The sequence below is a fragment of the Cynocephalus volans genome, chromosome 7, assembly GCF_027409185.1.
Source record: "Cynocephalus volans isolate mCynVol1 chromosome 7, mCynVol1.pri, whole genome shotgun sequence".
Lineage (NCBI taxonomy): Eukaryota > Metazoa > Chordata > Mammalia > Dermoptera > Cynocephalidae > Cynocephalus > Cynocephalus volans.
This window is the reverse complement of record NC_084466.1, coordinates 48764074-48908252: the sequence shown is the minus strand read 5'-3', so window position 1 is coordinate 48908252 and position 144179 is coordinate 48764074. Positions and strand designations below refer to the sequence as shown.

Below are 144179 nucleotides of genomic sequence, written 5' to 3'. Positions count from 1 at the left end.
CCTAGTTATAACATCAGTTCTTTCCTTTCAATTTAATTATTCTGTTGGCTTTTAGGTCTACCTCTTTAGATTAAAATGTGTACCCTTAACTCATCAAAGTCTAATTGGAGTTAATATTGCACCACTTTATGACAAACTTAAATACCTTGGAGCAATATAGTCCTATTAACCACCTTCTGTTCTTATTTGCTATTCTAGTTTTGGTTTAAATAGTCCTATATATTTAAAAGAAAGTAGGAAGAGAAAAAAATATTATTTCATATATCTTTGAATATTTGCCATTTTGTGTAGATCAGAGTTATAACCTGGTGTCAAATTCCACCAGCCTAAACCATTAAATAGCATTTCTTTTAATTCAAAGTTGTGCTTCCCTTCGTTCAATGATTATAGTCCTGCACTGCCTGTTGTTCAAAGTCTAAAACCATTTGCCTCTTATGGTACTTTTCAAGTATTACGATTTTCACAAGATTTATTATTTCAATATCAGTTACTCCATCATAGATACAGCAGGATACTATCTCTTGTGGAATACAGCTAGCACATTTAGCATCCTCGTACTGTTGGATCATATTTAAATATATATTTATGTTATATGGATATAAACATGTAATAGAATTAATGTTGTTTATTTGTGTGATACTAACATCAACGTAACCCTGAGGGACAGGCAATCCATTCTGTACCTTTTGCAAGTTACAGAAGACAGCCTTTACACTGTCTTACAGCTTTAGACAAATACTTTGGCAAGTGATGAGGGTACTGGATTTTCCTTTTCCACGCCCCCTTTAGGCTGTTCTGCCTTGTATTGGACAAAATGTTTATTTAACATTTATGGCAAATTGCTATTTGTGAATTGAATAAATTAATTGCTTTTATTTGGCATCCAGGGAAGTTGCATTAGTATATCTAAAAGTAGTTATTGCTTTCTACTTTACAATAATGCTTTGTTGTAACCTTCTTAGGAAATATTCATTAATACATTTTCCAACTATTATATTCACATGGAAGATACATAAATTTTAATGTTATCTGGAAACTTACCTTTAGATCGATAAATAGCTAAATTTATTTATACTTATATCCACTTCAGTTCCACAATTAGCAAATAGAGCTTTTAATAATCTATGACAACATACATTTTCTGATAAATTATTGTGATTTAAAGACTGATCCAATAAAAAATGTACAGAGTTAAAAATTAGCTTGCTTAAAGTTAACTCTTTGATGTTACTAGAACTTTTGAAAGAAAGGTGACAACTCTCCTATTTAGGCAATTTCAAATCAGATTCAGGAGACTGCTTTGTCTATCTCTTTCACAAAATAGATAATGGTTTCAGTTATTTGATATCATAAAGTACTAGCCTCAAGTGTGAATAAATTTTCTTCCTCCCTTTCCCCTGTCCAAAAATATTGATGGCAAAAAAGCTCCTAAACACTGGGTATAAAAATTGAAAACATTCTTTCTATTTCAAAAAGGTAATAAACTGTTTGCCTTGGAGGCCAAATGCAATTGGAGGAGTCATTTTGTTAAGGCAGTGTTTAAAAACAAACACAAATTGAATGGGTTTGGCCCTAAGAAACAGCAAGCAATTTACCATTTGTGGCAGCAATCCTCATTGTTTTGTTATACCCAGACTGATCATATATTTATGTAACCTGCAGGCATCTGATTTTGTGACACTTCATTTAAAATTAGTTCAGGGACAACGAATGCATTATATCATATGTGTGCCACCTTTCCCTTCTTTTGCATGCATTATAATCTTTGCTTATTATTTATCACACTTTTTACACGAGTAGTCACAATTCCTTCTACTTTGTGCTCTTCTTCTCCTCTGCTTACTTTTCTCATATTTTTTCTCTTCTTTCTTTTATTTTATCAAGCGAATATTTTCAATGTATTAGTCTAGACACTTTAGCAATAGCAATGAAAGGGACCTGCATTGGAGTAAACCCACTTTGCTATTTTGGTTTCTATTGAGCCTAACGAACATTAAATAACATAAAGATGATCCATAATATTTACATTTAATAAGAAAAATACAAAACTCATTTCATAATTGATTCATATCAAATTTTATTTAACCAATAAAAATTGATTTAATAATATTATCACATAAATGAGTATTATTAATTAAACATTTATATAAATTTTGAGAACCTTTAAATATTACATAAATATACATGTCACATATATTTTTTGTGAAAGGGAAAATATTTTCATTAACTATTCTTTAAAAAATATTCTTTCCATTTACAATCTACTAATGACTACCAGTCATGTTTGAATTGTCAGATCCTTCTATTTAATTGATCTGCTCTAATAGACTTTTTTTTTTCTCATCTGCTCTCACAACAAATCTTGGCATACAATAATCCCCTGTCAAATTTTACAATTTAGGTATTATAGATGAGAAAGTTTAAATCACAGATTTGCCTATATATATAAACTTTTTTTAATATCAGCAATTCTCCTGACTTCCAGCTCAATATTTTATCTACTATTGTTCATCTGTCTCCTGATTAAATATAGCATTTCTCCTCTATTTTGCATGGTAGAGCCATGTATATTAAAGAAATGCAACACATTTTTAAATAAGCTTGTTTTAAAGAGTTTTGGCTACAAAAAGAAATCGTCTGGTTAGGTAAGATTAACTAAATTGAATGAACAGAATGCAGAAAGATTCTTTTGACAGAACAAAATAATCCCTTTTAAAACTATGTAAGTAATTAGTTAAAATTATTTAAAATTTATTTACTTATATTTATACTTACATTTTTAAATTTATGATATTAAAAATTTATTGTCAATAATGTATGGTGTTTGGGGGTATTTAAAGCTGCATCAGATTTTCTTTGGCATCAGTGATTTTTGCATTATTTGGCTATCATGGTTAAATATTTATGAAGGTGTTATTTATAAAAAGAAAGTATAGTAAAAATTATCATCTATTATAGTTAAGATAATAAACAAAAGGCATATTATGTAGAAGGTGTATGTGTGTATGTGAAAGAAAACTGAATAAATTCAGAAATACTGACTTTCATTCAATTCTGTTCTCTCAAACATGACTTGGTAATGCTATTTCATGATCTCAAAAAGATTACATAATCAATGATTTAGTGAATGACCACAGAGATGTATAAAATAAATCTGTAAAAAAAAAAGAGAGAGAGAGAAAGAGAAAATTCCAAAGTCCATAATCAATAAAAAAATTTATTTACACCTCTTTAAATATCTCACTATTTAATCTTTCCCTATACTCCAAAATAGTTTCCCTGTCTCAATTTGAACTCATATTGTCTATTATTTATTGGTTTTAATATGAAAGTACATAAACATAAATGCAAAACTTAATATTTTATAAAATAAATGGCAATAAAATAACCCTTAAATCAAGAAATAGTGTACTGTTCTAGGGGACCTTAAGTACACCATTTTCTATAAAATCCTTCTTTACTCTCCTGCTTCAATTTTGTGATAATCATTTTCTCCATATCTTTATTGTTTTCCTAATTGTTTATTTCTCAACACAATATAATTTTCTTTGCCTCTTGTGGGAGGCAAAATAATGGTCTCCCTAAGATATCTATGCCCTCATCCTTGTAATCTTCAAATATGGTATCTTATATGGCAAAATTACTTTACAGGCATTACTAAGTTAAGGACCTAAAGACAGGAAGATTATCCCGGATTATCCAGAGTTGCCCAATTGAATCACAAGTGTCCTTATAATTGAAGAAAAACTGGCACAAAGGGATGCAAAATTTGGCTTTGAAAATGAAATAAGGGATGAGAAGCCAAGGAATTCTGACACTCTCTAATAGCTGAAAAAGACAAGAAAAGGATTTTTTCCCTAGAATTCCTAGAATATAATATAGCCTACTAATACCTTACCTTCAGCCCAGGGAAACAGTTTCAAACTTCTAACCTACAGAACAGTAACAAAAAAACAATCTTGTGAGAGTTTTTTAAGCACTAAATCTATGGCAATTTGCTACACCAGCAATAGAAAATTAATACACCACTTTTATTAATTTATATAGATAAAGAAAACTAAATTTATTATTTTAATCTTTCTTTTTTGGTCATTACTAGTTTTTAAAATTTATTCATGTCAATTCTTATGGGTGTGATTTACTCATTGTTGCAGTGCACAGTATTACATTAAAAAATTATAGCAATATATTATCCACTATAAGAGGAAATTTCAAAAGTTCATGAAAAGATTTGTGTCATCTTTTAATTCTATTTTTCCATAAACTTTTGAAGTACCTTTGTGTAATAAATATGATGAAATCCAGGTTGTTTCCTATTTGAGCCAATTACTCAAGAATTTGTAATGAATTTGTGCCTATATTTTGTCTATATTTATCCTTTAGGTTTCTCTAAGATATCTATTTAGAAGAGGGCTGCTAAGTGTAGGATATGTGTACATTAAGATTTAATTAAAAATTTAAATGGTTTTCTAATGAGGTTGTACCACATCCTTCAACCAGCAGAATATGATGATCTTGATCTGCACCTACATCTACCTAGTTTTAGCTAATCTGATGAGTACACGGTTTTGTAGCATGGTAGTTTTAATTTTTGTTATCTTGATCAGCGATATTTTTAACACCTTTATATATGTAATAACTCGTTAAATTTTATCTTTTGTAAATGGTCTTCACAATTTTTCTCACCTTTCTCAACTGAGTTACAGTTTTTTCTTACTATTTTCATTACCTTCTGGATTCTATGCTTTGGTGCTTATATGTATTGGACATATTTTCTCTCACTTGATAATTTGTATTTTCATTCATTTTCCAGTGTCTTTTAATAAAGATAAAATCTTAATTTTAATGTAGTCAATTTGTAACTTCTATTTAAGCAGTACTTTTGTTTATTTAAGAGACATTTCCCTAACTCATAAAGATATTCTTACGTATTACCTGTTAAATGCACAGTGATTTCCTTATCTCATTTAAGTCTTAATCTACTTGGACTTTATTTCATATGGTTTGCATGGGGGGGTGCGGGGGGAGTTGGTGGGAATCATGTTTTGTTTCGTTTTGTTTTTCGATGTTGTCAACACCAAGCTGTAACCAGCTGAGCTAACTGGCCAGTCCTGGGAATCATGTTTTTATATAAGAATACCCAGTTGTCTTAGAATCAGTTATTTAAACAAATATTGTACTCATATGATTCCACAGTGCAATATTTTTTATAATCAAGTGATTATAAAAATAATTAAGAATTTTTATAGGGTACTCTGATGTCTCTGCACTTCTTTGTTTCTGATGAGAAATCAGCCATTAACCATATTGCTCTTCTCCGTAAGTAATGTTTTCTTTCTCACCAGTTCATTCTAAGAATTTCTTTGCTTTTAGCATTTGCAATATGATGTGCCTAGATGGCATTTTCATTGTGTTTAAATTGGGACTTCTTGGATCTCTAAATCAATATTTTCCATCAAATTTGAGAAGTTTTTGGTCATTATTTCTTCAATTATTTTGTTTCTTTTTCTCTTTCTAGGCCTACAATTATAGATATGTTGAACTTCTTGGCAAAGTATGTCAGTGTGTATTTATTTACTTTTTCTTTTTTTTTTCGTATTTAGATTGATCTATTTTCATGGTCACTAATTATTTCTTCTGTCATCTTTAGTCTCCCATTGAACCCATATAGTCATTTTTTTCTTTTAATTTATTGAATATTTTTGCTCTAAAATTTCATTTTTTAAAAAGTTTCCTGTTGAGATCCTTCTCTGTATACTCACTAAGGCCCTTTTTCTTTGGACAAAAATTTCCCTAATTCTTTAAATATAGCTTAATGGCTTCTGTGAAGTCATTTTTTCTAAATTCAAAATTTGATATCACTTTTAATTAGTTTCAATTAGGCAACTTTTTTTTTTCCTCTTTATTGTAAGCTGTCATTTTCCAGTTTCTTTGTCATTATGGAAATAAATAAAAGTAAACTTTCCTCTGACTTCTACTTGTTCTGTTTGTTTTTTCCTTCTTTTACATCATGTAAAAAATTTTATATACTTTGTCCAAATGTTATAGTTTTTTATCCCAAGAAGACATCACATAAACATTTTACTCAGCCATTGTTACCACTAGTAATGATTATTTATTTATCGTGTACTTCTTCAAAACTATTTAGTGAACAGCCACTTTATACTCAGAACTATTTTTGGAACTAGATATATATAGCAGCGAATGGTATAGCTGAAAATAATTGTCCTAATGAAGCTAAATTATATTTGAGGTAGAAATAGAATAAACATAAATAATATAATATTTTTATATAAGATAATATAAATAGTAGGTAATTAAAATGAATGCATTTTAGTAGTGAATTAGATTCCTGGAGGATAATAATTTAAAGAAAGAAGAAACTTGGAATATGTAAGGTGGAAAGGTGTCAGTTTTAAATATTGGACTCATGGTAGGTACATGATTGACAACATTTGAGCAAAAATTTGAGAAGGCAAAGGAATTGGCATTATGGATCTGGGAAGCAAAGAATAGAGACAGAGGGAAGAATACTACAAAGATCATGCCTGGAAAGTATTAAAAAAATAAAAAAGAGGCAAGTATGATGGCAAAAGGGTGAGAAATTTAAAGAATAGTTGGTGATAATATCAGGAAGGCAGTGGACACAAAATGAAGAAGAGCTTTGAAGTTCACTGAAAAGACTTTGGCTTTGCTTGGTGAAATAGGAATCGATGCTTATTGTAAGAATATACTATGGAAGCCAACAGTGTGAGCAAGTTGAACAGTTAGAAGATGATTTTAATAGCCAATATTATTAAAATTATTTTCTAACTGGCTACAATAATCAAGCACATTGTATATTGACAAAATAAAATAAAATTTGGAAGAAGAAAAAAAAAGAAAATGATTTTAATAATGAAAGAAAAAGATATTGTTAGATTGGCAGTAGAGATATGCAGAAGTTGTCGTATTCTGAAAAATAAGTATATGATGGCACAACATCATGTCCGGGCCGGCCCTGTGGCTCACTCGGGAGAGTGTGGTGCTGGTAGCACCATGGCTGTGGGTTCGGATCCTATATAGGGATGGCTGGTGCGCTCACTGGCTGAGCGTGGTGTGGGCCACACCATGCCGAGGGTTGTGATCCCCTTACCGGTCAAAAAAAAAAAAAATGTCCTAATTGAAATGCTGTTGTGTGTGTATTTTTAGTTTTTTGTGTATTAGAGGAGCTCTGACACAGAAAAAGGAAGAGGGATGGAGAGAGAGAGAGAGAGAGAGAGAGAGAGATATCAACACTTAAATATTTCTTCTGTAGAAAAACTTCTTGTATACTTCTATCCTATCAGAACAATAGGTTCTTATATAGGCTTTTTAATTCTGTTTATAGTACTTATTACAATATTACACTTGCTGTTTTATTTATCCACATTATCTAATAGACTATAACCTTCTAGTATCTTTTTGAAGGTATTGGAGACATTAAAAAATGAATTCTTGATTAAATGACTGAATGACCAATAAATGGAATGAATAAAATAAATGATACTAAAAAGATGATATAAAGTGAAGAATAATGTTTATTAAAATGATTTAAAATGATGACTTGAAAATGTCTATATCTCTCATGACATGTTGGAGTTTGGAACAGAATTAAGGGAAATATGTGAAGAAGACATTTCAGTATTGTACACCCACACACAAGGAACATGATTAGGATACAACAATGAAGCAGCTCTCACAAAATTGTAGCTGTAAATCACACTAATGGGAATCCATATGAGGTCTCGTAAAAGGAATGGTGCTCTCTGAAAATTTCTTGAGTAAAGCAAAACCACATTGAGATATCATCTCACCCCAGCTACTATCAAAAAGACCGAAAATAACAAATGCTGGCAAGGATGTGGAGAAAGGGAACTCTTCTACACTCTTGGTGGGGATGTAAGTTAGTACAGACATCATGGAAAACAATGTAGAGGTTTCTCAAACAACTACAGATAGAACTGCCCTATGATCCCGCAATCTCATTTCTGTGTATATACCCAAAGGATTGGAAATCATATTGAAGGGATACCTGCACTCCATTTGCATTGCAGCTCTATTTACAATAACCAAGGAATGGAATCAACCTAAATGTCCATTGATGGATGAACAGGTAAGGAAAATGTGGTATATATACACAGTGGAATACTACTCAGCCATACAAAAAGAATGAAATTCTGTCATTTACAGCAACATGGATGAACTTGGAGAAAAGTATGTTAAGTGAAATAAGCAAGGCACAAAAAAAGAAATACCACAAGTCTTCACTCATAAGTGGGAGCAAAGAAAGAAAGAAAGGAAGGAAGAAAGAAAGAAGGGTTACAATAAAATGTTGAACTTTCAGAAGGAAAGAACAGACCTATAATTACTAGAGGTGGAAAAGGGGGAGGAGAAGTGGAGTTAAGGAGTAAATGTGTAAGGGACACAAAGAACGATTACAATTTGTAAAGATGAACATGCTAATAATATTGGTTTGATCATCACATAACATAAACAAATACTGATTGTCAACTCTGTACCCCATAAATATGTATAATCAATTATGTTTCAGTTCAAAAAATAAATTAAAAAATAAAAGAAAAAGAAGAAAATTTCTTAAGCAAAATAGTTGTTGATAATGTAATTAAATTTTGTTTAAAAAAAAGTTTGTGATCCCCATTACGAAAATAGAAACAGTGATATGATATGGTAATGATTTACAACAACAGGATCAAGATAAGGAAAATAGACTGTATATAAGTTATGGTTAGAGTGCAGGCTTAGCTAGATTCAGTTTCCAGCTTTACCACATACTAGCAATGTGACCAAAGGCAATTTAAAATTATTGTGCACCAAAATCTTTATGTCAATATCTTTAAGTGTGTGTGTGTATGTATATACACACACTTGAGTATGATAACAGTATGTACCTTGTCGATTTATTTGTGGAATTAAATGAGTTAAACATTCAGAAAAACACATGACAAATGTTAAACCGTGTTTGTGTGTGTGCGTGCGTGCGTGCGTGCGTGCGTGCGTGTGTGTGTGTGTGTGTGTTTCACAAGACTGACTCAAAATCAGCATTATGTCTCAGGTACTCAAAGAATCTTCATCTTTCTGTCTCTCTCTTTTCTTTCTTTTTTTCCTACAAACTAACTAGGGTTATAGTGAATAGATTATCCTGAGGGAAATATCTATTTGTATATTTCACATTTACAATGTGACTCTTAATATGCAAAAATAAAATGTTGGCTTTAAAACATGTAAATGAGGAGAGAAGTTAATGGGCCAGAGTTATAGCATAGTCTTTTAAAAATTTCTTTTGAGACCATGAAACAAAAATACTCTCATACTTTTTGACATGTGATAAGCTGGTGTGTGGTCCATTTGTGTTATAATGCTGTTCCATGTTTAACTTACAACAGAAGAATAGGTCCGTGAAATATTAAGCCTGAGATTTTCTTCAACATATTATTTTACCTTTTGCTCTTAAACTTTTCACACCAAATTTCGCTCTTCTGAAGTTTAAGAGCTATATTTCGACATTTAAAAGGCAGAAGAACTCCTGAGGGGTTCACCAGTAACAGCCATTAGTGAATTTGCTGATATAAAACTTGCATGATACCATGAATCTTTCATAGAGTGCCTTTGGAAAAGTGTGTGTGTGTGTGTGTGTGTGTGTGTGTGTGTGTGTGTGTGTGTGTGTGTGTGTGTGTGTGTGTGTGTGTGTGTGCGTGTGCGCACGCGCATGCGCGTATGTATGAGGGAAAGAGGGAGAGAGATTAGACAGGAATGGTAAATTGTATTATATGAACCTTCAGCATGAACCTTCAACATTATACTTTTTGACATTTAATAAAATAGGACTAGATATTTCCTCAAAGGCCTTGTTATACCATTATCTGAAGAAATATCCAGGCCATAGGTTCTGAGAAGCACTATATGTACTTAGATAAGTATATAGGTAGGTAGGTTGACATAGATATAGATGTAGATATAGATATAGGTATAGATAACTTAGCAAAATGAATTTTGCTTTCCTTTTCTGGAAACATTAATATTGACTATCAGCTGTAGAGCCTTAATAATAGCACTTCATATCAGTTTTATATGCACAATAGTAAAAAGGATTTATATATTTCTACTTTATTTTGATCATCTGGATGTTCAGAAATAAAGCACAGAGAGATAAGTATACAGTTTGCAATAATAATTGTTTCTAACTTTTATAGTTAAGTATATAGTATTTTTAGCAGAAGAGTTCTCTATACAAGTAATTTTACAACTGTAAAAAGTCAAAATTTAGACTCCTCGTTTAGGATAAAGTTGATGTAGACTCACTTTTTCCTGCTGCCCTTCCCCTCAATGTACAGCTAAATATTCTGAAAATAATATAATACATGCAACCATAAAATGACTCCAAAGGTGGAAAAAGAAAGGCAGACTAGCTCAGGACTTGAGGAACAACACAGTAGTGTTTTCCAGGTATTCTTTTTAATTTGTACACCCTGAACTAGGTGCTAGAGAGAGGCCTGTAACTTGAAACAGCCAATAGGTACCTAAAAATGAAACAGAGAAAGACTACTCTCTGGCCAAAGGACCAGAAAAAGGAAAGCCCAGCAAAGACACAGGGAGTTAACACATACCTCAACACGTAAGCCTGTTCCTAAAGCAAAATGGGAATGAGTTGGTAGCCAGCTCACTCCTGTTCCACACTTGACAACAGCCTACCTGACTTAATTTAGTGGTAGCATCAGTGTGTCCTGTAGCTGCTCCACCCTGTCCAGCAACCACTGGCAGTGTCAGCCCAATATGCAAAAGCAGCAATGCCAGCAGCGTCAAATAGATGACCCACCCACATCCCACACTCACCTGCAGTGGTACCCAATCAGCTGACAACCACATAATCAGAAAGCTTAGTTCCCCTGGCCTTCCACTCAGTTGCAGAGTGATAACGAGGACTAGAGTTTCTAGACACTCCATCCAGTGGCAGAAAATGGCTCAGCACGTGTTTTCTGAACCTTCCATCTAGTGGCACTGGACAGCCTATACAAGACCTGCAGAAATTCAGCAGGAAACCTCATTGGTTTCCTGGTTTGTTCTGGAGAAACAAAGCTGACTGCCTCTGAAAACTAAATTGTCATTAAAACTATAGCTTGAAAAAGAAGGCCAATCCCTATAGCATAAACCAAAATAAACTGACTCTCCAATGAAATAGACTTAAATAACATCAAAAGTGCATTAACATAATATCCAAAATGTTAAAGAAACAATAAAAAATACTCATCATTCCAAAAGCCAGGGAAACCACAATTTGAGACAGAATGATAAAAAACAAAACAAAACACCAATACCAAACTAAGACAGGTGAAAGTATCTGACAAGGATTTTAAACAATCATAAAAACATTTCAAAAATCAACTACAAATATTCTAAAAATATGTGAAATTATTTACAATCTTTTAATAAAATAGAAATTATGGAAAAGAACGCATGGATATTATAGAACTAAAAATTCAAATAACAAAAATAAAAAAACTTGCTATATGAGCTCAATAGTAGAGTGGAGATGATAACAGAGAGTAGAATCACTATACTAGAGGGCATATCAATAGTGTTTACTCAGTTTTAACAACAGGAACAAAATAACTTTAAAAATATACGTAATCTAAATGACATTGCAGGACAATGACAAAAAATTAATTATCCCTACCACTGGGGTCCCAGAAGGAGAAGAAAAAGTGAGGGAATGAGCAAGTATTTGAAGAAATATATCTGAAAACTCCCAAATTTTTCATGACATAAACCCACAGACTTAAGAAGCTGAGCAAGCCCGAAGAGGATTAAAAACAAACAAAAACTGTACCGAGACATATAATTACACTTGTGAAAATTAAAGTACCAAAAAAAACCAAACAAACTTAACAAGGGCCAGAAAGAAACAATACATTATCTATAGAAAAATTCAAATTCAAGTTACAGCCTATTTCTCTTCTGAAATTTTGAGGCCAGAAGCAAGTAGTGCAATATATATTTTTTTTAAGTGCCAAATTAAGACAATTGCCAGTAGTGAATCTTCTACTGGTGCAACTATCCTTTAGAAATGAAGAATAAATAAAGATGATCTCAGACAAAAGAAAACTAAGAAAATTTTCCATTATAAAACCTACCCTTAGGCATTGGCAAAAAAGGAGTTTTCCAAAAGGAAATAAAACAGTAACTAAAGAATAGAAATAAGACTTATTTCTTATTTTCAGACAGAAATAAGAACAATGTATTGGTTAAAATTGTTGGACAATATATAGACTATCCTTCATTATGTGAATTTTCTAAATCAGAATTAATGGTTGAAATGAAAATTGTAACACCACCTGACGTGGTGCTCACTGTATGTAGAGAAAATATTTCAGAAAACTGTAAATTTTAAAATTAGGAGGTTAAGTGGACCTAAACTCCAGTAAGTTTTCTGCATGTCATTCAGAGTGGTAAAATATTGATATCACTAGACTATCATAAGTATACACGTAGAAACACTAAAGCAAGCACTAAGAAATCTATACAAAATGGCATACTAAACGCATAAATAATTCAAAATAAATTTCTGAAATAGGATCAGTAACACAGAGAAAGACAAGTAATGGGAAACAGAAGAAAAATATGGTTAGGACATAGCCATAATATATTATTAGTTACTTAAATGTGCATACTCTAAACTATTAATTAAAAGTTAAAGCCTGGCAAAAAACAAAAAAATAAGAAAACATTAGCCAACTATATAATGCCTATGAAAAATTCACTTTAAATATAACATTGTAGATAAGTTAAAATTAAATGATGGAAAAATATATATTGCACAATATATTCTTTTTAAAAAGCAAGATTTATTATATTAATATCAAATGAAGTATACCTCAGAGGGAGAAATATAATAGCAACAGAAAGAGATATAATATAATGATAAAAAGTGTCAATCACAGTAGAAAGACACATCAATCCTGAGTGCATATGCACCAAACAGAGCTTTAAAACACAGGAAGTAAAATTAATTTAGCTGAGAGAAGAAATACACAAAACCACAATTATATGTGAGAACATTAACATTCTCATCTCAGTAAATAATAGGACTACTAGATAGAAAGTCCACCAAGATATGGAGGAACTGAACAACACCATCATCAACAGATTCTAATTAACATTATTTAATACTCCATTCAAAAACAGTGAAATTCACATTCTTTTCAAGTGCTGATGAAATATTTGTCAAAAATAGGTTATATTCTGGCTCATAATGTCAACCAATAAATTTGAAGTAATTAAAATTAAACAGAGTATGTTTTATAATGATAATGGAAACAAACAAAATCAATAACAGAAGGACCAAATAAATATCCTCGACACATATACATTAAACAACATTCTTCTCAATAATATGTTGGTCAAAGAGAAGTCTCAAATAAAATTAAAAGTACATTGAACTGAGTTAAAAAAAAATAAAATGTATACAATTAAAGAGTTGCAGTTAAAGCAGTGCTGAAAGGAAAATTTATAGCACTAGTTGTCTGCATTAGAAAAGAAAAAATGTCTGAAATTTACATTCTAAGTTTTCATCTCAAGAAACTAGAACAAGCAAAGCAAAATAAAGTAAGCAAAAGGAAGAAAATAATAAAGATAAGCTCAGAAAATAGTGAAATTGAATACAGGAAATAATGAGAAAATCATTAAAACAGCAATATGATTGCTTGAAAAAAATCAGCAGGATATAAGCCTTTCTCAAAACTGACAAAAATACAAAGAGAGACGTGGTATGAATACCCAATGCTAAGAATTTAATTGGGGATATCACAACAATTCTTTCAGCCTTTGACAAATAAAGAAAAACCGTGAATGGCATTCTGATCCTCAATCTAACAACTGAGAAGAAATAGAGTAATTCCTTAAAAATAACAAACTACCAAACTCAGCCAGAATGAAACAGATATTTTGAATAAGCCTGTCATCATTAATAAGTTAAGTTTGTTATGACAAATTACCTGAAAGAAAAGTATCCAATCCAGATAGTTTTCATGGAGAATTTTAACAAATATTTAAGGAAGAACTAACACCAAATTTTTACAATATCTTCAAAATGATAAAAGAAAAGGGGATATGTCCCAACTAATTTTATAAGGCCAATATTATGCTGACACTAAAACCAGATGAAGACAATACAATAAAACAAAACAGCAGACCAATATTTCTCATGAATTTAGGCGAAAAATCCTCGAGAAAATTTTAGCAAATAAAATTCATCAGTTTAAAAACAGAACAATATACCAACCTGGCATGCATGACTAATTCAACATTGAAAAAAATTGCCAAATGTTATTTACTCTTTCAACAGGCTAAAGACTAAAAATCATGTGACCATATCCATTGATGTAGAAACAGAAAATCACGAAAAAAACCAAAATTACTCATTTGTGATAAAAACGACTCCGTTAATCTCACAAGGAGCCTCTATTAAAAAATCTGCGGCTAACACCATAATTAATGGAGAGTGATTGAATCCTTTCTTTCTGAGATCAAAAACAAAGTAGGAATGCCTACTTACATTCTTATTCAACATAGTATTGGAAGTTTTAACTAGCACGGTAATGCAAAAAATAAGTAATAAAAGTATGTACAGATTAAAAAGAACAAACAAAAAGTCCCTATTTACAGATGATATGTTTGTTTCAAAGAATTGATAGAAAAACTCCTGTGCTAGTGGATTTAAGAAGGTTATAGAATACAAGATTAACATGCAAAAATCACTTGCATGTCTAAATGCTTATAATTAACAATTTGAAACATTTTTAACATTTATTTGTACATATTTGTGGGGGTGCCATGTGTTGTTTCAATACATGCATAAATATCAATTGATTCACTTAGGGTAGATACCATAGCTTTGTACCCATTAATCAAACAATTCCCCTCCCACCTACTTCCCTTACCCTCCCAACCTCTGGTAACCATTATTCTACTCTATACTTTTTTTTTTTTTGTCTTTTTAAAAATTATTGTAACATAGCTGATTGTACATATCTGTGGGGTATGGAGTTGAATATACCTGTGTGCAATTTGTGATGATCAAATCAGGATAATTAGTATATTCAACATTATAGAAAGTAATTGTTTTTCATGACCCTTTACCGATTCTCCCTTATGCCACTCCCACTCCGCCATTCCCACCTCTGGTAACCTCAGTTCTGTAATCTCCTTCTGAAAGATCAAAGTATTATTGTGATTATTGTATCTTTGTTTCTTCCTTTTACTTATTTTTTTTATTTGCTTACTTTTTAGCTCCTGCTGATGAGTGAGGACATGCTGTATTTCTCTTTCTGTGTCTGGCTTATTTCACTTAACAGTTTTCTCTAAGCTTGTCTGTGTTACAGTGAATGGAAGAATTTCATTCATTTTTATGACAGAGTAGTATTCCATTTGTGTATGTGTGTTTTTATATATATGTATGACATTTTCCTTATCCAGTCATACACTGAAGGCTGTTGTAAATAGAGTGATGATAAACATAGGAGTGCAAGTATCCCTTTGAAGTGATGATTTCCATTCCTTTGGGTAAAGCAATCCTGAACAAATAGAGTAAAGCTGGAGGCATTATATTACCTCACTTCAAATTATACTACAAAGCTATAATAACCAAAACAGTGTAGTACCAGTATAAAAACAGACACTTGGACCAATGGGATAGAAAAGAAAACTCAGAAATAAAGCTATGTATTTATCCAACTGATCTTTGACAAAGGTGCTATAAACATACAAACATAAAACATATAAACATTGGGAAAAGGAGAGTGTTCAGTAAACGGTGCTAGAAAAAAACAGATATCCATATGTAGAAGAAAGAAACTAGACCCCTAATCTCTCACCACATACAAAAATCAGCTCAAAATGGATTAAAGACTTAAATGTCAGACCTGAATCTATAAAACTTCTAGAAGAAAACTCAGGGGGAAAAGTCTAGGACATAAGATTAGGCAAAGATTTTATAAATAAGACCTCAAAAGCACAGGCAACAAACAAAGATAAACAAATGGAATTTTACCAAACTAAAAAGCTTCTGTACAGCAAAGGAAACAATCAACACAGTGAAAAGACAACCTACAGAATGGGAGAAAATATTTGAAAACTATGTATCCGACAAGAGGCTAATATCCAGAATACATAAGGAACTCAACTGAAAAGTAAAAACAAAAAAAACCCCAAACAAACAAACAAACAGAAAAACAAATCTGATGAAAAAAACGGGCAAGGAAACTGAATAGACATTTCTCAAAAGACATGAAAAATGGCCAATGGGTGTATAAAAAAATGTTCAACATCACTAATCATCAGCAAAATGCAAATCGAAACCACAGCGATATATCATCTCACCCCAGTTACGCTATTATCAAAAGTACAGTAAATAACAAATGCTGGAAAGGATGTAGAGAAACAGGAATCCTTATACACTGTTGGTAGAATTATAAATTAGTACAGTCATTATGGAAGCTTCTCAAACAATTTGAGATACAGCTACCATATGACCCAGCAATCCTAGTAATGGCTATATACCCAGTGGAATGGAAACAATCATGTTGAAGGAATACCTGCATGCCCATGTTCATATCAGATCTGTTCACAATAGCCAAGATATAGAACCAAACTAAATATCTATGGACAGATGATTGGACAAAAAATATCTGGTACATATTCACAATGGAATACTACTCAGCCTTAATAAAAAAAGAAAGAAAGAAAGAAAGAAATATTGCCATTCAAAGCAAATGGATGAACTTGGAGAAAATTATGGTAAGTGAAATAAGCCAGGCAGAAAGAAAAACACTGCATGTTCTCACTCACATGTGGGAGCTATGAAAAAGAACAAAACAAAACATAAAACAAATAATAATAATAATAATATGTTGAAGTGTTAAAAGGAGAGAGAAGAACTGGGGTTACTAGAGGCTGGAAAGGGGAGGGGAGAGAGGGGACAGTGACAGGCTGGTCAATGTACACGAAATTCCAGGTAGAAAGGAAAAATAAGTCCTATTTGTATACAGTCTACCCAGGAATATAAAATTAACAATTATTAATTGTATGTTACCAAAGTACTTGTAAAGAGATCAGATGAGCACATAACAAATAAATAATTGTTTCACAATGATGAATATGCTAATTATCCTGAATAGATCATTACACATTGTATACATGTATTGAAATATAATTCTATACACTATACATATGTACAATCAATATGTTTCAATGAAGAAAAAAATGCTTTGGGAAGTTATTTTCCTCCGCATTCAGCTTATCTCGAGTTTCCAGAAATTCTTCAACTGCTTTCTCATCAGCTCTCAAAGACTCACCACTTCGCCTTTAGTAATTAATAATGACATTTGAATCATTTTTTTTTACCGCCCATAGTTAGCAGCATATTCAATACCGTAGTCAGGTCCAGACTTTACTTTCAATATAGAAAACTAACTTTTTGCTATGTCTGTGATCATAATGATACTGCAGTGTATATGCTTCTGTGATAGTCTTCAATGCAGGACATTAGAAATTTGTTCATATGTGATTTAGGCCTTTCTCAAAATTTTATTAATATGGTTGCCTTCAATGAAGCAGATTCTTAAACAGCTACTAGCACATTGTTCTTGTTTTTCAAAACTGTAACAATAGTGGAATGGCACATGACTCACTGGCAAGCAATAACCATCACTGATTTTCCACCTTCACAGTCCTTAATCACTTTTAATTTCATTTCCAGGTCAATCACTTGACATGACCTATTTATGGCAACATTAGCAGTGGGGTTTGTATGCTTAGGGACTATGATGAGCAAAACAAAATGAGATTAAATTAAGCATAAGAGAAAATAATAAATATTAGCCTGCTTCCAGCCTAACAAGAAAACTGTTTTATGGAAGTTTTTTTTCTTCCTTTTTTTGTAAGTGGGAGTGACCTCTAAATTAATGACAAAAGGCATAGTATAGTAAATACATAAACCCGTAAGATATTTATTATCATTATCAAATATTACGTATATACATAATTATATGTGCTATAATTTTATATGACTGGAAGCACAGAAGGTTTGTTTACACCAGCATCATCACGGATATGTAAATAATGCATTGCAGCATAACCTTAGAGTGTTTTAACTGGGTGATAGAAACTTCTCAGCTTCACTGTAATTTCGTGGAACCACCACTATATATGTTGTCCATCAATATAAACATCATTATGGGCACATGACTGTACATATGGAAAAGCACAAGATCTGAAATAGCTAAAACAATCCCCAAAAAGAATAAAGTATGAGGAATTACTACTTTTTAATATTTGAACTTACTGTACAACTAAAGAAATCAATACAGTATTGTACTGGTGGAGCAATGAAATAGAACATAAAACCCAGAAATAGACCCACACATACATGCTAAACTCACTTTTTGACAAATTTGAACATTCAAATTTGAGAAACTCAGGGGATAATAGCCTTATCAACAGTGTTTCCATAGCATGTGGATATTCACAGGCAAACTATAAATATGAACCTCAATCTAAACCTCATTCTTTTTATGAAAATTAACTTAAATGTAATCAATGACTTAAAAGTAATCAAATGACCATAGCCTTAAATGTAACATGTAAAACTACCAAAAATATAAGATTTTTGAGATCAAGGACTAGACCAAGATTTCTTAGACTTGATACTAAAAGCACAATCATTAGCATAATTTTGAAGAAAATAACTATGTATTTTTTCCTCAATACACTTTTAAGATTGGGATAGTTTTGACTGTCTTCTTACCATTTGAAAAATAATGTCATGATTTAAATTATATTTCACTTCTCCATTTCTAAAACCATAATCCCAACTATATTCTCATATTTGGACTATGTTAATATGTCACCTGAACTTGTCTCTAGGGTTTCAACATTGCCTCCTCAAGTCTTTCCTCAATATAATCCTAACAGAGGACTTAAGCAAAAAATATGCTTATATATCTTTTTCATTCCTTAAACATATATTTACTGGGCAGTTACTGTGAATCATGTATTATTTGATAGATGTTGCTAATCCCCTGCTTTCAATTTATTAATTCCTTTTTAATCTACCTGCTTAAAATTTAGTTCCCCTATAGCCTTCAAGTTCCTGTATAATTTGATAGTTCTCGAATCCCACCACGCTTTACTTGTGTCTATTTGGTATGACTAAAGCACACCAGTCTTATTTTTGATCTTCAACATATCAAAATAGTTTCGATATCAGAGCCTTAGAACATCCTGTTTCCTTTCCAAGACACATTCTACCCTGGATTGTCACCGGCAAGCCTCATTCTAAATGCACATTTGAATCTTCCTCAGACAGGCCTTCCTAAAAAACATACAAAAGTAATTTCTATCACTTTATCTTATCTACTTTTATTCCACTTATTAGTAAAAGAAATTAAGTCGCTTATTTGTTTGCATGATTTTTGTTTCCTTCACGTTATTTTGTCAGTTCCCAGAGCAAAGAGATTTAGTCGTGTTTACCATCTCAGTAATATGTACTTAATATAGAAGGTATTATGTACATTTTTTTAAATTTTTATTTTAACTACTCAATATACATTGTAGTTGATTTTTGTGTCCCTTTACCCGTTGCTCTCCCTCCCTCCCTCTCTTCCCTCCCCCCCACTATATCATGTCTGTTCACTTGTCTTAACAAGTTCAAGGAATTCTTGTGATTGTGTCTTCTTTCTCCCCCACCCTTTATTTGTTTGTGTGTTTATTTATTTATTTTTAGCTCCCACAATTAAGTGAGAACATGTGTTATTTCTCTTTCTGTGCCTGACTTGTTTCACTTAACATAATTTTCCCTAAGTTCATCCATGTTGTTGCAAATGGCAGTATTTCATTCTTTTTTATGAGAGTAGTATTCCATTGTATAGATATACCACATTTTCTTTTTCCACTCACCTAATGATGGACATTTGGGCTGGTTCCAACTCTTGGCAATTGTAAATAGTGCTGCAAGGTATCCTTTCAGCATGATAATTTTCATTCCTCTAGGTATATTCCCAGAAATGGAATAGCTGGGTCATATGGTAGATCTATCTGTTATTGTCTGAGGAACTTCCATACCATTTTCCATAAAGGCTGCACCATTTTGCAATCCCACCAAGAGTTTATGAGGGTTTCTTTTACTCTGCAACCTCACTAGCATTTATCATTCTCAGTCTTTTGGATATTAGCCATCTTAACTAGAGTGAGATGATATCTCAAAGTGATTTTGATTTGCATTTCCCAAATGCTGAGTGATGTTGAGCATTTTTTCATGTGTCCATTGGCCATTCATCTATCTTCCTTTGAGGAATGCCTATTTGGCTCCTTTGCCCATTTCTTAATTAGGTTATTTGGTTTTTTGCTGTAAACTTGTTTGAGTTCCTTGTATGTTCTGGATATCAATCCTTTGTCAGATGTATATTTTGCAAATATCTTCTCCCACTCTGTTGGTTATCTTTTCACTCTGTTGATAGATTTTTTTTTTTTTTTTTTTGCTGTGCAGAAGCTTTTCAGTTTAATTCATCCCATTTGTTTATTTTTCCTTCAGTTGCCTGTGATTTGGGGTCCTATTCATGAAGTCTGTACACACTCCTACTTCCTGGAGTGTTACCCCATGTTTTCTTTAAGGAGTTTTATTGTTTCAGGATATATGTTTAATTCTTTAATCCATTTTGAGTTGATTTTGGTATATGGTGAGAGGTACAGGTCTAGTTTCATTCTGCTACATATAAATATCCAGTTTTCCCAGCACCATTTGCTGAAGAGGCAGTCTCTTCGGCACCAGTGTGTAGTCTTGGTGCCTTTGTCAAATTTCAGATGGTTGTAGGTGTATGAGTTGATTTCTGCATTCTCTATTCTGTTCCATTGATGTTAGTATCTATCTCATTCTTTAGATCTGATAGTGTCTCCTTTATAAATCTGGCTGCTTTGACGTTGGGTGCATATATATTTATGATTGTTATGTCTTCTTGATGGATAGACCCTTTTATCATTACATAGTGACCTTCTTAATCTCTTTTTATGATTTTTGGTTTAAAGTCTATTTTATCTGATATAAGAATAGCTACTCAAGCTTGTTTTTCATTTCTATTTGCATGGTATATCTTTTTCAATCCTTCCACTCTTAGTCTATGTGTGTCTTTACAGGTGAGTTGAGTCTCTTGAAGGCAGCATATTTTGGGGTCCATCCCTTTAATTCATTCAGTCAGTCTGTGTGTTTTGAGTGGGGAATAAAATCCTTTTACATTTAGAGTTATTATTGAAATGTGTTGATTTACTCCTAGCATTTTATTGATTTTTGTTTAGATGTCTTAACTATCTTTTGTTCCTTTCTGATATTCTGTTTGTCTTCTGTGTTTCTTGGTTTCTTGGGGTGGTAGATAAACTATTTTTTCTCTTTTTTGTTAGCATTTTGTTTTACTGGTAGGTTTTGTTCTTTCTTGAGTACTCATGGCAGTGATGGTTGTTTTTCAGGTATTAAACCCAGTACTCCCTTGTGAATTTCTTATAAGGCTGGTCAAGTGGTAGTAAACTCCCACAGTTTTTGTTTGTCTGAGAAATACACTATTTGTCCTTCATTTTGGAAGGATAGCCTTTCTGGGTAAAGTATTCTTGACTGGCAAGTTTTTCCTTCAGTATTTTGAATATATTGTCCCATTCTTTTCTGGCCATTAGGGTTTGTGATGAAAAGTATGATGTTGGTCTGATTGGGGCTCTGTTATAGGTTATTTGTTGCTTCTCTCTTGCAGCTTTTAAGATTCTCTTTGCTTTGAGTTTTGCCAGTTTGACTATAACATGTCTTGGAGAGGACTGTTTTTGAGTTGAATGTATTAGGGGATCTTTGGACCTCCAGAATCTGAAGATCTGTGACTTTCCCTATATCTGGGAAGTTTTCTGCTGTTATTTTGTTCACTATATTTTCCATGCCACTTCCTTTTTCCTCCCCTTCTGGAATACCCATGATTTGGATATTTGCATGCTTAAGGTTGTCTGTTATCTCTCTTTTTTCTTTTTTTTTAAATTTTTTTTTTCTTTTTTCTGGTCTGCCTGTGTTAATTCAAACAGCCTGTCTTCAAGGTCAGAAATTCTCTCTTCTGCTTGTTCTAGTCTGCTGGTTAGACTTTCTGTTGTGTTTTTTATTTCGCTGAATGAATCCTTCAGCTCCACAAGCTCTGCTACATTCTTTTTCAGGGCATTGATTTCTTTGTACCTTTCTTCTTTCAGATCCTGTTTATTTTTTCTCATTTCATTGTGGTGTCTGAGTTTTCTTGTATCTCATTTAGTTTCCTCAGAATTATTGCTCAAAATTCATTTTCCGTTATTTCAAGGACTTCCTTTTCTATAGGATCTAGAGCTTGAGAGCTGTTATTTTCCTTTGGTGATGATGTACTTTCTTGATTTTTCATATTTCTGGTATCTTTCCTTTGGTGTTTAGTCATTGTGTCAGGGGTTATCGTGGTCCACTCATTCCACCCTCATGTCTGGCCTGGATCCTGAAGGGACTGCCAATTCTGGGCAGTGGGAACTAGCTTGGGTTGGGGGGTCCCTCAGTGCCTGCCTGTTCCAGAATGGCTGACTTGGGTTGTGTAGGCCCGGTGGCTTTCAGTTTTCTCTGTGCGGCAGAGACTGACCTAGGTTGGAGGTCTCATGGTGCCTGCCTGTTCCAGCGTGGCTGACTTGGGGTGTGTGGGCCCAGTGGCTCTCAGGTCTCTCTTGGTATTGTGTACATTTTGATTGATTAACAGCCTAATTTAATAATCTTGGTTTCGTATCTATAATGTTTGTTGTTAACAGTCAACACCTTAAAACATTTTTCTAATTTGAAATATATGTTAATTTTATCAAAATGAATGACCTTATGTTATATATGTACACTTCGGTGGTTTTTACCTTAACAATAAAAAGCCAAACAGGAATTTTGAATCTTATTTAATTCCAATAAATATATCCATCTCCACATGCAAGTTCCTCCAACTGAAAATAGTTTTTTATATTGGTTATGAATATTCATGGGGTACAAAGCTAATTGTCACCACTCGTGACCAAGATGTGTTGGCCAGTCCATATTGGCAGTATGCCAATTACCACAAGTTGTTATTATGCCCTGTGTCCCAAACCTAAAAACTCTATCAAAAAACTCCTAGAGCCGGTAAATAATTTCAGTAACATTGTAGGATATAAAATAAATGCCCTGAAATCAATTGAATTTATATTCTCCAATAATGAGCTAACAGAAAGAGAAATCAAGAAAGTAAGCCAATTTACAACTGTCTCACACACACACAAAACATTTTTTGATGTCTTTAGTGTGTCTTAATCTATTACTTTATTGTCAGCCTGTGTCTTGTACTTTGCTTTGGTGTCCTTTTGAAAATTTTATTAAAGCTAGACTTTATTACTTTGCAAATTTAATCTGATACTGTCTTTTGGTAAGATAATTAAACCTATTCATGTTTTGGAAAACGTGTATCTTCCTTTTAAGTCATGTTTACCATTTGTTATCTTCTACTTTACTCTTTCCTTTTGCTATGCACGATATGCTTGACCAGATTAGCTTTTATTTCCTTTTCTTAATTTGGAAAATATATAATGCCTTAATGTTATTATAATGGTAAACTTTCTGTTATTATAAATTGCAGTTGAATGTATATTTTTCTGTTACTATACCAATATAAAAATAGCTTTACTAATATTCTACAATAAATAATGCTGAATGATATTAAAATTAAACAATCCATTGATAATCTGTAATAATCTAAAAACAATAGAAAAAATTTTGAATAACAAACTTCACTTTACAAAAATTTAAACTTTAATATTTATTTTCCTATGTCTTCTTTCCTCTTGGCCCAGAATATTTATGTTTTTATATTTAAGATATAAGATATCTGTGTTGTCACTTTCTATTTCCTGCCCTGATTTTACTAAATAAGTTTATATGTAAATAAATGAATAGTTATATTTACATATATATGAGAATGAATATTTTTACCAAAAATAGTTTATTACTTTATATCAATAGCTACATCAGCCCTAAATTCTGCTAACTATAAAGGATATCAAGGGAAATGGCATAAGAATTGCATTTTGGTTTTAGACATTTCTTTGTTATGAATTATATATACTGAAAATATGTGTATACATGACAAAAGACTCATACTGAATGTACGAACCACATGCAAATCAATAAAAAATAGATAAACAATCCAATAGAAGGGGACACAAAATGAAACATATACTTTAAAAAGGATTACAAGTGACCAATACATATATTGACAAAGTAATCAGCATCGTTACTCATAAGGGCAATGTAAATTAAAACCACTACATGATACTATTTAAAACCTAGCAAAATGGCTACTATGAAATACATTGAGAATGGCAAATATTGACATGGATGTACTGCAGATGGACCTCCTATACATTGCCCTTAGAAGTGAAAATATCCGGTCTTAAGAAACAGTTTGACAGTGCCAACTGCACCCAAACATAGGCCTGTAGTATAAACCAAAATTTTCATTCCTCTTTTTTTACCCTAAGGATGCCATCGAATACATTCTTTCTCATATTACCCAATGACATCGTTAAGAGGATCCCTGAAATAAATTTCTCATAGGTCTTAGTGTCAAAAAGAGCTGTGTTTCCCCCCAAGCAATTGGACTCATTTTTGTTTCATGGGTACAGTGAATCAGGGGCCTGGTAATGGTCCTGTCTTTGTGTTTGCTGCTGGAAAGCTTAGAGCCAAATTGGTGGCCCAGAGACTGAGGTTAAATTACTCTATGCATTTTTCTCTTATTACAAAACATAATTATTGAAGAAAAACTGGAAATTCTGATAAGAAAAAGAACATAAAAATTGCTGTACTCTTCACTACTCCAAGATGCTCACTGTAATTGTTTTGTTGTTTTTCTTATTTTTATTTCTATGCACACGTCCTTTTATTCTTTTTTCAATATTATATATATTATTCATTTTACATATTCATGGGGCACAGAGCTGATTGTCTGCACCTATGCCCAAGATGTGATGATCAGATCGATACTATCTGCATGCCCACTACCAAAAATCACAATTGTAGAGCTAGAGCTAGGGTCTGGAGCTCACAAACCCCTCGAGCCCATTCACAAACCCTTCACACACAGGTCTATGAGCTAGGTAACCGGAAAAAAGGTCCTTGGAGCCTTGGTTGAAGAAAGAATAGTCTTTATTCAGCACACACACATCTAGGAGCTAGGCAGAACAAAGAGAAACTCAGAAACTCAACTACTATGGCAAAGTCCAAAGTGAAACTGAGCAGCTGCCAGCAGAGTAAACATGCTCTATTTTTAGACTCGAGCTCTGCTGTCCAGCTCTGCTACACAAACTGAAGAACACACAACAAACTAAAAAAATACATTGGCACATATGCACACTAACTCCACCCACACACAACTTATTTACAAGAAATGTGCTGCTTGACCCCCAACCAGACCTGAGTTGAGGGAGTCTGGCTAAATTATCCTATTTCCCCCACAACAGTTTTTCCCCATGTCTCCCAATCCATCTCTCTAACCTCCTGCCCCTCCCCCTCCAGCAACCATAGTTCTGTTCTCTCCCTCTGCAAGTCCATTGCACCACTGTGTTTTTTTCTTTCTTTCCTTCTTTCTCTCTTAGCTCCCACTTACGAGTGAGGATATGCAGTATTTTTCCATCTGTACCTGGCTTATTTCACTTAACACAATTTTCTCCAAGCTTATCCATGTTGCTATGAATGGTAGAATTTCATTCTTTTTCATATACCCCTAATAAATGGGTACCTATTTCCATGAAACAAAAAAAAAAAAACCAATCACATATGCACAAATGTTCATATCAGTTTTATTTATAATAGTCCCAATCATGAAAAACAATGCCAATATTCATCAGTCTCAGAATTTATTTATACATTTTGGTGCATTTCTTTCTTTCTTTCTTTCTTTCTTTCTTTCTTTCTTTCTTTCTTTCTTTCTTTCTTTCTTTCTTTCTTTCTTTCTTTCTTTCTTTCTTTCTTTCTTTCTTTCTTTCTTTCTTTCTTTCTTTCTTTCTTTCTTTCTTTCTTTCCTTCCTTTATTTTATTTTTTTAATTTTATTTTGTCAATATACATTGTGGCTGATTATTGCTCCCCATCACCAAAACCTCCCTCCCTTCTCCCTCCCCCCTCCCCCCCAACAATGTCCTTTCTGTTTGCTTGTCGTATCAACTTCAAGTAATTGTGGTTGTTATATCTTCCCCCCACCCGGTTTTGTGTGTGTGTGTGTGTGTGTGTGTGTCTGTGTGTGTGAATTTATATATTAATTTTTAGCTCCCACCAATAAGTGAGAACATGCGGTATTTCTCTTTCTGTGCCTGACTTGTTTCACTTAATATAATTCTCTCAAGGTCCATCCATGTTGTTGAAAATGGCAGTTCGTTTTTATAGCTGAGTAGTATTCCATTGTGTAGATGTACCACATTTTCCGTATCCACTCATCTGATGATGGACATTTGGGCTGGTTCCAACTCTTGGCTATTGTAAAGAGTGCTGCAATGAACATTGGGGAACAGGTATACCTTCGACTTGACGATTTCCATTCCTCTGGGTATATTCCCAACAGTGGGATAGCTTGGTCGTATGGTAGATCTATCTGCAATTGTTTGAGGAACCTCCATACCATTTTCCATAGAGGCTGCACCATTTTGCAGTCCCACCAACAATGTATGAGAGTTTCTTTTTCTCTGCAACCTCGCCAGCATTTATCGTTCAGAGTCTTTGGATTTTAGCCATCCTAACTGGGGTTAGATGGTATCTCAGTGTGGTTTTGATTTGCATTTCCTGGATGCTGAGTGATGTTGAGCATTTTTTCATATGTCTGTTGGCCATTTGTATATCTTCCTTAGAGAAATGCCTACTTAGCTCTTTTGCCCATTTTTTAATTGGGTTGCTTGTTTTCTTCTTGTAAAGTTGTTTGAGTTCCTTATATATTCTGGATATTAATCCTTTGTCAGATGTATATTTTGCAAATATTTTCTCCCACTCTGTTGGTTGTCTTTTAACTCTTTTAATTGTTTCTTTTGCTGTGCAGAAGCTTTTTAGTTTTATATAATCCCATTTGTTTATTTTTCTTTTGGTTGCCCGTGCTTTTGGGGTCGTATTCATGAAGTCTTTGCCCAGTCCTATTTCCTGAAGTGTTTCTCATATGTTTTCTTTAAGAAGTTTTATTGTTTCAGGGTGTATATTTAAATCCTTAATCCATTTTGAGTTGATTTTAGTATACGGTGAGAGGTATGGATCTAGTCTCATTCTCCTGCATATGGATATCCAGTTATCCCAGCACCATTTGCTGAAGAGGCAGTCCCTTCCCCAGTGAATAGGCTTGGAGCCTTTGTCAAAGATCAGATGGCAGTAAGTGTGTGGGTTGATTTCTGGATTCTCTATTCTATTCCATTGGTCAGTGTGTCTGTTTTTATGCCAGTACCATACTGTTTTGGTTATTATAACTTTGTAGTATAGCTTAAAGTCAGGTAGTGTTATGCCTCCAGCTTTATATTTTTTGCTCAGCATTGCTTTGCCTATGCGTGGTCTTTTATTGTTCCATATAAATGACTGGATAGTTTTTTCCATTTCTGAGAAAAATGTCTTTGGAATTTTGATGGGGATTGCATTGAATTTGTATATCACTTTGGGTAGTATGGACATTTTCACTATGTTGATACTTCCAATCCAAGAGCATGGGATATCTTTCCATCTTCTTGTATCCTCTCTAATTTCTCTCAGCAGTGGTTTGTAGTTCTCATTATAGAGATTTTTCACCTCCTTGGTTAACTCAATTCCTAAGTATTTTATTTTTTTGGTGGCTATTGTAAATGGGTAGGCCTTCTTGATTTCTCGTTCTGCATGTTCACTATTGGAGAAAAGAAATGCTACTGACTTTTGTGTGTTGATTTTGTATCCTGCTACTGTGCTGAAATCATTTATCAATTCCAACAGTTTTTTTGTAGAGGTTTTAGGCTGTTCGATATATAGGATCATGTCATCTGCAAACAGGGACAGTTTGACTTCATCTTTTCCAATCTGGATGCCTTTTATTTCCTTCTCTTCTCTGATTGCTCTGGCTAGTACTTCCAACACTATGTTGAATAGGAGTGCTGAGAGTGGGCATCCTTGTCTGGTTCCTGTTCTTAAAGGAAAAGCTTTCAGCTTTTCCCCATTCAGGATGATATTGGCAGTGGGTTTGGCATATATGGCTTTAATTATGTTGAAATACTTTCCCTCTATACCTAACTTATAGAGGGTCTTTGTCATGAATGAGTGCTGAACTTTATCAAATGCTTTTTCAGCATCTATAGAGATGATCATATGGTCCTTATGTTTGACTTTATTAATATGGTGTATCACATTCATTGATTTGCGTATGTTGAACCAACCTTTGCATCCCTGGGATGAATCCCACTTGATCGTGATGAATAATTTTACGTACGTGTTGCTGTATTCTGTTTGCTAGTATTTTAGTGAGGATTTTTGCATGTATATTCATCAAGGATATCGGCCTGTAGTTTTCTTTTTTGGTTATATCTTTACCTGGTTTTGGTATCAGGATGATGTTTGCTTCATAGAATGTTTTTGGGAGATTTGTGTCTGTTTCAATCTTTTGGAATAGTTTGTAAAGAATCGGTGTCAATTCCTCTTTGAATGTTTGGTAAAATTCTGCTGTGAATCCATCTGGTCCTGGGCTTTTCTTTGTTGGGAGCCTTCTGATAACAGCTTCAATCTCCTTTATTGTATTTGGTGCATTTCTAAACACAACATGGTGAATCTTACAGGTATAATAACTGTAATGCAGTCACACACAAGAGAGTAATACACTATCTAATTCCATTTATATGACATACAAGAACTGGCAGAACTACTGCATGGTCATAGATATTAGAATAATAATTACCTCTGGGTGAGATATTAACATAGAAGAGGCATAAGAAATCGTGCTACCCTGTTGGCAGTGTTCTGTATATTGAACTGAGTATTGTTACACAAGTGTTTATACATGTAAATTAATTGAGCTGTGTTTTAGTCTGTTTTGTGTTGCTATAACAGAAATAACTGAGATTGGGTAATTTATAAGGAAAAAAGTTTTATTTGGCTTACGATTCTGAGACAGCTGCATCTGGCACAGGCCTCAGGCTGTTTTTACTCATGGCGGAAAGTGGCAGGCAGCCGGTGGGTACAAGTAGATCACAAGGCGAGAGGAAGAGAGAGAGAGAGGAGGTGCCAGGGTCCTATATACAACAAGCTCTCACGGGAACTAATAGAGCGAGAACTCACTCATTACCCCTCCTCCCCCAGGGAGAGCATTAGTCCAGTCATGAGGGATCTGTCCCCATGACGTAATCATTTTCCAACACTGCCACATTGGAGAACAAATTTCCACATGAGTTTGGAAGGGACAACACATCCTAACTCCATCAAGCTGTATAGTTGGTATTTTCCCTCTTGTATACATAAATTACACTTCAACATTTAAAAAACAGGAAATGTAAAATATCCTTTCTTTTAAAAATGTATATCAGGGCTATGTGGATTAAACGGATGATTACATTAGATGTGGGTGGCTGTGAACAGCTCTTTAGTTGATACCTTATATATTTTCTGCTTAGATGACTAGTTTAAATAGAGTTGAAACAGTTTCTCTAGCACTCCAAATATATCAAATTATTTAACATTTTAAAGTTAATATAATTTGCAGCTAGGTATCTCATATTTTTTATTCTGTTATTCCATATAACTGTACAGATGGAATTTGCTCAAGAGGAGTCCAAGAAATGAAAAATTGCAAAGAATTGTGTATAAATAGGTATTCACAAAATCACTATTGTCATCTACCCAATCTTATAACTTTGGGGGATAGTACAGAACCCAAAATTATGCATACTGCCATTTTTCTGTAATGTTATCACCATAAACTTATCCTCTATATATTGAATCTTCTATATTCAAAGAATTTTTCAATCTCACAAAAACACTGACAATTAATATGACATAACAACATGTATTTGTTATAGAACAGTATATTTCTTAGTTATTTTTCTATGCCCATGTCGTTTTATTCTTTTTTAAATTTTTTAAAAATTTTATATATATTTTGTCTTCAGACTTTTTTTAAACATGTCCTTACCATTTAAAAACTTGCTTTAATCCTTGAAAAAAGCAATTCAAATAAAAATAAAAATGAAATAGTATTTGTCTTCCCAGTAAAAAATATGATCACTTATAAAAAAAATTCTCAAGTTTCCTTTCTAGGCATAGGTACATTTCTAGCTACATAAAATTGAAGCTAGAGAGCGAGACAGAACTATTTTCAAAGGCAAAAAGATCTTAAGAATTTTGTTATAGAAATATAAAGCATTTATAACATGATAATACTTTATTTCCTTCTTTATCAGATAAACTATTTTTATCACAATGCAAAGACATAAATTATTGATTTTTATCAAAAATCTTTTTAAAATAATATTTTTCATGATTGTAGGTACCTTGTTACCACCAATGGCATGTGAAGTTGTTTACAAAGGAACATTTAGCAGTCTTTATGAGATTTGACTCTTAAAGCAGCACATCACGTTTTTATTTGAAACATCTTATGGCTTATCAGCTCATAACTACCATGTCATGTCATCTCCTGTACATTTGTTTCCATATTTGTCATTTTAAACCTTACGTTCCTATCTATATTGTCTGAAATGTATGAGGCATACGCATGAATATTTTCTTGCTTTATCTCATATAGCTCTCCTAATCTCTTTTCATCTAACCACATATATTGTATAATAAATGTTTTCATTAGTAAAATAAAATACTACACATATGTGTTAGTTGTAAATTTTTCAACATGCTTATGGTATATTATAATTCTAAATGTGCACATTACTAATGTGCTAATTTTTAACAGATATACAGGATTTCTGTACATAATTTCATTAATATTACATGAAGTTATAAAAGTGACAGGAATTTGTGCAGAATTATGTTCATCTTAAAATGTAAAATCACATCAATCATGGTTTGGAGTGTAAATAATAAATATAAACTTTTTGCTCACTATGAAAAGAATAAAAATATGAGAGTTTTATATTCAAGTATCACCATTAGAGAAGAAAAGCAACCCTCTAATTACAAAACATTGTAAAAGTCCTTAGGTATGCATTAGGATTGCAAGAAATATTTTTATATAGTATAGAGTCATGCTGATGGCAAATTCACAAAAAAGAGAAAGAATAAAAGCATCTGACTGGAGAATCAAAGATCAATTTATAATTACCCCAAATAGTGGCTAACACAAAAAATAACATAATAGAGATTTTAGGAAAAATAATATCAACAATTTAGAAAATATATGGTAAAATGTTTATCATGTCCTAAGTATTTTAAACGTTTTTACATCTATGTGTAACTTTCTACTTAATGTAATTACCTTTTACAAATTCCATTTTCTTGATAAATGTTTTAAATTAAGTCTGTTGTTAGCTATTTACTTCTATTTGAAGAGAATCTTTGTTTTTCTTTTCATAAGATTACTTATCTAGATAAACATTTCAAAATATTTCAAATTAACTTTAATTTGAAATGTTAGTTTTAATAAAAAATTAACATTTAATGCTATTCAATACCAGGCACTGTGTAAAATAAATGTGAAAAATGCAAAAAAGTTTAAACTGTAGGATGGCTATAGGTTTTTGGAATATTTGTTCCATTTCTCTTCCATTCCTCCTCGTTTCACACAGAAAATATGAAGTTTTTATGACTGCCTGAAGTCCGTATGATCAAATCCAGCTTGATTTGTACAAAAGTTACCTATATGTTTTCTCTCCTGTACACTCAGTCTGCTCAAGCTGTGGTGGTTCCCTTGCTTTTTCTCAAGCAGGTTATGTGCTCTCAGGTCTTATAGCCTCAGACTGCCTGTAACTTCTTTCTAGACCATTCTTCCTCTGAAATTTTCATGACCAAATTCCTCACTGCTTTTATGCCTTTTCTCTAATTCCTTAGTGAGGCTCCCCTGAGCACCTCCAGCCCCTCCACACACACACACATAATCTTGACTTCCTTTATCATGCTCTTCTTTATCTTTTTCCACATTTTTCCTTCTGTCACATGATAAATTTTTTTACTTATTCATTTTGCATATTGATTATTACCTCCTCCCCAACACAAAGGAATGGAAATTTTATGTGGGCAAGAATCTGTGATTGATTCCAAGTATCTAAAATACAGTAGGTGCTCAGTAAGTATTTGTTTTCTATTGAAAATAGATGGACATAATAGTATCTATCGCAAAGTTTCAGTCTGAATAAACAACAGTTCTATATAATTACTACTGTGAAAGATCCATCAAAGGCTTCTGGTCAAGATGTCAGCATAGACAGTCCCCAGCATCACTCTGTCCCACAAATAAACCAATTTACAACTATAAAAAAGCAACAACAGCCAAGCTGGGTCTGGTAGAGCTCAGGGGAAAAGGAGCAGAGACCTACAGAATGAATGAAGGTGGGAGAAGCCATGATGAGAGAAAGAAAAAAACACTCTGACCATTTTGTGCCATGGCCACTTTAAGGCTGGAGCTACTGAGTACATGGAGCAGGAGCTGGCAAAATCCACAGCTGTGCCCTTCGCATGCAGTTGTTTAGAGGTGGCAGGGGAGAAGAGGGCCTTGGTGGCCCCCAGGCCAGCAAGATCACTAACAGGGTTCCCATGGACCCACAAAGGAGAGAGGAGCTGCCACAACAACTGAAGAAAAGGAGCCATTCAGAGGCCAGAGAGTAATCACAAGGGACTGATGCATGGCCTGTTCCATGGGAAGTGTTTGCAGCATGGGCGGTGGGGAAGTTGGGCCTACCTGGGGAACACTGGGGCACGGCAAGGGCAGCTGATTTCTCCCCAATTAGCACAGGACTACTCAGAGGAGAATGTTCAGGAATATAGAATTGCATGGGGTGCAGTTTGATGAAAAGACTCAGGTCCAGATCAGAGTTTCTGCACAACCCAGGTGCACCAGATCTCTGGAGAGCTGGAAGTACCTATAAAGTCAACCAGTAAAACCTGGGCTGCACAAAAAGCCTTCCCTAGGGAATCAGCAGCAAAGCAGCAATATAGCTAAACCACACAGCTCAAGTTCTGGTCCCCATAGGAAGTTTCCCCATTTTAGAAGTAAGCAAAGGACAAAATATTACTTACGGCCCAGGCACACTGACAGCACCTTGGGCCTCCCAGGGACCTGAGGCATGGGGCCGAGGACTGGACCCCCCCTCCCACAACCACTGCCAGTGCCAAGGAGCATGCCAAAAACATCATCTCCTTGTGGGTGGCCCACCACAGCCACCACAATAACCACAGCTGTCACAAAAGGAGCTAGACACCACAACCACCACGTAGATGGTCCACCAGCCACTGGAGTGCTTTGACACAAGGAGAGTCACCAGCAGAGACCAAAGAAAAGAAAAAGATTTCTCTCTCCACAAAGCCCATTCCAGAATGACAGAAGAAGCATCTGCTCTACGATAATATTTGGGGACCTGATCACACCTCTCAGCATTGGACAGATCATCTAGGCAACAAATCAACAGAGTAACCATTATTTTTAAAGAAGGAGAGGAGAAATCTAGGGTAATTAGAGGGGTGTGGAGGAAGATGAGAATGGGGAGAGATTGGACAAGGGGCATGAAGAATAAGTACAATTCGTAACAACATATATGCCAGTAATATTGATTTCATCACCATATGTCAATGTTGAACCCCCAAAGTATGTATAATCAATTACGATTCAATAAATTTTTTTAAAAAACCCATCAAAATTTTAAAAGTTTCCATATATATGCTAGCTACATCCTCTTCTGCCATTACATAATAATTTACGTATTTCTACTTGGTAATTCAATACAATATTTTTTTGTCAAGGTAAATGCTTCTAAGTGGAACTATTTTTACTCTTTACAAAATTTTTAGAAAATTTAAAGTGTCAATTAATTTAATGGTGCCAGGGATTAACATATGCACACTAGTTGTATACAAATTACATTACTCTTCATAAAAGCAGAAATATGTGAGTCAGATTCTGCCCTAATTATCTAGTTGATGCATTCTAGTCCTTTTTTGTTATTGTTGTTCATTTTATGTGTCACTCATAACAAACTTTTCAGATCATTCTAAAACCAGGAGGAATTTTGTCCAGACTAGAAGTGGGATTTTTTTTTAGATAAAGAGAGGCATAGCATTACAGTAGCCAGCATTGAAATAGCATACACATAATATGTACAAGAGTCAGAATACTAAGATCCATTTATCTATATTTATTTATCAATCATCTGTCTATATCTATTTATCTATTATATCTGTATAGGTGTAAATTCTGTCAATTTATATACACATACAAAGCATGTAATATAAGAAGCACATTAGTCAGAACAGAAAGATGCATATGCATAAATGCATATACAGATATACAGTTAAGGGACGGCAGATAGGTCAATTTTTTGATAGGCACTTAGATAAGTAGAAAGTCAGGTCAACTCTTTTGAAAGATGAAATAGAATTCTCTGAATAAGTAAAAGCACTCAAATCAGTTGATTCTATCAAGTTGAAATTGAAAAATTGATTGAATGCATGTATTAAAATGACTTATGCTTGATTTTTCTCTCTTGGAGATAGAGCCTTTGATAAATAAAATAGTTTAAGACATCAATTGTATTGAGAAGTAGGGCAAAGGATTCTGTGAACACTCAAACAGCAGTGCAAGATTGAGTTATGCCAGCTAATGTCAAGTTTGGTCAGACAGCTCATGGTTTCAGCACAACATAAAGTTGTTTAGTTGGTTCTGAAACCAAACTGCACACATTCAGGTCACCCTGAGTGATTGCAGTGCCACCAAGAGAAAACAAGCTGAGATTCATTGCAATCATATTGTGGGGCAGGGAACCCCAGAGGTCTTTTTGGGCAATGTGGTTTCAGCTGAAAATTTTATGAAAGCCCTAGGCAGGAAGAAAAATCCAATCTGCCCTGAGAAAAGTTGGGAATTGCAGCCACTCATATGAATTCTCAGTCATCCTATTAAAGCTAAACAGATTTTTTTTTTTCTTTTAGAAGATTGAACCCAGACAACCTGCATGAGAATAACTTGGGTGCTCATTTAAAATGTACATTAATCAACCCCTCTACAATTTCACTGTATTCAAGTCTCTTCGGGGGCCTGGTCATCTGCAAGTAAATAAATATTACATGTAATATGTGCACACTGCATTCAAATATCATTGAACTAAATTATAAAAGTTCTTGAGAACAATTAATGATTTTTTTCTTTGTTTCTTTGTATCCTCGATGACTAGCTACTTTATGGCAAATTATTCAAATATATTTTTGAGAAAATCCATTGTTTCATGGTTACAAACTTTTGGCTTCTATGAATTTTTTTTTCATAAAGGAAGAAGAAAATGGGCAGGATTCAGTCCTTAAAAAGTGAGACATATTGAAAGAAATCCTTTTTTTTTGCCCTGTTTATTTTTCCTGAGGTCAGTCTCTCGTTTGCCTTGCACGAAATAAATACAGCTAAAATGGAAAACAACAGTGTTTTTTGGTTGAGGAATTACACGTCAAACTTCAGTGATACCAGAACAGCTGGAAATTGAAAGTAATGTAGAATAAAGAGGGCCACAAAATAGAGTATTCCAAAAATCTGTGTAAAGATTGTCTTCAAACCTTGGCTTTTGCTAGAAATGTATATTTAAGGAGTAACAAACTATGCTAGGCTAAGGATTCACGATACATAGTGGAAAGCACTTCCTGAAGGCTGAAAAAGATGAACAAAAATTTCAAAGCTGCTCTGTGCTAGAGAGTAGGGCTGGGTAAATACCTCTGGCTTTTCATGTAAACCCTAGATTTGCCAAGTCTAGGCCCATGTTAAAGAGTTACTTTAGGACTCAGGGAAAAACCACAATAACCACTGCAAATTAAAGCCTAAAACCAAGGCCCCACAAGATCTTGGTATTCATCTGTAATTTAAAATCATGCTGGAGAAATATCCAATACTCTTTAATACTGTTTAAATGATAATACAATCTAGAGATCTAGAGACTACAACATATACATCATAATGTCAAATATAAAATAAAAAGTTACTAGAAATGTGAAGAAGCAAAAATGTGACCCACAATCAAGAAAAATAGTAGTGAATAGTGGTAGACTTCCAGGCAATCTGTTATTGGAATTAGAAGAGATGAGGACAGCTAATAACTATTTTAAAGCACGTACAGTTAAAAATGATATGATGAGTATAAAATATATATTTTCAGACTAGAGATGAAAATTCTATTGAATATCCAAATAAAACCCTTAAACCTGAAACATTCATATCTAAAAATTAAAAATTCATTGGATAGGATTAAAAGTTGATTGAACAATGTAAAACAATGTACTAGCGAACTTGAATACAAGTCAATGGAAATGATACAAACTGAAATACGTAAAGAAAAATATGTGTAAAACAATGAGCAGAGCCTGAGTAGGTTATGGGACAGTATCAAACCATCTAGTATACTTGGAATTGGAATAGCAGGAGAGGAGGAAAGGAATGGGGCAGAATAATTATCTGAAGAAATTTGGATGTAAATTTTCCTAACTTGATTATGAGTATGATTTATTGCCATTTACTTAGACATTGACTTTGTCAGTGTAACCATTGAATGTCATTGTATAACACTTTCAGCAAAAACTGACACAAGTGAACACTTTATACCACAAAATGTGTCTAGACTGGGGACTTGAACTGAAAACTGAGCACATCTTTACTTCAGACCCTGCCTTTCCTTAATCTGGCTAACTTTATATTGTATATGAGCCTATGAATGGAACATATTTGTATTTTTGTATTTATGTGTGACAGTTTTGTGGATGTATAAAAAAGAAGCATTTCATTCTTTTTTTAAAAATTTATTTTATTTATTGAATCAAAATCTATTATACATATTTTGGGGTTTGAACATTGAGATGTGTTGATTATATCAATATTACTAGCATATATATAGTTACAAATCGTAATTATTCTTTACGTCCCTTGTCCAACCTCTCCCCTTCCCCCATTCCCTCCCTCTCCAACCTCTAATTGTCCTAGGTTTCTTCTCTCCTTCTGAAAGAATAATGGTTACTCTGTTAATTTGTTGCCTAGAATCTGTCCAATGCTGAGAGATGTGATCAGGTCCCCCAATATTATCATAGAGCAGATGCTTCTTCTGTCACTCTGAAATGGGGTTGGTGGGGAGAGACATCCTCTTCTTCTTTGTCTCTGCTGGTGACTCTTCTTGTAAGAATGCACTCCAGTGGTTGGCGGACCATCTGCGTAGTGGCTGTGGCATCTAGCCGCTTTTGCAGCAGCCATGGTTATTGCGGTGGCTGTGGTGGGCCACCCACGTGGAGGTGCTGTTTTTGGCATGCTCCTTGGCATTGGGGGTATGCCTGATTGTGGGGTGTGTTTGGTCTCCTTCTCCATGCCTCTGGTCCCTGGGCAGGCCCCAAAGCACTGGCGCCATGTGCCTGGTTGTGGGAGAGGGGTCCAGTCCCCTTCTCCTTGCCTCGGGTCCCTGGGTGGGCCCTGAGGTACTGGTGCAGTGTACCTTGTTGTGGGAGGAGGGTCTAGTTCCTGGCTCCACGCCTCGGGTCACTGGGCGGGACCCAAGGTGCTGGCGTGGTGTGCCTGGTTGTGGGAGGGTGGTCTGGTCCCCTTCTCCATGCCCTGGGACCGTGGGCCGGCCCCGAGGTACTGGCTTGGTGTGCCTGGTTGTGGGAGGGTGGTCCAGTCCCCTTCTCCATACCCCGGGTCCCTGATGGCATGTTGTGCCTGGTTGTGGGAGGGTGGTCAGGTCCCCAACTCTTTTTATGGATGAGTAGTATTCGATTGCGTATTGGAGAAACATGGATGAGTTTAGAGAAAATTATGTTAAGTGAAATGAGCCAGGCACAGAAAGAGAAACACCACATATCCTCACTCATAACTGGGAGCTAAGAGAGAAAGGAAGGAAAGGAGGAAGAAGAAAAGAAAGAAAAAAAGAAAAGACCACAATAAAACTATGAACTTTCAAAAGGAGAGAACAGATTTATACTCACTAGTGGTGGGAAAGAGAGAGGGGCAAGGGGTTACGGAGTAACTGGGTAAGGGACACAAAGAAAAATTACAATTTGTAACGGTGAACATGTTAATAATATTGATTTGATCATCATGTACTGTACACAAATACTGATAGTCAACTCTGTACCCCCAAAATATGTACCATCAAATGTTTCAATTCAAAACTAAATTTTGTAAAGAAACATTTCACTGAAAAGCTGCAATTCTACTACTCTGCATTAAAAAGAATGAAATTCTCCCATTCGTAGCAATATGGATGAGCCTGGAGAAATTTTATGTTGAGTGAAATAAGCAAAGCATAGAGGGAAAAATACTGCATGTCCTCACTCATAAGTGGGAGCTAAGAGAGAAAGAAGAAAGGAAAGAAAGAACAGTGGTGCATTGGACTTGCAGAGGGAGAGAGAGCATACCTACAGATACAAAGTGGAGTGGGGGGGAAGTGGGGGAGAGGGAGGCTGGGGACAACTGGGTGGAGGACACGGGGTACAAATGCAATTGTGGTAATGGGCATGCTGCCAGTATGAATCTGGCCTTCACATCTTGGGCACAAGGGGTGACAATCAGTTCTGTATCTCATGAATATTCATAACAAATAACATGAAAAGAAAGAAAGAAATAAGGCAAACTAGGAAAGAGGAATACCCCATGTTCTCTCTTATAACTGGGTGCTAAGAAAGAAAGAAAGTAAGAAGGAAAGAAAGAGAGAGAAAGAGAAAGAAAGAAAAAAGAAAGAATGAAAGAAAGAAAAAGAAAAGATCATAACAATTCATTGAACTTTCAGAAGGAGAGAACAAACCTAAGGTACCGGAGATGTGGGATGGCAAGAGGGGATTTGGGGAGGAATAGGTCGGGTAAAGGGCATAAAGAAAAATCATAATTTGTAATAATGAATATGCTAATAATAATAATTAATAAGTAAATAAATTAGGTATAAATTTAAAAAGCTGCAATATTAGTGTGAAATATTAATAGTTGATTGTGAATTCACAAAAGAGGAGCAGCCTTAACTCTACCAGTGATCATTCAACAGCAAAAGCAACAGCAGCGGTGAGCTCTTTCTGATTATTTTTCTGAAAAATAGTATTAACACTACTTGATAAGACTAACATAGCACCATGGTTCTTATATTAACACATTGGAGTTTGAAGAATGATTCAAAGGAAAAAAAATACATTTTTGAATTATTGAGATGCAGTAAAACTTAAATTAGTTTGAATCTTACATATATTTGAGCTTATTCATATGCTAACCTCATTATTATTAATGTAACCATTAAATTTAGGATATTGCACATTGAAAATATTGATTTCATTATTTATTATCTTTTGGTTTATTTTATCAATCTCTTGTATGACATAACGTAAAAGTAGTAACATTGCAACTTGGAACACATTTGTGTTAGAAGACTCTTTCAATTTTTAAAATAAATAATTTATTTAATTATTTAATTATAACATGGACTTGAGAAATCTTGTATGTTTAAAACAACAGATAAGGGGCTGAGCCCATGGCGCACTTGGGAGAGTGCGGTGCTGGGAGCGCTGCGACGCTCCCGCCGCGGGTTCGGATCCTATACAGGAATGGCCGGTGCACTCACTGGCTGAGTGCCAGTCACGAAAAAAGACAAAAAAAAAAAAAAAAAAAAAAAAAAGCCCAGATAAGTAAAAGGTATAATTGAAGATCCTGAAAAGAATATGAAAGTTATTTTACTTTTGAGTTACTTTGCCCATCATGTCATTCCTCAGGTTCTTTATTATAGTTTAAATAAGCTATTAAGGTTTCTTTTTAAACAGTTTTACATACACTGTATGTATAGTTCCTGCAATCTCTATCATATCTTCTTGGTCTAGGAATGAGTATCTGACCCAGACAGTGGTCTATATTTGTCCAATGGTTTAAGAATTGATGCAAAAAACTTTTAGTCCTTTAGAATTGTTGCATGTTAGGTATCTAACTGCGAAAGCAGATTCTCATTCAGGGCATTCAAATTCAAGATATGGATGCCAGTTAGTTGGAAATGTTGGAGCAAAAGAGGCATACATAGAGGGAAGCTGAGTGGAGCACTAGAATCAAGTAGCTCAGACGTCTATTCGTGAATCTCTTCAACTGCTGGGGAAGTTGTTGAGTCATAAAGAATTTGGTCATATTCTCATAAACTTTGAGAATATTGACATAGCTACTAATATAGATGCTTGTATTAGTGATATAAACTTTTTTTCAGATTATATTTTGTCCCTTAAAATTGAGTTTAAATTACACTGACAAGCATATGAGCAAAATGTGAAAGAAATTTCTCTTAATATATTGATAATACATTAACAATGTAAATTTGTAGGGGTATATTTTAATTGTTAGTTGGTTATTTAATCGTATATTTTAATCGTTAATATTTTACTGTTTATCATATTGTAATATATGATATAGAAATATGTGAGAAATTACATTTAATAACTTTTCAGTCATCCTGTACTCTAATTGTCTTTATGTGAATATGTATTTTGTGTATTTTTATTCACATGAAACCCAGACAGTACTTGAAATTTTTTTCTCGTTAATTTTGGTGACTGACAGATCAGGCCTAATTAAGTTAATACCAACAAGTTGGAAAAGTTCTGAAACAGTAAGTACACCTTGAGCTATAAGAGCCTGTTTTTAAGTGGATTTTAATGGATACATCAGTATATTTGAATGGCAAAGTCTAAATAGTCATGCTTAAGCCCTAGAGAAAAGATTAGTTTGTGTGTGTGTGTAGTATGTAATAATATGGCCCTTGTGGAATATTTTTATTAGCATATTCATTATTACAAATTGTGATTTTTCTTTATGCCCTTTACCCAACCTATCACTCCTCAAAACCCCTCCCTCTCTACCTCCGAATCTCTAGTATACTTAGGTTTGTTCTCTTTTTTCTGAAAGTTCAATGCATTGTTGTGGTCTTTTCTTTCTTTCTCTCTCTCTCTCCCTCCACCCAATTATGAGTGGGAACATGTGATATTTCCCTTGTCTGGCTTATTTCACTTGACAATTTTCTCCGTACTCATCCATGCCACTGCAACTGGCAGAATTTAATTCCTTTCTATGGCTGAGTAGTATTCCATTGTGTATATATGTTACATTTTCCTTATCCAATCATCCATCAATGGACACTTAGATTAGTCCCATATTTTGGCTTTGTAAATAGAGCTTCAATGAACATGGGAGTACAGGTATCCCTTTGACATGATGATTTCCATTCCTTTGGATATATGCCCAGTAGTGGGATTGCTGAATGATATGGTAGTTCTAGCTTAGTTATGTGAGAAACCTCAATACTGTTTTCCATAATGGCTGTGTTAATTTCCAGTCCCACCAATAGAGTAGAAGAGTTCTCCTAATTTATTTTTTTCATTGACAAGTAAGAATGGTATGTATTTATAGTGTAAAGCATGATGATCTGATATATGTATACATGCAGAATGGCTAAATCAAGCTATTTAGAGTGCATTACCTCACATACTTATTTTTTGTAGTAAGAACATAAAATCTACTCTCTTAGCAATATCCAAATACGCAATACATTGTTATTAACTATAGTCACTATGATGTACAATATATTTCTGGAACTTGTTCTGTATAGCTAACTTAAATTTTGTATCCTTTTATCAACATTAAAAACATTTAGCCTCTTTGGAATCTTTGACTTTTAAGTGTCTTTAAGACTGAAATAGATCTTACGCCAGAAAATATGTCTCATGTCAGGAAGAGACATCTGGCATGAGCTACCGCATTTATACCTAAGAAAAACTGCAGGGCTAAATACACTTCAAAAAGTTTGGGTACTTACAGCAAAAAGATTAAATAAATAAACAGCCACAAAAAGCATACTATAAATCTTTATCTTTGTCTTTCTAGAAGGGGTTTTTAGTGATTAATTATGTTAGTTACACAATGTATACAAAAAAAATGAAATTTCAAAGATTGTGTGATTGCTCTGACCTAAACCAAATTCTAAGAAATTCAGAACTCCACAGTGGTCTACTAGCTATATGGTCCACTTGCTATATAGATAAGGTACTAAATCAAATATGACTTAAATTCGCATCATGGTAGACTAGGGAGTACTGGAATGCATACTGATATTATTTTCTCAGTTTCTGAAAATTTATTTGGAATAGACACTCTAAAAAATTGGTAAAAAAAAAATCCATACACATACATACATACACATATATGTTTCTTAACTCAAAGAGAAAATTTATGTTTGGTTTTGGTTGATTTTTTTTTTTTTTTTTTTTTTTTTTGGTAGGAGGAGAATTATATGGAAGCTTCTGGAGTTGTAATTCCCCAACAAAAGAGTAAAAAAAAAAAAAAAATCCATATCACTAGTAGTACTAAAGAGATTAGAGAAAAAATAAATAATAAAATGTCATATATCTGCTACCTGAAAAGATTCACCTCTGAAAATGACAGTGGATTTAAGAGTTTTAATCTAGTCATGATTCCAAATGCTAGAGATTCTTTCCTGTTTGAGGCAGGCGGGAGGAGCCATGACATTTGTATAAGTTATTGATTGAATTGGCAGATATGTTCTTTCTAATTCAATAATCATAGAATACCAGAATCTTCACGTGACCACCCTACTAAGACACCAATACACACACACATCATTTTTTTGCAACAGGGTATTTACAGCCATTTGACTCCATACTGATTTATCTCACAGAATTATTAATTATCTAGTCACCCTACAGAACATGATACTGGCAAAAACTCAAGAGTACAAATTTTAAAAAATGCTTGTAGGACTCAATAGGACCTGTGAATACACAGTGTAAGAAATAAATATCAAGAAAAAAACAGAAAACTCTTTATTCAATAAAGATTCTGAAGTTCTGGTAGTCTACGGCCAGAGGACTCTCCCTTTCAGAATGAAATTGATATTGCTTCCCTTTTGCATGCTATCACTAAGAAAGAGGGGCAGCAGCCATTTGTGGATCTTACTGAAAATTTAAAAAGCATGTATCTAATTTTAAAGAGCATCTGTGTAATGTGTATAACTCAAACTTATTTATCAGGTGACATGGAACAGATGAAAGTCTTCCAACTTCACAAGGCTATAGTCCAAGCATTTCTGTTACATGAATTTTACCCAGAGGAATCATTTGTTCTGTATTTGTGTGTGAAATATCAGAAGGCTGTATGCAATCTGTCTCAAACCACAAAAAGAAAATGACTATGGATATCACTAGGATTTGGAAAAAAATCCTTGCTTTTTGGTGAGCAGTTTGTGAGAAACAATTTCTGGCTTGCTTATGGGCCCTAGTATAGCTCTGAATGTCTGCATGTGAGCCTCATTTCTAGTGCAAGATGTCCACGACAAATTCTAAGGTACCTCTTTTAGTTTGTTGTAATGTCTACTGTTCCCAGGAAAATTCACTTCACTACTAAATGGTCATGTCACATGTGAGAGTTGGTTTTAGGATGTTCTGAATGCATAGTAATTCACATAAGAAAATTTCAAATTCTCCGCATGCCTTCAATTGGTTGCATTGTCAGCACCCTTTCATGCACACTCATTATGTTATCTGAACTCCCCAGTGATCAGGTGACTGAAAAGAAACACATCTGAGCTTGTTTTATAGATAGTTCTACAAGATATGTAGTTACGAGGTAGAAATACACCATTATAATGGCAATTCCTGTATTTTCTCTAATTTCCTTCTCTTACCCTCTCTTTATTCAAAGTATGTGTTATTTTAGTTTCTTTTCAAAAAGTAAATGCCAAGACAGATTTTTAAAATGTATGAGATTTATTAGGGTAAATTCTGAAGATAATGAAGCAGGAGGTAGGAAGAGGAGACATGGAAAGTTTACACATTGAAACACAGGTTATATCTGGGAAAATAAGAAAGAAAAAATGTCTATGATGAACTTTAGAGTGCAGTGCAGGTCAACCAAAAACATGTGGTTTTATGAGACTCATAAAAAGTGTTTCCTGTTAGGAAGACATGGGCTGATTCTACTACTCCTGCCATGTTCAGGCATTGGCTTTGTTTGAATACAGTGCTGGAACCAAAGCAGATGAGTTTGTCAGTCAACTCTGCTCATCTCAGTAGGTTCCACAGAAAGATCTGAGTGCACACCTCCATAACTACCATGTACAATTTCCTCTTGAAAGGGGGGAGATGATTTCTAATGCAATCCCATATGGTTTACTGTATTCTAAACTTTAATATTTTTAAGCATATTAGCCAAGATTTCTCCTTCACAAGCCTCAGTACACCAGCCCTTTCTTATCTGGTCCATGGCTATAGAGTAGGTACTTATCAACACTAAAACTAAGTACCTTTGTAACACTGTGACTTCACCATTAGACCCTCTGTTGGGTTTTCTGCCTGTGTTCTTGCTGGATAAAATGCAGAGCTCTTTAAATGCTGCAGTGGTGGCATTCTGGCTTTCATACTCTGTTCTGAGCTGATAGTTGGCTAACCTGGTGTGTTTATTTTCTAAAGATTCTCCACTTCACAATAGTGAAATTATTCCACAATGCTTCATTTTCCTCCGTATCTCTCATGTGTTAGAGCTATTGCATAAATCAGTGCATCCCAGTATATCTGCAACTTATCCCTATTGTGGGGAAAATAGAATAATTTAGTCAGTCTCCCTAGGCTCAGGTCTGGCTGGGGGGTCAAGTAGCACATTTCTTGTAAACGAGTTGTGTGTGGGTGGAGTTAGTGTGCATGTGAACCCATGTATCTTTCTAGTTAATTGCTTTTGTGTGTTCTGCAGTTTGTGAAGCAGGCTGGCAGCAGAGAGCTTGCATCTTACAATAGAGCATGTTTACTCTGCTGGCAGCTGCTTAGTTTCGGTTTTTCTTTGGATTTTTCTGGTAGCAGTTGAGTTTCTGAGTTTCTCCTTTGTACTGCCTAGCTCCTAGCGTTGTGTGTGCTGAATAAAGACTGTTCCTACGTCAGCCAAGGCTCCAAGGACCTGTTTGCCAGTTACCTGGTTCATAGACCTGCGTGTGAAGGGTTTGTGTATGGGCTCGAGGGGTCTGTGAGCTCCAGACCCCAGCTCTAGCTCTACAATTGGCGTAGTCAGCAGGATTATGCTACACCTATTTGTTACACGTGAGAGCCTTCATAATTGTGAAGACACAGCACTGATATGGGGCTATCAATACTACAATTACCTGATAGCAATAATTTTCTAAATTATCAGCTACTTCATTGATAAATTGTAATTCCAGAATATTTTTCATAATCTTTTTCTAATTCCTCACATTACGTCTGATACTGAGTGTTTTTGTTTGATTTTCCCAGGTACAGAGCCTGAGACAAGAATTCAGCTGCAAGTGGGTTATCTGCGAGGTGTTCTTAGAAAATACTGGGAGGAGTGGAAAAGTGAAAAAGGAGAGGTAAGGATGTCAAGATAAAGTGCATTGTCAAGCTAGTTACCCATGTGGACAATTGGATCTCTATCTTTCTGAGAAGTTAGGGGGCAGTGTAGAACATGAGCTTTCTAGTTATCCCACCACAGAGGTAGGAAAGCTGAGGAACTTATCTACCAACTCTCTGTCATTGTGTGAGTAAGAACTACCACTGTCAATAACACTTCAGCAATTCTTGCTTGACGTGTACTTAAAAGAGGAATGGTTCTGTGTCCAGAAAAACTACCTCAGGAAACATGAGTTCACATCAAGAAGCTTTTTGCCTGCAAAAGTGACTGCTGATGAGAACGGACTGAGTACCAATAGACTCTTCAACAGGTTATAATGACAAAAATTTAAAGTAATGTCCTTAGTATAGAAGTAATAGACAAAATAGCAAAGACTGAAATGCATTCATGCTTCATCTATTCAGAATCTAGAAAACGTACACTAAATATAGTAAGCCAGTCACAAAAGGACAAATAGTAATTCTGCTTATATGAAATAACTAGAATATGAAAATTCATAGAGACAGAATGTGTATTAGAGGTTACCAGAGGGAGGAATGGGAAGTTATTGCTTTAGGGGTACAAGGTTTCTGTTTCAGGTGATGAAAAAAAAACTTCAAAATAAATACTTGTGATGGTTGTACAATATCGCGAATGTAATTAATGGCACTGAATGGTACACTTAAAAAGGCTAAAATAGCAAATTTTATTATATTTACATATATATATGTATTTCACCATAAGAAAAAGTCTATATAAGTGTTTTAAAAATAATTCACCAACAAGGAAAAACATATTCTGTGAGGAGCTGCCCGAAATCGCCATTACAAGATGGCGCTGATTTCCGGTGGAGGGCAGGGCTGCTCGGTAACACGCCTGGGCCGATTAGGCAGCCACCAATAAGGTAGGAGCACGTCCTAGGCGAGGAGCAGTCTCTATATAAAGGGCGCGGGTTCCCTCGCTCGGGGTCTCCATTTTTGGCAAGCTTATGCTCTCCCTCTCAAGATGCATTAAAGCTGATCTGCAGAAGGATCCTTTGTGTGCCGCGTCGTTCTTGCTGGCGAGACGGTAGCGCAGGACATTTGGTGCCGAAACCCGGGAACTTGTGTCATCGTCAGCACCTTCGGAGACCCCCTGGAGACAGGGAGGATTCAGAACTGTAGGAGGGTAAGTTCAGAGAGGTATGCCTGTTCTTGGTCTGGGGTTAATCCGGTTGGTTTAAAAGGTTTTGAAATCGCCCGTTGGTGTGGTCAGACTGACGTAGATAAGCAGCTGCACCAGAGACCTGTGTGAGCCTCTAGTACGTAAGGGAACGGCGCGTCTCACAGCGCCTCCCACGGAGTGGGGCGCGTTATGGGTTCCACTCAGTCCATGGTTACCGCGTTAGAGGCCGTGCTGAGACAACGTGATATAAAGGTAGGGGGCCGTGTGCTCAAAAATTTTGTAAAAGAGGTAGATCGTGTAGCGCCGTGGTTTGCTTGTTCCGGCTCCTTGACTTTGAGCTCTTGGAACAAACTAGGCAGAGACCTTGACCGCAAGTATGCGGAGGGAGACCTCCGTCAGGGCACCAAGACCATTTGGAAGTTTATTAAAAATTGCTTAGAAGATGAGGGCTGTAAACCGGTAGTGATAGTAGGGCAAAATACATTAGAGGAGGTCCAAGACAGCATGTCAGAAACTGAACGGAGTGAGAGGATGGGTACCCGCAGGAGGAGAGACGTCTCCCATAAGAAAAAGGGCCCTCCCGGTAAGTCTACGGACGAGGGAGAGATTCTAAAACAACAAAGTGACACTCCCGGCACATCTGCCGGTAAAGGAGGGATTTCAAAACCCAGACAAAAGTTGGAAGGGAAAGAAGGAGGCCTCTACCCTATGCAAGAGCTGGGGGCCTTAAAACAAGAATTAGAAGATTTAAATCTGGATGAGTCCGACTCCGATCCCCTCAGCCCTAGTGAGGAATCCGATTTGGAGGAGGAAGCTGCCAGGTACGAGGAGGAGAGATATCATCCCGACAGGCGGCGGAGACCACTCAGGGAGTGGAAATGCTGGCCGCCCCCAGTGGCCCCCGCACGGCCTGCGCCTTCGGCGCCTCCTCCTTACGTGCAGTCTTCTAATCCCTTCTCATTCCTCTCTGATAAAGTGAGGGAAAAGGTTCGAGCTGCCTTCCCAGTTTTTGAGGTTGAGGGCGGAGGGAGAGTTCATGCCCCCGTCGAGTACACCCAAATTAAGGATCTAGCAGAGGCGGTTAGAAAATATGGTGTAAATGCCAATTTTACTCTAGTAATGCTAGAAAGGTTTGCTGGTGTGGCTATGACACCCGCTGACTGGCAAATGTTGGCTAAGGCAGCGCTCCCTACCATGGGTCAATACATGGAATGGAAGGCACTATGGCATGAGGCTGCACAGGCTCAGGCTAGGGCAAATGCTGCTGCACTAACTCCTGAGCAGCGAGATTGGACCTTTGATATGTTAACAGGCCAGGGCCCGTTTGCCGCTGATCAGACGGCTTTCCCATGGGGTGCTTATGTTCAAGTTTCTAACACTGCCATTAAGGCTTGGAAGACACTCCCTAAGAAGGGGGAAACTTCTGGACTTACTAAGATCATCCAGGGACCTCAGGAGCCATTCTCAGACTTTGTGGCTCGAATGACAGAAGCGGCAGGACGTATCTTTGGGGACCCTGATCAGGCTGTGCCTCTTGTTGAGCAACTGATTTTTGAACAGGCTACCCAGGAATGCCGCACGGCTATAGCACCCAGAAAGGGTAAAGGTTTACAGGATTGGCTCAGAACTTGTCGAGAACTCGGGGGACCTCTGACCAATGCAGGACTGGCAGCTGCCATCCTCCAGTCACAGAGACTGCCTAAACAGCAGAGACAGGGGTTGGACCGGAGAGTTTGTTTTAAATGCAGTCAATCGGGACACTTAAAAAAGGACTGCCGAGCCCCAGACAGGGATAAGGGCCCTCAGAGTACAGACACCCTCTGTTCCCGCTGTTCCAAGGGATATCATAAAGCTGCTTTATGCCGCTCCGTTAGAGATATCAAGGGGCGGCTACTTCCGCCGCTGACAGAACAACACCAAGAGATTCCAAAAAACGAGAGAAAGGGCCCCCGTTCCCAGGGCCCCCAGAAGTATGGGAACAAAACAAACCGGGGTCAAGGGGAAAGGGAGGAGAGCCTGTCGGAGGACACACAAGATTGGACTTGCACGCCTCCTCCGACTTCATATTGATGTCACAGATGGGCGTCCAGCCGGTTCCTGTGCAGTCCATCCAGCCCCTGCTGCCTGGAACTGTGGGCCTTATAATTGGCAGAGGATCGTTGACCTTAAACGGTCTAATTGTCCACCCCGGGCTAGTTGACTGTCAACATGGCTCCGAGATCCAAGTCCTGTGCACATGCCCAGGAGGAGTTTTTTCTATTACCAAAGGAGACAGGATAGCTCAATTGCTGCTCCTCCCAGAGGTCGCCGGACCTTCAGAGCCTGGGCGAGACAAAATGGGCTCCTCGGGCATGGATTCCGCGTACCTAATGGTTTCCCTAAATGAGAGACCTAAACTAGAGTTATGGGTTGAAGGAAAACTGTTCACCGGCATCATGGACACCGGTGCGGATAAGAGCATTATTTCCGCCCATTGGTGGCCAAAGTCCTGGCCTGTCATTAAATCATCACACTCTCTACAAGGCCTCGGTTATCAGGCCAGTCCTACTATTAGTTCCGCTCCCTTGTCTTGGGAGACGGCAGAAGGACAAAAGGGTTGTTTCACTCCCTACGTGCTTCCGCTCCCCGTTAACCTCTGGGGGCGCGATGTTTTACAAGGGATGGGAATTAAGTTGTCTAATGAATACTCTCCTCAGGCTAAGGAGATTATGGCCAAGATGGGACATAAACAGGGAAAGGGTTTAGGAGCCAGGGAACAGGGCCGGATTGAACCTATTCTCCCTGACGGCAACCCAGGAAGACAAGGTCTGGGTTTTCCCTAGGCGCCATTGAGGCGGTACGACCCATTCTGTGGAAAACGGAGGATCCGGTGTGGGTTCCTCAATGGCCACTATCCTCTGAAAAATTGAGGGCGGCAACACAAATAGTACAAGAACAGCTAAGGTTAGGACATCTTGAACCGTCCACCTCTCCTTGGAATACCCCGATATTTGTAATCAAGAAAAAGTCAGGAAATTGGAGACTCCTCCATGACCTGAGAGCCATTAATGAACAGATGAATTCCTTTGGCCCCGTGCAAAGGGGCCTTCCACTTCTTTCCGCCTTACCTAAGGGTTGGAATTTAATTATTATAGATATTAAAGATTGCTTTTTTTCCATCCCTTTATGTCCCCTGGATAAACCCTGTTTTGCATTTACTCTCCCTTCAATTAATCATATGGAGCCTGATAAGCGGTTCCAATGGAAGGTTTTGCCTCAGGGTATGGCAAATAGCCCCACCATGTGTCAACTATATGTTCAAGAAGCTTTGAGCCCTTTAAGGCACCGGTTTCCCTCCCTAATTCTGATTCATTATATGGATGATGTCCTGTTATGCCACAAAGATTTGACAGTTTTACAAAAGGCATATCCTTGCTTACAGTCCATCTTGTTACACTGGGGCCTACAAATTGCTGCTGATAAAGTTCAGATTGCAAATACTGGACATTTTTTGGGGTCTATTATCTTTCCTGATAAGATCGTCCCACAAAAGGTGGAGATAAGAAGGGACCACTTACAAACTCTAAATGATTTTCAAAAATTGTTGGGAGACATCAACTGGCTCAGACCCTTTCTAAAAATCCCCTCTGCGGCCCTGAAGCCGCTGTTTGACATTCTTGAGGGTGATAGCCATCTGACTTCTCCCAGGTCCCTCACTCCGCCAGCAGAACAGGCCTTGCGGTTGGTAGAACAGGCCATACAGGGAGCTCAATTGACACGTCTTGTTAATACATTGCCCTTTTCCTTGTGCCTTTGTAAAACAAAGGGACTGCCTACTGCTGTGCTTTGGCAAAACGGCCCCCTTTTGTGGATCCATCCCAATGCTTCACCAGCAAAAATCATTGATTGGTATCCCGATGCTCTGGCACGGCTTGCCTTACGTGGACTTAAGGCCTCTCTCACTCACTTTGGCAAATATCCAGAAATGATGATAGTTCCCTATACTTTGCCTCAGGTTCAAGCCCTGACGGCTGCCTCCAATGAATGGGCCATATTGGTCGCCTCTTTTCCAGGGCAGATAGACAATCATTATCCCCAACACCCTCTTTTGCATTTTGCCTTGTCCCAAGCGGTGGTTTTTCCCCGGGTAACATCCTCTGTGCCCTTAATAGATGGCTTGGTAGTCTATACTGATGGCTCCAAGACGGGGATTGGAGCCTATGTGATTGACGGTCAGGTTGTCTCCAAAAGGTATATTGAAACCTCCCCCCAGGTTGTTGAATGTTTGGTAGTCCTAGAGGTTTTACAGACCTTTTCTGGCCCTGTAAATGTTGTCTCTGATTCTAATTATGTAGTAAATGCAGTTAATCATCTTGAGCTTGCTGGTATCATCAAGCCATCCAGTAGGGTGGCTTGCGTCTTTCAACAAATTCAAAATTGCTTGTTAGCTCGGCGACACCCATTTTATATAACTCATATACGGGCACATTCAGGTCTCCCTGGCCCTATGGCACTAGGAAATGACCTGGCCGACAAAGCTACAAAGCTGATTGCTGTTGCCATGTCTTCCAATCTGGAAGCTGCTAAAAGCTTCCATGAACGGTTTCATGTAACGGCCGAAACCTTGCGCCGTCAGTTTTCCTTAACTAGAAAAGAAGCTAGAGAAATAGTGACCCAATGTCAAAACTGTTGCCAATTTTTGCCTATATCTCATGTGGGGGTCAACCCAAGAGGCGTAAGACCGCTGCAGGTTTGGCAAATGGATGTTACCCATGTTGCCTCTTTTGGAAAACTCCAGTATTTACATGTGTCCATTGACACTTGTTCTGGTATTTTACATGCTTCTCCCCTATCGGGAGAGAAGGCTTCCCATGTAATCCAACATTGTCTCGAGGCCTGGAGTGCCTGGGGTAAGCCCAGGGTCCTTAAAACAGATAATGGACCTGCCTACACTTCCCAAAAATTCAGACAGTTCTGCCATTATATGGAAGTAACCCATTTGACTGGCCTACCCTATAACCCCCAAGGACAAGGTATCGTAGAACGTGCCCATCGCACATTAAAATCATACTTACAAAAACAAAAAAGGGGAATTATGAAGGAACTTCCTCCAGTACCAAGGACAGTGATTTCCCTGGCATTATTTACTTTAAATTACCTGAATTTAGATGAGCATGGACAAACAGCGGCCGAGCGTCATTGCTCAGAGCCAGACAGGCCAAAAGAAATGGTAAAATGGAAAGATGTGTTGTCTAACGAATGGAAAGGACCGGATCCTATTCTTATAAGATCCAGGGGAGCTGTGTGTGTTTTCCCACAGAATGAAGATAACCCTTTCTGGGTCCCTGAGAGGCTTACCAGGACGGTCCCAGAACGGAAGGATGGCGCCAAGACCCCATCTGAGCTGGAAGATCTGGCTGTTCCTCCCTATTCTGATGGTGATGATCAAGACCCCAACGGCCTTGGGCGAGCCGCGCTGGGGGATACTGTTGACCTTCCCCCTCCCGATGCCAGTTCATCATGATACTAGGTTGTTTCCTCGGTTTTTCAGTTCTAATAAGACTTTGGATCTACCTTATCTACCTGAAGACACGGAGATAGCGGGTTGGACGAGAGAATTTGACAACCTGATAAACCAGCTGCGCATGGCCATTGTGTCCGTGAATTCAACAAGAGTGGATGTCTCCTTCGCAGCCGGACTGTCCTCATGGATTAAAACGGCCGTGTCCCACTTCAAGGAGTGGGCAGGAGTGATTGGGGTTGGCATGTTCTTATGTGGGGGAACTGTGCTCCTACTATGGTTGGTCTGCAGATTAAAAGCCCAGACCCAGAGAGACAGGGTAGTCATCGCCCAGGCATTTCTAGCCCTGGAACAGGGGGCCAACCCTGACGTTTGGCTGTCCATGCTTAAGGATTAGCCTGCTCTGACTCCCCTTCCCCCTTCCTGTTGGCTGGCCTCCCTGAAGCTTGTTCAGAGGAGTTCGCCCTTGCTCAAACAGGTCTATGTGTAACAACAGGCTCCAGTGTGTCCAGAGACGGGCAACTTCCCCCAGACTTGAACCAACCTAAGACATGGTGCCTGGTGGCGATAGGGTCAACCTATGACGGGTAAGGTCAAAGTCTGTGGAGGGACGACCTAGGACAGGAACGCTGGCTAATTTGTCCACGACCGCCGAGCTTGTACCAGCCGCTTTAAATGATAAAAAAGGGGGAGATGTGAGGAGCTGCCCGAAATCGCCATTACAAGATGGCGCTGATTTCCGGTGGAGGGCAGGGCTGCTCGGTAACACGCCTGGGCCGATTAGGCAGCCACCAATAAGGTAGGAGCACGTCCTAGGCGAGGAGCAGTCTCTATATAAAGGGCGCGGGTTCCCTCGCTCGGGGTCTCCATTTTTGGCAAGCTTATGCTCTCCCTCTCAAGATGCATTAAAGCTGATCTGCAGAAGGATCCTTTGTGTGCCGCGTCGTTCTTGCTGGCGAGACGGTAGCGCGGGACAATATTCCTTAAATATAACTAGTAAAATATAAATTTTAAAATGTGAAGAAATTTTCTATGATTCAATATGAACATTGTACATAAAGAAGAAAAATTTATAAAAGTCATCAACACACAGTTAAAGGAAAAAGAAAACATAAATAGCAAATGAACATATAAAAAGAACCTCAAATTTTTTACTACCCAGGGCATTTCAATTGCTAAATGCACACTCACCTATACACATAAAAAGATGTGCAACTTTACTTGGTGAAATTTAATTAACATAAAAAAATAGATAATATTTTATATGCATAAAATGTTCCAGTATAAAAAGTCAGGTAATATATGTTGGGAATAATGAATAGCAATAGGAATTCTCACATACTTCTGGTGGATATAAAATAATTGATGTGGTATTTTATAAAATGAAATTGACAACCTAAATACGGAAATCCTCAATCCCATTTCTATGTTTATACACAAGAAACAAAGATATGAAAAAATATACAATGAGACACTTGGAACAGTATTCTTTGCAAATTTGTTTCTAATAGTGCAAAATAAAAACCATCTACATATATATAGTGTGACTGGATATATTATTTTTGGTTCACTCAAACACTGAAATACTTTAAAGCTATTGAAGTGAATCAATTTTACAGATAAATTTCAGAAATATAATTAAAAATAGCTAGATACACAATGATGAGAATGATATTATAAATTCTGAAAAAAGTAAATATGCAAAATATTATTAAATAATTGATCGATATGTTCATATATGTTAAAAACAAAATGGTGCCCCCAAATCAACTCTGACTTCAAAATAGAAAGGCAGAAGCATGAAGGAGCCCCTTTATAAATGTTCTTTAAAAAGTAAAAAGTATTTAAAGCAAATAGGATCACATCTATTTGTTTGCTAATGTATATTACTTTTACTCTTATTTTTTGTTTGTTTTTTGAATGTTTGACATGTTTATTAAAAAAAGATGATTATATCAATACAACCCCTACTTTTTGTTAAAATTAGTAGCCTTTTTTCCCAGTTAGGATGTTATGACTTAAATTGTCTGTTTGCACATAACTTTATTTTTAACTTTTCTATTTAATTATCTTTTAGTTTGTAAATAATATATGGAGTTGTAAAATTATGATTTGAAAGTCTTTTAATAGGAGAGTTTAAACACTTTTTTTTGCTCATACTTTATATGTTTATTCTTGCCTCCATCATATGGCGTCTTATTTTTAGTTTGTTTTATATTTTTATTACATTCCTTCTGTTGGTCAATCTTTTACTTGCCTATGATTCTTTTAAAATTTTGTCTATTAAGAAGTAACAATTTCTGGCTTAATTTCCAATATTGCTTACTGGTAATTTATAAGTTATATTCATTCCAATTATGAATAAATAAAAAGTGTCCACTTCTGCAGCTGATCCCTAAACGGGAATTCATCTTTCTCATCTCCTTCCCACACCACCCATTGTAGATTCCCCTTAATCTCATCCAGTGCTTCATCTAATCTAATTCACTTGCAAGATGGGGTGATACAGACTTTGTCCTTTTTTACAGTGGTCTCTTTGATGGCTCTGTCATTCTTAACACTCTAAGTGGAAGTACAAAGGAACATACCATAAAATAACATGGGTTTCAAATACACTCCTCCTGTTACACTTCTCACTGTGTAACAGAGATGAAAAAAGGATTACTCAAAGCAACATGAATGCAATGAAAAGCCCAAAGGGACTGTACCTCAGCAACTTCTCTGTTAGAAGGGGAAAACTGGGTTAGCTTCTGTTTTTTATTGTAAAGACAAAGAAGTTTCAATAGAAAAATCAGTTGATTCAATCATTTCAAAAGGACACAAAGATTGAGCAATGTGACAAAAGTTATCTACGCCTGAGTATAACTTAAACAATGGAAACTAGTAACATCATTTAAATCTAAGTATAATTGTCTCTAAAGTTTCCATCAACAAAAAGCTTGCCCATAGCAAACATTTTTTCACATTTTTTCCTACAGCAATTCTTTAGAATCTCTTAACAAGATTGGTATGTCAACCACCTGTTAGCTCTAAAATCATTAAAGTATACAATCCCATACCTAAACAGTGATTAGAGTTGATTAGATGGGCTGTTGCCTGGCTGGCTGTGGGCTTTTGCCCCCCTGGCAGAAGACTTTTGTCCCAAACGTGCATTACCTAAAAACTGTGTTCTAAAAATCAAATGAGAATCAAGATTTCTAACCCTCTACATACTCCCTAACTTTATTGTCTATCATGAGTCCTAGCTCCTCATGATTAGTGGGCTTGACTCTCCCCATCGATAAAGTAACTCCCTTTTTCACCTCCTGGTACAGGAGCATGAGAATTCCACATGGCTGTCATTGCTTCACCCACTTTCTGCCTGCTTTTGGAATTACCACCAACTCCCCAAGGAATAAGAATTTCTAATTCAGCAGAGTAAAAAACTGTAGGAATATAAAGCATAAATTCTGTAAGTGTAATGCTGGTAAGAAAAGATCACTCCACTTTCTTCCACCTCTAACTTTTCAGACCAATGCAATTTAGCTCTATGTGACCATGTGGTGGCCACTGAAGCAGATGCCTTCAGGAAGCAATTCATAGATCATTCCAATATTTTACCAGGACAGTGCCTTCCATTGTGAGAGTATTTAATATCATACTTCAAGTGATCCTTTACTCACTGTTGTGCCTAATATGCTGGGGGGAAAAAAATGATTATATGCAATATATGCAGAGTCCCATTAAATTAGTTATTAGATTATTGGGGGTTATTGCATTCAACATGTACAAGGATCTCAAATAATGAATTCTGGAAAGGAAAATGTCAAGGAAATAAACTCATATTCAGATTTGGCATCACTTCTGGTAAGAAGAAATCACTCGTCTTTCCAAGGTGGAAGAAGTTATATGTCATAAATTTAGCACTGAGTGGCTGGCTTTTCTTCTTGAGATTGTGCCATTCATGGGGCTCAGTATTGGTCTCTGCTCCTGACAAGTTGGTGAGAGGAGCATAGGCCATAAGGTCTGTGCCTAACCTCCCTCAGTGTTTGCATTACTGTATTCTTCATTTGCCCAGTGAACAGCCTGGAGTGGCTGAGGAGAGACAATAGTTAACATACACTGCATATGTTCCTAACAGGTTGTAGAGTGCCTCCTGCTGTGGATACTTCCCGGAGTCCATTGATGTGAGACACAAAGTTTCACACACTTTGTTCCTGCTTCCATGTGTACATCCACATGCTTTCTGCCCTGGACGTCAAAATATCTGATTTTTTCTAATTTTGCTCTTTTCAGGACTCAAATCAGCCAGCCAAGCCATTTGGTACTGCACCGAAGTCTAAACAATTGGGTCAATTTGGGGGGTCTACTTTTCACTTCATATCAAGTTGAAATAGAGAGTAATGCTTGCAGCACTATCTGCTGAGAGAGTTTCCTCCATTAATATATTTCAGAATCACACCCTCAGCTGTGAGTCAAATGTGTCCTCCAAAAGTTCATGTACTGGAAACCTGACCCCCACTGTAACAGAGTTAAGAGAGTGGAAGATCCAATAATGGTATTTGAAAAGTGAGGCCTTTAAGAGGTGATAGGATTTTGAGGACTGTGCCCTCCTGATTGGATTGACCCATTCATGGAGTAATGGGTGTGGTTCTGATGGCTTTATTAGGAGAGGGAGTGAGAAGATTAGCTCTCTCTGGCTCAGGCCACTCTCCATGTGATACATACCATTGCTATGGAGAGTTTCCACACACAAGAAGTCTCTCACGAGATGTGTATCCTGGATTTGAACTTCACAGCCTCCAAAACTATAAGAAAAAAACTTTCATTCCTTTATAAATTACTCAGTTTCAAGTATTCTGTTGTAAGTAACAGAAATGGACTAATACAACCTCTGATGAGTGCAGTATTACAATTGCAGTCTGTTTTCATCTTACTCCAGCGTATCAACTTGCCCCTCGTATAAACCAGGACTCATATCTTTTCTCTTCTGTGAGGTTATTGCAAAGAACCTCTCCTCTCCCCATAAGGTTATAAAGTGATGGGAAAAGGTAAGTGCAAAAACAGGTATATGAATTCATGCCACTATTTCATGATATTTAATTGTGTTATGAGTCTGCTTGACTCTGAATCAAATTGCCACTTCAGCTATTTGATAGAATGCTACTGCACCTGACTTGAGTTTAGCAAATTTGATAATGCTAAAGGGTAGTTCTCCTCACTTTCTTTCTATGATCGGGTACTGAATCTCTGCTAGGATCATGTAGTAGGCAGAATTCTAAGATAGTGGGCCTACCCCGTGGCTCACTCAGGAGAGTGCGGCACTGGGAGCGCAGCGGGGCTGGGAGTGTCGAGGCCACAGGTTCGGATCCTATATAGGGATGGCCGGTGCGCTCACTGGCTGAGTACGGTGGGGACGACACCAAGCCAAGGGTTGCTATCCCCTTACCGGTCACCAAAAAAAAAAAAAAGAATTCTAAGATAGCCTCCAAGGTTTCTCTCCCAGGCTCTGTACACACCCTGTATAATCCCCTCCCCTTGATTGTAAGAGATACCTGTGAAAATTATGGGATTTTACTCATGTGATTAGGCTACATTATATGAAAATGTGAAGGGATTTTGCATATGTAATTAAAATCCCAAATAAGTTTATTTTGAGTTAATTGAAAGAGAAATTATTCTGGGTGGGCTGGAATTAATTCGGTAAAAGGCTGTTAGGAAAGGGCTTGAGACCTTTACTGATGAGAGGATGATTTCACTGCTGGCTTTAAAGAAATGATTCCATATTCTGAGAGGGCTATATAGATGGGACATGGGAGTGGCCTCTAGGCGCTGTGAGCAACCTTCACAAGAGCTAAAAAAAAAAAGTACAGACCTCAGACCTACAATAACAAAGAACTAAATTATGTCAAACAACTTATGAACTCAGAAGGGAAATGTGAACTCCGGATGAAAATGCTGTCTGGCTCACACCTTGATTTCTACCTTGTGAGACCCTGAGCAGAGAATCTAATTATACTGTGTTTGGACTCTGACCTACAGAAACTGAAATAACAAATGTGTATTGTTTAAATCTAGAAATCTGGTGTTAATTTGTTATGGGAGCATACAAAACCAACATAGGCCATTAGCACACAAGGAACCTCTTTCAAATATCAAGCAGTCTATTCTCTATTAAAGAAGATATTGCCAAGAAGTTGAAGTTTCTCATTTGGAAAAAAAAAAAAATTATTATGTCTTCATAGATTGTTTTTGCCCAATTCTCTAGCTTCTTCTTTTTGATAAGTTCTATATATTTCTTACACTTTGCTTTATATTTCATTTTCTCTTATTTCAGAAAAACTTATTGACTTATCTTTCAGGTCACCAGATGCCAGAGATTACAATAATGGGGTACTTTTACGTAAAGTGAGTGATATGTTGGAGGAAGAGAAAGAGAAAGCAGGCAAGCACTGGAGATGTAAGCATGAACCTCTGCCCTGCCTTACTTGGACCCAATGTTACAGGTTGCACTAGACTGGGATTAGCTTGAATCATCAAGATTTGTGAAAAGAATCTTGACTTTGAGAAAAAACATTTAAAAAGCTCTCTAGCTCTTTCAGTAGTCAAACCAGGCTTGACAAACTGGCTGTTTATTATTTCAGTTTCTGTAGGTCAGAAATTAACGCTAATGTCAAAAAAAAATTTTTAGATGTTGAAAAGTACATCATAAATGCCTCTGCCCTTGTTTTAGCCAAGAATAAAAGTACCAAACCAACAATCAAACAAAAAAGCAAACATCCTGGTCTCTGCAGAGAAAAAAAACAGAGTTTTTGCAGTACAGTTTTAGATCAGTTTTATTTCTATATTAATCCTCTTAAGTCAGAGATTATTATGTCCAGTCTTCTGCTAAACCATTTAATAACTATATTTTGAACTTCTAAGTACTGATTTTTTTTACAGATTTCAAATTTCTGCCAAAACTTTCCAGATTTTCTTCCTTTAACTCTATCTTGTTTATGATTTTGAACATATTAATAATTGTAATTTAAAATCCTTGTCTGTTCTCAACAACTCAGTCTCCTGCAGATGTGCTTTAATTAACTATTGTTTCTCTTCAGTTCTGTTCACTAGAAAATATTCTAAGCATATCCCATAAAAGGGAACATTGACAGTGAAGATGAAAAATTTTATGGCATTTGGAAGGTAATGTTTCTGACAAAAGGCAGTTTATTTTTTAAAGCAGATACTAGTATATCTTCCCAGTTCTGTACTGGGATGACATTTAGGTTTGGAAAGCCTGCTATTATTTTATTGTCATCATATTTTCTCTCTGCTTTATCATTTTCTTTACATTCTTGAGCATAGTTTTTTCAAATCCCTGGTCAACAAATTTCTATAGGCCCAATTTTTTCTCCTTTAATGATGCTTTTTTCATTTTTATGTGAATGTTAAATATTGGGTATAGAAAGGTGAAGAGAAAATTCAAAGCTCTGGAAGATGTTAATTTCCTTCAATGATAACCTTTTGCTATGGGCAAACACTTGTTGTAAAGGTGGAATACCCGAAGACAAGCCATGACTGAGCTCATTGTGATGACGGGTATATTTCAGGTATACCTTTTGCAAAATGTACTCCTGAGGAGGCCCAACTAAAAGTCTTACATGTTGATTAGGTCTTTTCTTTCTCAGTGTGCATTGAAGTGCTATCCCTGCCATAAGAAAATTGTCTCATAAGAAAACTGACAGCTATGATCTCTACCTAAGCAAACCCAATGCTATTTCCAAATTTTCATACATCTAAAAGGAAATAGACAACAAAAATTATGTTCACTTCTTTAGGCTTCCTTTTTTTCTTTGATTTAACCTTTATAGACCCTTGTAGCTTCACTAGCTCACCAATACTCTTATACATATTTAAAACTGTTTCATTTATATTTTCTATTTATCTTGAATGAGTGCTCGTATGAAACAAGCTAGACTTCTATTCAAAATTTGTTTCATTTAAAAATTGAATAGATTATTAACTCTGATATAACACACTATCTCTGATACATGTAATTGAAGCCCAAAAAGTAGAAAAAAGAAGAGAAGAAATACATTTGAAGAAATAATAGCCAAAGTTTCCAAATTTGTTATAAAATATAAAATTATAAATTAAAGTATGCACAAATCACAATGACTGCACAAAAATCTTCCTAAGACTTCCAACTGGCTGAACATAAAAATAGAGCATTTTGAAAGCAGTCAACTGTAAAAAATGATGTTTTACATAGAAGATATGCTCTCTATAACAGACACACTTTAAATACAAAGATACACAGAAATTGGATGCAAGAAATGTATGCCAAGGCATACAGTACTTACATGAAAGTTGAAGTGATTGTATTTATTCCAGCAACACAGAAGTTGAGAAAATGAGCATTACCAAAAATAATGAGGGCATTTTGCAATGGTGATAATCAAATTACTTAAAATGGCATGACATCAAAATGTGTATACACCTAAATGCTTTGCTTCAAAATCCGTAAAGCATAGATAACAGTACTATCTAGAGAAAAAGAAAAATCCACAGTGATATTTGGTATATTAACATTCTTATCCCTTTCAAAAACTAATTTTAAAAATATTAACAGATCCAGTGAAAATATAAATTATCTAGATGATCTTAAATATTTTATTTAATCGATACATTGTGTATTATCCAAGAACTATAGAACAAACATCTTTTCAAGTTCATATGAAATGCTCACTAAGTTAGACCACATACTGTGTCACAAAATAAGTCACATTATCTCAAAAGATTGAAATCTTTCAGAGTATGTTCTGTATGTTCTCTATTCATAATATAATTAAGTTGGAAATCAATAACAAGACATTTAGAAAAACCCCATTTGATTTTAAATTAAATGACGCATAAATAATACCTGGTCAATGAAAATAATCACAAAAGAAATTACAAAGTGTGTCATACTGAATGGTAATAAAATCACAATATAAAAATTTTGTGGAATGCCGTCAACACAGTGCTTAGAAACATATAAGTATAAATATATCTAGTCATTGGATTAAGTAAATTCTCTCATTTTATGTATCCCAGTTACACCTTACGATTCATTGCAAGAGCTCATTCTGTAAAAATTCTTACAACATAATTCAATTTTGAATGTCTGAACATTATTTTAAAACCCTACAATATATGCCTTTTCATTATTAAACTTGTTTGTAATAAATCCTGCCAGCTTATACCTTAAATTGGTACCGTGCAAAAGAGATACGAAAAGGGTCTCTCTAGTAAGCACAGGATGAATAAATCCACGCTCCTCCTGGTTTTGCTGTCTGTGGGTTCCCCTGGTGCCTTAATATCATGTACTCCAGATCAGGGATTTGGGGGCAAGAAATTTGTTCAGCACAATTACATCTAGTAGATGGTGCTACTTAACTGTGCTGGGCTGTAGTTTGCAATAAATAATAAATAATAGACCAAACCTCAGTACAGCTGAACAGCTGTCACCACAGCTAACAGTGGAGCCAATCAGGAGGTCAGACAAGAAATATAATTAGGAAGCATGCCCAGACCCAGCTGCCAGAGCTAGCAGAACACATATCTTAACATCTGGAGGCAGTGGCTGCCAAACCTTTGCTACAGCAGCTTTTTGTATTGACTGATAGAAAGATGAAGAAATACAATTTTGCACATTCAACCTTGCTAGTAATAGAAGAATTTGTCAATTTAATGTATAAATTGTTAATTTATGACTAATGGCTTTATTTTTGTCCAAAAAGAAGTCTGCCTTTAAAAGGTTTAGTTCTTTCAGTCAAGGTCTATGTCTATTTTTTTTTTTTTTTTAAATCTTAAGAAGTGAGATTACTATTTAATTTCATTCAATTTGCAGAACTCCTATTGTGTTCACTTGTTCAATTCTATTTTCACATAGAGGCTAAACTAGTTCATTAATAGATACATATTACTGAAAATTATTTACTTAATTGAGCGGCTTTAAGACCCTTTCTACGTTTTATCAAATCTATGGTCTAATCAAAAAATACTAATTTTTATTATATTGTTTGTCTTTATTGCCTTCATGTTTATATTACATTGCTAAGTAAAAAGATAACACCTTCATGGTTGGCACAAGTATAAATCTGTTACACAGAAAGAAACCACAGACCAGGTGAAAAATAAAATTTCTTAAATGTATTTGATGTTTGTCACAGTGTGGGTCATAATGGCATAACTTTTTCTCATATAGTCTCTGAATTTCATGTCTCTAGAAGGACAAAAAGATGACAAAGACATCCTACGATTAGAGTGATGATCGTGTGAGGTACTTCAAGGAGCTCCTATTCTCTCGTTTCAGGTAACTTACATAAACTCTTGACTATGCATGACAATTTTGGACACTGGCTACATGCCTGTTTATCTACATATGAAAGTAGAGTATTTGGGGAATAATTGTGCACTTATAGGTGTTTTATGAGAATCAGAGTGCATTGAAAGTCAAATGGCTAGGCCTCGAACAGGAGATTTCATTCTGCAGTCCTCTTTCATGAGAAGATATGCTCAGCATTATTCATATTGTTTAAACAAATGCAAGTTTTGAAAATTCTATAGAATCAGAGGGTATTTCAAGGTGCTATAAAGTTCCTATTATAGAGATGGTTACTTTGTGAATTCATTTTATGTTTTCAATAGCCAAATGAATCACACAACTGTTCTGTGTTGTGTTCTGATCAAGTTATTTTGGTTTATCATACGGGTATTCATGTAAATTACTTTAGAAAATGTTCTTGTCTCTCCTGGTCTTATTATTACCTGTGAAAATTGTTTTTCAATGTAAATGAATATATTAGCATTTTGTTTAATACATCAGTTTCTTGTAAATTGTTTAAAAACCATTGTTTTTCTTGCGTCCTCTAAAATGGAGTGACTGAAAACCCTGCATGTGTGTGTGTGTGTGTGTCTGTGTGTGTGTGTGTGTGTGTGTGTGTGTGTGTGTGTATGTTTGAAAATCAGATATAACAAAAGTCAAACTGAGAGGTCTTTTTTCTTCCATTCATTTAGTCAACAATTGACAATTTTCTCATATTATTTTATAATCCTTTCTCTATATGATATTTAATTTTAGTGGATTAATATACCCACGTACTTCGACAACTTTGACTAGTTGATGGAATGTATTAATATGTTAAAAAAATACCAACTACAAAAAAATACTTACTGGAGAGATTTGTAAAGGGAATGATTACCATACCTAAGTATTAGACAGAGAATCTCATTAAGAAATATTTATATAAAGTGTAAACACCTAAGTAATGTTATGTTTAAATGTTGTTCTGAGACTTTTCTATCACAATCAACTGCTTATAGACCTCTGGGAAAGATATTTGTTCTGTCTTTAAAGGGTACACTTTTGGAATGTTCAAAAAACTTTGTTTTTTATTTATATTAACCACAATGGTGTGTACACATTGGTACTTTTGTGGTGTTTCATTTTGAGGAAATGTCTTTTGTGATATTCTTCAGAAAGTTGTGGAATTCTTGATGAAGTACTTTGCCCATTTTTCTTTGCCCATTTTTCTACTGAGTAGTCCCATTATTTTTTTGTATTTGTATCAAACAAAAGAGAATTTTATTTTAAGTTTTGCGTTTCTTTAAAAATGCAGACTGGTAAACATTTTTATCCACTCTGGGAAATGCACAATGATTAAGAAAGTATGCATCATAGTGATTGTTTTTCTATGTACTCCCGAATCTCAACCACATATAGTTTGGGATAGCTTAGAGAGTATAACCTAAAGACTTTGGAATTTCATAAATTCCTTTTTAATAAATATACAAAGTGCTTATTTTCATTAAAAAGTTTATACTTTTCAAAAACATAAGTATTTATTACTCCCACCCCATAAGACACACACACACACACACACACACACACACACACAATTACTTAAATAGAAAAGACGAACAAAGTCAAATGAAAATGAAGAAAAGTTGATTCACAGCACTTGATTTACTTCAGGGCTGTCTGGTTCTTGGACAGTTTTGTGTAGCCTTCTCTGTCTGTGTATGTGAGCATTGCATATCTTCAACATTAGATTCTGTGCTTTCTGCAATTTCTTTCTGTCTCTTCTTTGTTACTGTTTTTGCTTTCACACCTCTATTCTCCACAACACTGAGGTCCAGTTTGCCATCATTCTTACTCCATATAGCTTTCAGTCCTTACAAAAGAATATCTCATAAATTTTGATAAGGAGGTTTTTGGGTATAATCCAGTAATTTCACTATTTCTGTGTATTTAACAATTTCACCTGCCTTGTTTTTCAAAGGAAAACGTTTTCCTATCAAACCTGAAATATTTTCTCTGTATCTAATTTTAGAATCTCTAACATAGTTAGAATCTTTCAAATTATCCTGCCAAGGAAGATGTCCACTAAGCCACTGGCTCATACATTAATCAAGTATTTCCAAATCACCACATTTCAATGGGGCCACGCTATTGTGCACATCCGTGCTGGTGAATTCAATCGTGCCATCGTGACAACTTTTAGGGTCTTCTTTGTATTCTATATGAATTTCTCTAGGCAGTACCAATAAGCAAGACCATAATCTACCAAGTACACCTGGTCAGGATTCTTGTAGCTCAGAAGATTTGAGGCCTTGATATCTCCATGTACAAACTCACGCTTGTGAATATATTTCAGAATAATCAGAATTCTTAAGCTTAGCTGCATGACAGTTTTCCAAGAAAACTTTTGGCATTTGCTTCATATATTTTCTGAAGGTCACTCCCAAAGTAATCCATTATCATAAAACTATAATTTTTTCCATTTTCATCATGTAGACCAGTTTCCCAATACTTAGGGACACCCACGTATTTCAGTTTATGGGTACAAATCCAGTTTTGAATTTGCTCTGGTTTAGAAGCTCCCTAACTTTAATTCAGTAAAAAGAGATCCATTATCACTGACTTCTACTTTTACAAGAAAAGGTGCATCGTTGCCAACTGATTTCAAAGAATTGAAGTCAGCAAGATACATACAGCCAAAGCCACCTTGGCCAATGGGTAATCCTAATTTCCATTCCTTTTTTGCCATGTCGGTTATTATCTCCTCAGCTTCAAATTGTTCTGCAAGATGTCTCTTTTCAGGGCACTGTCTTCCACCATGAACTGTTTTTACACAAGGAATTTCCACCCAAGCCACAGACCTACCGCCTTCTGCCCAGTACAAACTTCCTGCCGTTTTCTGAGTTACCTGTGTTATATATGTGTGTGTGTATGTACACAATGTGAGTTCTATGGTATGTGTGTAAATATAATGGTATGAGTGCTATGTTATTATATCTGAATTGTATCTCTGTCACTTGCTTTTTTATCACTTTCTTAATTGTATCTGATTCTATTTTTAAATCTTAATTTAGGTAATTTACAACTTTTTTTTTTTAGTATTCTTTCTTTTAAAAAAAATTATCACCTATTCGAAGATGTTGAAAATAATCCTCTTTTTCCCTATAAGTTTTAATGTTTTCTCTTTTCAATTTAGATGTCTAGTCCATATGGAATTGATGTTTGTTTCTGGTGTTAAGTAAGGTACAGATTATATTTCCCTAATATGTGTATTCTTATGATGTTTAATTTGGATAAAGGAGAGACAGTAATTTAGCTTTAATTGACCAAATTGTGCTTATGTTCAAACATCTCATATTTTTATGTGGTATCTTGGGTGTAAGAGAAAACAGTAAGTAGATGTACCTACTAAGAGAGTGAAATTAAAACTTTAACCAGGTCAGTCACAGGTTGAGTTAAGGGATCTTCCAAAACTCTACCAAACGTAAAGTTAAGTAAATTCTCTATGAAAGAGGTAAGTATTCAACCGAAACCTCACATTATTGCCATAATTATTTATATTTAGTTTAGTAACTGGCGCTCATGCCACCATCCCAAAACAGCAGACATTTATATAGCTTATGATTTTGCAGTTCAACAATTTGGGCTGGGATAACATGAATGATTCCTTTGGTCCCAGCTGGACTCAATTATGCATGTAAAATCACCTGGCATTTAGTCAGGCAGATCTGCTTCTGAGTGGGTGGCTAGCCTTGGCCAGAGTGCTGGGAGTAGCTAGATCATGTGGTCTTTGATCTTTCAGGCTATTCTGGTCTTGGTCGAATGCAAGAAGAGATCCAACAACATCAAGGGAATGTAAGCTCCAACGCATAAGTATTTTTCAAGTTTTTGCTTCCACTGATCTTCCTGTTGTCGCATTAAAGAAATCAAGTCATATGGCCAAAATAGGAGTCAGTGTAGGAGAGGTCTTCACAAGGAATACAAGGATACAAGAGCAAATTAGGGGCCATTACTATAACTATGTACTATAGACCATCTCTGGTTCTAACAATTGATAACGCATGGAATATTCTTCTATCCCTGATCAAGTTCCCCATAGTAACTTTTAATTATGTCATTAAGTTTGAAGTCTAGAATTATGCCTTGTTCAATCAAATCCATAGCTCCTCAACTGTAATTCCTCTTGATACAGAGATCTATGATCTAAAAAGAAATGACATACAGATTGAGATATGGATGGATTAAGTTCTATAGACACTTTCATTTTTTCTGGCCACTGACTCTGGAGGAAGGGAATATTTATTAAGATTGTTTGATACTGTTATGGTTCTAGTCTATGAGAGTGGTTCCCAATTCCTTGTTTTTCATAGTTTTTGGCCTTAACTTCTGGGCTCTTACCTCTCACTTTTGGGTATCAATTATGTTCTATCAAAGTGTACCAAATTTGTGGCTGAGAAGCTTCCTCAGCCTGCTTTTTTCTTCTTTGCTTTCTCTCTTCCTTTCTCTTTTTCTTTATTTCTTTTGGCAGCTGGCCAGTACAGGGATTAAACCCTAGAACTTGGTATATTCAGCATGATGCTCTGACTAACAGAGCTAATCAGCAAGCCTATGCCTTCTTAATTCCCACAGACTTTGAAGACCAGACATTTGTTCACAATTTTGGAGGTTCCAGGCCACTTTAGTCAAATCTGAGAGAATTGAAAGGAAAAATAAAGAGTTCTACAATCATATTTGCAAACTTCAATACTCTAAGAGATAGAGCTTCTAGATAAAAGATCAATAAGCAAATAGAGGACTTGAACAACACTCTAAATCAGCTAAGAGTAATAAATATTAACACAAAATTTCAAGCAACAGCATCAGAATATCTATTCTTCTGGAGTGCACATGAAACATTCTCTAGGATAAACCATATGTTACACCAAAAAACAAGTCTTAATTTTTAAAGGTTAACATCATACATGTATTTTTTATTACTAAAATTGAATGAAGCTATACATAAATAATAGAAGAAGGGAAACTGGAAAATTTACAAATATGTGGAAATTAAACAACACACTCTTAAGTAATCAATGGGTCAAAGGAAATCACAAGAGAAATTATAAAATACTTAGAGGTAAATTAAAACAAAAATACAACAAACCCCAATTTATAGATGCATCGAAAGCAGTGTTCAGATGGAAATTTATAATTCTAAATGCTATAAAAAGAAGGCATACCTCAAATAAGTAACCTCTCTTTACATCTGAGGAATTAGAAGAAAAACAGCCAACTGAAACCAAAGCTAGCAGAAGGAAGGAAATAACAAGGATTGCAGAAGAAAAAGGATGAAGAGATTCAACATAGCTGAAGGTTGGTTCTTTGAATAAAAAAAATTGACAAACTTTTGGCTAGATAAAAAAGGAAAAAAAGCGAAAGAGACACAGAAACTAAAATCAGAAGTGAAAGGGGGCACTACTACTTTATTTGACAATAAAGAACATAAACAGATGTTTTCTGAACCTCCACAGAAAAGATAAAAGACCTGAACACAACAGAGAATCTTTTTGTAGGTAGATCTGATAATAAACTAATATGCATCAGTTTTCTATCCATTGTTTAAAGTATTAATTGAAAAATCACTTTGTTTTACATGAGATCACGGACTTTATACCAATCTGTTCATATATACAGGTCCCTTCAAAACAAAAACAAAAACAAATTTACTTGGAGTCCTGCAAACCCATGGGCAGCCCTAAAAATTACTTCCATCTTAGGTCTGCTCTGGACTTTGAGTTCAGAATGACTGTTACTGTTAGTCTGTTTAAAAAAACAAAACACCCACAACAAAAAACAACTTAGTGTGTATTACCAGAACAAAAGTTGGTTAAGTTAGCTTAGCAGTTTTCTGAGTCTATTCCATTCTCAAGTCATTTTACCGTGATTTTTTTTTTCCTAGCTGGAAGGTTTAGCCAAATTTTAACCAGCCACTACCCAAAACAGTACATCCCTTACTTCAAAATGTATCTTTAAACACTACGTTGCCATGAATAAGGCTTGTATATGTCTCGTAGTGTACTTTTGCAAAAATTTATCTTACATGTATATACCTAAGGGTAGAATTGATGTTTAACAAGATAGTCATATTCTCTACCTAGACAGATATTTTCAAGTCATTCTCAAAATAGAATAGAGTCATATACACTAACTTGGGAATTTTTTTATTGCCCCATCTACCAAATTTGGCATAACCAAAATTAAAAATAAAATCCAATAAGGTAGATAAATTGACATTTTTTTTCTTCAGGATCATATCAAAAATTTTGATTGGGTTGAATTTCTTATTTTCTATTTGAGTATTTCGTTTGTTTCTGCAACACATTTGCTAATTTCATTAGTTTATTTTTCTATTTTTTTTCTTTTGTTGTTTTGTTTACTAATATTTTAGAGGTGTTGCAAATATCATTTTCCTATGTATGACTACTATGACATTTTTATGGTCTCTTGAATAATAAAACTATTATAATTTAATGTATTTGAAATCATCCACTGCTTCCTTTCTTATTTATGCTTTTTACATTTTTTCTATATAAGGTAATGGAGACACCTTATGATTTTTTTGGAGGGAGAAAATGGATATCTGAGAGAATAAACAAAGAGAGGGGCTTAAGCAAGAAAATTATACTCATATATTTAATCATAAAAAGTGAAATTTGGAGGTGTTAATTTCCCTCATAAAAAAATGAAAGAGCAGCTTATTGTTTCCCTCCAATTTAGGAATAAGTTTACCAAAGATTTCTGACTGTTATGCTCAATATTTCAATGTCTGTTTAATTATAAAATGTTTTAGCTATGGTTTATAATAAATGAAATATGTATGACTTTCATTTTCATTTCAGACAGCTAAAATGCATGGTTGATTTAGTACAAAAAAATGGGAAGGGTACCTGGTGGTTCAAGATGAAACATGACATTTGCTTTGATGTAACAAATATAAATTCTAAGTAATTGATTATTATTACTTGAACTCTATGAATTTTGCTTCAATTAATTTTTTCAAAGGATTCTATTAATATAATCATAAATGAGATCTTTCTTTTCATGTTGTCTAGGTCCAATTTCGTTTGCATGTTAAATAAATATTCATTTTATTTCATCCTTTGGTATCTTACAGATATTAAATTCATATATAGAAAATTCCGTATGAAATATCTTACAAAATAGTCTTTCCTTTAAACTATGAGCTGCATAATGGAGATTTTGAAACAAACATTTAGCAAGTTTCAAAAAGTCTTATCTCTTTATAACTTTATTTACCAAATCTTGCTACATTTCCCTTTCTTTGTACCTTTAAAAGCCATAGAGCCATAGAATTATAATTCACATGAGGGAAAGAAAAAAAAATGAATTTAAATAATAAGACTCTTCCTCTAAGCCTTTTACCAAATTAATTTTATTGTATATATATTTTTTTTAAATAGGAAGGAAAATTAACATGAATTATTGTGTGCCAGACATTGTTCTGAAAACAGTATATACAAATATATATTAATTAAAAAATAAAACTATATTATTTCAGTCAAGAAAAGAATTGTAAATATTTTGAAATAATAAATTGCTTTTTTTCCTTTTTTATTGAGGCATAATTGACAAATAAATATTGTATATATTCAAGGTGTACAACATAATGTTTTCATGCATGTACACATCATAAAATGGTTACCACAATCAAGTTAATTAATATATTCATTACCTCACATATTTGCCTTGTGTGGGGGTGTATATGTGGTGAATACTCAAGATCTAAATTAGCAAATTTCAAGTATAAAATGCATTATCACTAACTATGGGTACCGTGCTGCACATTAGATGTCCAGAACTTATTCATGTTATAACAGAAAGTTTGTACCCTTTGGTAACCACCCTTCTACTCTTTTTCTATTAGTTTGACATTTTTAGATTTCACTTATAAGTGAGATCATGCAGTATTTTATATCTGTGTCTGACTTATTTTCACTTGGTATAATGTCATCTGGGGCTATCTGTGTTGTACTGTTGTCATAATGGCAAGATTTCTTTCTTTCTTTCTTTCTTTCTTTCTTTTTTTTTTGCAATAGCTAAGATATGGAAACAACCTAAGTATCTGTCGATGAATGAATAGATTTTTAAAAAGTTATTAAAATGTGATTAGTAAGAATGAAAAGAAGTGAAAAGAGAGGCTTGAGTTTGAAACCCACTGCTTACTCATTGCTCACAAAATGTTACATAATCATTCATAATTTTTAATGTGGAGCTGTCTTTAAATTTCTTAGTAAAATATGGATATTATATATAAATATAATACAACATACAGAAATGATTATAAGTAAGTATGGTTAGGCCCAGATAGATGATCATAAAGGAATGTACATAAAGGAAGAAATATATGAAGATACTTCAAAAAGGTCATGGAAAGATTTATATCATCTTTCAATTCTATTTTTCCACAAACATTTGTAGTACCCTCATATGTACAAATATACATGATCACCATAATTTTCTGTTGCTCTCATTTTCTATGTTAATAATAAATGACATTGAAAAATGTGTAATAGTCCCAGAAGCAGGCAAGAAACAGAACATTCCCAGGGTCCTAAGGCAGGATCCAAGGGCAGCAACCATTGCCTGGAAGCAGGTGAGGAGCACACTGAAAACACCACTTCCGCGCAGATGGCCCCACCACAGCCACCACCATAGCCACAGCTCTCACAAAAGTGGCTCAAAAACACAGCAGTGTCCACAGCCACCATGCAGGTGTCCCATCAGACATTTGAGATGGTATTAACACAGGAGAATTACACACAGATGCTAGAAATGATGTCTCTCTCCTCAAAGCCCACTCTAGAGTAATAGAAGAAGCAACTGCTCTATTGCGTGATCAGACATCAAGATAGAGATACTAGAAATACGAAAACCCAAGAAAATATTACACCACCAAAAGAATACAGTAATTCTCAAATACCAGACCCTATAGAGAAGGAAACCTTGAAATGAATGAAAAGTTATTCTGAACATCACTCTTAAGGAAACCCACTGTGATACAAGAAGATGCAGACAACATCATGAAATAAGAAAAAAATCCAGGATATGAAGGAGAAAATTTACAAAAAGATTAATACCTTAACAAAGAATGAAGCAGAACTTATGGAACTGAAAGATTCATTCAACAAAATAAAAAACACAACTGATGGCTTAAACAGCAGGCTAGACAAAGCAGAAGAAAAATTTCTAATGTTGAAGATAGTCTTTTAGAAATGACCCAGATGGACAAAAAAAAAGGAAAAAAGAATTTTAAAAATTGAAGTAAATCTAAGAGAGCTAGCAGACAACCTTAAACACACAAACATTTGAATCCTGGGTGTTCCAGAGGGGAGCAGAAAGGAAAAGGCATGGAAACACTTCTGTAAAATAATAATGGAAAACTTCCCACATATAGGGAGAGACATGGACTTTCAGATCTTGGAGGCTCGGACATCCCCAAACAGATTTAACCCACAAAGATCCTCTCCAGGACACAATACTCAAACTGGCAAAGCTCAAAGACAAGGAGAGAATCTTAAAAGAAGCAAGAGAAAAGTGCTAAGTCAACTATTAGTGAGCACCTGTCATACCAACAACAAATTTCTCAACAGAAACTCTATAGGCCAGAAGAAAATGGAATGATATATTACAAATACTAAAAGAAAAAAACTGCCAGCAAAGAATACTATACCTAGCAAGGTTATCCTTCAGAAATGAGGGGAAAAATAGTGTACTTTCCAGACAAACAAAAACTGCAGGAGTCCACCACCTCAGGACTAGCCCTAAAGAAATTGTCAAGGAAGTCCTTCGTCTTGAATCGGAAAAATGATAATCACTACCACAAGTACACAGGAAAGAACAAAACCCACAGGTAGAACAAAAATGTAAACAAGAAAGAAACTAAATCATGTCATCACAAAAATTCAAATGACAGTGTAATAATGCCTCTTCTTTATTTCTGATTTTAGTAATTTTGTTCTTTTTTCTTCATGGTCTATCTAGGTAAAGACTTGCAAATCTGGTTGATCTTTTTAAAGAATCATTTTTTGGTTTTGTTGATGTTCTCTATTGTTTTTTAACTCCTGTTTTATATATTTCTGCTGCAATCTTTGTTATTTACTACTTATGTTTACTTTTGGTTTAGTTTGCTCTTCTTCTATTTTCTTTAGGTAGAAGTTTACATTACTGATTTGAGGTTTTGCTTATTTTTAATATAGGTGTTTACAAGTATACATTTTCCTGTAGGCACTACATGAGCCCTTCATCCTATGAATTTTGATATGTTGCACTTTGATTTCTATCTCAAAGTATTCTCTAGTTTCTCTGTGATTTTTCTTTTACCCATCATTTATTTAGGAGAGTGTTGCGTAATTTACAAACATTTGTAAATTTTTGAAATTATCTTCTGTAACTGTGATCAGAGAATATATTTTCTATGATCTTAGTTTTTTAAAAATGTATTAAGACTTGTTTTGTGGCCAAAAGTAAAAAATTTTTAAAAATTAATTAATCTATAAAAGGAAACTATTTAATAATTATATTGAAAAATGAAGTTGACTTTTCAATATTTTTTAAAAACATAATTATAAAAATGTTGACAAGAGGTTATGTTGATTGTCAAATAAGACAGTGATTTTGAAAGCACCTTTTAAACTATGTTATATAAATAAGAACTATTTTAACTGAATTATTTCTTATAAATATGCATAATATACAAAATACTATTTAAAAGTATTTTAGACTACATCCAAACAATATACATAAAATGCACAAATAGGTTTAATATACCCAGAGAGATAGACTGATGATAGAAAGATAGATAGATAGATAGATAGATAGATAGATAGATAGATAGATAGATAGATAGATAGATAGATAGACAGGCAGGCAGACAGACAGGAAGGAAGGAAGGAAGGAAGGATGAATAATCTAGATATAGGGAAAATGCAAGGAAGAAACAACAAGAAGGAAAGGGAAAATAAAAAAAAGTTTTAGAGTTAATGATACTTAAGTACAGATCTAGACCAGGAGTCTCATTTTAGAGTGTGAACAACAGCCAAGTGCATCAGTAACATGGCTATTAGTATTGGAGAAACCTACTTACTGACTTTTAGTGTGACAAATTAGAATTGAAGAAAACTGGCTAGTTGCAACTTAAAATAAAAACCATCACTATAATAATATAAAAAAGAAAATTATTTAAATATTTATGACATCTTTAACAAAATATTAAAAAATAATATCAATTAGCATTAGTTTAAACAAAAACAGAAAACAGTATTTTTGATCGGCAAACTACTTTCATTGGAAACAATAACAATGATATTGCCATGGTTTTGATCTTGTTCTATCAAATTCATTTTATGTAAAAGAAAATCTTTAAAAGAAATATCTGGGTGATATCACTGATCTTCATCTTAAATTCTGTACATGAATTTAGACTCTCATAGAGCCGTCACCTTTATTTCTTCAAAGATAATTGATATTATTTTAGATAAATTATAAAGCTACAGCAGACTTTATACATTCTTTAGTGATGGTAATTAGTCTGAAGAATGTTTGAAATATGTATCTAAGAAGTATATTAGAAAGGAAAGTAAGATAGTTTTTTCTATGTAATAATTATTACTTTAACGTATTTTGTAGTAAATGCTGCTTAATGGTGGAAGCTACATCTAAACATAGTACTATACTTGAATTATTTTATTTTGGCTGATGATATTGTGTTAACATAAATAATACTTAGATGAATTTATTGTTAAATTTATTAGTAAGATGTGATTATTTTTAAAGACTTTGTTTTCAATTTCAAGATATGTGGTTAATGTAAAATACAATTGTTTACAAATGAGAAAAAGCATTTTAGTGTTTGAATGAAGAACTTTTGGAGGGCTTCAAGTTTGGTTTCAAATATTCCACATCTCTTAGCACTTTTGATGTAGTTAGTACCTCATCTCATCAAGTATAATCAGGATGTCAATTCCTGTGTGTCCCAGCTCCCATTCCAACCAAGACTCTCAGCCAAGCAATATCCAAGGGTGAAGTCTTCAGTTCCTAGGTGGCAAGCATTGCCCCTCCTTTGTGTTATATTCCATTAGAAGACTACCAGAAGAGTGATATGTGTCCCCAGTATTTTAAATTGTTTTGGTAAAATAATCCTCAAAATGGTGATTTATTGTTCTTCGGCTATCAATTTTCCTAGACATTCTTCTATTAGTCACTAAACCATGCAGTACACCAAGTGATTAAAAGCCAGGATCTTGGCGGGGAAGAGAATTCATCACAAAAACTTGCACCTGTGAAAGCTAATACCACCCAAAAGGAATAAGAAGAGAAAAACGGGGACAAAATACTACAATCTTCCTTTATACTTCCCTACCCCTTGATCTGCTTCTGCTGCCTCCCTTTTATCAAACTTAACTTGAAGTCAGCTGGATACTTGGCCTGAGAGATGCAATCTTCAGACATTAGCGTTTGGTCAGACAAGGGCAGAATATGGGTATAAGAGTCAGAGAAAGAAACAGAAGCAGAAAGTCACTATTCTTTTCTGCCAACAAAGCATTTTTGCTTTATTTTTACCCGAAGAGGAGTTCTTTTCCAGGAAATTATTTAGTTGCATATATAAATAGTTCTGTTTCCTAGATACAATCCGATAGAGTTTGGATGTGTTGTTCCCTCCAAATCTCATGTGGAAATCTGATCCCCAATGTGGTAGTGTTGGGAGCTGTTTCAGTCATGGAGCGGATCCCTCATGAATGGATTAATGCTCTCCCTGGGGTGTGGGGATAGTGAGTGAGTGCTTGCTTTATTATTTCCTGTGAGAGCTCGTTTTTCAAAAAGACCCTGACACCTCCCCTCTCTCTCCTCTCTTTCTTCCTCTCACTGTGTGATCTCGTACCCATCGGCTGCCTGTCATTTTCTGCCCTGAGTAGAAGCAGCTTGAGGCCCATTCCAGATGCAACTCTCTCAAAATCGTGAGCCAAATAAACCTCTTTTCTTTCTAAATTACCCAGTCTCAGGTATTCTGTTAGAGCAACACAAAATGGACTAATACATAATCCAAAACATGCAAACCAAAGATTAGGTATAAAATGCAAGGCTCATAACAAAACAATAATACCAAATGAAAAGCTGTATGACCAAGTCAAGAATATATAGAGAAAAAAAAAATAAAGAATTACATTTCAGGGAGTCAAAGGAAGCTCATAAATTTTTGTAGTTTGGAAAGATTATTGGGAGTTAAAGTGTCACAAAAATGTTGGCTACATGGAAGAAAGTACAAAGAAAATGGCAGCACAGTTAAATAAAAGAAAAGTCATGAAGAACCATGTACACTAAGATAAGGAATTTTAATTTCATTTTACAGGCATTGAAAGATTTGAATCAGGTGTGTAACATGTTAGAATTCTATGACAGAAAGATTGCTCTGGCAGAATACAGAGTGTTGTTTGAAAAGAGGTAAACCAGAGGCTGAGAGTAAGCTGCAGACTAGCGTAGTATCCGGGAAAGTGATACATATTTAAATTAGGGGTGTGAAAGTGAGCATGGAAAAAGAGGGGCATATTTTATTTGGCGTAAACTTACTCTGTACCTGTCATTTCTCAGAATAATTACTTTTACTTTTATACTGACTAATATCCACAGATAACTTTGTTCTCAAATACGAGCATACTTCAAAGAGTTCATGGAAAGTTTTGTTTTACCTTTCGATTCTGTTCTTTGAAGTACCCTCGTATGTTAATGAGTCTCTACAGAGATCTATAAAATGTTGGCAGTGCACATGTGAGCTTAGGGTGAATACTTGTTGGTGAGAATGTATTTATTAGTAAGAGTGTGTTTTCAGTGACAGCTTTTATAAATTGTTTACTGAGACAAAAATCATCTGAACTATAAGAAACTGGAGACTGTGACTAACACCCCTCAGGGCTGTTACCAGGTATATGCAAACTGTGGAAACCTTTATCCCAGTGACTAGTTTTTTTTTTTTTTTTTTTTGTCCTTTTCATGACCGGCACTCAGCCAGTGAGTGCACCGGCCAGTTCTATATAGGATCCGAACCCGCGGCGGGAGCGTCGCAGCGCTCCCAGTGCCGCACTCTACCAAGTGCGCCACGGGCTCGGCCCCCAGTGACTAGTTTTAAACAGGCACTTGATAACGTTTCCTTCCATTCTACTTTTTTTCTGTTGTTCTTATTTGAATCTGCAAATGCCTTAGTTTGCTGAATTGGGTTCAAAGAAAATAATGTTTGAATTGCAAAGAATTGTTCTATTTGAGTTAGGAAGCTATTTCGTTTAATTTTAGGTATGTGCAGAACAAAAAGCAATAAGAGCTTATTAATTTCCATTATATTCTGTGATGCGTGGTTATTTAGATGATGGAAAGATAGATACACAGGTAGATAGATGAAACAATGACAATTTTCACCATTGATGTAAAGATTACATAACAAAGTTAGTGTTATTGTTTTAGTGAAACAAACTGAGGCACTTACATCTTCTTGTCATCAAAACAATACTTGCAAAATATAAAACATAAGAACTTGGTATCATTTTTTGCCAATTTATTTCACAGAAGCTCAATTATTCATCTACTCATTCACTGAAATATTGAGAGTCTTTATTCCAAAACTTCAAAAAGCTTTTCCTTAGATAAATTTATTTGAACAATGGCTTAATAAAATAGATCAAGCTGTAAATACAACATTTTAACTAGAAGTACATTGTTTAAGAAAATGAATATTGCATAGTTTTTCAGACTGTCCATTCTAAAATCCAAAGCAGCATCTGGTTAAGAAGGGATATATTGGTTTTCTATTTCAGGGACATTTCAACAAAACAATAGACATTTTATTTATGTTCAATAAAAGTCTGTATAACAAACAATAGTTTGTTCTCTTAGTAAGAAATACTATTTTCTTCTCAGGAAACAATTCCTAACAAATGAGGGTGGAAGGTAAAGATGTATTGTTCAGACCAATTACACTGAAGAGAAAGATGAATAAAGGCTGTGGCCTTGTGCCCAGTTTCAAACATATCTCCTATACAAGAAACCGAAAACATTATAGCTATGAAATCTCAGCAAGGTAAAGTAGGACATTTAAAAACTAGTACGTTTATCTATTTTTCTTTTTCATTTCTATCTTGAGCTAAAACATGAAAACTACAGAAGTCAGAGCAAATTGATAAAGTGATTACGGTTTTTGATTTAAAAAAGCTTATAAGTGAAATAATTACGTAATAGGAATTGGAATGTTTCTAACATGTGCATTTCTTTAATTTCTTAAAATGATTTGACTGTTCCATTTTATTTTTTAACTTTTTCATAACACATATCTCTTTCTAGAATAATACATAAGATATGTATTTCTTAGGCCTGCTGTTTATTTTTTCTGTATCTCTAATATCTCTTTCTGTCTATCTGTCTGTCTATCTATCTATCTGTCTGTCTGTCTGTCTATGTGGAATATACTATAAAGCATATGTAGTTCACAGGGCCTGGTTTTCCAAAGCCTTGTAGTTTCAAATATTGACCTTTCAGAGGACTGGAAATTTTCCTCAGGCTATAAAGTCTCTGGTGTAAGATAAAGATTTGTGGCACAGCAAGGTTGCTAGCTCAAGGACAGACTAGTTACTAATTGTTATGTAAAGATACTGAGAAATTGCTGTAATATCACTTAATTGTCTAATGGAATGTCATCTGACTTGTTTCACTGGAAGTTACCAGCCTATACTGTTAAACTATAACCCCACCTATGTTCTCTTCCAGTAACTTCCTGGTCCGGAAAATAAATGCAGGAATAGAACCCCAATTCGGGGTTAATTTCCCAAGGAAGGGATGCCTCTCACTTGAGGGTTCTAGCAGATTAACCGCTTTGGGGTCTCTAACTGCTTGGGAGAGATGGGCTTTGAGTAATCATTTGCATCTCCGTCACCCAGGGGAAGTAGGGTGACAAATCCATGGGGGGCGAAGCAACATGTCTATCTACCTATCAATGTGTCTACCTTTCATCCATTTATCAATCTAATCTTTACTTGGGCAGAAGTATTTTTGTCTTTTTTTTTTCTGAAAATGTTACATACTACTTTAACATAACTTAGTGACTGATTCTCTCTTAGGCAAGTGGCAATTGGAAGAAGTCAGAGGTGACATCTCAGCTCCTGGTGTATGTGTCATAATTTAGTGTGATTTACAATGCCAAAGAAGGATCAGGTTTTCATAGGAAGATAATTACTTGAGTTTTGGACACTCGTACTTATTGTTCTTGTGGCTCATCTAATTGAAAATGTCTGTTTCACATCTCAGAAAATAATTTCTGGATCTTAGGAGAAAAAAGTCTGTGCTAGCCATTATTGGATAAAGAACATTAAATTCAGGTATTGAGATTAGTGTAACAATAAATGAATTCATTTTAAAATAATTTGTGGTGATGCATCAAAATAATATTTAAATAGACTTAATGAGTCAACCTTATATCAACATTTCCACCCACAAATGTTCTTTAGAAAACACAAGAGTACTTCAAAAGATCATGAAAAGATTTGTATTATCTTTTAATTTTATTTTTCCATGAACTTTTTGAAATACCCTAGTATACTACTGACTAATGACATGATTTGCCTATATGTTTTTCACTACAATCAACATGTGAACAATGCTGTTTTACTCTCATTCTATCAGTGAGCTAAAACTTTACATTATTTTATCAAAGTAGAAGACATGCAACTTTGAAGGAATCGTTCATATTTTGTTTACAATTGTATCTCTCTCCTTTTCCTATAGTAGAATTTGGATAAATAGATGCTGAATAAATGAATTAGAAGCTGAGTATCAATATTAAGGAATTATCTTGTTATCTCTCATTACTAAATATGGTTGGTGTTCCTGAATAGAAGACATAGACCTAATTCCGTATCTGCACATTCTCATGTTCATGCACTGGACATTTTCATACTAAAGCAATCTTTATGGGTTCAAAAAATTTATTGTATTTTCTGTGGCTACCTAATGCCAATCTAAATCTGTCCCAAAATTCACTTGCTGCTCCTGCTGCTCCTACTCCTACTTGCTGAAACTAGAGAAACTGCCTTTTAGTAGAATGCATTATAGAAACTAATTTAGATATATTACCACATATTTGAGGCTTCTCATCAGGGCTATAACAAAAAAACAGGCAGGAGGGAAAACGTTAAAAATGCCAAATATAGATATTAAAAAAGAAATACTTGTTTCTTTCTGGTATTAAGAATTTCTAGAGACTTCAAATTAAAATGAAATTTTAGGTAAAGCATTTGTTATCAGATTAGGGTTCCAGTTATGGAAACATTAATATACCTATAAGTCGTGAAATGATTCAGGGAACACTTGCTTACCTCTCCTTGTATATATTCTAAAGTGAGAACTTACAGTAATAAAAGCATGGTTAATTTTATAGCTATAATCTATCATTGGCTCTTCAGCCAAGAATACTAAGAAGGCAGTAATGCCAACTGAAGAAATTTTTTGTGTGATCTGGCAATTTCCACCTTAAGAATTGGACTTTAAGGATCAATTTCTTTCACATAGACTAGTAAACATCCAGCAATTCTCAACATAGAATATTGCACATGCTAATTAGGATTTTCAAAGATTTTCTAAATAAATTGTCTTAAATCAAGATGAAAAGAACAACAGTTTCCTTTGATGGAAGTATCACCTGATATTATGAGTAGTGCTTTGTGAACTGGTTATCACTCTCTTCCTAATGGAAGAGAGCACATTTACTTATTTGAGGTACCACTGTGTAGAAGAGTAGGTAGGATCATCATAAGAGGAATAGAAGTCAGATGGTTTCCTTAAATTCTTTACAAACAGACAAAATCAAATTCAATTAGAATAAGTGCACTTGAATCAGGGAAAGAAAAGGTATTAAATAAAATGACCTAGAATAATAATATCTGGACTCAAAACTGAAATCATAACATCATGAGTCAATAATATAGTTCCATGTTTAGTAGACCTATGAGACCAATAAAGTTCTGTGTTTAGGAGCTCAAATGAGTGGAAAGGTAGAGTGTAATACTGTGCTTAAGTGCCATCTGGAATTCAAAGTTACATATAACTAACTGTGTCCTTTGGCCTTGGAAATATTACATAAATTTACAGGCTTCATTTATTTCTCTAGTTTAATCACACCTATTTTAATTACCTTGCAGAGATCTGTGAGAGATAAATAAAATGACTCCCGATTTTATTCCTGAAATGATTTTTTTGTCTTTATTAAAGACAAAAGTAAGATTCAATATTTCATGTTTCAGTCAAAATATTTTAGGCAGTTACCAAGCATTATATCCTGGAGGATGGGTACAAACTATAACCATTCTCATTCTCTGATTTTAAAGAGCTAATAATCTTGTCCCTAGGGATGGGGCAGTTGTTAGTAGAATTTAAAAAAATCTCAAGAAGTTGAATAATGAGATTTATACACTACAGACCTCAATAGAGGAATAGTTTAATCCTCTTGGAAAGACTGAGGAAGTTTTTAGGTCTAAGGTAGAGTTTGAACCGAATTTTTTTTGGAATTCAGTGAAATATGTAATTCAGGAAATGGTTGTAATTCAGTGAAATATGATGAGCCAAAAGCATTTAATGAGCCCAATGTATTTGTAGTTTTGGTATGCAGTAGGTGTGGTAAAAACACGAATGCCATGCTGGTATTCATCACAGATGTTGGTACAAACATTAAATGAGATAATACATTTAAAGTATTTGGAATAAAATACTATTTATAAAATTATTATTGTGATTCTTGAGAAGATGAAAATATCTTTTTGTTTTTTAATTTTTAAATTTATCATGAACATATTCGGTCTTACAAATCTTGATATTTCTTTTTTTTTTTTTTTAAATTTTATTTTGTCGATATACATTGTAGCTGATTATTGCTCCCCATCACCAAACCCTCCCTCCCTTCTCCCTCCCCCCTCCCCCCCAACAATGTCCTTTCTGTTTGCTTGTCGTATCAACTTCAAATAATTGTGGTTGTTATATCTTCTTCCCCCCCCCCCGGTTTGTGTGTGTGTGTGTGTGTGTGTGTGTGTGTGTGTGTGTGTGTGTGTGTGTGTGTGAATTTATATATTAATTTTTAGCTCCCTCCAATAAGTGAGAACATGTGGTATTTCTCTTTCTGTGCCTGACTTGTTTCACTTAATATAATTCTCTCAAGGTCCATCCATGTTGTTGCAAATGGCAGTATTTCATTCGTTTTTATAGCTGAGTAGTATTCCATTGTGTAGATGTACCACATTTTCCGTATCCACTCATCTGATGATGGGCATTTGGGCTGGTTCCAACTCTTGGCTATTGTAAAGAGTGCTGCGATGAACATTGGGGAACAGGTATACCTTCGACTTGATGATTTCCATTCCTCTGGGTATATTCCCAACAGTGGGATGGCTGGGTCGTATGGTAGATCTATTTGCAATTGTTTAAGGAACCTCCATACCATTTTCCATAGAGGCTGCACCATTTTGCAGTCCCACCAACAATGTATGAGAGTTCCTTTTTCTCCGCAGCCTCGCCAGCATTTATCGTTCAGCGTCTTTTGGATTTTAGCCATCCTAACTGGGGTTAGATGGTATCTCAATGTGGTTTTGATTTGCATTTCCCGGGTGCTGAGTGATGTTGAGCATTTTTTCATATGTCTGTTGGCCATTTGTATATCTTCCTTAGAGAAATGCCTACTTAGCTCTTTTGCCCATTTTTTAATTGGGTTGCTTGTTTTCTTCTTGTAAAGTTGTTTGAGTTCCTTATATATTCTGGATATTAATCCTTTGTCAGATGTATATTTTGCAAATATTTTCTCCCACTCTGTTGGTTGTCTTTTAACTCTTTTAATTGTTTCTTTTGCTGTGCAGAAGCTTTTTAGTTTGATATAATCCCATTTGTTTATTTTTCCTTTGGTTGCCCGTGCTTTTGGGGTCGTATTCATGAAGTCTGTGCCCAGTCCTATTTCCTGAAGTGTTTCTCCTATGTTTTCTTTAAGAAGTTTTATTGTCTCAGGGTGTATATTTAAATCCTTAATCCATTTTGAGTTGATTTTAGTATACGGTGAGAGGTATGGATCTAGTTTCATTCTCCTGCATATCGATATCCAGTTATCCCAGCACCACTTGCTGAAGAGGCAGTCCCTTCCCCAGTGAATAGGCTTGGTGCCTTTGTCAAAGATCAGATGGCAGTAAGTGTGTGGGTTGATTTCTGGATTCTCTATTCTATTCCATTGGTCAGTGTGTCTGTTTTTATGCCAGTACCATACTGTTTTGGTTATTATAGCTTTGTAGTATAGCTTAAAGTCAGGTAGTGTTATGCCTCCAGCTTTATTTTTTTTGCTGAGCATTGCTTTGGCTATTCGTGGTCTTTTATTGTTCCATATAAATGTCTGAATAGTTTTTTCCATTTCTGAGAAAAATGTCTTTGGAATTTTGATGGGGATTGCATTGAATTTGTATATCACTTTGGGTAGTATGGACATTTTCACTATGTTGATTCTTCCAATCCAAGAGCATGGAATATCTTTCCATCTTCTTGTATCCTCTCTAATTTCTCTCAGCAGTGGTTTGTAGTTCTCATTATAGAGATTTTTCACCTCCTTGGTTAACTCAATTCCTAAGTATTTTATTTTTTTGGTGGCTATTGTAAATGGGCAGGCTTTCTTGATTTCTCCTTCTGCATGTTCACTATTGGAGAAAAGAAATGCTACTGATTTTTGTGTGTTGATTTTGTATCCTGCTACTGTGCTGAAATCATTTATCAATTCCAACAGTTTTTTTGTAGAGGTTTTAGGCTGTTCAATATATAGGATCATGTCATCTGCAAACAGGGACAGTTTGACTTCATCTTTTCCAATCTGGATGCCCTTTATTTCCTTCTCTTCTCTGATTGCTCTGGCTAGTACTTCCAACACTATGTTGAATAGGAGTGGTGAGAGTGGGCATCCTTGTCTAGTTCCTGTTCTTAAAGGAAAAGCTTTCAGCTTTTCCCCATTCAGGATGATATTGGCACTGGGTTTGGCATATATGGCTTTAATTATGTTGAGATACTTTCCCTCTATACCTAACTTATAGAGGGTCTTTGTAATGAATGAGTGCTGAACTTTATCAAATGCTTTTTCAGCATCTATAGAGATGATCATATGGTCCTTGTGTTTGAGTTTATTAATATGGTGTATCACATTTATTGATTTGCGTATGTTGAACCAACCTTGCATCCCTGGGATGAATCCCACTTGATCGTGATGAATAATTTTTCGTATGTGTTGCTGTATTCTCTTTGCTAGTATTTTAGTGAGGATTTTTGCATCTATATTCATCAAGGATATCGGCCTGTAGTTTTCTTTTTTGGTTATATCTTTACCTGGTTTTGGTATCAGGATGATGTTTGCTTCATAGAATGAGTTTGGGAGATTTGCGTCCGTTTCAATCTTTTGGAATAGTTTGTAAAGAATCGGTGTCAATTCCTCTTTGAATGTTTGGTAAAATTCTGCTGTGAATCCATCTGGTCCTGGGCTTTTCTTTGTTGGGAGCCTTCTGATAACAGCTTCAATCTCCTTTATTGTTATTGGTCTGTTCAAATTTTCTACGTCTTCATGGTTCAGTTTTGGGAGCTTGTGTGTGTCCAGAAATTTATCCATTTCCTCCAGATTTTCAAATTTGTTGGCGTATAGTTGTTTATAGTAGTCTCGAATGATTCCTTGTATTTCAGATGAATCAGTTGTAATATCGCCTTTTTCATTTCTAATTTTTGTTATTTGAGTCTTCTCTCTTCTTTTTTTTGTTAGCCATGCTAATGGTTTGTCAATTTTATTTATCTTTTCAAAAAACCAACTTTTTGATTCGTTGATCTTTTGAATTGTTTTTTGGTTTTCAATTTCATTCAGTTCTGCTCTGATCTTAATGATTTCTTTCCGTCTGCTAACTTTAGGTTTGGATTGTTCTTGTTTATCTAGTTCTTTAAGGTGAAGTGTTAGGTTGTTCACTTGCCATCTTTCTATTCTTCTGAAGTGAGCATTTAATGCAATAAATTTTCCCCTCAATACTGCTTTTGCAGTATCCCACAGGTTTTGGTATGATGTATCATTGTTTTCATTAGTTTCAATAAACTTTTTGATTTCCTGCTTGATTTCTTCTTGGACCCATATGTCATTAAGTAGAATGCTGTTTAATTTCCATGTGTTTGTATAGTTTCCAGAGTTTTGTTTGTTATTAATTTCTAGTTTTAATCCATTGTGGTCTGAGAAGATACATGGGATAATTCCAATTTTTTTGAATTTATTGAGACTTGATTTGTGACCTAATATGTGATCTATCCTGGAGAATGATCCATGTGCTGATGAAAAGAATGAATATTCTGAGGTTGTTGGGTGGAATGTTCTGTAGATATCTGCCAATTCCAATTGGTCTAGAGTCTTGTTTAGATCTTGTGTTTCTCTACTGATTCTTTGCCTAGATGATCTGTCTAATATTGACAGTGGGGTGTTCCGGTCCCCTGCTATTATGGTATTAGTGTCTATTTCCTTCTTTAGGTCTAATAGAGTTTGTTTTATAAATCTGGCTGCTCCAACATTGGGTGCGTACATATTTATGATTGTTATGTCTTCTTGATGGATCAGTCCTTTTATCATTAAGTAGTGTTCCTCATTGTCTCTTTTTATGGTTTTTAGTTTAAAGTCTATTTTGTCAGATATAAGAATAGCTACTCCAGCTCGTTTTTCTTTTCTGTTTGCATGGTAAATCTTTTTCCATCCTTTCACTCTTAGTCTGTGTGAATCTTTATGGCGAGGTGGGTCTCTTGTTGGCAGCATATAGTTGGGTCCTGCTTTTTGATCCAGTCAGCCAGTCTGTGTCTTTTAATTGGGGAATTTAAGCCTTTAACATTAAGAGTTGTTATTGAAAGGTGTTGATTTATTCCTAGCATTTTATTGGTTGTTTGGTTGTCTTAGGTGTCTTTTGTTCCTTGCTTTCTGATTTACTGTTTGGTTTCTTTGTTTGTTGGTTCCTTAGGTTGTAGATAGTGTTTAGGTTAGCTTGTTTTCTCTTCATGAATGCCATTTTTATTGTACTAGCGGGTTTAGATTTTTCTTGGGTTTTTATGGCAGTGGTAGTTATTTTTCAGGAACCAAACCCAGTACTCCCTTGAGGATTTCTTGTAAGGGTGGTCGTGTGGTAGTGAACTCCCGCAGTTTTTGTTTGTCTGAGAAATATACTATTTGCCCCTCGTTTCGGAAGGATATCCTTGCAGGGTAGAGTATTCTTGGCTGGCAATCTTTGTCTTTTAGTATTTTGAAAATATCATCCCATTCCTTTCTAGCTTTTAGGGTTTGTGATGAAAAGTCTGATGTTAACCTGATTGGGGCTCCCTTATAGGTGATTTGACGCTTCTCTCTTGCAGCTTTTAAGATTCTCTCTTTGTCTCTGAGTTTTGCCAATTTGACTATGACATGTCTTGGAGAAGGCCTTTTTGCGTTGAATACGTTTGGAGATCGTTGAGCTTCCTAGATCTGAAGATCTGTGATTTTTCCTATACCTGGGAAGTTTTCTGCCACTATTTTGTTGAATATGTTTTCAATGGAATCTCCATTTTCCTCCCCTTCTGGAATACCCATGACTCGGATATTTGAGTGCTTGAGGTTGTCTGATATCTCTCTCAGATTTTCTTCCATGTCCTTGATTCTTTTTTCTTTCTTTTTGTCTGCTTGTGTTATTTCAAACAGCCCATCTTCAAGTTCAGAGGTTCTCTCTTCAACTTCGACAAGCCTGCTGGTTAAACTCTCCGTTTTGTTTTTTATTTCACTGAATAACTTCTTCAGTTCAGCAAGTTCTGCTACATTTTTTTTCAGGACATTGATTTCCTTGTATATTTCCTCTTTCAGATCCTGTATACTTTTCCTCATTTCATCATGATGTCTAGCTGAGTTTTCTTGTATCTCATTCAGTTTCCTTAGAATTATCACTCGAAATTCCTTGTCAGTTATTTCAAGGGCTTCTTGTTCTATAGGATCTAGAGTATGAGATTTATTAACTTTTGGTGGTGTACTTTCTTGATTTTTTGTATTTCTGGTGTCTTTTTTTTGGTGTTTATTCATTGTGGCAGGGGGTTTCACAGTCCACCGCTTTGAGACTAATGACTAACTAGGATGTTGCTGTGGTTGCCAATTTGGTATGGCTCCCGCCGTGACTGCTCAGTTGGCCTCTAGTGTCTTGTGTGTGTGGTTGCCTCGGGTCTTGGGCTTCTCCGGGGAGCCACCTTTCTGGTCAGCTTGGACTCTGCTGGGCTGGTGGATCACGTACCACAGGGTGTGTGATCTCTGTTGAGCTTTCACTTCCTGTACAGGACTTCTCCCCGTTCCGTGTGCTCTGGCCCAGGCTGTTAGATCATGCAGTGGTGACCCCACCGGGTGTGTGGTTTCTGTCGAGTCTCCGCCTCCCTGGCCGCATGTCTCCCGCCTCTGTGCACACTGTGCTGGGCTGGGGTGTGTCTTCTGCACCCCTCGTCTATCAGCTGGGCCTTCAAGACCCTGCTCAGCACCGCCTCGCCCAGGAAGTCTACCAGGTTTCTGCTAGGCACAGATGACCAGTCTCTCTGGGTGCCTTTGTAGCACTGTGTAGATCTTTCTCGGGTCTTGTTCACCTTTGTATCCCCCCGGTATAAACCGAGTCTAGTGCCCGCCTGCAGCCTGCTCTCCGGCAGGTTCAAGCGGACCTGGGAACTCTCCTACCACACTATTCCCAACCAGAAATTCGTTAGGCTTTTTTCCAAACTGGTGGTCGCAGAGATGGTATCTGCCTCCCAGTAACAGGAAGTTTACCGGGGCCGGAGTCCAGGGTGTGGTGGAGTGACAGTCGGCCCGCCCGTACTTCCTTGCCCTCCCAACACTGGTCGGGACGCCCCACACCCCCAGTCCCGCCAGAGAACCGCGGAGGGAGTGGGAGCGGAGACTGGCCCGCAGGCTCCGGAAAGCCCCGCGCCAGGCCAAGCAAATGGGCTCAGTGATGGCCGAGCAGGGCGGAGCTGCCCGCACCTGGGAAAATGGAGGCAGCACCGGGGCGGTGAGTGGCCTGGTGGTGCAGGCGGGAGCCGCGTGGGCATCCACCCCCCGAACAGAGCTGTGCCAGGGGTCACTCACAGTGCTGTGCCAGGTCGGGTGCTCGCTCTCTGTCTCTGGTTTGCCGCCTTTCCCAGTTCTCGGCCACTGCCGCCTCGGGCTGTTCAGTCGCGGCACTGCTCGGGCGCTTCCAGGAATCTTCTTTAATGCCGGCCTGAAACCTCGAATCCTGAATAGGGCATCTGGCCGCCTTCAGTGCGGCCCCAGCCTCCGGGATCCTGGCTGCATCCACAGCAGCCCTGGCGCCGTGTTCCCTGTTTCAAGACTCGCTTTTGCAGCTAAGAATCAGTTCTTTTCCTGCTCCACACTTCAAAGCTGTTGCCTGTAAATGAGGCAGCCTCTCCTGCCAGGGGGCAAAGTGGCGTTGAGCCCCCACGACCGGCCAGCAGCTGTAGTCCTCCCTTAAGAGATGGTGAGAGGAAGGTCCACAAGTTTCCCGGCTGCCTGAGGCCCAGTGGCCGCCTTTTACACCTCAGCTACTCCGCGCCAGCCTCCGCAGCCGCCGCCATCTTGAAACTCTTGATATTTCTTTATGAAAATATCTTTTATATGGAGGGTAACTATGATTCTCCTATGAAGTATTATATATGGTGCAATTATAAGGCAGTTGTATTACCAAGCTTCAGGGAACACTAAAAGTGAAAAATAGTAAGAGTTACAAATACTTGCAAAACCAAATTTGAAGACATTCATCATGTTTTCAACTATTAGCTGTGATACTTCAGACTTGTTAAGTGTATAATCTTGTAAAAACATTGATAATTAGAATATGCATTTAACGTTATGTTACTAAAAGAAAAAGATCAGAAAGTAGTGTCCATTAATATAATGAGAAATAAGTCAACGGATAGAGAGAAAATGTAAAGTGTACTTGACAAATATTTTATTTTTTGAACATGAATTTGTTTATTATACACATTTTCTGATAGGTATTGATTTTACTTTCAAGTTTTCCTCCTCTCTTCCCAAACCTTTATCTTCTTCAATCTTTTCAGTGACCTCAGAAAACAACCAACATATTGATGCCTAGCATCACTTTACCATATTTAAACAATATAACAATATTAACCTCCTTGAAAATATTTTCTAGCTGAAAAGAACATTTAAAAATATATAGTAAAAAGGGAAAGCTTCTTTGCTGATAAACTTAAGAAAAATTTCTGCCTCAAATATTTACTCAATAGAGATATATTCCAGAAATAACTTAAATTTGTCTTAAGATAATTAATAATTAAGAAGTACACATTTTCAGGGAAGACGATTTTAAAGCATACATAGGTAACCAAGTGTCTGTCATTTTTGTTCTTCAATGATATACATGTAGATACACATAGAGAAAGAGACAGAGAATGCCATATCTCGGTCTTTGAACTACAAATTTGCAATGACTTCCCTTCCTCATCACTTCAAATACTCATTCCATGGGCATGTATTTTTAAACCCATAACTGTTTTAGCTAGAAAATCTATCACACAAATATTCCATTCCATACATCCACAACTTCTTACCTTACAGCCCATTTGTTCAGCTACTCCTACTTTCTGATTTTATCAGAAGCCCTAATTCACCAAGCCTTATACTATCTTCCACTGTAAAAATCCTCTTCTCTCTTTGCTTCCTTTCCAGCTTTTATTCTATTACTCATAGTTCAATAAGATGTTTTATTATTCTAAAGCCCCATGATGTTTTCTCTTTCCATTACACTAATTTTTAGAATAAATCTGTCTGATTTCTGTCTAAATAAAATATCAGATCACATTATTCCTGGTATAAAATTATCATCATAAAATTAAAATAATCTCTCATCATTTCAATTCTAGCAAAATATTGGGTCGACTAATCTTAATCCTATTTCAACCTTTTCAAAAATTGTTCATGCACCTCAAAATCTATTGCTTTTTTCTCTAGTAAACATGTATTCATTGTTTCTGAAAACCAAACATATACACATACTTTTACATTTGGATTCAATCTATACTATTGTAACAAAGTGGCTGTTTCTTCTGCTATCTAATCTTTGCATTGGATTATATGTTTTCTTGTCTGTCAGGAAAATTATTCTATAAATTCTCTCTTCTCTCTTCCACCCCAATTTAGTTTCTTCCTTCAAATCTTCCTGAGACATACAATCCTATTTTACCTTGTATATCCCCAGTATGTATTAAGGCTATCAGTTATAGGTAATACAAGATTTTATTTAGGGGTTAGATTGTTTTATAAATTATTTCAAAGAAGATGCTTTGCTGCTATTGAACCCTACAACTTTGCTGAAAGTTTTTTTTTGTTTCTTAGATAGTAGTTTTCTGGTGGATTTTGGGGGACTTATGTACAGGATTGCATCATCTTTGAATAGATATATCTTTATTTCTTCCTTTCCAATTTGGATGCTTTTTATTTATTTTCTCTGACTAGTTGCTCTGGCTAGAATTTCCCATACAAAACTGAATATTAGTGGAGAAAGGGAGCATCTTTTTTCTTTTGGGAGGTTTTCTTCTTGACTTTGGCTACAATATACAGAGAGAAAAAAAAAAGTATTTTTCTCTTGAAACAAATTCTCTTGAATATTTTACCACTGCTTATTTTAAGAAGAAAGCACAAAACATGATGATTTTATATCAAGTAAATGCAGGAACCATGTACTCAGATATTGAAAATGTTGTAGATATTGGAATAGTCCCCTAAGACCAAGTTTGTCCGACATCAAAAACTTATAAAAGCTCTCTGCTTTGTAACTTATCTTATAAAATCTCATGTATCTTAATGGAAATACTTACAATTAATGTCCTTGACATGCTCTCAGCATTTTTAGTTCTTGACTGGTCCTTAACAGATATTTCCAGTTTCATTGCTTTATTGCTAAGTGTATAGTCATGCACAAAGTTACTTTCACTTCAGTGTAAAGATTAAAATAACTTTGAAATTTTATTTAGACCTTTGTGAAGCACATTAAACTTGCATATAATAAACTAAATTAACAAATATATCTTTTAAGAAATAAAAAGAGTTAGAGAAAATGGTGATGCAATAAGGGTACCTTAGAAAGTCAGTTGCTTTAAACAATACAGAGCATAGCTGAGAGTATTTTTTATTCTTTGAATCCATAATGGAAACATTTCATTAACCTTTAAACCATGAACTAAATAGGACAAAAATTAAAGCTTTAGCAGTTTCAGATAATTAGATGATTAAAACAATTCTGAAATCCACTAAGGACCTTAAATCCACTAAGCAGTCTCAGACACTAAATAAAATAGTAATAAAAAAATAAAAAGGCAAGATGCTCCTAGGTAACTCAACAAATGTAAAAAAAAAAAAAAAGAAAAGAAAAAGTGTGTGGCATTGGCATTAGTTTGTGGTTGTAATGGATAAATTAAAATGTCAAAACTAGTTTTTTCCTAGTTTTGAAAAAAATATTTCTTTGCAAACATTTGTAAAACATTATAATAACAAATATTTTAATGAAATTGATGTGTGGTTATGACCAAAAAAAGTTTTTGTTTGACAATATTGCTGAAAAGCACATGCATACTTTGTCAAAAAATTGTTTTATTTAAGTTAGAGTATACGTATTATATTATCAACAATTTATATGTTCTGAATATTAAAAATATTTAGTTGACTTAATTTTCAAAGTTGACCGTATGTAAGAATTTCAAAGTTGCCTGTTTTCTACTTTGATAAGATGATGTAAAGTTTCAGCTCACTGATAGAATGAGAGTGAAACAGCATTGTTTACACATGGGTTGCAGTGAAAAACATATAGGCAAATCATGTCATTAGTAGTATACAAGGGTACTTCAAAAAGTTTGTGGAAAAATAAAATTAGAAGATAATACAAATCTTTTCATGATCTTTTGAAGTACTCATATTTTCTAAAAACTATTTGTGGCTGGAAATGCTGCTGAAAGGTCGATTTTGATCCATCTTGTCTCACAAACCAGGCTCCCTTACTCAAGTCACCGACTGGAACTTTCCAGCTGGGATATATGTGTAAATGGAAAAGACTTCTATCAGCTGATATAGTTTAACCAAATTCTGCATATTTACAACTGGTTTTATACCTAATAATTTGACTTGTACTTCTTGAATATATTACAAACACATTATGGAACCTATTTTAATATGTACCTAATTTCAATAACTTTACAAATGATTCTGTATTTTTTAGTTATCTAACCTAAACGTTTTTCACATTACCTGCTCAATTGAAAATATTCCAGTGTGCAGCTTTATTAGAAACTTTATTGAATATCTGACCTTCACAGAGAAGAGCTGCTTTGGGAACAACATACACTTCATCCTCAGTAACAGATATAGATGCTTTATAGCAAAAAAACTCCACAGGAGAATAATTCATCACATGTCATATTATTAATGTGGCAAGGCAATCCCTTATTATGGTTAGAGGATATCAAAAGAAATGGAATTATTTAATTTATATTTTGTTGTTTAATAATTCTACAAAATTAAGAGAATGTTTGTATGGTCCTAGAGGCTTGATTATACACTCAGAAAAATCTTCTAGATTCAGGTAAATTTATGACATTCTCACAAAATTACCAATAAAGAGTTACTTTGTTTCATAACTCACTTAAATCTTTTTAAAGTAATATTTTTTGGTACACGTGTATAATTTAGTGTACAATAATAGCCATTACAATTAAAATATTGCTTAATATGTAAATCTAAAAAATTAAAACTCACTAATAAAAGTTATATTAATAACACTAATAGTGATTCTGTGTTCATAATCATGGTAATATATTTATTGACAATTGTAAGTTCTAGGCACTGTATTACATGCTCTGCAAGTTTCCTCAGTTAATCCTTGCTGTGGGTGGAATGTCCCCCACAACCCCTACCAAGCTCACTGAAGCATAAATTGTGTCCCCCCAAAATTCCATGTATTGGAATCTTGACCCCTACTTGACAGTGTTGAGAGAATGGGAAATCCTATTGTGATGATCAAAAGATGGGCTTTGGGGAGGTGACTGGATTGTAAGGTCCATCCTCTAGTTCATGGGCACGGTTCTGAGGGCTTTAAAAGGAGAGCATACAAGAATCTCTTTGCTCTTCCATTTCCTGTCATATGAGACCCCTGCATGCGGTAAAGCCATCACCAGAAAAGACCCTTGCTAGATGTATTCCCTGGGCTTTAGACTTCCCAGCCTCCAAAACTGTAAGCAACAAATTTCATTTTCTTATAAATCACCCACTTCCAGGTATTTTGTTATAAGCAACAGAAACAGAATAATAGAATCCTCAAAAGACCTTAAGAGTTGGCTATTATTATGAACATATTTTGCAAATGATGACATAGGTTTAAGGTTGTTAAGTACACTTTTTTAAGGTTACTAGCTACTAGATGCTATAGCAGAGATTCAAATATCAGCCTTATCCAAGAACTTGCATAATAAATACAAAGATTAAGTAACAAAGAATTTATATCAGTGTGGTTTTCAAAATGCTGGCTACAATTTATTAATAATTCATGGACTTGATTATGGTTAATCACCAGAATTCTTAAAAAAAATAAAGTGTAATAAATTATAAATATCATATCATATGATAATAATAGAGATATAATTGCTTCATGAATTTATTTTCAGTTATATTCTTGCCAATGAATTAAACACATTACCAGAGCTAAAACTTTTCACAAAGTATTAACTGTGTAAAACAATACATACATCACTAAAAACAAACCAAAAATATACTGAGTATTCTAGAGAAAACAGAAAGTTAGCTTTTATGTGCTAGAAAGTGAGAATTCGTGAAGGTTGTGCTAATTAAGCATTAAAAATTAGTATCCTGGAGAGGATAGAATAAGTCCATCGATCTGTATATAGTTAGATGAAATGAATTCCACTGTTCATTGATCAGGTAAAGGTCTTCACTTCAGATCCAGTAAGTGTTTGTAATCTCAGTGTTGCTTAATAGTCATGGTCCTTTACAAGATTCAGTTGATTAATTAGAGTGGTGATAAAACACAATAGTCAGTTTTGATATCTAACAGGTGAATGCTGCTGAGGGTTGTCTTTTCAAAGACAAATTTTGCTTATGGTCAATTCCTTAATCTCTTTTATTCTCAGACAAAAGAATAATGGCACAAAGAATTACAGGAGGGTACTTCAAAAAATTTGTAGAAAAATAAAATTAAAATAAAATTAAAATACTACAACACATAAGGCACTATTAAGAATATACTGGCTGTGGCAACAATTACTGATGTCCTTTCATTTGAATATCCCTGGGTCACACAACAAAGACCCTCTGGGCAGGCTTGTCATACTTTGGAAAAACAATTGGCTTCCTCATTAATATTACATAGAGTCTTCTTGACTTAACCACCAAAAATTGCAAAGGGTGTAAGATTCTACCTAATTACAAGTCAGTAAGTTAGCCTGTCCCAGTTTCATGAATAATGGGAGAAGAAAATGCTTATAGGTCAGAGACAAAGAACCTTATTACTGATAATGCTGCAAGCAGTATAAGCATTAAATATATTTCTATAAGTGTTCCTTGCCCCCAAGTCCCATGGGGAGATATACATGGGCTCAGATGAAAGCCATGACACACAGTGGGTTGTATTACAGGAGAGGAAGCTGAGCTGAGGGAACGCAGATATTTTATAATGGACAGTAAGCATATCTGCTCTTTGCTCTGGAAGGAGACTATATTTTCTAAGGCTCTAAATCACTGTCAATGCTCATGAGACATGCAACAGAATGAAACACGTTAAAAAAAAATCTCTCAACATTTAACAGGAATTATATAAATACATAACATAACATAGCAGGAGGTTTTAGAAAGTACAGAGTATCTTTTATTATGATCAAGAAATATTGTGATAAGTAAATTCTATTTTAGAATTTTGAATAAATTGATTCTCACTGTTGCAGGAAACAAGTTCAAGCAATTTTATTGAGTCTGTACAGCAGACATAACACATGGTTTCCTTTGTTATCATTGCCTTTGTAACAGGACTTCAAAGCAGCATTCAAATATAAGGATCCCCATGCCAATAAAAAAAACTTGGTAGGAATCAATGGAAACAAATATCTCTGACTCACCCTGAAAGGCATGTAAGTGAGAGATTAGATCTTTTGAAATAATACTATTATACACATATTCAATTTTCAACAGTATATATAAACTTTTTTTAAAAAGTAGACTATGCAACTAATGTTGTGATCATGTGACAATATTATATTGGCACATATATATTCAAAGTCATAAGAATCACAATCTATATTTTTTGTAGTTTTCTGAGAATTGTAGGAGTTGTTTTAACCAACCACATTTAAATTTATAGCAGAAAAATGATAACTAGTCCAGAGAGTTGAAGAACATTTTTCTTGGTCAATTACTTGGATGCAAATATGTTATTAGTGATTTCCTATGATATGTTATCATTGTTAATATTTTAAGCTATCTGCTTTATAGAAAGAATATTATCCTTTACAATTATGATATTCATGTCATATAAGTAGTAAGGTAATATAAGTTATATGCTTTAAAAACCAGTCATTTTAATTAAAAATATTTTTAAAATAAAAACTGGTTGCTGAAAAGTTTGAACCTGGAAGAAATAATTAACAATGTCATTAATATTGGGCCAATCAGTGGCAGGAATTAAATTTCCCTGGATGAAACTTATCAGAATGGTAGGTATAATATGTTTAACAGAATACTGTAATTATAGAAAAAAGATGAAAAACTCAACAGTCTAATTTTCTATAGATAATAGACATCCACCACCTCCAAAGATTCCTTGTGTCTATAGTTAACAATACGGTATGATGCACTTAGAAATTTATTAAGAGGATATATTTCATGTTAATTGTTCTTATCACACAAAAGATTTTGCTTTTATGGAAAGTTTGTGATAGAACTAGAATGGTCAGAAACATTAAAAAATACAAGCCTTGTGATTAAAATTAGTTACTAAATTAAATGTAATCCAGTATTTCTATTTATAAGTATTTATTGAGTCAAGCCATTGGCTTATGGACAAAAGAAGTCCTGGGATGGTAACACTCATAATTATTTTACTTGCATTATTAACTGTCAAGAGTGTCTACTATAGTCTTTAAGGCTTACTAATGTTTGTTTCAGAAGGCTTTGTTTGTAGCTTGTAGCAGGGACCATAAGCCAAATGCAAGGGAAAACAAAGCATGAAAAACAAAAACTACCTATGGTTGATAAAATGAAAGGGTCTGGTGAATTTGTTATTACAGTAAATATTAAGAGTGGATAAGAAAAGAACTGTCTATATAATAAAATATAAATTCATAAGGATTTGATTAACAATCATCTTTGAGTAAGAAATGGTTAATAGAAATATTAACATTTTTTTAAATTAAAATATAATTTACTATACATATTTGTCGGGTACAGAGTGGAATATGAATAGCTGTGTGCAAAATGTGATGGTCAAATTAGGATAATCTGTATGTTCATCATTACAAAATGAAAGCACGCCTTGTGCTGATTGCCCGGTTGCTCCCTAACCTCCCTCCCCCTCCCCCTTTCCCACCTCTAGTAACCACAGTTCTTTTTTCTCCTTCTGAAACTTCAATGTATTATTGCAATTATTGTTTCTTTCTCTCCCTCCTTCCCTTTCTTCCTTCCCTCCCTCCTTCCCTCCCTCTTTTCTTCCTTCCTTCCTTCCTTTATTCCCACTTATGAGTGAAGACATGCAGTATTTCTCTTTCTGAGCCTGGCTTGTATTACTTAACATAATTTTCTCCAAGCTCATCCATGTTACTCCAGTTGGCAGAATTTCATTCTTTTTTATGGCTGAATAGTATTCCACTGTTTATATATACAATATTTTCCTTAACTAGTTGACTGTCTAGGGACATTTAAGTTGGTTCCATACCTTGGCTATTGTAAATAGAGCTGCAATGAACATGGGAGTGCAGGTATCCATTCAACATAATGATTTCCACTCCTTTCAATATGTACCCAGGAGTGGGATTACTGGGTCATATGGTAGCTCTATCTGTAGTTGTTTGAGGAACCACCATACTGTTTTCCATAATTACTGTACTAATTTACAGTCCCACCAACAGTGTTTTATAAGGGTTACCATTTCTTCACATCCTCACCATCGTTTGTTAATCTCTGTCCTGTTGATAATAGCCAGTGTATCTGAGATGATACCTCACTGTGGTTTTGATTTGCACTTCTCTGATGATTAGTGATGTTGAGCATTTTTTCATATACCTGCTGGCCATTTGTATGCATTCCTTTGAAAAACGTCTATTCATCTCCTTTGCCCATTTTTCAGTTGGGTTATTTGGTTTTTTACAGTGAAGTTGTTTGAGTTACTTGAATATTCTGGATATTAATTCCTTGTTAAATGTATACTTTGCAAATATTTTCCCCCATTCTATAAGTTGTCTTTTCTCACTGTTGATTGTTTCATTTGCTATGCAGAAGATTTTCAGTTTAATATAATCCCATTTGTTTATTTTTGCTTTGTTGTCTATGCTTTCAAGGTCTTCACAAAGTCTTTGCCCAGTCCTGTGCCCTGAAGTGTTTCCCCTGTGTTTTCTTCTAGGAGTTTTATAGTTTCAGGTCTAATCTTTATGTATTTAATCCATTCTGAGTTGACATTGATATATGGTAAGATATACAGTCTAGTTTTATTCTTCTACACATGAATATCCAGCTTTCCCAGCACCTTTTGCTGTAGAGGTTATCCTTTCCCCAGTGTATGTTTTTGGTGCTTTTGAAAAAGATCAGTTGGTCATAAGTACTTGGGCTGATTTCTGGGTTCTCTATTCTGTTGCATTGGTCTGCATGTCTGTTTTTACACTGGTACCATGCTGTTTGGGTTACTATAGCTTTATAGTATAATTTGAGAGCTTGTTTGGAGTTTCCAGCAGGGGATCACAGCTACTTGTATACCCTTGTCTAAAGAATGGTCCTCTTCTCTATTGGTGAAGTTCATCCCCTTCAACTGATTGTGCTGCTTTGGGAGGGATGCACATGAAGAGATAAGGGAGGAAAGGGTCACCTGCCCAGCCAGCCAGATCTGCTGAATCAACCTTGGTGATCAATGGGATAACAGATGTCATAGCCAGATTGCCCTCACACCCTGTAGTATAATTTGAAATCAGGCACTGTAATGCTTCTGGCTTTATTCTTTTATTTATTTATTTATTTTAATTTTCTTGCTCAGGATTGCTTTGGCTATTTGGGATCTTTTGTTGTTTCATATGAAAGTCTGAATTGTTTTTTTTATTTCTGTGAAGAATGTCATCAGTATTTTCTTGGGAATCACATTGAATCTGTGATCACTTTGTTAGTATGGACGTTTTCACAATGTTACTTCTTCCAATCCATGAGCATAGAATGTCTTTCCATCTTCTGATGTCCTCTTTAATTTCTTTTGCACTGCTTTCTAGTTATCATTGTAGAGATTTTCACCTCCTTGGTTAAATTTATTCCTAGGTATTTTGTTCCTTTGGTAGTTATTGTAAATGGGCTTGCTTTCTTGATTTCTTTTTATACTGGTGTATGAAAATGTTATGACTTTTGTATTGATTTGTATCCTGCAACTTTACTGAATTTATTCAGTTCTAGGAGTTTTTGTGGTAGGGTTTTTAGGTTTTTCTATATATAGGTTCATGTCATCTGTAAACAGGGACAATTTGAGTTTGTCTTTTCCAATTGGATGCCCTATATTTCTTTCTCTTGCCTGATTGATCTAGCTAGTACTTCCAATATTATGTTAAATAGGAATGGTGACATCATGCAGCTTTGTCTTGCTCCAGTTCTCAAAGTAAAAGAATTTAGCTTTTCCCCATTTAGGATGATTTTAGCAGTGGGTTTGTTATATGTGGCTTTTACTGTGTTGAGATATTTTTTCTTCTATACCTAATTTATAGAGAATCTTTATTATGAGAGGATGTTGAATTTTGTCAAATTATTTTTCTGCATCTATTGATATAATCATATGGTTTTTTTCCTGGATTTTGTTGATATGATGTATCACATTAATGATTTGCATATGTTGACCCTTTCTTGCATCACTGGGATGAATATCACTTGATCATGGTGTATAATTTTTTGATGTGCTATTACATTAAGTTGGCAATATTTTGTTGTGGATTTTTACACCTATGTTCATCAAGGATGTTGGCCTGTAGTTTACTTTTTTGTTCTTGTGTCTTTGATTTTGGTATCAGGATGATGCTGTCCTCATAGAATGAATTTGGAAGAATGGCCTCTGCTCAAATTTTTTGGAATAGTTTGAAAATAAATGATATTAATTCCTCTTTAAAGGTTTGGTAGAATTCAGCAATGAAGCCATCTGGTCATGGTCTTTTCCTTGTTGAGAGACTGCTGTTTACTGCTTCAGTCTCATTGTTCATGATTGTTCCATTCAAGTTTTCTATTTCATCTTTGTTCAGTCTTGATAGTTTGTATGTGTCCAGAAATGTATCCATTTCCTCCAGATTTACACATTTCTTGATATATAGTTTTTCATAAAAACCTTTCAAGTGTTTGTATTTCTGTGGTATTAGTTGCAGTGTCTCCTTTTTCATTTCTCGTTTTTGATGTTTGGATCTTTACGCTTTTTTGGTTAGTTTAGTTAATGGCTGGTCAATTTTGTTTACCTTCTCAAAAAGTCAACTTTATTTCATTGATTTTTTGCATTTTTTTATTCTCTACTTTATTTAGTTCTGCTCTAATCTTAATTTCTTTCCATCTACTAATTTTGGGACTGGGTTGGTCTTGTTTTCCTAGTTCTTTGAGGTATAACATTGATGTTTATTTGAAATTTTTCTAGTATTTTGATGTAAGAATTGTTTAAATAAACTTCCCTGTTAGTATTGCTTTTGCAGTATCCTAAAGGTTTTCATAAGTTGTAAATGTACTTTCATTCATTTCAAAGAATTTTTTGATTTCCTACTTTATTTCTTGACACACTCGTCTTTCAGGAGCATGTTGTTTAATTTCCATGTATTAGTATATATTCCAAAGTTTTGTTTGCTGTTAATTTCTTATTAACAGGCCTGGGATGCTTCTAGTTGGGGCTAGTTGTTGTTGCTGGGCTGGTTGCAGATGCAACGGGGTGCAGCTGAGGCTCTTTGCCCCCCACTACCTCAGATCAGGGCCTGAAGTATTTCCAGCAGCAGCTCAGTGGTCATCACTGAGCTTGGTGCAGATGCCAGGGGTGTGTGTCAGAGGCCCATGGCCCTCCCCCTTCCCCAGCTTCAGAGCCCAGGAAGCTTCTGGTCCTTTTAAGATTTATGGGTGTTGTTTTGTTGTGTTAGAACTTTACTGGTTAATATCTAACTTTGTCTCTGATCTGTGGTTATTTTTTTTTTTTTTTGGTTCTGCATTGGATTATTCACTATTCCCATCACTTAAACTCTGCAGAGGAACTAATATTTATTTACTTCTAAAATGGGGAAACTTCCTGTAGGAACCAGCACTTGAGCCCTGTGGTTGAGCTAAATTGCTGCTTTGCTGCTGGTTCTCTCGGGATGGCATTTTGTGCAACTCAGGATTTAATTTTTGACCTTGTAAGCACTTCCAGACCCTGTGAAGTCTGGTACACCTGGATTTTGTGGGAACTGTAGTCTGGACCTGAGTCTTTTCAGCAAACTGCACCCCCTACAGGTCTATATTCCTGACCAGTGTCCTGTGTGTGGTCTTTGATGATTGGAGGGCATATCAGCTGTCCATGCTGCACCCCAATGCTCCCCTGATGGGTCTGTCTCTCTCACTGCCTGCACTCTAAACACTTCCCACACGATAGGCCAGGTGCTGGTCCCCCAAAATAACTCACAGGCCTCTATCTGGCTTCTTTTTATGGTTTTCTGTGGCTCCTTGCTCCTCTGTGGATCCATGGAAATCCTGTTAGTGATCATGTTGGCCTGGGGGCCACCAAGGACTTCTTCTGCTCTTCCACCTCCAAGCAACTTCATATGGAGGATAAAGCTGCAGCTTTTGCCAGCTCTTGTTCCATGTGCTCACCAGCGCAACCCTTGAAGCTGCCAGGGCTTGAAATGGTGAGAGCGATCTTTTCCTTCTCTCATTGTGGCTTCTCTTGCCTTCATGAATTCCATAGGTCTCTCCTCCTCTTCTGCTGAGGTCTAGTGACACCAGCTTGGCTGTTGTTGCTTTTTACAGGTTTTACATTGGTTGATTTGTGGGAGAGAGTGATGCTGGGGACCATCTATTCTGCCATCTTGACCAAAAGCCTCCCTGACATGTGTTTGATTGGTTGTCTGGGAAACCATTCAGACAACTCCTGATGTTAATTTCTAATTTTCTTCCATTGTGGTCTGAAAATATACTTGGTATGATTTAAATCATTTTAAATTTGTAAGTCTTAATTTGTGGCCTAACATGTGGTCAATCATGGAGAATAATTAGTGTGATGATGAAAAGAATGTATATTCTGTACTTGGGTGAAATGTTCTGTACATGCTTGTCAAGTCCATTTGGTCTAAAGCGCTGTTTAAATCTAACATTTCTCTGCTAACTTTTGTCTAGAAGGTCTGTCTAATGCTGAGAACAGCATGTTAAAGTCCACAACTATCATTATGTTGGGGTCTATCTCTCTCCGTAGATTCAATAACAGTTGCTTTATCTATGTGGGTGTTCTGAAGTTGGGTGCATATATATTTATGATTATTTATCTTCTTGTTGCACTGATCCTTTTATCGCTATATAATGTCCTTCTTTGTCTCTTTTTATAGGTCCTGGTTAGAAGTCTATTTTATATGATATGAATATGGCAACTTCTGCTTTTTCGTTGTGTTTATTTTGTGGAATATCTTTTTGCATTCCTTCACTATTAGTCTACCTGTGTATTTATTGGTGAAGTAAATTTCTTGCAGTTAACATATAGGTGGACCTAGTTTTTTAACCTATTCAGCCAGTATTATCTTTTGAGTGGGGAATAATCCATTTTCATTTAAGGTTGTTAGTGAAAATTATTGCCTTGTTCCTGCTATTTTATTAAATTTTATGGTTATTTTGTTTTTCTTTTGTCCCCTTTCCCCCTTTTATTGTATGTCTTTGCTATTTGATGTGTTTTTTTTTTGTAGTGGTAAGATACATTTTCTTTTTCTTTCTCATCTGCTTATCTGTTCTACTAGCAGCTTTTATTTTTTCTTATGCATTTATATCACTCTTGATTCCAGAAGTAGGACTCCATTGAAAATTTGTTGAAGGGCTGGTTCTTGTGGTGGTGGATTCCTGCAGTTTTTGTTTGTCTCAAAAAGATACTGTTTCTCTTTTGTTTCTGAAGGAAAGCTTTGCTAGATATAGCATTCTCTGTTGGCAGTTTTTTTTTTTTTTTTTTTTTTTTCTTTTAGCCCTTTGAATATGTCATCCAACTATCTTCTGGCCTGTAGGGTTTTCGATGAGAAGTCTTGTTACACTGATAGGGATCCCCTTATAGATTATTTGATGCTTTTCTCTTGCTGTTTTTAGAATTTTTTCCTCATCTTTGACTTTTGACAATTTGACTATTATGTGTATCAGGGAGGTCCTTTTTGGGTTGAATTTGTTTGGGGATCTTTGAGCTTCTTAGATCTGTGGGACCACATCTCTCCCAATACTTGGGAAGGTTTCAGCTATTCATTCATTAAATAGGGTTGCAATACCTTTTTCTTTCTCTTCTCCTTTTGCTATGCCCATAATGTGGATGTTTGTATAATTATTGTTATCAGAAAGGTCTCATAGGCTTTCTTCTTTTTTTAAATTATCGTTTCTTTTTGGGGTGGGGGGGAATCAACTGTGTTAATTTATAAAGCCTGTCTCCTAGTTCAGAAATTCTTTCTTCTGCTCATTCTACCCAGCTGCTCATGCTCTGAGTTGTATTTTTTATTTTATTGAATGGATTCTTCAGTTCCTGGATTTCTGTTTGGTTCTTTTATTATTGTTTCTATTTCTTTGTTGAATTTCTCATCCATGCACCAGATTTTTTTTTCTTTTTTTTTACTTCACTGTGATTTGTCTATTTTTTCATCCATCATATTGAATTTCCTTAATATTTCCATTTGAGAGTCTTCTTCAGGTGATTCATTGGTTTTCTGTTGTCTGAGGCCTGATAGAGAATTGTGGTCTTCTTTTGGGGGATTCATGTTTCTCTGTTTGTTCATGCTTCTCATATCTTTGAGTTGATTTCTGGGCATCTGGCAGTATAGTCACTTCTTTTAATTTTTGGAGTGCTTTCTGAGGGGACAGACTCTTACCTGTAGAAGTGTTTTATATTGATAGTTAGGTTGGGTTTTGTAAGTTTGGTTCTGGTGAGTGTGGTAGTAAATGGTCACTTACTCCCAGCACACTCTTTGCTGGTATGGGTGGCCACTGAGTCAGATATGAGCTCCTGAGGAAGGTGACGTGGATCTATGTGGCTTGCACATCCCTGGCACACTCTCTATTGGTGCTGGCAGGCTCTCTGCATCAGGCAGCCCTCTGACAAATCTTAAGAGCCATTAATTTTTACTGTAAATTATTATTTATTTCAAACAACAAGTATATTTAAATTTAGAAAACAAATCATCTTAAAACAAATTCATAGGCAAGTACTGTATCAGTATTTTTATGTGAATATGAGTATGCTTCTGTCAACATAAAAAGAATACATTCACTGAAACATAGTCATATCATTAACAAATTTCCTATATATAATTAAGCTAGAAAAACTGAACTTTCCTTTAGATTGTCAGGCTTGTTACCATCCCTGGTTTGGGGGTGGGGGGGAAGTCTTCTTACAATAGTTTTAATTTAATTGAAATATCTCTCTTTTGAAAACATGGAAGAACAAATCTTCAGATTTATTGGGTAGCTGTCCAGAGAATACCAAAGATAGCTTAATGCAAAGACATTTTAACAGTTTTAAAATGGAACATAAATTTAGGAAAAGCAAAATTTGTTATTTCAGATTGATCAAAATACAAGGAATAGCTGTTGCCTTGGCTGACACACAAATCAGGATTAACATGAAACAATTATAAATATTATAGAATTAAACATAAAAATCATAAAGAATGTTAGAACATCATGCAGTAAAGGATCCTTTCAGTTTCATTTAAATGTCTTAGAAGCTTATGAAGAGAAAGTATATATAAAGAACACACTGTGTGCTCCAAAGTCATAGTTTTCTTTTAGCCATTAGTACTCAAATTTCTTTCTTAATATTATATGAAAGTATTTAAACATATATATGTATATACGTATGTGTATGTGTGTGTATATATATATATGTGTAGTCATCTTTGAAAGCTTTAGAAGGAAATATTATTTAAAGCTTTACATTAAAATTTTAAATAGAATTAAACTATCAAAATAATATACAAAAATGATATGAACACTTCCATTTTGATTTAATCTTTACATACACCATATGTGTCCATGTAATATATTACAGAATGTTATTGGGTGACAAGAAAAAATATAAGTAATATATTATATATAAATATATATTATAAAAATAAGTAAAAAGTATTGCAGCATATTTGTCCCATTTTTAGAAATTCTGGTAATCTGAGAAATTTTATTTAGTATTAAAATTTTTAAAAAATAAATTCCAAGTTTTCAAAATAAATTAGAGATTTTAGAAATTCAAGTTAACCTTGAAACTGGACATCGACATACAAAAGAATGAAATTGGACCCCTATCTTAAACAATACATAAAATTCAACTTGCAATGGATTAAAGATTTAAACAGAATATCCGAAACTGTAAAAGTTCTCCATGAAAACATAGGGGAAGATTCTAGACATTGATCCTGGTAATGATTTCTCTTATTTGACACCAAAGCATTGGTAACAAAAGCAAAGATAGACACATGTACTACATCAAAAACAAAAAAAAACTTCTGCACATCAAAGGAAGCAATCAACAGAGTTAGAAGGTAACCTATGGAACGGAAGAGAATATTAACAAACATATCCTGAGAGAGAGTAAATAATCAACATGTATAAGAACCTCCTAAAACTAAATATCACAACAACAACAAAACAACCAACCAAACAACAAAGAAGGACTAAAAAATGGCCAGAAGACTTGAATAGACATTTCTTCAAAGGCATGCAACTTCTGAGTGTATGTCCAAAAGAATTTAAATTAAGATCTCTCAGAAATCACTGTACCCTATGTTTATTGAAGCATTATTTACAATAACACAATTGTCACTGACAGATAAATGAATAAAGAAAATGTGGCATATATATAGCACATTGGTCAGTCTTAAAAAGAAAGAAATGCCATAATTTGCAACAACATGGATTAACTTAGGGAACATTTTGGGAAAATGGAAAATTGTTGCTCAATGGTTGAGAGGTTTAATTATGCATGATGAAAAATTCTAGAGACCTGCTGTACAACATTGCACCTACAGTTAACAATATGGCATTTAGCATTTCAAAATTTTGAAAGCAATGAATATGTTTATTGCTTTGGTTCTGGTTGATAGTATCCTGAGCATATGCATCAAACTCATTAAAATGTATACATTAAATATGTGCAATTTTTTGTATATCAATTATATCTCAATAAAGCTTAAATATAAACAATATAATCATATTAGATATTACAAACTGCAAGAAAAATATGGCATTATTACAATATTTATTTATATTCATCTAATCTGCAACAGGTTTGAAATAACAAGGGTCCATCATTTTTCTAATGATGTTAATATTACAATTCTGTTTAGTTATACATATGTTTACATTTCTAAAACCCTAACCATTTATTAAAGCAACATTTTCTTTCAGGAGATAAAGCTTACATTGTTAATTTTATTTAGATTTTCCATGAGAAATTAAACTACATTCTCATAGAATATTAAGCTGACAATTTAGCACTATGAAAACTCATAGAGAAGTCATAACATGACTCTAATTTTTAAAAATTCACCTTGATTAGATATATTTTACAAAAGTCAATACCTTTTACATATATACAATCTTTAATCACTGAATGATTTGCAGTTCTTATCTCTTAATCAAGAGATAAGTAACCAATGTGTTTACTTTAACTGTACCTATAATTTGTTTTTGCTTTTGTGTTAGATTTTTCCTGTTGTTGAAAACTCAACCGGGCAGTTTTTCCTAGCAGAACCAGACATTTTAGACACTAATAATTAATGTTTAATATCCTTTTGAACTGCATACTATTTTAAAAATAAATGAGTATTTGTAAGTTTATCTAAACTAATTAGCATCAGAGCTACCATGAAATTCAAGAGAGCTTATCATCAGCTTAATTATTTGTTTTTTATGTAGTGTTATGTAGGTTTGGACTAGATATTCCTAGGGTGTGCATATATAATGACAGAATTGAAAATGAATTAAAAAGGCCGACTGTTATAGAAATGAAATAGTCCCCGTGGAGGAGGACAGGCAATAACTGTCAATTCTGCGGTCCCGATGTCGACCACACAACACACCAAAACGTTATTCCTGTGACAGCAAAAAGACAGACTTAGGAAAACACCACAGAAGACAGCAATTGATTCTCTTTTCCCATCACAGAAAAGTAGGAAACAAAATAAGACTGAAAGCTCACTGACAGACGACTGATGCTCAAATCATAAAATAAGTCATGAGCTATGGTTTGAGTACCTCAAACAACCTTGGGAAATGTAATAAATTTAAGGAGGCTCAAGAAGGAATCAGATCTCAGTCAGCTTACTATTGAAATTCTCACCCACAGCACAAGTTCACTGAAGACCAAAACTCAGCCCCAGAAGGCACCGGAAAACGCTTTTTCTTTCAGAAGTCTGGCGACACCAGCACCAGTAAGTGAGGCCAGCAAAGCAATTTTGGTGGGACTCCTAGAATGTCTAAGAATCAAAGAAAGACCAGAGCTAAATACTAATGCGACCACTGCTGCCACTGCTGCTACTGCTACTACTATTGCTGCTGGTATTTCAACTACTTGTAATAATAATTACAAAGCTGAGTCTATCAACTTGCCAAGCAAGGAAATACACAGCAGTTAAAAAATGCACTAAGTTGTTGTGATATATAATCGGGTTTTTTTTTTTTTTTAAGTGATGAAAAGGGGGAATTCATGGTGTTAAGCCAATTAAATACTGAAACTAGAACACTGAATAAAATGAAATGAATTTATATGTCTGTACAGTCCAATAGTCAGGAAAGTATTTTTAATTTGGTCTAATAAGTAAATTTTCATTCAGGTCACTCACATCCACATCATTTTATCAGCTTTAGCTCGTTACAATCAGTTATAATGAAACTCAACAGTTTTGGTACATTGTAGGATAGTGCTATTGATATATGTTTATGTGTGAACCGGATTGCCATGTAAACTGCATTTCTTGGTATGAGTCTTTGTCAGTAAAGTTTGAGCACAAATAATTTAGATGGTGGGCACAATGAATTACATATATATATACATATATATATATATATACACATATATATATATATGTATATATATATGTTGACTCTTCTCTAGACCCTGAATGCACAGAAAATTCATTATTCTAAAATCCCAATTTATAAAAATTAATAGAAGAAAAACTGCTAAGAATTTTTGTGAGTTATTGGCTAAAGTTAGGTTACAATAAATGCTATTTTTTCTTTCCTTTGCTGATGTGTTTGTAGTAGAGAGATACAAGAAAATGAACTTATCGTAAAATTTTTTATGAGCCAACTAAAGGACAATGGACAGATAACAGCTATCACTGCTGCACATTATTAAAAGAAGCTTTACTAATCTTGGGATAAAAAAGATGTCCCAGGTGCTTATCAGCAAATTCAATTACAAATGCAAAGCCTAGAAGTTTATAAACGCAAAGCTAAAACCAGGTCTAGATCATTCTGAGGCAACTGGGTAGTTTTTCATGGATCTATATCTAAGCTTGATGTGACAGGAGTAAAATAGAAATCATGCATTAATAGCCAAGAGTACATACATTTTAAATAATGAAATTGGTCTGCATGGAGTAGCTTAGCTAGCAGATTGTCACAGCATGCACCCTCATTAGAATATTTCCTTGAAGTTTAAAATTGTTAGCAGAAGCAAGGAAGAAATACCCAGGTGATAGTAGTTAGACATAGGTATTTATCTTCTAACTGAACTGTTCTTTGATGAATGATGTAGTCCACAGAAATTCTGCTATTTCGGTATACTCTAAATATCAGTCACAATAAATATTACCACAAACTTTAAATGAACACAGTTTGCTGCAGATTACTTACATTGAGGGTTTATGAAACTAGTTATTTTCCCTTATATACAGATATTTGAATAAGCAATGTCCAAAGTAGATTTTACTTCTGAAAACTGTTTTTGCTTTAATTTGAGCTAATATCTGGCTTTTCAGTCAAGAACTATTTATAACAATATCCAATGTCATATTTAACCACAGATCTCAAAATGCTCTATGGTTTTGACTATTTCAGCCTCTTTATATGTTTTGAAATACAATAAATTATAATAATTCTCATTATTTTACTTTGCAAAATTGTATTCGCTAATACTAGCATTTTAATATGTCATATTAAATCCAGAAAAACCTTTTGTAACTGCCAGCAATTTTGGATAATTTGATTTTAATTTTTTTATGTATCAGTTCATTTAAAAATGGTTTTCCTTTTAATATATTGAGGTCTCAAGTTAAATAATATGGCATTTTTTATTGATATCAATGCTTTGTCTCTTTCTTTAGAAAAATTTAGAATTTACATACTGTAAAAGTTAATGTTATTGTTTGTAATAGTTAAATTCTGAGTGTGTTGTTGACTGATCAAAATATTTTAAAATATATTTTTTGTCATGAAATCCTGATTTTGGCTTTTATTAAATATCCTGATCAAACCAATATTGATGCCTTGAAAAGTATATTTGAAGGAACATGTGATGAAAAAGCTACTTTTTTCTTTTTAGATTTGAACAAAATACTGTGCTTTAAGAGGAAATGTATTGTTGGAAGTGAGCAAGAGAATTAGCTATTAATGAGTGTCCTCCAGAAGTGGCCCTACTTCTAGTCTAAATATTAGTGAGATAAACACAATTAAATGGAGCTGCCTTTCCTATACAATTTTTATATCATCACTTATTTTAAAAATATTATTTTACTTCTTATAAAACATTTTATAAACATAAATAACAACTGCAACATATATGCAAGCAAAAATACTTAATAAAATGAACTATATAAACCTGCCACCAATTTAATAAGTAGAAAAATTACTGATACTGTTGAAAGTTCCTTATGCTCATCATAGACACAATGCCCCTGCCTCCCTTCTAGAGGTAACCACTGTGCTGATTTGTGTGTTTGCTTTTTATTATAATTTAAACACACACACACACATTCTTGTGTATGTATTTATACTATCAATTAATAGGTATTAATCTGTCATTTGTAGATATTATCAAAATTTTAGATATTTGCACCAGTAAAAAAAATGCAAAAATATTCCTAATGGCTTTGTTTACTTTGTTAATTTGAACTTCACTAATTATTTTCCTTTTCTCTCATTTATCATTTATTATTTATTGTGATGTGTTTATTGTGTGCCCTATGATATAAATTCCAGAAAAGCACATGTATTTCTTGGCTCTCTTATTTCATGCTGCATTTTTCAGAACTTGCTTATATAGTTACTAAAGAAACAAAATGCTCACACCTTTGTCTTTTAATACTTACAGCAAAACTTATCCCCAAAATATATTTTTCTGTGTCTTATTTTTCTTTTCTAACTTCACTGAATCCACTTTCTGTGTTCTTTTGCTGTCACTACTGTGCAAAGAACTGCTCTTATCATGATCACCAATTACCTCCATGTTTTTTTACTTTCAGGTTTTGCTTCTACTTCACTGTTTTTTTTGTATTTTTTTTCTTCTACTTGTCTTCCTCTCACATATTCAATCTCACATATTGAAAAGTGTCCCAATTCTCAGACTCTTTTCTATTTACACTCACTTTGGCAATGTTATGCAGTTTTTCTTTTTTTTTACTTTTAAATATAACCTATACACTTAGAACTCCAGGTTTACCCTTTACCCCAAACTTGACCCTAGCATATATTCAGCTTCTATTAGCTCCTTTGAATTCCAGATTCATAGGTACAATACCTCTTCAACATCACTTCTCAGATGGCTACTAGGTATCCAAAATGACAATTTGATCTTCTGCTTACTTCTGAAATCTGCCTGTTACACACTTTTCAATTCAGTTGATTACAAAGTCATGATTCCTGTTACTCAGGCCAAAATTTGAGTCTTTTGTGGTGTTTTCATTTTTCTCACATTATACTTCAATTCACCAAAAATCATCTGACTCTTTCTTGCAATATGTCCAGAATCTGACCACTTCTCTCTGTCTCTATTGTTTTCACCATGATAAACTCAGTATTTTGTTCTTTCTGGATTAGTGTAAAATTCTGCTAACTGGTGTCCTTTATATCACACTCGACTTTCAGAATCTATCCTCAATTCAACGGCCTAAATGTCTTTCACATTATGTCAGACCATATTAGTACTGTGCTCTACTCTATCCAATGACTTTCCAATTCATTCAGAGTAAAATTCAAATTCATCGCAATGACTTATCGAGCATATAAGACACAGCCTCACCTCATCCTCATTATTTACCTAAACTTATCTCCTGTTACTCACTCATTCACACACCTTGCTCTTTCCTGAACACACTAGTAGCATACTTGACCCTCAGGACCTTTTTACTTACTGCTTTGCCAAACTGGAATGTTCTTCCTCACAATATGATAATGGCTCATTCCCTCAGCATAGTCAGTGTTGAGTCAATAGTACTTTTTTCATGGAGGCCTTTCCTTACCACCCTACTTAAAATTCTGGATTTTAAAGCTCCTAATTCTCTTTTCTTTTTTCTTTTTTTCCCCTTCATTACACACACTTTATTATGTTCATTTCCTGTCTTTCAATGTGACGGTGTAGGCACTGTGTAATCAAGGATCTGTTATTTGTTCACTACGTCATCTCTAGCAAGATACAGTGTTAGTAAACGTTTGCTGAATAAACAAATGTTTGCTGAACAAAGGAATCATTGAATGGTTTGACTGCTCATAACGACCAAGATCATCTGGAACGGTATAAATAAATGATCAGCAGGGGAAAGAGAAGACTATTATACCATGTTGCCAGCGCACTGCACAGCCAATCTCTTTACCACATTCTGCCCCCTTGGAGAATCAGCCACAAAGTAAAGAGAAAATTTGGAAGATATGAACTGACAGAGGCTAAATTTGAAATTGCTGAGAAAGATTTTGATGTGACCAAAAAAATTACTATTGACTAGATTAAATTCTTGTTATTAAAAAAAAAAAAAAAGTGATCCGGAGACAGAAACCAAGTTTTATAAGGGAGAACAAGGAAAATTGCATTTATTGCCCACCTTAGTTTTATGATTGTAATATGCCATATTTGCTGTATATGGGGCTCATTTCTAATTTCAAAAAGTCTTATTCAATTTGCATATTTATACCATGAGCATATTTGAAAACCCAAGGCTAAAAACAAAGGGTTATCATCTTAAGAGAATGGATATAAATGTCTAGAATTGTGACTCCTCGGTGATATTGCTGTGCAGAGAAGTGTCTTACTTTTAGAATTTACTGATCATCTCATAAGAATGGATTATGATAAAACTGACTCTGAATGTCTAGTTACTCTAAACTCCTTTAAATTGTCTGTCAAGGTGGGCTACAGAAGGAAATAAAAGGAAAGCATACACTGTTTTAGAATGTACTGATGACCCTAACTTTTTGAATCCCAATAGACCATGTATAAATAGAGGCACAATTCTCGTTATTAAAAGGCCAAATTTTGATCCCTAATTTTTATAACAAATGAGCAGTGTCAAAGCAAATATTGCAATGAACAAAGTTAAATAGCAGGATATACTTTATTCAAGGCTGAATTAAATCTGAGCGTAAGTCCCCAGAAACAAAGGCTGGAGTACTTTTAAGAGATAGGGTGGGAGGATCGCAGGCCAACTGTGCTTGCTAATTGGCTTTACCCAAAGGAAAAGTAAACTTGTTTATATCCTCAGGACAGGAAGTAGTTTTACAATTTGGTTCAAGGCTCTCTTGTTTATGTTAGGTTCCTACCTTCCCACAGAAACTGGGAGATAGGGACACTAATTGACTAGACTATTATATTTCAAATTGTCCTTGAGAAAGATGTTCCTGGGTAGTTAAACTAGTAAGAGGCTGGGACAACATTTAAACCTCAAAAGGGCAGAGAAAGAATTTACAATTGCAAGTTTTTTTTTTAAGTAAATTACCTAAGAAAAGGGAAGTCAGTGGCCTAGAGTCAGAAAAAAAATGTATAAAGTTTTGTCAAGCTGGGGGGAACAAACGCAAAGGATATCTCAGTAAGGATTATAATGAAGAGGTAGAATCAAATCATCCCAAAGTAGACCAACCCTGCCAGCCTAGCAAACTGGCATGCTTTTATTATCTTGTGGCTTGTAATCGACTGAAAACCATACCCTATAAATATTTTATTTTGCTTTTTCACAAGAGTTACATCTCAAGATGACAACTTTTAGATTTTGAATGCTTGTAGATGGTTTTCTTTGTTGACTTTTCCCATATGGCACACTTTTTACACACTGTATGTGATAAGAAATTAATAATTGGATTGCAATGATGATGACAAACTGTTAACTCCAGACTTCACTAGCAGGGGAGATATGCAAGGATACAGAGAAGAAAAATATATTTGACTTCAGTATTTTTTTTTTCTTACTAAACATAGTCCTCTTTGGAGGAAATATAATCAAGAGAATCTTTATATCATTCCAAGTAATTGTCCATGGTGGTTCTATATTTTATTAGCTTGAACTCATCTCATATCTGAACAGTTCTCTTCAGTATATGGCTTAGAATTCCACATGGTGGCTTTATGTCTCACTGTTGGAGCTGATAGTAATTTCAAACCCCATGTAAATTTGTCATTTCTTTACACTGTTTATTTCTCACAAGAGATTAAAACTAAGTTTTTCTAATCAAGTTAGAAAACATCATTTGAAAATTACATTGCTTTTTAATGTGTCTGAATCTTAGCACCTTGAAGTAAGAAAGATTGACAATTACTGAATTAAATTGGTAATACATAAAAATAATAACTAACATTGCATAGTGATTATTATGTATTAGACATTAATTAACTCATTTATTCGTCATAACAATACTAAAGACAATGTAATTATTATTGTTATTTTCAAAATGAGGAAACTGAGCCAAAATATGTTAAGTATTTGCCTAAAATCCTACACCCAGTATTTGACAAAGCTGAATTTTGATACCAAGTTGTCTTAATTATATTTTATAATCAAAAATTTTTAGTCTGTTTAATATCTTTTAAAATTCAACTTCTAGGAAAACTATATTAGTCCATTTCCTGTTGCTTATAACAGAATATCTGCAACTGTGGGATGTATAAAGAAATAAAATTTATTTCTTACATCGTTGGAGGCTAGAAAGTCCAAAGTCCAGGGAACAGATTTGATGAGGTCCTTTTCCTCATGGAGACTCTATAGCAATACAGGATATCACATGGTTATAGCAAGGATATAGCAATACAGGATATAACTCTAGCAATACAGGATATCAAATAGCTGAGCAAGAGAGTGCTAACCTGCTCACTTGAAACACACCCATACCACCCTTTAAGCCATCAACTTATTACTCCATGAATGGAAAAATCCATTTGCTAGGGCACGGTCCTTGCAATCTAACCACCTTTCCATTACCATAAGAGGATTTCCCACTCTCAACATTCTTACAGTGGGGATTAATTTATGAACATTTGGGTGACACAATTAAACTCATAGCAAAAACCATACATAAAATTGTATTTTGTATATAATTTAGGACATGTCCTTTTCTTGAGTGTCTAAGTTTTATCTGATGTTTAATATAAGAATCAGATAGGTTTGATAATATTCAACAACTAATTTTTTTCTGTCACAGACGCGAAAAAAGGCTACTAGGCAGCACAGATTGTGTGCATTTAATTATTATCCCCACCACTTTATCATTAACATATTAATTCTATGTATAATACAATTAGATGTAGTGTTTTGTTTGAAATGCAATTATGCAAAAATTGTATGCTATTTACATATTCAGTTTAATTTTACATTTTCCCTTAGCTGACCTAATTTGGGGGAAGAGACCAACATTTTGCAAAGAGAATTTTCTATCACCAGTTGGCACTCTAAATTCATATTGAAAATATTAATACTTATTTAAAAAAATATACTGAGGTGGAATTAGCTTGATGGTAGTAATTATTTCACAATATGTACGTATATTAAAACTGCATATTCTTCACCTTAAATTTATGTAATTTTTGTTTGACAATTATACCTCAATAAAACTAGAAATATATGTATGCTGAACCCCAAAAATGGCATAAAAAAGATAGAGCAATATTTGTATAAATATGCTATAATAATCAACGGAGAAGCTACATTTTAAAATGCACATGATTTATGAAAATGGTACTTCTAATTTTATTTTTATTGGATTGAAACACACATATCTTTTAAAATATAATTTTACATATTATAAAACATTTTATTTGTTTTTAAAAGCAATATGTGATTTGAAGTTTCTTTAGTTATTTTTCATCTCATACACGATACCTGATGCTCCATTTATTGGCATATCCTGTGTCTGAGTCTGGGTGTATAAAGGTGGCACATTGCTTCTTTACTTTAGGCCTTCTAGATTAATGGGAAAACCAACTAGACTTGAATTTAAGGGTCAGAGTTTTCTGGTGTCTCCCTTAATATTGCCTGAGGGATTCTTCTCACTGCAGAAATTTTGTATTTAATCACATCATACTCTAGGGGCATTTGTCATGGTCTTGACAGGTTAGATAAATGGTTAGTTAAAACCAAGGCTGAAGGTCAATAAGGACAAGTCTGAGGTAGTTAAATTTAAAGCAAAATATCAGTTATTACTCTACTTATTAAGAAAAACTAGCTAAGTTCAAACAGAGCAGAATCACTACTTTCGGGTTATAGATTTATAAAAGTAAATTTTGACTCTACAGTAATAGGCAATTAAAATAGAAATTCTATTTTTGTTTTTCGTACAGCGTTATTCTCAGGACCTGTGAGAACCTATTGTTTTCTTCCCATCATATGTATGGTTAACCGAGCATGATTAGTAAGGAAAATGAATTAGAGTAAATAAAATCAATGTGCTACAGGAAATTAGAAAAGTGTGTGATGAATCAAAATTATCAGTAAATTCAGTGTTTTTAAAATTTATAATTACAAAAGTATTTTTTTCATTGTTTCTGACTAGCAATTTTTAAAAACAAGTAGAATATAATCCATCACTTTTTTACATTATTAAATATCTATTAATTACTGTTTTGTTATTGTTCTCCTATAAAATACTTTCATAGGGAAAATTGAGAGACCAACTGTTAATAAATATACAAATAAACAAATACATTTATTTAATACAGTGATAAGTGTTTTGAAGAAAATTTAAATATAGAAATATTATTTGCGGAGACTTGAGATGGGCAGCATTGCATAAAATGCTTAGAGAAGGTATTTCTGAGAAGCTATTATTACTTCTGAGATCTAAATGGTGAGACATACATTGGGACATAAAAGATTTACAAGGAAAGATTATCCTAGGGCAAAGGTTGTTTGTAAATCAAGGATAAAGTACTGTTTAAAGAAAAAATGAAAGAGCACCATGGAAATAGCAGTGCGTAAGTTGTCAGCAAATGTGATAAGTTCTCTAAAAGGCCTCGGTTGCTTGTACCAGAGTAGGATAGGTAAAAAAATTTTTAATGAGCAATCCTTGAGTTGATAATTTCTGATAAATAGTCAAAAATAAACCAGGGTGCAAACTTTTTTTGGTAAAAGGTTACATAGTAAAAGTTTTAGGATTTTTCGGCAAGAGGCAAAATTGAGTATATCACATACGTGCTTATATAGCAAACAACGACACATTTCCACAGATTTTTATTGACAAAAACAAAATTTAATAATAACTGAGTAGACTACCTTTGCAATAGAGGTCTGCTAATGAAAACCATGAAATTATTTATAGGTGTTTAACATTTTGCTTAATTAGGATTCAGTGTTTGTTTTCTCTATCATCAAATTGATTGCAAATACTCATCTGTCATTACTCACCTGTAATGAGATTTTACATATCTTATTTTTGAAATTGTCTTTTAACACAGAAAGATACTGCCAAATATTAATGTCAATCTCCAAATAGATTATTTTGAAGGAGTATATGCAACACTTGGAAGGGATTCTATGATATCCTTCTCTTGATATTTGCCTTTTAGTATGTCATTACATCATTAGATCACAGATTAATTGCTCCCAATTGAACGTTAGGTGGAAACTCCTCAATTGTACAGTTAAATGTATTTTGAAATATGAAAATTTCCTTTACACTTACATCAAACTTTCAAAAACAAGTCTGGAATTGTAGTTTGAACTTGGGGAAAGAATATTTGGTGCAAATTTTCATGGGAATAGACAACAAATATTTTGTTTTAATTTATGAAAGCACAGGAAGAATACACAGCAGCTTGGCACTAGCTAAATGATTCAAAGTTTTGTTGTTGAAATGAAATTACAGCAAAATACATTTTTCACATAAGCAGTATTTTCCTTCGTAATTTTGGGATGATTTCATTAAGAAATATTATCTGCAAAAGTCAGCAGCAAAAGCTCATTTCAAAGCCTTTCAGTGTAATGGCTGGAAATGGTTCTCCTTCAGAATAATTTAAAACTTGGCTATCAGCTCAAATAAGTACTACAAAATTTTAACATTGCTAAGTGATCTAACCAATATGTGGTAGGTCAGGATACTCGACTTCTATTTTTGACAAAAATTTATAGAATCAACAATGGTGACATCCACAAGAGTAAATGAAGTTTGCCATTCACCCTGCTCTTTCAATCACACATACTAGATTCAAGTATTTTCTGCAAATATATGCTGATAAACAACCATGAAGAACAATAAAATTTAAACACCTTGCGTTTTCACAAACTTTGTAAATATTCCCAACTATGTCTCTTTTATACATGTAGTTTTACCACCGTAATTTTTAACTCATCTTACTAAATTTCACTTCTGGGTGTACTGAATTAGTGTTTTCTTGACTTATTTGAAAATATTCTCACTTGCATTTTTTTCCTGCAGTCTATACAAAGAGGCTAATTTTTCAGACATTTCAAATTGATCACTGATCTATTGAAAAATCAGTCACAAGTGAGTAGTGTTAATAACATCGCTCAACTCATCAAGTGCCAAGGAAAATCACTTTAAGTCATATGCTTTACTTTTATTTAAAATAATTATATAATATTGCACCCTAAATTTCATCCTGAATGAATTGGATAGCTATTCTGCTATACCTGGCATTTCTCACACTTGTTTCTCAGCATTGAAATTCCATTTATATCTGGAAAATAAGCTATTTGGCAAGCCTTTTATTCCATATACAGTGATAGTCAAGAAGGCAATTTTTTTTTTTCTTCCACAATCTTAAAATCTAGGGAAAGGGCCCCTGACTTAAATTTGATAATTCAATACTTTCATATTGTATGTTGTAGGTAGAACAAGTGATTGAAAATTTAGGAATAGTTTGAATTTTATTAGAGAGACTATAGACCATGTAGATAGGATTTTTGAAGGGTTTTTTATTCTCTTTTAGATGTAACCATTAACTTTGTGAGAAACAGTCCTTGGTATTGATAGAAATACAGTGGAATCCATGTGACTGGGATATTCAAAATTTCCCTTAGTAAATAGGGCATTATCTGAACCGTAACGTATAATGATAGGAATTCCTAGTGGCCCTTCATCATCATGTCCACATAGAGAACCCTAATATATCATCTCATGTAAATTAACTTAACTGCTTGAATGAAAAGGAAAAAGTTCTAGCATGGTTTCTGTGTTGCTCTATAGGCTATGCTTGTTTTACAAAGGAGTTTCTCTGAAGCATAAAGAAAAAATAAATTCCCAGTGGTTATGCTTTGAGCAGAATATCTTCATTGCTCACTTTGACTAGAAAGAGTGATGACAGACACAAGGTGTGTGTGTGTGTGTGTGTGTGTGTGTGTGTGTGTGTGTATGCAAAGGCATATCAATGCACTGGACATTTTTCTCCTTTCCTAGGAAAAAAACGTAATTTTTTTAAAGGCAACAATATATCCAGCTTAAAAAAATAAAATATATCTCTCAGCTCCTTTACAGCTAAGAATAGCTGGGAGACACAGCTATACCAATGAATGTCCTATAAATAAAACTCACTAGATGAGACTTTTGAGAATCCTCTCAAATATGACCTAAATGACTGGCATCTACCATTTTTCCCAGGCCTAGAAGATAGACGCAGTTTTAAAGTGGAAAGGCCTTTCTAAGGCTATGAGGCAACAAATGGCAGGCAAATGATGGTTGAATATAACTTTAAGGAATGTAGGATATTTTATAGTCATGGAGCTTCTCTAAATATCTTGGCCTACTTTCACCTAAGAAAAATAAAATGCCTAATTTATTTAAACCATGTTTCATTCAGATTTACTTTTTCTCACAGCTCTTTCATCATGTGGACAGTAACATAGACCTGAATAAATATGAAACATAATCTGAAATTGGATTTATTTTCCTGCCTCCCATACTTCAGCCAGCACCATTATATTTATGTATCATAAAACATAGCTTGTGATCAATAAATCCAGTTTGCAATGTAAGAAACAATGTTATAGAACCATCTACAGTAGGAATAACTCTAAAATTTTATGATCTACATAGAAATTCTGAAGCATCTGAACCTATAGAAAAACAAAATTCTATCAGAGCCCCAATTGCTGAAACATTTGCAAAGTTGAAAGCCTTTACAATTGTGGGTACAATTTTTCTCTCTTCTCCCATCTAAGAACAAAAACACCCTAATAAGTGATTTAAAGTTTAGGTGGGCATAGAATTTAAGGTTGTAAATTATTTTTTCTCATATCTATAAAATATGAAACAAAAACTAATAGAACTAAAAGGACAACTAGACAATTCCAATATTTTATACTAATAGTTCAACATTTCTCTCTGAAGATTTGATAGAACAATTGCACAGAAAATCAACAAGGATGTAAAAGAAGTTAACAATATAATAAAAATAGAATGTAATTGATATTTATCAAACACTGCATGAAACAAGGGAAGAATATTCAATTCAAATGCCTATGGATCAGATACTAAGATAGACCATAAACCAGGCCATAAAACAAACCATAACAAATTTAAGATAATAGAAATTATACTGAGTGTGTTCTCTAATCACATGGAACCAAATTAGTAATATAAATCTACTAGGAAAATCTTAAAACACTTTGAAACTAAGCAACATACTTCTAAATAATTCATAGGCCAAAGAGGAAAACTCATGCGGTGCTTGTGTCCTGCAATATTCACATGTTGAAGCAATCCCTAATGTGATAGTACTAAGAGGTGGGGGTGCCTTGGAGAGGTGATTAGGTTATGAGGGCTCCACCATCATAAATGGAATTAGTGCCATTATAAAAGAGGCCCAAGGGAGCTTGTTTGCTCTTTCCTCCATGTGAGGATGCAATAAGAATGTTCCATCTTTGAAACAGAGAGGGAATCCCTGATACATCAAAATCTGCTGGCTCCTTATCTTCGATTTTCCTAGCATTCATAACTGTGAACAATAAATTTCTGTTTTTTATAAATTACCCAATATAAGGTATTTTGTTTTTGTAGCCCTGGCTGACTAAAACACATGGAATCAAAAAAAAATTATTGAAGTGAATGAAAATGAAAAACAGCATATCAAAATTTGTGGGACAGATATGAAACAATGTTCAAAAGGAAATTTATAACCCTAAGTGCTTATTAAAAAAAAATCTGAAATCAACAGTCTAAATCCTACCTTAAATATCTAGAAAAAGAAGAGCAAAATCACCCCAAGGTAAGCAAAGAAATTAAATATTAAAGATAGAAGCAGAAATCAATGGAATTGAAAACAAAACAATACAGAAAATCAATGAAAGCGCGACATGCTTTTCTAAAAATATAATAAAATTAACACACCTCTTGGGAGACTATGAAAAATAAAGGCACCACACAAATTGCTAATATCAGGAATAAAATAGAAGTTATCACTACAGATATTGCAGGCATCAAAAGGATAAGAGAATACCACAAACAACTTTACATATACATATTTGACAACTTAGATGAAAAGACCCATTTCATCTCAAAGCACAAACTAAAACAACTCAACAATATTAAAGAGTTAATTTGAATAGCCTATATAACAGCTGAGGAAATTTAATTCATAATTAAAATCCTCACTAAAAATAAATCCCTAAGCCCTTATGCTTTCACTAGAGAATTTTACCAAACATTTAAGGGAGAATTAACACCAATTTACCAAAATCTCTTCAGAAAATAGAGGAGGACAGAACACTTCTGAATTCATTTTATGAAGATAATACTACCCTAATACCACGATGTTACAAAGACCATGAAATAAATCCATAGACGAATGTCACCCATGAATGTATATACCAAAATTCTTAAAATATTAGTAAATAGAATTCAGCAACAAATAAAAAGATATCATACATCAAAACAAACTGGAACTATGCCAAGTATGCAAAGCAGGTCAAATATTTTACAATAAATCAATGTAATCCATTCATTTTATTAATAGCCTAAAGAAGGCAAAATGTCATGAGTTCACCTGAAAAAAGCCATACCTATGTAAATAGGAATATTACCAATATCAAAGCTGAAAGGAAAAAGTTAGCAAAAATCAACACCCATTCATGATAAAAGCTTTCAGCAAACTGGGAATAAAGGAAACTCCCTCAATTTTATAGAGAACATCTACACTAAAACTATAGGCAACATTATGTTTAATGGTGAAAGACTGAATTATTTTCTCCTAAGATCAAGGATGACACAAAGATATATATGAAGATTTATTATAAGATTTTAGATCCCACAATCGTGGAAGCTAAAATGTTCCAAGATCTGCCATCTGCAAGCTAGAGATCCAGAAAAGCTGGTGGTTTAGGTTCAAGTCCTGAAGCCAGGCAGCTAATGGCAAAGATTCTAGTCTGGTCTGAAGGCTCGAGAACCAGGCATGCCAAGGCCAGGAGGTCATTTTCCCAGCTCTCCAGATTGGCGTATAGATAATTGCACACTTCTCCACCCTTTTGTTCTATTCAATGAATTAGGTAATGCTTATGCTTACTCACATTGGGGAGAGCCATCAGCCTTATTTACTTCATCAATCTGAATGCTAATCTCTTCCAGAAGCACCATCGTAGACACACAGTAAATAATGTTTAAGCCATTAACTGGGCATCCCTTGGCCCAATTAAGTTGACACATAAAATAACCAACCCAATCTTGTTCCATTCATTTATGTGTTATCTCTCTGCCAGTACCACATCGTTTTGATTACTGTACAGATTAGTAGTTGCCAGGGCTAAAGGAAGAAATGGGGCAGGAAAGAAATAATGTGTTCATAAAAGTGCTGCAATGCCACAGGACTATCCTTGTAGTGAAGGAACACTTGCATATCTTGTATGTTTCAATGTAAATGTCTTTGCTGTTATATTGTACTATAATTTTGTAAAATGTTATTATTGGGGGAAACTAGGTTAAAGGGACAAGGAATCTCTTTGTGTTATTTCTTACAACTTCATGTGAACCTATAATTATCTCAAACTTAAAGTTTAATTTAAAAAGGGTTTTTGGAAAACACATTAATTTAATAATAATGGTTTCATCAAGGACCAGGAGTTTGTATGACATGATAGGGTAGGTCGGCATGAATCTTTGGCTTTCTATGGTATCGTAATACTTGTTTCCCAAGGAAAGTTTCAAAGAAATTTTTATCTTCTCAGACATCAATTTTCAAAGAATAATGGCTTCTTTATTGGATGATTACTTTTCTATTCATTGTACCCATGAATAATACATATACCTATATATATATATATATAAATGTATGTATATTCTCATTTTATATGTATATAAATGTCCATTTCAAATGGTATTATATTTTAAACCATTATCTGTTATTCACGTAAATTTTAGAATCACATAACATATCATGTATACATTACTTATGCTCAGATATTATGTACACATGCAAGTATTAGGAATCATCAATAATTTATTCATTAAATTTGTATACAATGCACATTAAAGTTTTTGCTACAGCTGAAGAATTTACATCAAATACTTTACTCACAGTGTTTTTTTCTTACGAAAGTCTTTTCTAATCTCCTCTCTTTGCTTTTCTCTTATTACCACCTGAGGGAAAAAATATTGACATGACAGATGAAGGCCAACCATATTTAAAGAATCCTAGGTATTTATCTATATTTGGCTTTTTTTATGATCACTTGACTTCATTTTTCTCTGTCATCTAGAATGTTAAGTACTTGAGCTATTTTTCTTTTTTACTCTCTTTTTCTTTTTTGCTAGAAAATCATACCTTCCTCAGGTCCAGATAGAAATCCTAAGGTGAATATTGTTCTATGATGCTGAGAGTATATAAATTAATTTTCCTTTTCCAGACTTACACTTTTCTTTGGTTTTATGTTTTTCAACATTAAATTTTAAGAACTTGAAGACAGATTCAGTTGTAGGCTTAAAAAGTATTAGTCAAAATAAAGGCACAGTCCAAATCATAGCATTCTTTCTTAAGCAAGAGAAGTCTTGATGACACTACACTACTAATTTCTCAGGTCATTCTAGATTTTTTACATGTCTTTTTAATTTGCCTACAATCACTTTTAATATTTCCATCAAGAACAGTTGTTCCAGTGTATAGATTCAAGAATAATAAAATATCTTAGCCAGAGTCTTACACAAAGAAAATATAAAAATAATAAAAAGGAAAAAATGAATATATTGTAAAAAAAAAAAAAAAAAAAAACCGTGGTGCAGGTAGATAATACATAGAATGCTAAACCTAATAAAAGTTAAGAAAGATAAATCATGCTGGAGAAAAAATTTGCTGAGTTGCTCAGTGAGGGGGATTAGCCATGGATTTTAAGCTAAAGTTTGTGGTGATTATGTTCCTTAAGTATTAAAACTGGAAATCCACATAGACCAAAACTTATCCATAAATTCTTACACAGAAAGTTAAAACTGTCTCATTGTTAAATGAACAGGATGCTCCTTATCCTGTCCAGCTGGTTAGACAGAATTAGTAATGATGAAACACATTAGTCTGTTTTGATGTCTCCAAGTCCAGTAAGTGGAAAATATTACTCTAAAAATAAATGTCAATTGCCTTAATATGTATAATCTGTTTGCCAAAAAAGAAATTTCTAAATACATGTTGAAATTTAGATTAGAAATCAGCCTCAATAATTACCCAAATATTTTGAAGCTATTACTCCAAACTGTTCAAAATATTCCAATTTAATATTTCATTTTAGTGCCATAAACTTCCTTCGGTTTTAATGGCCACGCTATCAAGATGCTTCAAAACTGCAACATCTACATTCTTATTAAAAATAATTTATTAAGACAAATAATTTCTTTTTAAATTTATATTTAAACATATTTCTTTTAGCTTCACACATTTTCTCCAAAATTCAAAAAATGACCATGCTAGCATATTATGTATAAAAATGACAACAACATCCATATACTCATTAAAATTATTTTAATGAAACTATCTTTAGCAATTCCAAAACAACAGTTAATTGTCTACGTAATTAATATCCTTAGTGAATCTATTTAGTCCTTAATTTTCAATAATGGATACCAAATTTCCAAACATTTGCTCATAATGAAAGTTATTCCCCTGAGCTTATAGCTTTTTGAGGAAGGTAACCAAATCTCTTTAATTCATTCTCTGAGGGGAATAAGTAGTAGATCTCTGGGGAGACTCACCTGTTAATGTGAATTACATTGATACAATTTCTAAGCACTATTGTTCTGTAAATTATCATTTGTAATTTGTATTAATATGAATAAGTAGCCATTGTAAGACAGTGCATTTGACACATTTAATTGAATGCATACCATCCTGAAAACCAAGTTAAACAGAATATCAATAAATACCTAAATTTAAAGTAATGTTAAATGTCACTTATTTCATGCCAGTGAAATGTATTATACTACATATTTACTTTGCTATTAATTTTATAAGCCACAATTTTCTCATTTCATCAAGATAATTTTTAAACAATTTTTTCAACTACAATGACTATGCTTGAATATAGTTCTTAACAGTATAAAGAAACAGGGCACTCTTATTTCTAATATACATCATATAATTAAATGTATTTTCTTATTCAAAAAATGAAACAGTTAATAAAGTGTTATCTATAATCACTTCATATAATTATTAATTCCATTTAAACACTTAAAACATCTGAAAGATTTAACACTGTACTTCTTATTCCAGGCCAATTTTTTCAATAATTCATATCAATTTTATGAGTAATACATTGTTCATATAAAATAATTTTTCCAGTTTCTGTATTTGCAAACTATGGTATCCAATATTTTCTACAAATTTCTTGGTTCTGTTGTGCCAGAGACAGCAGAGCTAATTCCATTTTATGACTGCCAATTAGAAATAGAAGTCTGGAGAATAAAAATGTAGGTAAAAAGTTAAAGTTAACATTCAATAATTTATAGAAGATGATAGCAAAAGGATAAAATGCATATGAGGATATATATTAGCAAAGAAAATGGAAGACATATTCAAAATACCTTCTGAAAATTTAAATGTGATTAACAAATTGAGAAATGCATTTTTATGTATCAATTAAAATGAAAATAATATATAACATAACCAAATTAAGGGATTTTAAGTTACTAGAGGTGTTAAAAATTTGTTCACTCATATACATTTTTTTCCTTAATGAATCAAACTTAATGACACTCACACAATAAGAGGCTTGAAATACCTTTGATTTCTACTTCTCACCAAAAGCTGGTTGAATATTTGTCCCAATCAGACCAAATGAAGTGCGTATAATAAACATTTTTAATGAGTACACAAAGACAGTTAACTGTGGGGCACTGAGCCAAAAAATAATAAAATTCCATAGACTAAGATTGCCATTATGGTATGATTATAATAAACCTTTGTTAACCCATTAAATGACCAGATAAACCAGTTTCCAGAGAAGGAAAGATCAGCAACTAAGCAGACCAGTGACAAAGCTCTGATAATAACCAGTAAAGGTCTAACACAACCAAAGAACACCTATAAAACCTATAAGAGTTAGAAGTCTTCTCAAATGCCCAGGCAAGAATGTAAAGATGTGAAGACTGAGAAAGAACAGGGAAATGTGTCCCCACCAAAGGGAACAAACAAAGCACCAGCATTTGACCCAGAGAAGCAACAAATCTATGATGTGTCTGACAGAGAATTCAAAATAACCCTCTTGATGTTTGGGAAGTCAGGAGAAAATACAAATAGAAAATTAAATGATGTCAGGAAAACAATTTAGGAGCAAAATGAGAAATTTGACAAAAGAATAAAATAAATTTAAAACAACAAATAGATATTCTAGAAATAAATAATATTTAACCTGATTTGGAAAATGTGATGGAACGTTCCAACAGCAGACTTAATCAAACAGAGAAAAGAATCAATGAGATGGAAGATAGAATACATGAAATTATCCAATTCAAAGGGCAAAAAAGAAAAAAAAAGAATTAAAGAAAGAAACAGAAACACAGCAAATATGGAACTCCCTCAAGTGAAATAACCTCTGCATAAGTGGCATACCCAAAAGTGGAAAAAGAGGAAGAGACTTAAAAAGCATATTCAGGGAAATAATGACTAAACATTTTCCAAGAATGGAGAAAGATGACAGCATCCAGATATAGGAAGATCAGAGGTCACCAATCAAATTCAATCCAAAGAGGAACACCCCTAGACAAATCATAATCAGATTATTTTTTAAAAAGACAAAGAAAGAATACTGAAAGCAGCAAGATAAAAGAAACATATAATATTCAATGGAGACCCAATGTCTCTTAGCAGATATCTCAGTAGAAACCCTACAGTCCAGGGATGACATTGTTAATGTGCTGAAGGAAAAAGACTTTCAGCCAAGAATTATGTATGCAGCAAAACTAACATTCAAATGTGAAGGAGAAATAAAGTCTTTTTATGGCAAACAAAAGCTAAGGGAATTCATCAACACTAGAACTGCCTTACAAGAAATGCTAAAGGGAGCTCTCCAATCTAAAAGAAGATAACACTATAGAGTAGCAAGAAAACATCTGAAGGTACAGAATATTCCAGTGGTGCAAAGGTGGTGAATAAACCACTTATGTCTATAGGAATAAGACAAATGGACAAATCTACCAGGACAATAACATATACAACAATCATATATGAGATAAGCAATTTTAAAAGTTGTAACTGGGACTGTAATTTAGTGCAACCATTATGGAAAACTGTAGGGAGGTTCCTCAAACAAGTGTGGCTAAAACTGCTATACAATGCAGCAATCCTGCTGCTAGGTATATACGCAAAGGAATGGAAATCATCATGTCAAAATGATACCTGCACTACCATGCTTATCACAACTCTATTTACAAAAGCCGAGAGATGGAACAAAATTAAATGTCTACTAACAAACGAATGGATAAGGAAAATGTGCTATATTTACACAATGTAATACTACTCAGCCATTAAAAAAATGAAATTCTGCCATTCACAGCAACATAGATGAACTTAGAGAAAACTGTGTTAAGTGAAATAAGACAGGAACAGAAAGGGAAATACCACATGTCCTCACTCATAAGAGGAAGCTAAAAATAAATAAATAATAAACAAAGAAAGAAAGAACAACCACAATAACGCATTGAACTCCAAAAAGGAGAGAACAGATCTGTGGTTACTAATGCTGGGAAAGGGGAGAGGGAGGGTGATTAGCAAGAAATTTGTAGAGTCACAAAGAATGATTACATTTTTTAATGATGAATATACTAATTATCCTCATTTGATCATCATATATTGTACATAGTTATTGATATTCAACTGCACATCCCATATATGTATAATTAATTACGTTTCAATAACAACAACAACCAAGTTGAAACTGGGAACAATAAAATGTCAAAAAGTGTGTGTGGTGGGGGGAGGGAGAATAAAGCTAAAGCATAGAATTGTTTTCATTTTTTTCTTAGAAATTAAAGTTAACTTGTTATTAGTCTAAAATAATTTTTTACGATTATAACATTTTTTGTAATCCTCATGGTAACTGTAGTGGATTGAATTATGTCCCCCCAAAACTCACTGAAGCTTGAATTGTGTCCCCAAAGTTTTATGTATTGGAAAATTAGTCCCCACTATAACTGTTAAGAAGGTGGGAAATCTTATGAGAATTGAAAGGTGATTTGACTGTAGGACTATGCAGTAGTGAGTGGATTAAAAATGTGGTCAGGGGCATGGTTATGAGCACTTTAAAAGAAGAGGAGAGTCTGTCTTTCTCTGTCTCTTTCTCTCTGCTTCCACCATCTTGCCATGTGCTACCCCTAGGTCACTGTTGCCACTACCAGATGGACTTTGGACTTCCCAGCCTCAGAAACTGTAAGCAATAAATTTCATTTTCTTTATAAATTACCCAGTTCCAAGTATTTTGTTAAAAGCAAAGCAAATGGACTAATACAATAACCAAAATACTAAAACTTAGAAGAGACATACTAAAAATAAATAGCAAGTAATCAAAATATATACCTAAAGAGAACCTCTCAACCACAAAGGAAGAAGAAGACCAGAAAAAATGGATATACAAAGGAACCAAAAAAAAAAAAATTAAAATGGCAGTAACAAATTCCTATGTATCAACAATGACCCTAAATGTAAATGGATTAAATGCCCCAATTAAAAGACAGAGTGGTTTAGAAGATTTTAAAACAAGAACCAAAAATACACTGCCTATGAGAAACACACTGAACCTATAAAAATACACAACAGCTGAAAGTGAAGTGATGGAAAAAAGATATTTCATGACAAAAAAAAAAAAAAGAGCAGGAGTAGCTATACTTATATCAGATACTGTAGGACTGCTTCCTTTTTCTAAGCAAAAACAACAGATGGCCTAAACGGATAAAAGGTGGTGTCCAAGGGAAGTTAAGGGGGAGGGCTAAGCATAGAGAGGCAAGGCACATGCACATTTGACCTTTTCAAGGATTGGCCTAAGCTTGGAAATCCCCGCCTGCTAAGCACATAAATATGATCTTTTGTGTTACAATAAACGGAACTGCCTGACAGAACCCCCACTGCATGTGTGTGTGTGTTTGTTCCCTATTTGGGAAAGCAGCGGCGTGCTCACCCATCTCTTGGAATCTCTTTTCACCCCACGTCCTGGGGGGAAGAAAAGGGCAATCCCTTTGGCCCCAACCCTCTAGGGAAAGGAAAAACCTGTTGGGGTCCCATGCAGCCTCTGGAGACGCCCAACAAGATACAATATACTTCAAGCCAAGGAAAGTAAAAAAAGATAAAGAAGGTCATTACAGAATGAAGAAGGATTCAATTCAATAAGAGGACATAACATTTCTCTCTCTCTCTCTCTCTCTCAATATATATATATGTGTATGTGTACATGTTTGTGTGTGTGTTTGCACCCAACTCCAGAGCACCAGTTATATAAAACAATTATTATTGGCCCTAAAAAAAAGAGAGATGTACTCCAACACAATAATAGCTGGGGAGTGTAATACCCCACATTCAGCAAAGGACAGATCATTCAGACAGAACATTAATTATCTAAGAAACATTAGAATTAATAGCTACTATGTGCTGACTTGACCTAACAGACATTTATAGAACATTTCATCCAATAGCTGAAGAACACACCTTCTTCTCAGCAGCACATGGGACATTCTCTAGAATAGAATATATGTTAAGTCACAAAACAAGTCTCAACAAATTAAAAAAATCATAGTCATATCATATACCTTGTCTACCACAATGGAATAAAACTAGAAATCAACAACAAAAGGGACACTAGAAATCTAGAAATTGTATGAATATGTGGAAATTAAATGAAATGCTACTAAGCATCGGATTGGCCAAAGAAGCAGTCAAAAAGAACTTTAAAAAGTTCCTGGAGACAAATAAAAATAAAAACATAAAATTTCAGAACCTATGAGATACAGCAAAAGCAGTAATAGGAGAGAAGTTTATAGCAATAAATGCCTACATCAAAAAAGAAGAAAGACTCCGAATAAACAACCTCACATTACACCTTAAGGAGCTATAAAAACAACAAACCAAACACAAAATCAGTAGAAAGAGAGAAATAACCAAGATCAGAGCAGAAATAAATGAATTAGAGGGAAAAAATATATATAGAAGATTAATTAAACAAAAAGTTTTTTTGAAAAAAAAATAAACCTTTAACTAGACTAACAAAGAAAATATAGAGAAGACATAAATAAATATGAAAAAGGATGCATTAAAACTGACACCACAGTTTAAGATGCTACTATGAACAACTATATGTGAATAACCTGGAAAACCTATGAATAAATTCCCAGACACATGCAACTTACCAAAGTTGAACTTGAAAAACTAGAAAACTTTAACAGACAAGTAATAAGTAATGAGATTGAAGCAATAATAAAAATTCTTCCAACAAGGAACACCCCAGGACCAAATGCCTTTATTGCTGAGTTCTACCAAGCATTTAAAGAACTAATATCAATTCTTCTCAAACTCTTCCAAAAAACTGAAGAGGAGGGAATACTTCCAATCTCATTCTATGAGGCCCCCATTACTTTCATACTGAAACTGGGCAAGACACAATGAATAAAGAAAACTACAAGCCAATATTCCTAACAAACACAAATGCAAAGATCCTTAACAAATACTAGCAAACAGAATCCAACAGCACTTTAAAAACATCACACACCATGATCAAGTGAGAAACATCCCAGGGATACAAGGCTTGTTCAACATATGCAAATCAATAAAAATTATACATCACGTCAACACAGTCATTTCAATAGATGCAGAAAATGTATTTGATAAAATCCAACACCCCTTCATGATAAAAACACTCAACAAATTAGGAATGTAAGGAATGTACCTCAACACAATAAAGGTCAAATACAACAAACCCACAGCTAATATCATCCTGAATGGACAAAAATTGGAGGCTCTTCTTCTAAGAGCAAGAAAAAGACAAGGATGCCCACCCTTACCACTCTTATATAACGTATTACTAGAAGTTCCACACAGCACAGCAAGGCAAGAGAAAGCAATAAAGGGCATTGATACTGGAAAGGAGGAAGACAAATTATACCTATTTGCAGATGACATGATCCTATGAATAGAAAACCCTAATGACTCCACCAAATTTTGCTACAAATAATACACAAATTGAGTAACGTGGCAGTATACAAAATCAACATGCAAAAATTAATAGCCTTCCTATATTCCAATGCAAAATAGCCAAAGAAGAAATCAAGACAGTAATACCATTCACAATAGCTACCAAAAAATGAAATGCCTAGGAGTAATGTCAACCAAGGAAAGAAAACCATAAAACACTGGTGAAAAAATTTAAGAGGACTAAATAAATGGTAAGATATCCAATGTTCATGGGTCAAAAGAATTAATGCCATCAAAATGTCCATATTACCCAAAGCAATCTGCACATTCAATGCAATTCCTATCAAAACACCAACGACATTATTTACAGAAATAGAAAAAAAAATCTTAAAATATGTATGGAATCTCTAAAGACCCCATATAGTTGAAGCAATCTTGAACAAAAACAACAGAGGTGGAGGCATCACACTTCCTGACTTCAAAACATACTATATGATAGATCTGCAACATAACCAGTGCCACTTTAGACAAGCCCAAGCACAAAATGGTGCTACCTACGTCCGCCCCTCCCCTCCCCTTTCCCTTTATGAGAAGCCTCCTGACTTAAACAGAAACCCCCTTTGCTTCTGCAAGGAAGCAGTTCTCCTCCCCAACCCCATTAGCATAATGACCCTCCTTGATGGTATCAGCCAATGCTTGGTGCACTATATAAGCTCTACCACCCCCACACCTGGTGCTGTCCACCATTTTCAGGGCAGCTCTGGGCTGCCTGCCACTCTGAGCACAGCCCAGCAGATTTTCACCTTTAATTAAGCTTGAATGGTACCCGGCATCTCGGCTCACTTTCTTTCACTATAAATCTATAGTAACCAAAACGGTATGGTGCTAGCATAAAAAAAGACAAATTGACCAGTGAAATAGAGTAGAAAGCCCTGAAATAAACTCACATATTTACAGCCAAGTGATTTTTGTCAAAAAAATACAATGAAAACAGTATAGCCTCTTCAACAAACGGTCTGGAAAACTTAATATCCACATGCAGAAGACTGAAATTAGGCCCCTATTTCTCACCATACACAAAAATCAACTCAAAATGGACTAAAGGCCTAAATTCAAGACCCAAAACTATGAAACTACTAGACTCAGGGGAAATGTTACATGAAATGGGAGCTGGCAGCACTTTTTTGAGCAAGACTACAAAGACACAGGCAAATTATGTAAAAATACATAAGTGGGGCTACATCAAACTAAAAAGCTTCTGCACAGCATGGGCCGCTGTCAACAAAATGATGAGACAATTATGGAATGGGAGAAGGTGTTTGCAAACTACACATCAGACAAGGTTCTAATATCCAGAATGTGTAAGGAATTCAAACAACTCAACAGCAAAAACAAACAAAAAACACTCACTTAAAAAAAGGGCAATGAACTTGACAGACATTTCTGAAAAGAAGACATGTAAATGGCCAACACGCCAACTTGCTTCACTTCCCCTGTTTTTCCATTTTTCTCCAGTATCTATCCTGACCTATTCCATTTCCTTATGTCTTTTCTACAATGTCCTCCTATAACATCCAACCTCTACCCTTCCCCAAAGCTAAATTTTGAATTCTCACAACAGTTTTTTGCACATCTTCAGTTACTTCTAATTGTCTTGATTCAAGTCTTTTCCTGAACTGTTCAGAAGTCAGACTTGTTCCACTTTTTTTGGTCGTTATGAAATGACTGTGTCCAGTTCCACCTCCCTACAGCCTCTGGTGCTCAGGAGAGCCCTGGCAAGAGATGGGGGTGCATGTCCTTTTCCTTCTTGCTGAATGTCTTCCATATCATGTTTCCATAGCTGTGATCCATCCCTTGGCCTTAACTTTGTAATTTGGAGAATATATGCAAACATACGTAAAGGCTCTATATATGGATGACAATGGAATTTTATGAATTCTAAAATAAAACCCAGAAGCAGAAAAAAAAAAAAAAAAAAAGTGGCCAACAAGCACAAGAAAAAATGTTCAAAATCACTAATCATCAGAGAAATGCAAATTAAAACCACAATGAGATATCATCTCACTCCAGTTAAAATGGCTATTATCAACAAGGCAAAAATGAACAAATGCTGGTGAGGATGTGGAGAAAAAGGAACTCTCCCGCATTGCTAGTGGTAATGTAAGTTGACACAGCCACTGTGGAAAACAGTAAGGAGGTTCCTCAGAGAACTAAAAATAGATCTACCCAGCTAGAAATGAAATCAATATAACCAGAGATGCCTATTGCAGCATTGTTCACAATAGCCAAAAGGCTGAATTAACCTAAATGTCCATCAATGGATAAATGAATTAAAAAACTATGGTATATATACATGAAGGAATACTACTCACCTATAAAAAAAATAATAATATCTTGTCTTTGCAGCAACATGATGGAACAGGAAACCATCACATTACATGCAGTAAGTCAGGCACAAAAAGGGAAATACTGCATGATATCACTCGTATGTGGAATCTAAAAAAAAAGCATTTTTTATACAAGTAGAGAGTAGAATAAAGGTTAAGGTAACCAGGAGGGTTAGGAGGAGAAGGGGTGGACTAATGGGTACAAAGCAGTGCTATTTACCTTAAGTGAATAGGATTTTATATAGAGTATAAACTGCATCATTGTGCAATATATCCATGTATTGACACAACATAGTATTCCCATGAATATGTACAAGTAAATGTTAAAATATTTTGAATGAAAAAATATAATGTAGCAGTTTGAAAGTAAAATGATAGAAAAAATTATATCATGCAAATATATCAATTAAGAAACAAGGATTTATATAATTTTTTCCTGGAGAATTCATTATGTGACAGTGTTTTTATTTTATTCTGGGTGCTCAATTTAAAAATAAAGAAATAAATAAAAGCAAAGCAACATTTTTAAAGTTCTCCACTGTTAAGCTCTCAACTGATTTACAGTAGTTGGGAAATTCATGGACAGTTAGAAAGCCTTTTCAATTAAGGTACAACTTCAAAAATAATAGGAAAGAAGTGCTTTCAAGAGCTGAAAGCTGTGGCCACATGGAACGAAAGAATAAATGGTGAGGGTTTTGTATGATGTTCATATTGAAGTTATATTCTTTTATAGCTCAACAGATCAAATGTGATGAGCCACGTATTACTTTAGGTTATGGGGCTTTCATTTTTACAAAGCCAAGTATCAGGTTGCTCTTCTTTTATAAATATCATGAGGGATTAGAGATTTGTATTTAAGAAAAAAAAGCAACATCCTAACTTCCGCTACCAGTTATGCATTGTGGGCTATTAGTGCTCTGGATGAAATAGACTTCTTTTAAAAGCTTCCAAAGGGGCTACGTTATTGTAACAAAAACTACAAAAGATGGAGTTCTTCTATGTAAAATCCGAATGAGGACACTTGATTTTCTCTATTATCTTTTGATTCTGCAGTTATTTGTCAACTGAACAAGACACACTGAATCTTCCATTATTATTCCTGAGAAACTAATTTTTCTTAAGTCCAGTAATTTGTTCTTTTAGGTTTTAACGATCTAATCTTAAAGTTTATGTAAGATCCTTTGTGAAACATACAACAAACATTACCACATATAAAATATTTTTGTAAAATATCAGTATTTTTGCACGTTCTCATCTACTTTTCTGTTCCTCCCACACTGTAACCTCCCTGGCCCTCTAGCTGATTCTTGACCATACCAAATTTACTGTGTATTAGGGGCCTTGCACAGATTTTTCCCTGTGCTTAAAATTCTCCTGCCAAAACAATCAGGTGACCAAAACCATCACTTACTTCAATCTTTTTCTCCAATGTCTTATTATGACTCAGACACTATTCCATCTCCAATATCCTATTTATAATAGCAACTTAGTCCTCTCTCCACTATATCTGAACTCACTTCTTTCTTTTTTCCCGCAAGGTATTTAGCATTTTAAACATATTTAATCACATATATTTTGCTTATTAATTGCATATTTCCCATTAGCAGAAGTTAAGTTCCATGAAATCAGGAACGTTTTCCCGTTCTGTTTACAAATATGAGCCGTCTCTCCCACAGTTTCAGACACATGATTGATACTTAAAATTTTTGTGAATGAATGTTGTAAAATATAATACATTCCTTTGTATGTGTTATAGGAAAAGATTTAATATATAGTATCACCTCTTCTTTTGCTTAAATTGCAACTCAGTATCTTGTTCTGTAAAATAATAATGTATGTAGTGTGTTCTTTTCCTTTAACTTGACACAAGTTTTTTGCTATTTAACTTTTCAAAAACCCTGCATAAGAACAAAAGTTTAGCATAGCTTTTGTAAACATAAATAATATGTGTGCCCAAGTCATTAAAATCTCTGTTACATCTTCATAATTATAATGTAAAATATGTACAGATATATGGTGATTTTGATTAATATTTTTATTAAAGTATCTTCAGAGAGAAACTAACTCACAGCATGAAATGGATATCTATCTGAGGATAAATCATTAATTATGCATTCATTTGGATAGGTGAAAATAATCAATATTTTAAAATAAATGCAAATTTTATTATGATAAAATATGAAATAAATTAAAATAATTAATAATCAATTGTTTTTAAAATATTTTTTCAAACTAGAAAATAGGTTAACACCTCATTTATATATACCCATGGTTAAATGCTATTAATGGATTAATTTATGTAGGGTAATATAAACAAATTTTACTAGAAAACAATAACACAATATTTTAGTTCTCTGCAAATAGTCCAGTGGTTACTCATTCATTTTCTCAGAGATCACAATATTATTTTACCTACTGTCCAACGTGACAAGGCAGATTGATTTAGGTTATGCCATTTTTACTGTTTGAAAAGTGTTTTTTGTTTGAAAACCCCCCAGGACCCCTAGTAGAAATATAGATGGAAAATTTTAAATTTTGGCTGCCTTTGCTGTTTCCCACCAATGCTGTACCTGGCTGATAAAACCAAGAGCTGTATCCAGATGTAACCAGACAACCTAGGGAAGGAACTACCCTGGGGAAGTTCTTGCTGTCCCTGAGTGATTAACTGGCTCATCTTGGCTTCTGTAACGAACTTGCCTTAGGCCTCGCCAAACCCCCTCCCTCCTCACCAGGAGGGAGTATGTGACTCTATGATAACTTTAACTATATGACTATATGATTTTTTGCCTGTGTGACTATGTGATTTTTTGCCTTTAAAAAAACCCTCAAACTTGGACTCGGGGCTGCTTTCTTACCAGAATATCTGGAGAAGCAATCGCCGGCCGGCTAATAAAGATCCCTCTTTTTAAATTCTCAATTGAGTGTTCTGGTTCTTTTTCTGAGCGACAGCCTCACAACACCAATACCTATGAGGAGTTGCCACATATATTTTGTTCAGTAGTATGTTTGTTTTTACATAGAGGGTTATTCTATTACCAATTATTCCATCATAGCCAGAATTAGAAGTCTTTATTATTTTTTCCATATAATAAATTTTTATGCAATATTGACTTTGTGGAATAAAAGTGTCCACCATTTTAAAGATAATTTAAAACTACCAAGTAGACATGAGAAATCCATGTGACTCTGAAAAAGTAAAGTTGAATAAAATACATATTGTTTCATAGGAAGGTCATCTGACAAAAGACAAATTCCTAGTAACAGAGATCATTTGAGAACCTGTTAAAGCTGTACAGATACATGTGGAGGAAGCCTAGATGCCCATGACACCCAACATTGTTGCCCATTACTTAGCCCATGTCTATGTGATATCTTGTGACCAGATGAAAGAGGAGAACAAATCCTTAATTTGTTTATTGCAATGATTAGGACATGAAATAGGACAGTAGTTTCAGAAATGTAAAGTAATAGAACGTTCAATATTGTAACATGAAAAGGTAGTACAATTTGTCACTTTCAGTATATTTCAGCATTTCTAACATACAAAACTATGGTGATTCTGAGATGCCTACAGCAGAAACTGTGTTGTCATAAGACTATTTATTTTAATATAAGCCATAGAATTTTTAAACCCTACTCATCACACTGACAGTTCTAAAATCCTCTTGGGTTCCAAAATTGTTAAAAATGATTTCCCTGTCCTGATACTATTCCATGAATCTATGTATTGCAATTTCTTTTTACAGCCTAATTAGAGAAGTAAGATTTACAAAGACCCAGAAGTCAAATCAATGTAATAAGAGCACTGTAATTTGTTTCACTGGGTCATATGGGTGAGTCGTGATCAAGAGTAAGAAAATTATGGTTGAAACTCTTCCCACTGACAGATTAACACAGAAGACTGGAACTTTAGATGAGACATTGTACTAAAGTAAGCACGTGAGCAAGTCATTAAACAGTACATAATTAAGGTTGAGGTCTACAGGTATTGACAAATGAAGACTTGAGCCAAGTAGTTTCTGAGAAATTACAGATCAGGGTTCAAGATATATATATATATATATATATATATTTTGGTCTCCAGATAATATCATTTTGCCCAATTTATACTAGGCATGCAACATGTTGTTGCTGACTATAAAATTATTGTCCATCCCTCTTATAAATAACCCAAAGGGTAACAGAGAAATGAGAGTTACATTTTTTTTTTTTTTTTTTTTGTCTTTTTCTTGACCGGTACTCAGCCAGTGAGTGCACTGGCCATTCCTATATAGGATCCGGTGCTGCGCTCCCAGCACCACACTCTCCTGAGTGTGCCACAGGCTCGGCCCAAGAGTTACATTATTAAAAAAGACCCACATTTCCATAATAGCTCTTCTACTCACCAGATGCTCGTATGCAGGTATTAAGTTAGCTGGATTATATTTGGGACCACTCAAAACTTATTTTTATCACTCCTTCATACACATTCATAGTCAAAATTGTCCTTTCAGACAATGTGAGTGTGTTTTTGTTGGAACAATTACTCTTATTTGAATTTTACTCTGTTGATTGTTTTCTTTTCTAGGCAGAAGCTTTTTAGTTTGATATAATCCCATTAGTTTATTTTTTTCTTTTTTTGTATATGTTTCTGAGGACTTATTCATAAAGTCTTTGCCCAGTCATACATCCTGGTGTGTTTGCCCTGTGTTTTCTTCTAGGAGTTTTAAAGTTTCAGATTTTATATTTAAGTCTTTAATCCATTTTGAGTTGATGTCAGTATATGGTGAAAAGTACTCATCAAGTTTCATTCTTTTACATAGGGATGTACAGTTTTCCCAGCACGATTTATTGAAGAGACTCTTCTTTCCCCATTGTATGTTCTTGGTAGCTTTCTCAAGGATCAGTTGGCTGTAAAAATGTATGTTGATTTCTGGGTTCTCTAATCTGTTTCATTTGTCTGCATGCCTGTTTTATGCAAGTACCATGCTGTTTTGGTTACTATAGATTTGTAATATACTTTGAAGTCAGGAAGTGTAATGCCTCTGGCTTTACCTTTTTTACTCACGTTTGCTACATAGTATTGGAAATACTTTCAGAGAAATTAGACAAGAGAAAGAAATTAAGGGCATCCACATAGGAAAAGACTAAGTCAAATTATCCCTGCTTTCAGATGATGTGGTTGTATATATAGAAAAGCCGAGAGAGTCTACCAAAAAACTCTTATGCTGTTAAGTAAATTCAGTAAGGTTGCAGGGTACAAAACCAATATACAAAAATTAGTAGTGTTTTTATAATCCAACCACAAACTAGAAGAAAAAGAAATCAAGAAGCAAGCCCATTTACAATAGTTACCAAAAATTAAAATACCTAGAATAAATCTAATCAAGGAGGTGAAAGATCTCTACAATGAGAACTATGAATCACTGCTGAAAGAAATTAAATAGCAGACCAAAAGATGGAAAGATATTTCTCATTCATGGATTGGAAGAATCATCATAGTGAAAATGTCCATACAACCAAAGCCATCCACAGATTCAATGTTATCCTCATCAAGATACCAATGACATTCTTCACAGAATTAGACAATACAATCCTGTTAATTTTTTAATGTATGGTGGGTCTGCTCTTATGCACTTTAAGTATAATCTGATGCCAATAGGTCAAGGAAGTCCTTGGATGCCTGAGGCTGTATAGGCAGTAAATATATAAATATAACCAGATACACATTTGTTCCTTGAGAACAAATGATTGGTCTTTACCAGCAAGCTGTTTGTCTCCTGAATGGATGGTGCCATATCTTGCTATTGGTTTCTGTTCCTGGTGATAAACGTTGGGCTCTAGCAGCAGCTGGACTTGCATTGTCGGTAGTATGAGTTCTTGGTAATTTTTTCTGTAATTTTTCAACTGAATGCATTTTTGACAATATGTGACTTATTTATCATCACACACCTATACCCAAGACCTTTTTTCTTCAATATTATATAAATATATATATATATATATATATATATATATATATATATATATATATATATATATATATATATATATATATATATATTCTTTTTTTTTCCCATCCAGGGTCCTAAACTTTTCAGCCATTTAATAATAACCATGAGCCTATGTTTATTCTCTCTTAGACCAATTCTCTGTACACACAAGTTGGATGGCCAGGTTCACACCTGAAGTTATACCTAATGGAACGATTTCCCCTTGTTATTATTTTTCAAGGGCAACAGTGTATGGTGTTATACAGCAGTTGTCATTGATTTTGACTTGCACACTTTTCCCAAGATAAATCATCAGTAAAGAACATTGAGGATTTGTTCTCTTCTTTCATCTGGTTGCAAGGTATCCCCATAGACATGCCTTAAGTAAGGGACATCAGTGCAACAATGATGGGTGTCATGGGCATCGAGGCTTCCTCCACATATATCTGCTGTGCACTCTGTCACTGATTGTAATGCATTCCAGGTGTACCACTCCACTCATATATCATCGGATCATATGAGTAATGATTTGCAGGTTCTTCTGACAGTCTATATCTCTTCTGACTAAACTATGACAGAGGTGAAAGAGTTAACATAGTATTCAAACAAAATTTTGACTTTATGGCTTTATTTATTCTATTTAAATGCAAACTGTTTTTAATTCACTTTTTAAAATCATAATGTAAAAGAACACATTTTCCTATGACTGAGGCTATATTAATCATTTTTAGCAAAGATGCCACGTCCTTACTGTAGGTTGAGTTTGCCATAGTCTACAATCATCCTCCAGAATACATCTTATTTCTACCGTATTTGTACTGTTGAATCAAAGTAGACATGATAAGAACCACTACTCCTGCCTTTTTTAGATTATTGAGGGTGGCATTAGTTTTTTTTTATGCCAACTACTGTTTATAATATTGTTTTTTAATTTTTCTTCTATTGAAGAGTAGTTTCTGAAGGTTTCTCCTGAGCTTTTCTATTATGCTAGCTCTTACTCTATGAACTAAAGATACATTGTGATAAAATTACAACTAAGTCACTACTATAAGGTCTGTAAGACAGACCTTGGCTGGAATTCTATTTATTACCTCCCTTCCCCATATATGTCCCAATATACCTCATTTTTAACAGGGAAGGGGCATCATGACATGATGATGTTTGTCTAAAAGTATTAGTTTCAACCCAGACCCTGTTTCTAACATTCCTCAACATATCTGGAAATCTTCTTCTCCCCAGTCCACAGTTACCAGACGAAATTGCCAAAGGTCTCTGTAGTGAAAGACTAGGTATCTATTTTGTGTGTTTTACTGGCTATGGTTTTGCATGGCCCTTTCCCCTGGATATGTCACTTACTTCTTCAGGCAATGGTTTCCAAGTATGATAATTGGCTTACCTCTAGAAACTTATTAGGAGATCAATGCTTCAAAACAGATCGACTGTCTTTAGTACACAGACCTTCTATCCTTTGTGTTTTTCTGAAGGCCCAAATTAATTTTTCATTCTGTTAGTCCAAAACCAATTCATTCTGTTGACCCATCTTTCATTTTTTTCTGTTGGCTTGTGTTTTCCCTAGGGATTTTGTGTTTTATTAACCATGTCCCAAACCCTCTTCTTTTGGCTGCTTCTCAAAACTTGCAGTCATTATTATGGTTGTGATCACTTCTATTCTGGTGGTTAAGCACCACTGCCTAGCCTCCATTATCTTGCTCATAGTGACCCAAGTTATGTAGTAGCCTCTCTTACTTTCAGGCCTGGTATCAGAAAGTGTAATCCTTTTATCATAGCATTGCTTTGAGTTGTGGTCTTCCTAGAGAACATTATCATCTATGAGTCTTCTGACTGCATGTAAATATCCATTCCTGCATAGCTCTTCCTTTTCTATCTGTAAGGGAATTCTAGCCATTTTACATTTATTTGCTATGGACCATCACTTTTCCATGTTTCTAGCAGGTATTATACAAGTGAGTTTATCACGTTCTAGGTCCTGTTCAGGGTGTTATATTCCTGTAATTTGGGATAAAACTCACATTTTGAATTTTATATTCCACTTCTCTTGATCAAGCCCCCCCCCCCCCTCAATCTAGTCTCATGACTAACTGGAGGGCTTCTACTTATAAATGACGTTTAGGTTTTATGCTTCCTTTGGGTTATGGTCCTATTACTCCCTTATGAGGACCAATTTGTCCCCAAATGGACTATTCTACAAATTAACCCTATTTAGGCCTGCCAACCAAGAAAGAAGATGGAGGCAGATCTTAAAATGAAATATGGTGGTTTTGCACTCTGTCAATGTACCTAAGAAGAAATATTTTCTTATGTTACCATAAAGTAGGCATTATTATTATTATTTTAATTTGGTGGATAGTTTCCTTTCTTAAAATTTTTATTAGGATTAAAACACTTAACTTATAGATCTGGCTTATTAACAAAATTTTAAGGACACAATAGAGTATTGTTAACTACAGGAACAATGTTGTCCAGCAGACCTATCGATCTTAATAATCTTGCATTACTGAAACTTTGCACTCATTTAATAGCAACTCCTCATTTTCCCCTTTCCTCAGCTCCTGGCAACCACAATTTTACTTCTGATTTCAATGAGATTGACTATTTTAAATACACAATACTATATAAGTGGAATCATGCAGTATTTGTTCTTCTGGGACTGGTTTATTTCACTTAGCATAATGTCCTCATAGTTTACCCATGTTGTTGCATATAACAGTGTTGTCTTTTTTTTTTTTTTTTTTTTTGTCTTTTTCGTGACCGGCACTCAGCCAGTGAGTGCACTGGCCATTCCTATATAGGATCCGAACCCGCGCTGGGAGCGTCACTGCACTCCCAGCACCGCACTCAGCCCCAGTGTTGTCTTTTTTAAGGCTGAATAATTTTCCATTGTATGTATATCCGCATGTTCTTTATCCACTAATCCATTGATAGACATTTAGATTATTTCCATATCTTGGTTATTATGAATAATACTTTAATGAACATAGGGGTACATATATCTCTTCAAAGTCTTAATTTTTTTCTTTTGGATAAATGGCCAAGAGTGGAATTTCTGAATCCTATGGTAGGTTATTTTTTTATTATTTTGAAGAAACTCCATACCATTTGTTATAGTGGCTGCTCTACCATCAACAGCATACAAAGATTCCAATTTCTTCACACGTTCACCAGCTTTTCTTTTAAATTAATTATTCATTTTTTACAATAGCCATTTTAACAGGTGTATTCTGTCAATGTGCTTTTAGTTTTCATTTACCTGAATGCATCTATTCATGTACATGCTGGCCATTTGTATGTCTTCTCTGGAGAAATATCTATCTGTGTCCTTTGCCAATTTTTTTAATTGGGTTACTTGGGGTGTTTTTGTTGTTGTTGTTGTTGTTTTTTGCTGTGAATTGAAGAATTTTCTTATATATTTTGAATGTTAACCTTTATCAAGATTTGCAAATATTTTGGCTGCCTTTTCATTCTGTTGATCGTTTTTTTTTTTCTTTTCTTTTTTTTTTTTTTTTTGCTGTGCAGATGCCTTTTAGTTGAACGTAGTCCCAATTATCTATTTTTGCTTTTGCTGCTATCATATCCAAGAAAACATTGCCAAGACCAATGAAGATGTTTCCCTATGTTTTCCTTTAGGAGTTTTATAGTTTAATTCTTCTGTTTAAGTCTTTTGTCCATTTTGAGTTAATTTTTGTTGATTTTGGCTATATGGGGTCATTTATGATTCCACATTAATTTTAGGAAATTTTTTAATTTTTATAAAAAAATGCAATTGGAATTTGAATAAAGATTGAATTAAATCTGTAGACTGCTTTGGGTAGTATGCATATTTGAACAATATTAAGTCTTCCAATTTGTGGACATAAGATGTTTCCCATTTATTTATTCCATCATTAATTTATTTCATCAGTGTTTTGCAGTTTTAAGGTGAGTTCAGTTCAATTCTTGTTTTATATGGATATCTAGTTTTCCCAACACTATTGATTGGAGAGACTATCCTTTGCCCATCACGTATTATTGGCACCCTTGTAGAAGATCAGTTGACAGTATATTTGTGGGTTTATGTCTGGGCTTAATTCTATCCCATTTGTCTATATGTTTGTCTTTGTGAAGATACCATATTCTTTTAATTACTGTAGTTTTGTAATATATTTTGAAATCAGGAAGCATAGTGCCTCCAGCTTTGTTCTTTATGCTCAGGATTGTTTTGGCTACATGGTCTGGATAGGGACTGAATTAAACCTGTAGATTGCTTTGGATAGTATGCATATTTGAACAATATTAAATCTACCAAGTCATGAACATAACATTTTTTTCATTAGGGATATTGGGCTCTTTAGATTTTATATTTCTTTGTGATTTGGTCTTGGTAGATGGTTTCATTCTAGGAATTTATTTCTTCTAGTTTATCTAATGTTGTATTAGTCCATTTGTGTTGCTATAACAGAAATTCCTGAGACTGGGTAATTTATAAAGAACAGAGGTTTATTTGGCTTACAATTCTGGGACAGCTGCTTCTGGCATGGGCCTCAGGCTGCTTCTACTCATGGTGGAAAGTGACAGGCAGCTGGTGGGTGCAAGCAGATCACATGGCAAGAGGAAGCAAGAGAGAGGAAGTAAGAGAGAGAGAGGAAGTGCCAGGGTCTCTTAATAAGCTTTCACAGGAACTAATAGAGTGAGAACTCACTCACTAATCTCCCCTCCCCCAGGGAGAGCATTAATCCATTCATGAGGGATCTGCCCCCATGACTCAATCAGTTTCCAATACTGACACATTTGGGGATCAAATTTCCACATGAGTTTTGGACGAGACAATATATCCAAACTCCATCAAATGTGTTGGTAAATAATTGTTCATAGTGGTCTCAATCCCACTTCTGTGTATTTACCCAAAAGATTTGAAATCAGTGTGTAGAAGACATTTCTGTACTTCTTATTGATTTTCTGTCTATGTATTGTATCCATTATTAAAAGTGGGATATTGAAGCCTCCAGGTTTTATAGTATTGCTATTTCTCCCTTCTCTGTCAATGTTTTGCTTTGTATATTCAGATGCACTGATGTTGGGTGCATATGTATTTATAATTGTTATATCTGTAAAGTGAATTGTCCCTTCAGCATTAGATAATGACCTTCCTTGTCTCTTGTGAAAGTTTTTGGCTTAAAATCTATTTTGCCTGAATTATGTATATCCAGCACTGCTCTCTTTTGGTTACAGTATTGATTAAATTATTTTTGTGTTGAATTTTATACGTATATTCTTGTGCTTTGGAAAATGTAAAGAAATTATCACAAATAAAAAAAAAGATACTTTAAATAGATTGAGACAATGTGATGTATTAAGGATTAGAGAACTCTCCAGTTGAGTGGGAGTGGGCAAAATAATCATGCTGGAGGATATCAAAGGAAGCCTGCAAGGAAGTTATATTATAATATTATTGAAAACAGTTGTATTTATCTTTTCAAAAATGTTTTACCTGGAATTTAATTAGTATAAATTAAAAATTATATGCAAAATGACAGATACTGTGTAGCCTGTCTTGTCAAAATCCAAAAATCTCAGCTTTATAATATTATGTAACACTTCTTGCAGAATTCTATCTCTACATGGCTTATTTACATCTCTGCATGTCTTGAGTAACAAATGCTC

At 34.6% G+C, this 144179-nt stretch overlaps 1 pseudogene; it reads right to left on the bottom strand.

Annotated features, from left to right (window-relative positions):
- Positions 1–64288: 64288 nt before the first annotated feature.
- Positions 64289–138390, bottom strand: LOC134381627 (serine/threonine-protein kinase VRK1-like; annotated as a pseudogene).
- Between the last annotated feature and the right edge of the window lie 5789 nt (positions 138391–144179).